Here is a 141,803-nt window from a genome sequence, read left to right as displayed (position 1 = left end):
CCATGCCATGAAGCTCCCGCTGCACAGTTGTTGTGCTGATGTTAATGCAAGATGACAGACGGTCAGACACAAGAATGACAAATCACTCTGTTCGAGGGTATTTTTGCTTGACTCTTCTTGTCAAATTTATTGTTTAAAGAGTTTTCTTATTGTTTATTAGAAATATCCACCATTGTAACAATGAGTACATGGCTGATTGCACAGGAAAAGCAAAATAGTTTAGCTTTAAATTTGAGATGATTAAGAACGATACATTTTTAGAACAGATTGGTATAAAAACAGAGTGAACCAAAGTCCTCATCAGACATGTATTAACAAAGCAGTGGATACTGCTACTTTATAATTTCAGTCTTCAGTGAAGGGGCATCGTGGGACTTGTGAATTCTCTCAGATGTGAGCGTCTGAGAGTCAGCTGTGCATTTCCATTCTCTGGGAAAACGACCGTTGTGTTTGCTGCCTCTTTGTAGCCCCATTTATTTTTACTGCTTAATTACCATACTTATGTCTAGTAATTTGTATTTGTGCTGCTCATCTGTTTTCTACACAATAATTAGGGCTGGGCGTTGATTTGAATATGTCGTATGGGAGAGGTTCAGAGCTGCAGGAGGGGTTTTAACTGAGTGACTAGTGTACGGATTAAATACGCACATAAACACAAACAGACAAATTGTTATTGATGTGCGTATGGTATTCATTTTTGCAAGTTTATATCTGTGTGTGTGTGTGTGTTTGCACAGATTCACATACATCACACATCACAGCAGGAAGTAAATCACAAAGATTTTCTTTATTAAAAGATTAATTTATGAGAGAGAAGTGTCTGTTTGTGGGAAAAGTGTCACCCAGTGTGTGTGTAGGAGAGAGGGGCTGTGGGTCATAGGTTTTTGGATGCGTTGGTTGTGTTGCAACATTCCTCCCCATGGGACAGTGATTTTGGCGTTTGTGTTTGTGTGTGCGACAGAGAGTAAGCTGGCGACAGTCGCCTGTCTGTCCTGGCTGACGCTCACCACATGGAGCTATTTACACCATGCACACTCCGCCCCACTGGACACACACATGCACACACACATTTCTGTCTTTGTCTCTCTGTCTTTTGTGTGTGTGTGTGTGTTCTCACGTTCTTATCCTTTTTGCACTCGACCACTCTTTCTCTCTCCCTCGTGTTGCTCAGTATCTCTTTTCTGTCTTTGTGTCTGTGTGTGCCTTCAGGCTTGTGTGTCTGTCCAGTGTTTCATTGTTTTCAGAAGGTGAAGCTGTGTTTGACTGGAAGCAGGTGGCAGGCAGGGATGAGTGTATGTGTGTGTCTGTGTACACGTAATCACTGTTATCAGTGCTATCTGAGGGACAGGTGAGAGCAGACACACACACAGAACATCTGCCTGCTGTTACAATCAGCTTGTGCTCCACTTCTTCATCCTCCTCTTATTTTTTATTCTTCTCCTGCAGTTTGTTTTTGTTCTCTCAGTTACACAAAACAGCTGTAAGATATATTATAAATTTGCCTGATTTTTTTTATTATTTACTCAGGAAAATCTTATCTTTATTAGGGCATTTACAGCACCGTGCAGAAGTCTTGAGTACCTCATTTATTTATGTTTTGCTTCCAAGGAGACTTTCTAGAATTTTTATTAAGTGGTGTTACAAAGTTTCCCGTTGTCTAGCCCTCTGGCTGTTTCCAGAGGAATGGCTTTTATTTTGTTTTCAATGACCTACGAATGATTCAAGCATAAGAAGTCGTGCAACTCAAAGGATGAACCAATGTGTCTACACACAGAAGACAACTGACCAAAAAAAAATTTTTTAATAGTATCTTTAGCCACTTTGATACCAACAGGCTGTCATAAAAAACACAATTTATTCCAGTTATTATGTTTTTTTTTTTTTTTTTTAAATAACACATAACAGCTTGAAAGTCATAAAAATCATCAATAAGCTGATTCCCAAAGAGCTGCTAACAGAAAAGTTGGCATACCTGAGCCTGATGTGCAAAAAAATTGAGGAAACCACACAAGTGGAATGCAAAAGAAATTGCTGCAGTATCGTAAATGACCTGAAGGTCGTGCCTTTAAGAAAAATTTAGCAAATACCTGAGAGGTATGATCCATCAGCTGATCCATCTAGTGTCTACTGAAGGATCACCAGAAATGACTTGATGCATGCTTGGTGGAGCATGCAACTTCCAGATAAACTGAATCATATTTCTCGGATTTCATCACAAATGGTCTCAGTAGAAGTGTGGCTGTCAAGAAGCAATTCTTAAGGAAGGGAAGCAGGAAAGAAAGGCTGGGGCATGCCCGGCGTTTAAACATTATTGATGCAGTGTGGGCTCATCCTGACAGAAAAGGGCAGCCAAAATCCAAAAAAGGAGCTTTGAATGTCCTTCATAAAGCCCGGAGACCTGGCTGCACCTATTTCCCAATTTTCTGGCGAAATATAAAGAAATGAGGGAAGGGTGAAGACTTTTGAAAAGTAAATGGGGAGATTTACTCTTGTTTGCTGCAGTATAAGAGCAGGTTCACTCTGAGATATCTCCTGTTTTCATTTTACTTTGTTCATCCTCATCATTCAAAATGTCCTCAAGCATAGTTATATCCAGAAAAAAAATATAATTATGGTCTTAGTTTAAAAGCCAATTTGAGTCCAACTAAGCAAAGAAGTTTCACCATCACATGCAGCCAACAAATAGGAAGATATACAGAGATGCTTCACTGTCATCTGGCAGTGAGCACGAGGAAACCAAGTGAAGTAACAGTGAAGTGGGTGGCCTGAGGAGTATTTTAATTTTCTGATTTATGAGTCAGTGCAGAGCAGATATGTTTGTGCAAATTGGGGTTGGGAGACAACAATGTTCAGGAATTTGTTGCGGACGGTGACGCTAAACACATTGAAGGAACAGATGGCTCTGTGCAGCAGGACTTTTAAATCTGCTGCAGTTCAGAAAAGACACTAATGCAACAATCAGTGCTGCAGTTGATCTCAGTTTATATTTATCTATTGATGTTAGCAGCATTTGACAGTCAAAGAGCGATTAAAAGCTCTTAAATACTAGACAGGTGATTTTTGCATTTAAAAAGGGAAATAATCAACATCAAACAAGTCTCTCTTTGTGCTGAAAAAAAGTCTTCTCCTACATGTGGTAAGCTCAAACTCAACCCACTGGCAGGATTGTAAAGAGTTGTGTTTGTGTCATCGGTATCTATTAGGTGACTGACAATGGCCTGTAGCAAAATATTTGATTCTACTGTAAAGAAGTTACAGTCTAAATATACAACCAAATGATTTTTTTGTTTTCAGCTGCCTTTGTTTTCGAGTCGTGCGGTGCAGTTGGGATCTCTGTACGTCCGAGGGCTGAGCCACCTGCTGGGTGCTAACTGTGCCAGCGGCTGCCCGCTGCCCAGCGCTGCTCTAATGCCCTGGCACAGCTTCGATGGACAGCTGTTCCACTCAAAGTACCTGCTGGCACACAGCGGCACAGAGAAAACTGAGCTGCTGGACCACGATGTGAGTGGAGATGGGACAAGAAAAATGGGGCATTTATGAATGTGTCAAGACTTCAGAGGGCGAAAGAAGTGACTTCTTATTCCAGCTAGTCTGGTTTTGCTTCTGTTTATGTCATGATCCTGGGTCCTTTTGACCCAGCGTTTTGTGTTTTCTATTAGTGATTTTGGTTCTGTTGTTCCTCCTGTTTAGTGTATTCTGTTCTGCCCATCTATTCCTGTGTTAAGTCCGCGTTTCCTAGTCTGTCTTTGCGTGTGTGTGTTTCCTGTTTTATTGTGAAGGTCTGCGTCGTATGTGAGTGTTTTTAGTTTGCCTCCCTAGTCTCGTCACGTTAATCACTCCCAGCTGTGTCCCCCACCTGTGTGTAATCTCCCTGTGTTCTCTGAGTGTTTTTAAGTCGTGTCTTCTGTCTTAGTCGTTGCTGGTTCGTCTGTGTGGTTTCCCTTCGGTCTCCCTGCGTCTCTCCATCCGTCGCTCTGTGTATTTCCCCGGATCTCCCTGCATCTTTGTTCTGGTTTGTTTTTGTTAGCTCTGCCCAGTTTAGGTTTTCCTGCTCATGTTCACCTGCCGTTACTGTTTATTTCTACTCGTGTTAATAAATACCCACCTGCACCAGAGCTGCCGCTTCCGGGTCCTAAATAGTTCCCACACGGCTTGCCCCGGCAGACCGTGACAGTTTATTAATTCAAACGAATGTCTTTGGTAGTGATAAGTAACTTAATCTGTGGGTGTGTAATCTTACGTTTGTCTCTTTCTCCCAGTCGTCCACCCTGTCTCTGTTCCTCCAGTTAAGGGAGAAACTTACAGAAACTTGCAACAAGAGAGGTAGAGTCCTGCAGTCCAGACCCAACGCACCACAGTCACGTCCTAAAACCACAATACAAACCGGATACAGAGACAGACACTCGGGTGAGACACACACACTTGATACCTGCTTTTATCTGATTATCTCTGTACATGTGAATACTGGCTCGTCACTTAAAGTTTCCATCAACTCTTTCTCTTCTTTAGGACCTTTTGGTACAAAGTTTTCCTGTAAACATGTTGCTTAATTTGTCTGACGCATAAAAAATGATATGAATATGCGTTCTGCATGTTCAGTAGGGGTGGGGGGAAAAATCGATACTGTGTAGTATCGTGATATTTTGTTTGCTAATAATGTATCGATACAGGGACAGCAGAAATCGATATTTTGTTACAAAAAAGGTTTTTGTGCTCTGACTTCAGAGCATGTTGATCCTTTTTCTGAGCAAGAATCCTGACATTCCTTCACTGTCCAAATGTGTTTAACTTTTTTTCGGCAGCAATAAACTTTACAGTTTACTTATTTTAATTTAATACATGTTTTATTTTAATTAAGTTTAAAACTTTTTTTATTTAATGTAAAATTATATTTTGTTTTAATTTACTTTCAAATTCTTCAGTTGCTGAATGGGCTGCATAGTTTTCATAAATTGCATAGTTCAGAATAGCTATAATTGTACCAGATGGTTGCATTCAGTTAAGTTGGACTAGACTGTAATACAAACCATTCAGTTTGTCAACAATAAAACTGACTCAAATGAGAGAAAGACTGAGTGTGAGACTTTGATATTAGATAAAATGAATATTGATAAAGTTTACCTTTATGTACAGAATCTGAATATCGCAAAATATTTTAAAAAATTGCAATAATATCGTATCGTGCGTTAAGTATCGTGATAATATCGTATCGTGGGATGTATGGTGATTCCCACCTCTAATGTTCAGATGATGGTTTAAGTTGCTTTGTCTCTTTTTGTGCTGGTCTGTGGTATTAGTATTTCTTAACACTTTAGCTTTATTTGTCAGCTTTCCAAACACTTAGTCTGCTCTGAAAGCGATAATTGAAGAGTTAAAATCAAACGGAAACGCGCACTTGGCCTTGTTTTGTGCTGTTATATCACAGCAGAATACAAACTGTAGAAAGTACACTGATGTTGGTAGCACTGGCTCACAGAACAGCTGATGTGGTGTGCACATTTAAACGCGAGATCCAGAAAGTCGTTCCAAAATATTTATTATGACAATGATGATTTAGTAGATTTAACAGATGAATGCATGCATGATTTTCTCAACACATTCAAATAAGAACAAAAAGAATTACAATTAAGGACCAAACCAAGTCACAGTGCTTTCATGCTACTGAAAGGACTGAAGAGATTAGAATGTCAACTTACGTCACTAATGCATCCACCATCATTGGATTTCTATTTATTTAAAGTTAATACAGAGCTCTCGTGTAACTACTATACATTTAAGTCAGGAAATATCTATTTACATTGCATGGCAATCAGATTTAATGTTAAACAGTCTTCTTAACTTACAGGTTCTTTGTTCTCAGTCTTTTGGTTAGGAGGTTAAAGGCCTACCAGGCCAAAGGGGTGGAGTTGTGCTGTGTGCTGGTGTAGAGAAGTTGATTTTAACACAAATGTGTTAGGATGCCTGGGTCGTTGAACCAGGGTTTTTGAGTTTATTATATTATTTATAATTTCTAGTCTTTGGGTTTTCGTTAGAGTCATGTCTTATGGTTTGTTTCTGTGTAATCCTTGGTTGCTGTCTCCCCTGTCTGCTATATCCCCGTGTCCAGTCGGTGTCTGTGTCTGCCCTGGTTCCACATCTCTGTTCCCTCTGTTGTAGTGCCTGCATGTGAGTCTGTGTCTTTTGTTCAGTCTGTGTTATGTGTTTCCTGTTTTACTTTGAAGGTCTCTGTCTTATCTCAGTGTGTTCAGTTTACGCTTCCTTGTCTCGTCAGTTCTGATTTGCCCCAGCTGTGTTTCCCTCCTGTTGTCCATTCCCTGATTGCTCCCTCTATGTATTTAAGCCCTGTGTTTCAGTTTGTCATTGTCGCGATCTACCGTTTATCTAGCTGTGTGTTCTGTCCGTGTAAGTTATTTTTTGGATACTCAGTTTTGTTACTTTTTTGAGTTTAACATTAAAGCTGTTTTGAGTTACTTTCTGTCTCCGGAGTCTGCACTTTGGGTCGTTCTCCTGCCTGCACACAGCCGTTCCCTAACAAAATGGAGCTTACTGTGCCTTTCCTTGTTTGTGCATCAAACATGGGCTTCTATTGTCAACGTACGCATAAGTAATGCCCCTGGGCTGACAGCTCACTATAAAAGAGAGCACATATCCTCAATATGATCATCTCATCTCTGGATGTGAGCGCAAAAGCACTTTTACATCTGCTGTTTAAACCTTGTGTTAATGAGGGGCAGCCAGTCAGAAGAGAGTTAGGTTAAAGGTAGAAGTGCTAAAGTGGTTTCAGGGAGAGCTGAGAAGCTATGCTGAGATACAGTACAAAATAATTTAAGGCTGTTTAAATTGCTTCTGTAGACAGTCCTGGGATAGAAATGTGGGGAAATAAATTATTGTAATAAGTCGTCGACTTTTTTTGTCCTTACCATTCACTTTGTGTGTGTTGTTTTCGTGCTGTATAATTTTGCTCCCATTTGATCCATGACTCTTTGGAAAAAGATGTTTGATCTAAAGACCATCCTAAATGAGGATCAGAAAGAGAAAACCCTTCTGACTGAATATTACAGCGTTTCTGGTGTGCTCTGGTAACCTCGTGGTTCAGATGCATACCATATAACCATAATGTCCTCTGTGCTATGCTGGGGACCTTTGTTGCACATCAGACCAATTTTCTTTTCATGTGTTTCCCGTATCTGCATCTACTCTGGAAACAAAACAAAAAAGAAAAGAAAGAAGCCCCAAAAAGAGATGCCACGAAGTCTCTATTATTTTTTACGCTTCAGTTGTTTTTATATTTTAAGCTGTCCAAAAGTATCGAGTGCTGAAGAGGCCCCTAGTGATCCGATGGGTGCAATCTGTCTGCGAGCTCACATGAAAAACTAATAAAAAAATCCTCCTGGAGCTGAACAGAGAAGCATCATTTTAATCTGACAGTTGATCTGCGGTTGTAGTTCTTTGGGGCCCTCATGGAACCACATTACCCAGAGGGCCATGCTGTAATGAGCTCCATGTGTGCTGCGGCCTCATCACATACCGCCGTGCTCATTTGCGCGCGCAAATGAGCACGGCGGGCACACACACACACACGCTTGGATCGCGCGCACACACACACACGCTTGGATCCGAGACTTGCTTTGTCAGTGCACTAGTAATAGTGGGTTTCTGTTTATAGGCTGGGAGAGCTCTATTTTAAGACTCACAACAACTGATTACAGACTCCTCTCGTCTGTCTCTCCCCTCTTTCTGCTCCCCTTCCCCTCGGTTGTTCCCCTCTGTTTTACTTTTTCTATTCATCATCTTAACTTCTATCAGTGGGGTAGTTTTCTTCCAGCTTTCAGACTCTTCAAAACCCTTTGCTGTTTCTTGAACCTTTTCACACGCCTCCTGTTTTGTCATGAAGGAGCATTAATGCATCGTTATATGACGGTCTTGACTGCAGTGTGTTCACTGCACTTCACCTCTTGCCTGGAGTTTGCAGACCCCATCACAAAAGCCGACTTAGCGGGAGCTTATGAAATATGAACCCGCAGTTTCTCTTCAACCCTGTGACTTATAAACCTTTTGCGACCGTTGCGCTGCATGCCATGTTGGCACAGATCCTCCAGTTTGCGCCGAACTGTCTGCTTTCTGCCCAAGTCAACCCTTGTGGGTCTCATGAGAATGTTTCTGGTTTTATAGATGGAAGGCTATACACTCTTTATACCTCAGTGTTTCATTTCTGCCAGACACAGACACTGATCATTACTACAGAGCTGTGGGGAAATGAGTGTGAGAGTGTGTGTGTGTGTGTGTGTGTGAGCTGCAGAGAGAGCATGCATGTGCGTGAGAGTAGCGGTGGCGCTATGTGGTATCGTTGAGGACCCGGGTTTGGTTTTTGTTTGAATCAGGCCTGATGTTTAGTCTCCTCAGCAAATATCTCCTCAGCCCGCCTGCCCTCGCAATTACACTCCGCCAGTGAATCCAGTGTAGCTCCTCTTCCACGTCTCTCCAGCTTATCTGTTCAAAAAGACAAGATGTAATTGTAAACAACCTTATTTTCATGCATTCCTATCAGAGCTGCACATATTTGCAATAAAATATTTACCCTAACCTCTAATGTTTCCCTTCTTTAGCAGCTCCTTTTTTCTGCAAGACATAAAACACCTTTAAAAAGATTGTGGTCCTTGTGGCCTCGCTGACACATTACTCTCGTGCTCATGGCATGTGTTACATACTCTTTTTCTGCACCTTCACATTCAGGCACTGGATGGATGTGAAGATGGCGGTCTGATTTAGACAAATGCGCCGCTCCCGTTTGGTAACTCTAAAGTTGGACTTGATGTTTTATTTTGAGCACTTTGTAATTGGCATAAAACGTTCCACATCTGTCAGAGTTTCTTAAGTGTATGGCAAGTCCCAGGCTTCTGTGAATCCAACAATAGATTTTAGTGGCAGCTGAACACACCCAGAGAAACTGTTCCTGCCAGCAGATCAATTTCATAATCAGTCGTGCAGCAATAAAAAGCTGCTCTGGAGATGTTTTGTTATTTGTAAGGAAAGCTGTATAAACTCTCAGGACAGAATACTTTCATCGCACTATCATAATTCGGCTGTCGACACAGTTAATGCAAACTTGATGATTGTGTGCGTCCTGTCTGAAATTTTTAATTTTTGCTGTTTTGTGGGCTGTTGTCACATAATTGTGGGAAGACTTAAAAGGCAAGATGGATATCTGTGTATGTTTGAGAGAGGACGAGATGAATGTTGATACAGTTTGAACTGATTAACATTTACATTTAAGACTGCTGATTTCCATTATTAGTCAAAGTTATAATCATGTACTGGTTTCAGTAAAGTCCTATCACAGACTCTAAATAAACTCTTATTAAAACACAGAATGTATATGAAAGATCGTCATCTCTGGATCTGGAAAAAAAAAAAAAAAAAAGCCGTTCCCAAGGAGCTCCTCCTCTCAGTCTAATTGTTTAGAAGTCTACAAGTAAATGGCCCTCCTCCTCATGACACTTTCCTCATGGGTTTATGGTCTCAATAAACTCTTTTAAAGTATTTTTAGTACAACATGATGTTTCTTTTGTGGTCCCATTTATTTATGTTTTATTTGAGAGTTTTTTTTTCTCTTTTATGTGATAGAACAGGGAGATTAGACAGGAAAACTGGGAGAGGGGGAAGACATGCAGTCAGACTCAAAACCTTTTGGCTGCTTTCAGCCTTGCGGTACATGCTCACCTGCTCCACCAGGTGAGTTAAGCTGGTGCCCAAATTGTCATCCTAATTTAAATAAATGTCAGGTGGCAGGCACAGACTGGACGTCACTTTGACGGTGGCGTGAGGATAATTGTGGTCTGCTTTCAATTTGGCACAGATAGCCTTAGGATATCTGAAGAACTTGGGCTTGTCTTGTAATCTGGATAACTTTCCAGGCTCAGTTGAGTTGCTTTATATCTGCCAGTATCAAAGAGAACCATGTTATTAAAAATGAAGTATCATGCTAATGTAGCTCGTATAATATTCTAATAAAAATATTTTTTGTACATCTTTTGTACAGTCATGGAGTCATAAAGACTGTTATTTTAAGCTCTTATTCATTTGCTAAAAACACACAACTTACTGATTTCTAAACTATTTTCTACACTAGACTTCCAATCACATCATTTAAGTGATTGCTTTAATCGTATAGAGACAATCTGATATGGTGATTGCCTCCCAAAACACATATGGTTAGCCTGACTGACCCAGGGTGGAGTCAGATTTCCAGCCTGCTACCATATAAGAAAGTTAGACATCAGCAGCTGAAATGTGCACCTCATGGCTTCAAAAGAGTACATCATGTCACTGTGGGCTCATCTATTTTTTGGATACAGTCTGTGAATTATAAAATGAGGTAAACGGTAACTGTTCTCAAATTCGTCAAAACTGGTGATAAAATGCCAGAGTTTTGTTAATGCCCTCCAGTGACCAAGAATCATTCGAAGCAATCTAATGAATTAATAACTCGCACGTCCAAATCTCTGGACTGAATGTGTCTAAAACCTGTTTGCTGCATTTTTGGATGTTACAGAAGCACGGTGTACGGAGATTTGTGTCTTACCCTCAGGTTGGGCTCCCAGTGGTGGTACGTGTTGGAGGGAAAGAGAGGAGACGACGGGTGGCCATTGGCGTGGACGGGGACGGAGGGAGCGAGAGGAAGAAACAGAAGCTCGAAGAGGGCCGTGGGCGAGAGGAGGACACAGCGACGGAGGTCGTCATTTTCACTCATTTTATCCTGACGACCACGATCGAGGAAATCAGAACACAAGACGCCCTCCGAAGCCCAGAGGTCGAGCGTATAACAACAGAGGGAAATACCAGCTGGCTCCGAGGTAGCAGCAGAATATGGCACAAAAATGTCAGTTTACAGTTTCCTCTTCTCTAACTCATCTCCTCTCCTCTCAGATGGCCGCAACCTCCGGCTCCAGGAACGTAACTCGACAAGGATTAGAGGGGAGGACTTTGGCAGTTAAGAGGATGGGAAAGACACAGTGAAAGAAGAGGAGGAATCTAATTTCTCTGAACAAACTGCTTAGTGAATGAGCTGTCAGGAGTATTTGTCCAAAGGATGCAGGAGGTAAATGAATGGGGATTTAGAGAGGGAGGAATGAAGAGGTTTGGAATGTGTCTGACGTTTCATTTGTCAGTTTCGTCCATCACCAGCCTCGGCTTAATCTCTGGAAAACCTGTTTTACTATTACACAAAATGAACAGCATGAAGCCATCAAACAAGCAGTAAATGAGACGCTTCCATCTTACATCTGAGAGGTGGATTAACAGGTAACCCTTGAGGCTGTTTTTATGTCTTATCTCAAACAATAAAAAGGCGAAGATCTTAAAAGCTGTTTGTGTACAGTGCCTTAATCCTTTCAAAGGAATGGGATTAACTAGAGAAACAGTAATACTGGTATCAAATATCAAATGAGATGGGACATCAGTGGCACACGGCTTCATACAGTTCAGTAATGGGATACCATAGGTGAGGTGTGAGAAACAAAGCGAGGCCACTGGAGAGCCTGTTTTTAAGACGCACACACTTTTGTTGGTTTGCTCTAATGGAGAAATATGGAAAACTGTTGGAGAAGCTTTCAGAAAGTGGGTTGTAGCAAAGCAAAGGTCTTGACAGTCGTGTGATTCTTTAATCAGATTTAAATTTCTCTTAATGCCAGCACGGTTTTCCAGTTTTAGACCTTGTGTACGTAGGATTTAACAAATGACCTGTGAACATGAACCTGCAATTTGTTCTAAAGATCTCAGGGCTGCTGGTGCTTCTCTGAGACATCACTGCACCGTGGTGAAGCTGACCTCTCAGGACTTATTTGCACCACTTAGAAACAGCTTAAAGTATTTTCCCACTCAGTGAGAATACCATCATCAGTACTGAGGGTGTGCAGATCAAATTGCTGTTGCATCTGTGTGTGTTTGTGTGTCTTTGTGTGTGAAATTGTTGAGGAATGTATAGTCAGCTTGCCCACCTTCCTGTAGGACCATAATTGTTGTAAAACCCAGCAGAGAGGAAAAGGATGCAGAGAAAGTTCCCCAGGCCTCTCATTCCTGTGTGTGTGCATTCATGTGCTCATAAGCAGAGCATAAAAGAAGCATGATGTTAGTCAGTAAATGGAAACAAATAGAAGGAAATCAAAGTATAGATACACAAGCTCAATCCATTTCATATTCAGATTACTACTGTGAACAGTGGTTAAAGGAACCGACTGATGGTAATAAAGGTGCGATAAATTGTGCTACCTTGTTTTAAAGCCTGTGGGACATATGGGTCAAAGATTATGTGTGCATACACAAGAAACCTTAGTCAAGGTTTCAAAACCTTTGGGCTAAATCGGAGATGTCAAACACAAGGCCCGGGGGCCAGAACTGGCCCAGCACAGAGATCAGTCTGGCCCACTGAACAATATAAATCTTGTGAATTTAACTTTTAGTAGGTTTTACATCTTTTCCTCCCTCATGGCCATCTTTCACCACACACTACACCAAAGAAATTAAGTAATAGATAAACGATTAAATGACAGAACAAAACCCTTTCTTTTTTTAATATCTACCATGGAAATGTATGGGGTTTTTTTGCAATGTGTTCCAAGTGGGGAAAAAAGGCTATTTTCTGTGAATTAAAAACTTTCAGCTTTATAATTGCAGAACAGTCTGGGCAGTGAGCTACTAGAAATAATGCTATTAATGTAATTTCACACATTAATTTCTTACAATTTTAGCCCAAGTAGTCGTACTGATTTCTTTCTTTAATACAGCTCAGTTTCTTTATCAGAAAGAAAAACTGAGACATAAGTATAAATTGCACTTCTTTATTTTAAGATATCTCTGGAGATAAATCTGTAGTTAAATGTCCTTGCATTGATAGAGGGAGTTTCACTGGTGCGACTCATTTAAAATCAAAGTGGGCTTTGTGCGTCCACAATGTAAAATGAGTTTGACATCCCTGGAATTCAACTAAGACAACAGAAAAGAAAGAAGTTGAAGAGGATTATGTATGAACCAAATCCTTCATGTCCTGCAAATAAATTTATACTTTCATGCATTTACAGTGCTGTGATATCTATTTTTTATTTTTGCATGTTTTACAAACTTAAATGTCTCAGATCCATCCATCCATTTTCTTCTTCTTCTTTAATATTAGACAAAGGCAACCCAAGTAAATGCAAAATACAGTTTTTAAAATTATGATTTTATTTATTAAGGCAAAAACAGCTATTTGAAATTTCCCTCCTTGTTAAATCATGAATTAACTGTGATTAATCATATGTTAATGAGTTTAATTTCACGCTCAGGCCTGATTACTGACAGATCCGATGAATCAAGAAATGACTTAAATAAAGCTGAAACTGTTTGACAAAGTGAAATAGGAAAAGATCTTATAAAGTAACACATGCCATGATCTAAACAAATGGCTGAGAAACAAAGTTGCTGCCATTTATCAGTCTGGACAGGTTTGCAAAACCATTCTTAAGGTTTTGGGACTCAGTGAGAGCCATTATAGTCCAACCTTCTCAGGAAGGTCTAGCATACCAAAGTTACTTCAAGAGTGTATTGATGACTCTCGGACGTCACAACAGAACCCAGAACAACTGCTAAAGAACTGCAGGCCTCACTTTCCTTAGTTAGGGTCAGAGTTCATGATTCAACGATTAGAAAAAGACCAGGAAACATTGGCATCCATGGGAAAACCACTGCTGACCAAAAAGGACATAAAGGAAATGAAAATATTTGTTATGTTGGGGTATGCAGCATCACATCGTGGACTTAAATCCAGTTGGGATGCTTTGGCATGACCTGAAACAGGCCGTTTCAGTGTGGCTGAATTAAAACAACTCCTGAAAGACTAGTGGGCCAAAATTCCTCCACTGTTATTTTCATATGGGCACAAACTGATGCTGTAAGACAACACAGATAGTTTTAATCAGGGAGCTGGCAGGTTCAGTGTTGTCTGATCTGACTGCATCAGACGTTTGCCATCTCCATTCAGAGCTGCATGTGCGAAAACAGGTTTTGTGGAAAGCTATGAAGCTGTGGAGAGCTATGTTACTGATTTAAAACTGTTTCATCCAGTTGTGTATTTGTGGATTATGATCGGAACATAAACATGACTTGGGAGCCTTTTCATGGTTTTGATGTGGCACTATCCTGTGTTTAAAAGATAATCGTGTGATCTAGTTGTTTGAGTTCTGATGGGTCAAAGGGGCAGGGTAGAGGTACCAATCAATGGCCAGCGTTCGTTGCAGTCATTCCAAGCAGGGTGTGACTGCACCATCCGCTCCCTGTCTTTCGTCTCAGGCCAGTGGCAGCAGAAGAAACAACAAAGCGTGTGGGTGTTTTGGGGTTAGTAGCTGCGGTGAGTTGAGTGGGTGTGGGTGTGTGTGTTAGGAGGAGGCCAAGGGTGGGGCACGCAGCATGCATGCATAACTCGGATCCAGTCACCCCTTCTAGATAATAACAATAACAGGAGGAGGGATGTTTTCTGTGGTGAAGAGGAAGTGAGGAATGGAAGGTTAAAGAGAGCGGAAGAGGGGAAGAAAAAATGGCAGAGGGATATGGAGAAGTTTAAAGGAGGAGTAAACACTGAGAAAGATGAGAAGCGAAGGAAACGCGGCAGGGTAATGGGGTGATGGCTAAGAATAGATAAAACAACAGAAAAACAGGATGAGGGGAAAAGGAGAGGAAGGGGGAAAACACAAGCAGTGTGAGCAGTGCTAGTCTTCCCTCAACCGAAGGAAACCCTGTTGGCTGCCCGACAGAAGTGCTTCCTGTTTGTGTGTGTGTATGTGAGTGTGTGTGGTAGAGGTCTGGGCGTGGTCCTTCCAGTAGCAGTGAGACAAATAGACAGTCAAACCTCCTTTTTTGAGGCCTCCTCCCTCAGATGGGCTCAGGCCTCTTTCCTCTCTGGTGGCGTTCATTCTACGGGCTGTCTGCTCTTTTTGTGTCGCACACTTTCTCTCTTATCTAAACTTTCTGAGGCTTTCTACCCACTACAGTCATCAAACCAGCCGCCCGCTTATGCAGCCCAGTTGGACAAAGAAGGGTTTTGATTTAAACCCTTGTGGCATTCATATGTGGCCACAGTGGCCTGGACCTAAATGGATCTTATGGGGATCACAAAACCACCTCAACATAAGCAGAGAGCTCAAAGGTTTCAATTATGTGAATGGTACACTCAGCCAAAGGCAGGTGTAACAAGGTGATGCTCTTCAGTGTGTAGGATAAAAGCAATTGATTGTTATCTCTGTTTTTGTCAACGTTTGCACAGGTCCATGCTGATAAAATTCAAAATAAATGCTTCAGTTACAACATAAAGTTTACATTTTTCACCGTAAAGGTTATCTTTAACATGTTACACACTGATACATAACATCAGTGTTATTGATGATTTACTAGTTTCATTTGTGATTAAGCAGCTCTCAGATGCCAGCATTGTTCTGTCTCCACACTACAGTCCATGCATGTGTTAAACTGCAGACTAGCGGGTCAAATCTAGCCCTTCCCAAGTTTTAATCTGGTTTGTATCCCATTTTGGGTTCTCAATAAATTTTTGTAGCTGTGTTCTACTGAGCAACACACACCCCGTGCAAATGCCAGACTAACTAAAGCAGCAAAAAGGAAAGTGAAGGTTGAAGGCTGTCAGTTTAAAGGGAGATAGGAGCCTGTGAGTAGCCAACATCTTTAATGAGAGTAAAAAGGTCCATGCATCCATTTTTAGGTGCATGAAACTTGCTCAGCTAAGACTTGTGCAAATATGTAGATTTTTTTTTTTTTTACATTTGTTTTTATTTAGGCTTCTGGAGCAAGTTGTTGTCTGTTGGATGTAGCCTGACTGAACTTTATTCAGAATTAATTATTTTGTTTGACTAATATCAAATTAGGTGTTCAATGAAGTCAAAGTAGTGGTATCAGTAGGTGATATCCCCTAAAAAGCGTGATGAACTTGTGAGCTTACAGCTAGTAACTCATCAGTTTCTGTATCCATGCTGTCAGTCTGCCCCAGGGCAGCTTTGGCTACAACTGTAGCTTGCCTCCACCAGTGTATGAATGTGAGAGTGAATGAATAGTGGAATTGTAAAGCGCTTTGAGGCCCCGAAAAGCGCTATATAAATGCAATCCATTATTATTATTATTAAATGAGCTTTTTAAAATCATACATGTTTACTTACTTTACTCACTTTGGACATTTTAGAATGATATTTGTAAAGTTTGTAGCTAGTGGGGATGGTTTGAATGAGAACTTGAACAGCCTCTGCCTCTTGAATCTTCGTCTTTTTCTGGTCTTCTATCTTGTTTTTTATCTTGCTTCTACTGACTTTTATTTCTCTTCTCTTGGGAGCAGACCTCCGCTCTCAAGAGAAGAGAAACTTTATTCCACCTGCTCTCTACTTGCAGTACAGATCACAATGCCATCTACAAACATCTGAGTCCACAGAGACTCCTGCCTGACCTCACATGTCGATCACTCCTGCAGGCAAGAAGGCATCGTTCTTGCTAATCATCTGTAGTCAGACCTGATTCACTAACTGCCCTCTTCTTTCTATCATTTCTGCATTCATCAGCTCCTCAAAGTACTCCTTCCGTCTTCTAAACACACTTTCTTCACTTGTTAGCACTATATCATGCTGCACATCCTTTCCATTTGGTACAATTTCCCCTTCCGTAGTGAAGTCCATGTATTATACTCTATATAGTGATTATGACTATATCTCGCTTTCTAAAAGATGTTTTAGAAAGTGAGGAGATGTGAGAAGATGTTTTATTTCCAGGGACCAACGGCATGTATATACATATATGCATATATATTTTGTTCAACATATTTTATTCAAGCAGATCATTTTATTCAACTAATGTATAAGTTAATGTTCAGAGAGAACACTGACTGTACCTCATTGTGAGGGACCAAGCAGCCAAAGCAAAGAGGACACAGGCAAAAAATATCTTCAAAAAGGGTTTCCTTTATTTTAACCCTCAAAAAGTTCAAAATTAACAAAATTCAAAAACATACTTAGCAGGCCCATAAAAGAGGTCAACTAAATATAACTCTACAAAAAGTAATTTCCAGAAACTTAAACAAAACTAAATGAGACACAACTTAACTCACAAACTGACCTAATTACAAAGACACATGAGGATAGCTTTTATAATGATTTGGCCAAACCATTTGAACACAATAGGGGGGAAACAAAAACACACTAATATTAACTAAGCACAGAATAACCTAACTAAACCTAAAACACCCCTGCTCCTGGTAAGCCCATGGTTGGTCCTGCTGAGCAGGCATTTTGTTCACAGAGTCCTCAGCCACGCCTTTTGCCCAGACAGGAAACAGCCACCGCCCAAACCCAGGTAACTCAAAGACAGAGAAACATAATTAATATAACAAAACATTTTAGAAAAACCACACAATGTCATTATGTGCGCGCCTCACAATATCAGTGTTAGGTTTAACCAAATGATTAATGAATTATATTAATGAAGAAAACTGCAAAGCAAACTAATAAAGTGAAAAATGGACTAATTTACCCCTGTGTGGCTGATGCCATCACACACACCCCCTCTTCAGGACTCTCGCTGGTACAGCGAGAGAGGAAGTCGGCAGTAACGTTGTTCTTCCCAGGAATGTGCTTGATGACAAACCGGACAGGTTGCAGAGCAAGGTACCATCTTGTGATCCTTCCGTTCTTATCTTTCATCTTTTCCATCCACTGGAGTGCACTGTGATCCGTCTCCAGGGTGAATTCTCTTCCAAGAAGGTAGTACCTGAAGGAATCAAGGGCCCACTTGATGGCAAGGGCCTCCTTTTCCACTGTTGAATATCGAACCTCTCTTGGGAACAGCTTTCGGCTGATATAAGCAACAGGATGACGTTCTCCTTCCAAACCTTGAAGTAGCACTGCTCCCAGACCCCTATGAGATGCATCGGTTTGAAGGAAAAAGGGCTCATTAAAGTCTGGACTGTACAAAACTGGTTCACTACTCAGTGATTGACTGATGTCCTTGAAAGCTGCTATAGCCTCCTCTGTCCAGTTAATCTGATTAGGACACTTGATGCCTGTCAAGTCTGTTAGTAGAGCTGCCCTGGTGGAGAATTGTGGTATGAACCGACGATAAAAGCCTGCCATGCCCAAAAAGGATCTTAGTTGCTTCCTTGTCTGTGGGAGAGGACAAGACTCAATGGCTTGGATCTTACTGACCTGAGGCTTGATCACCCCATTCCCGATCACATGGCCCAGGTACGCAGTCTCAGCAGAGGCAAAAACACACTTAGAGGGGTTCACCGTCAACCCAGCAGTGCCAAGACGATCGAAGACAGCATGCAGATGTTCCAAGTGTTCCTCCCATGTGGTGCTGTAGATGACAATATCATCAAGATATGCAGATGCAAAATCTGAGAAACCACATAGTACTTGGTCCATTAATCTCTGAAAGGTTGCTGGAGCCCCGTGCAGCCCGAATGGCATCACTGTAAACTGGAAGAGACCCCAAGGTGTTCGAAAGGCAGTCAACTTCTTTGATTGCTCCGTGAGTGGCACCTGCCAATATCCCTTGCACAGGTCAAGTGTGGTCAAGTACTTTGCCTTCCCCAGCCGTTCCAGCAAATCATCAATGCGTGGCGTGGGGTATGAATCAAACAGTGATATTGAGTTTAGGTACCTGAAGTCTATACAGAACCTCATGCTTTCATCCTTCTTTGGCACCAGGACCACCGGATTACACCACTCACTCTTTGATGGCTCGATTATCCCCAAGGACAACATGAGGTCAGTTTCCTTCTTCAGGGATATCAGCAGACGTTCAGGGATCCTGTAGCTCAAACGCTTTACTGAGACGCCCTCTTTAATGACAATGTCATGCTCAACAATATCTGTTCAGCCAGGATTCACTTGAAGCACCTCAGAGTTGCATGCAGCCCTCACCTGAAGCTGTTTATCATCTGGCAGATGACTAAGGTCAAAATCTACCACATCAGCAGAAGGCAAGTATTGCTCACCGACCTCTTCTTCCTCTGGCACACCCCTTATGAGCATCACCTCTGCTGTCTTTTCAGGGCGCTGCGCCCATTCCTTCAAAAGATTTATGTGCAGAACCCTGCTGGAGCGTGGCTTTCCAGGGATGAACACTTGGTAAGTAGTGGACCCCAATTTCTTCTGAACCTCAAAGGGCCCTTGCCACTTAGCCAATAGCTTGTTGTTGTCAGTGGGGAGGAGCACCAACACCTTTTGTCCAGGACTAAAAGACCTCTGACGAGCTGCTCGGTCATACCAAAACTTCTGCTTCTGCTGGATTTTGGTCATATTTGACTGAGCAAGCTCACTCATTTTCCGCAGTCGCTCCCTCATCTGCACAACATAGGAAACAATGTTAACAGAGTCCATCTTTTCCTTGCCTCCCTCCCAGATGTTTCTTAACAGGGCTAGAGGTCCTTGTACCTCATACCCATACAAAAGTTCAAAAGGAGAGAAACCAGTGGAGGCTTGTGGCACTTCCCTGTAGGCAAAGAGAAGATAAGGAAGCCACTGATCCCAATCAGCACCATTCTTATCTACCACCTTCCGGAGCATCTGCTTCAGAGTCTGATTGAACCGTTCTGTTAGCCCATCAGTCTGAGGATGGTATGGGGTGGTTCTCAGGCTTCTAATGCCCAGCAGCTTGTACACCTGTTTTAGTAAGTTGGACATAAAGTTACTCCCCTGATCAGTCAGTATTTCCTGTGGGAACCCTACTCTTGCGAAGAGCTGTACAAGGCAGAAAGCTACTGATTTTGCCTTGATGGATTTCAGTGGGAAGACCTCTGGATATTTAGTTGCATAATCAGTGATTACAAGCATATAGCGATTCCCTGACTTACTCTTCTCAACGGGTCCAACAATATCCATTCCGAGGCGCTCAAATGGGGTACCAATAATAGGCAGTGGTTGGAGGGGAGCTTTGGAAGGGACTTTGGAGGATGTCATCTGGCACTGAGGACAGCTCTTACAGAAGTAGGCTACATCTCTATGGAGGCCAGGCCAGAAAAAATGTTGTTTAATACGAGCTGTGGTTTTGTGCTTACCAAGGTGGCCAGACCAGGGAATAGAGTGTCCCAAATTAAGCACGGTTTCTCTAACTTCTTGGGGGACCACTAGCTTCAGAAGTGAGCCCATCTGATGGTAAAGTATGCCATTTTGCAAGACATAGTCACTTTTGTTAATGCCTGCCTCCTCTACTTGGTCCTTGTCTATCGCTCGCTGAAAACAGGAAGCTAAACTAGGATCAGTTTTTTGCAACTCTATTATATTGCCAGGAATTTGAAGTCCCAAAGGCAAGTCTGGGTCAGTATGCATTTCTGGGTGTACTATAGTATGCTGGAACTTCTCCTCTCTCCTCTGTCTGCGACTTTTCCGAGGCTTCCCAGGTGCAACTTCCCATTCCTCATTAAAAAATGGCAAGGCACTGAAAACTTCTGAGGTTTCACTAGATTTTTGAGCTTGAGCTCTAGTAACAGCCACATTGCATTGATGATTCTGGTCTAACTCCAACAAATCAAAAAGCACTGGAAAATCTCGTCCCATTATAGCTGAATAAGGCAGGTTATCAACCACCCCAACATTTAGAAGGTAAGTCTGTCCATTCACCTTAATGTACATGTCAGCTGTTGAGTACATCTTCTCATCTCCGTGCACACAACAAATGGGGATGGTATCACTGACACGGACAATATTGGGGGGCACAAAATCTCTGTGTATCAGTGTACGTGAACTGCCCGAATCCAGTAAAGCTCTTAAAGTTGTTCCATTAGCTTCAATTTTTATCATTTTAACAGTCTGGTCACACTGGAGCCCATGTTCAGCATGTGAACGTGGCATGAAACACATTTGAACCATCTTAGCTGAGGTTTTTGGGCACATTGGCTTTGTGTGGCCCTCTAACCCACAGAGGTAACAAATGATCTTTTTTGAATTTTTTAATGGTCTACCAGCAAACTGGTTCTCACCCACAGGAGTTTTATCTGCTGAAAATGGCCTTTGATGATACATCTGGGCTGATTTGGGGCCTTCCTTTGGCATTTTATTTGCATTACAGGCCCAAGGTTGCCCTTTCCTCCTGGCAGCTACAAATACTTCTGCCAGCTCAGCTGCCTTCGCTGCAGAAGACGGGTTGTGCTCTCGAATCCAAACCTGTAGCTCAGAGGACAACATTCTCAAATATTGTTCAAGGATGATTATTTCACCAATTTCTTGGTTCGTTTTACCTTTTGGCTGAATCCATTTCCCGTACAGATCTTTAAGTCGAGCATACAACTCCTTAGGGTTCTCATCAAGCCTGACTTTCAGTGAACGGAATCGCTGCCTGTAGGTCTCAGGGTTAACATCATACTTGGACAAAATTGCAGCTTTAACTTTGTCATAGCTGAGAGAGTCATCAATATCCATATGAACGTATGCCCCTCTTGCCTTGCCCGTTAGCAGTGGTATTAATCGAAAAACCCAGTCTGTTTTTTCCCAACGATATGCTAAGGCAATGCGTTCAAATGTAGTCAAAAAATGCTCAATATCATCACTATCAGTCAACTTTTCCAGTCTGGGTTCATGCAATGAAAACTGACCTGATAATGACTGACTGGATTCAGCTTGAGCTTGAGGAGAACTAGAAATGTGAGGTAGCTCCCTTGACTCTGGTGACTCTGTGGTAGGTAATGGTAGCTCTGGTACTGGTGATGTCCGGGACTGCACCTCTAACTGTAAAAGCTGAAACTGATGTTGCAATGCTTTGAATTTTTGTTCTTGTCGTGCAGTTACCTCTTCTTGCCTTGCTTCCCGAGCCTCCTGTTGACCCATATGAGCTTGCAATATTGACATCAGATCTGACAGAGATGGCTCCCTTTCTTCAACCTCAGTGCTCTCCACCATTTCAGAGACTCCAATTTCCTCCTCAGCATCAGCTTCCTTCTGAACAGTTACTCCTTTCTTCTTTTCCACCTTTCCTCCCCGATGCATTTTTCTTTTTTTCTGGGGGTGAAAAAACCTCAAAGAAAGAAAAAAACAAAAACAAAAAACTGTGTCCTCAACTGGCAGATCTCACCGCTGCCACCAATTGTGAGGGACCAAGCAGCCAAAGCAAAGAGGACACAGGCAAAAAATATCTTCAAAAAGGGTTTCCTTTACTTTAACCCTCAAAAAGTTCAAAATTAACAAAATTCAAAAACATACTTAGCAGGCCCATAAAAGAGGTCAACTAAATATAACTCTACGAAAAGTAATTTCCAGAAACTTAAACAAAACTAAATGAGACACAACTTAACTCACAAACTGACCTAATTACAAAGACACATGAGGATAGCTTTTATAATGATTTGGCCAAACCATTTGAACACAATAGGGGGGAAACAAAAACACACTAATATTAACTAAGCACAGAATAACCTAACTAAACCTAAAACACCCCTGCTCCTGGTAAGCCCATGGTTGGTCCTGCTGAGCAGGCATTTTGTTCACAGAGTCCTCAGCCACGCCTTTTGCCCAGACAGGAAACAGCCACCGCCCAAACCCAGGTAACTCAAAGACAGAGAAACATAATTAATATAACAAAACATTTTAGAAAAACCACACAATGTCATTATGTGCGCGCCTCACAATATCAGTGTTAGGTTTAACCAAATGATTAATGAATTATATTAATGAAGAAAACTGCAAAGCAAACTAATAAAGTGAAAAATGGACTAATTTACCCCTGTGTGGCTGATGCCATCACACTCATACAATCACACATCGTATATTGCTTAATTCAGATCTTTTAGCACAAGAATAGACAAAAGAACAGAAAAATAACAACTTTTAAGAACATTAGTGACTCCTGACATTTGTCATGATCATGGAGCCCAATCTTGATATCAATATTGTTTACATGTACATGCTGGTTCTGTGTGTTTGTGTGTGTGGTCCTGGCATTGCTCATGTTGTGAGGGCCTAAATTTGTTTAGACAGTCACATTATGGGCGTTGAGTCTTCTTTATGGGGAAGAAAAGCACAGGAAATGAAATATAATGTTGTGTGTTTGTGTGTGTTTGTCTGCGTAAACATACACAAAAACAGGACTTTGGTAACAGAAAGTGCTCTGTTATTTTGTTGTTGTTTTACTCGATTTTACAAAGGCACTCATTGAACAGACACAGGCATCCAAAAATACACCAAGCCATAGTGAACAAATATAACCCTCGTGTATTTACAGCAGAGTCTATAAATACAAACTGCTTTCTTTAGCTGAGGCCAAAACACAGAGGGAACAACTCCCAGACTGTTCAGTGAGTGCATGTGTGTGTATATTTGTGTGTGTGTGTGCATGTGAGAGAGGTTAACCAGTTCGAGCACCCTTCATGTTGCTTCCTAATAGCAGCAAGTTTGTGGAACTGGACAGAGGGAGGAGGTGACTAAAAAAGGGAAGACCACAGAGTAAAGGGAGAGAAGTAGAGTAATGTGAGCAGACACCAACTGAGAAGAGAAAGCAGATGAAAGAACCTTTTAGCTTTCTCGGATCTTTCTCTTGTTTAAAATCTATTGGCCTCCACACCAACCAAATGAAGGCTTAACATTCAAACGCTTTCTTCTGAGAGTTTCACAGCTGATCACACTTACACAGAATAAAACACAGTTTATCTGCTAAATAGTGAAAATGCACTCAGATTGTTGTGAATTTTATCAGTTATAATCTGAGAGCATGGAACTACTTCCATTCCTCTAGCAGCCCAATCTTTTTCAAGCCAGTGAGAATTTCATCTAGTTTTCATTTGAGATTTGTGAACTTAAGTAACCATAATGCCTCATAATATTTCCAAAATAAAAGCTTTGTTACTACTGTTCCACAAATAGTGTCAGTAGTGTGACAATAAAATGAATGAGTTTATTTGCAATTAACAGTTTGTTTTGCACCTGTGGCAGCTTCATAATTATGTGCAGTAATAATTAATCCTTTAAGTGACCAAGTACCCGTATGTTATGAGTGGCGTCACTCTGCTTCTCCTAATAGTTATTTTTTTAGAGGAACAAGCAACTAATGGAATGTTGTGGCAAATCATCTATGACAGGGAATATATACGTCTTGGTTTTTCTATTATAGGCTTTGATTTTATTGCAGTTATCCATCTCTGATCACTACATACAAGAGAGTTAGCAGCATTTACTGCTGCAGACACCTTGAGGCAAATACTTAACTGACCGTGCTGTGGGAAAGGATTTACCCCCTCCTGTTTTTTGTCTTCTTCTTCTTTGGTTTTTGCAAGTTTGCATGTCTTAATATTAGAGAAAGATTTAACAGTAAGTAAATGCAAAGTTCCAGATCTTGATTGCAGTTCTTGCTCTCAAAGGTGGCATCATATAGGGCCTTAATAAATGAAATGATCATTTAAAAACTTAAATGATGACTGAACTTTTTTTTATGATGTACTCTAAATGTTTCTGTCTATTATTACATTTTGTTTGACAATCTGAAAACACATAAGTTTAAAAAAGTTTAAAAAATATGCCATAAATAAATAAATCAGGAATCACACCTCTGTAATCTGGGTTAACTCCTTTTTCCATCAAAATTTTTAATAGCGCAGATTGTAGAACATATATCATTTCTGTGGTACAATAATAAAAGTCTCACCTCTACCACAGGTTATTACAGCGGGGCTTTACACACATTTTGCTTCTGATTGGGTCACACTAATGACACACCCACCAAATGAGATCGAATGTACTTCATTACACAATTTCAAGAAAACATGTTACTGAACCCGGAAGCCTTAGCCAAACGATGCACTCCAGCACTTTCTGCAACTGTTTTGGCTCCAAATGTGGGCAGGAGCTCTTTGACCACTCCCTCCTTCGTCTCCTGCTCTCGTCCAATCAGTTCCCACCTCACTCCCCCACCAACTTCATCTCCTTTCACCTCCATCCATCCCTCTCCCTCGCTCACTCTTTTTGCCTTTTGCCCATCCCTTCACAGCCCCTCACCCCACCCCTGTCCGTCCTTGAATGAATGCTCTCTGACTAGTGGAACATATGCTGCTGGTTGTTCAATACCCTCCCTCTGAGCGGGGCGCATCCATGCGTTTGTGCGTGTGCGCGCTCATGTGTGTGGGTGTATAAGAGGCTAAGAGTGTCATGAGTGTGTGTTTATGTGTCTGTCTGAATACAAGTCAGTGTGTGTGTTTGTGTGTGTGCACACGCATGCGTTCATTGAAACATATGCCTCCTGTTGCACATCGGCCATCTGTTCCTTGAATGGACTGATGGAGTGCTGCTGTAACCATGACGATAGGCCATTCAGTCAAATTGCCCATCAAACAACCCCTGGCTCTGTGTGTGTGTGTGTGTGTGTGTATGTGTGTGTGTGTGTTTGTATGTGTTTATGTTTAGGAATTGGCTTGCAGAGTGGAGGAATTCCCACATGTTGATAAAATGAAGCTGACCCTCCGAGTTGACCTGCTTCTACTTTATCTGAAGGTCCCCATTGATCTCGTTTACACAGATTCTTTTTTTACACTGTAGCAGACTGGGGACACAGGAGACCTGCTAAACCCATTCACAAACCAGGGAGAAAACACTGTGCAGTTTAACCAGGAGAGAAAATACTAATAAAACAACTTTCTTTTATATTCAAATTAACTTTAACGAGAACTTTATAGGATAACACGCAATATAATATTTGTTCTTAGTCAAAGAGAGAAACAAAGAGAAACTTGTTAGCTAAAAACACAAGGCACACACACACACACACACACACACACACACAAAACAGCAGCAGGGCAACAGTGAAAATGAATATTGTGTTTCAACTGTTTCTAACCACTGGTCTATTCATCTGCACCCTCAGTCAGACCATTCAACAGCCCCACCTTCACACACATACACACCCTGCCCCACCCAGCGCAGTGGTCTGCTGGCCATATGTCAGCCCTTCTCCTCAGAGACACCTCTTCTCGGACCCCCGCTCCTTTTGTATACATGTGTGTCTGCGTGTGTCTTCTCTAATGTGTTTGCCATCTCTCGCCGGTCTCACTCTCCACCGTATCCAGTGAAATTAAAACACAGCGTGTTAGTCCAGCTAACCACATAACATCTGCTTAGTTTCAGTATTTTTAAATTCTGGTCTCGCTGGTGAAGACAAAGCCTATTTTCTGCTGCAAGTTTTAGAAGTGAAAGCAGTAGATGTGTTTTAATTTGGACCTGCTGAAACCAGTGGTGGGCCCCTGTGGCTTGTTTGCCTGCGGGTCATCGCTGACGTTGATTTCTGGAGACACAATGGTACACTCAGAGTGAGGGTTTCAGCGAGTTGTCACAGTGGCGTCTGTGTGTGCGTGTCTGTCTCACTGCAGGCACATTAATGTAAACAATAACAACGCTGAAGAGAAACAGGCTTACCTCCATTACTCACAAAATGCATCAGACGTTCTTGTCCTAAAGGACATACTCTCAGTGCAGCACTTTAAAGAGAGTGCAACATCAGGACACACATCCATGAACTCTTTATTTGCAGTTACACAAAACGAGCTGTTTATACAAGAAATGTTATTAGTCCTTGTAATTCACTCAAGCGCATTCTGCCATGCGCCTGAGTGAATTACAAGGACTGAATTTAACTGAAACATCTAGAATAATAAAAATAAACTAGGGCACTTTGCAAATCTGCATCACAAAATGCTTAACATGAGCAACACGATAAAAGAAACAGTGGAAAATATACAAAAAATGGGAAACTTATTCTGCTCAGTCTCCCGTCGTTTTAGTGCGTTAGTGCCACCGTCTTCAAACCATACGTCATACCGGCTCTCACTAGAGGCTTGTAAATCCTCCCTTTGACGCTTGCTGCTATCCTTCTGTTACAAATCAGTGTGACACACATCAGGGCCAATGTAGCAATAAAAGAAAGATCCTCAGTGATTTTTTGAAAGCACTTAGTTCTGTTGTGTTTATAAAACTTTACTTAAACAGGGACAAACAGTGCACTTGTTGGAACTATTTATGCAGATGCAGATTAAAACAAAATTGTTTTCTATTGAGTGTTGGCTCACCGGTTGTCTGACTAAACGATCATATCGGTGGTTTGTTCATAGCTGAAACAACATGCAGGAGTGTTTCCACATCACAAATGTCCATATAAGATATGGAGGGTAGTAGCTGACCAGGAGATGAAGTGTTTTGGATCATTTTTAGGTACCAAAGCTGCTTGGGTTGGGTTAGGCACAAACTACTTAATGGTTTTAGGAAAGGATCAAGACTTCAGTTCAAATGCAGCTTATAGAAACACTATAAACATTTTAGAAACCTTCATTCTCTTGGTTATCAGGATATTGAGTTCTGCCCCATCGAACTACACACATTTACACACACTGGCTGTTAGAAGTCCTTACATTTAAAAAACAAACAAACTAGAAGTGCTTCATCTCCGAGATTGTGTTTTGTTTTGTTTTTCTTTTCTTTCTTTTTTTTGGGAGGGGGGGGGGGCAGTCTTGTTTAGCAGCTGTGGTATAATATGTGTGGCATTGACTCAAAGTAAACTACCTTGCCCACATTTACTGTGGTTAAGGAACATGTTACCAGTGCAATAATATCTTTTTAACCCTAGAACACTCACTATCGCTATAAATAGTAACACCATCACTAACGCCGGGTGATTTTTACCCAATATAATATACCCAACAAAAAGTACTTGTCATCAAAATATATGAAATATATGACAACACATGACAAATTAGAGTGGTTTTCTTTTATTTTCAGCTGTGCTATATCTAACAAAATGGGAAAAAAGTTTCATGGGGGAACCCTAAAAAATGCTCCAAAATTTCTGGAAAATTAGCAGTTGGAGAACAAAACAAATCCTAAACAAAAATATAATGATGCTGGAAACTTGGTCTTTGGTCCACCCATTCCTGGGATATTTGAGTCTTCCCTGGTGAAGGCACAGTCTCCTTGACACGCGAACAGCTGCAGGAGAGAGAAACAAAAAATGACATTTTTTGAGTGGGTAAAAATGACCAGTTGACTAAAATATTTTTTTTACCATGTGAATTCCCTTGGAAATCACCACTTGTTGATATTTATTCATAACCACTGCACTAAATAAGGATAACATGCAAATTCCAGGACCACTCTTACTTACCTATTCCTTATATGCAGTCAGTACACACAGGGTAGTAATGGCGTGGACACACTGGTTGACAGTAGACATGGCACCTGTATTGCGTCTTCCTGTCCAAGCCTGTGGGGCACTCAGCACACCTCACTAAGGGACCACTGCTTTCTGCTGCCACTGGTCCTGCCTCACCTTCAAGAGTGCCAGGGGTAGGGATGTCGAGCACGCTACAGATCAGGACTATGAGTTGACGTGACAGATTTGAAGAGGGGAGCCTCTGCTCTTCCCATGGTTTGATGAGTGCCAATGCCAAAGCCTGCATATAAGGCCTCCTCTGCATTTGGTTTTCACCTCTCTTCATTGCTTTCTCATTGTGAATGATCCATGAGTTTATCACACCAGCATTGATCATGCCATAGAACACGCAAAAGGGCCATCTCTTGGTTTTTCTTCCACAACCATAGTGAGCGCACATCTGGTCAAAAGTATCGACACCTCCCTTTGTTTTGTTGTAAATTTCAATCACTTCGGCCTTACGAGTGGGTCCTATGCTTGGTTGTGTATGCATGGATGACAGGAGCAGTACAACCTTCTTTTTTGAAGCTTTGTCAGGGAGGAAGGACACCAGGGTTAGTTCTTTGGTAAAGAGAAATGCACTGGAGCCTGGCGCGTGATTTTCTTTAACTTTCATCACTTGTTGGATCTCCCTTTTGTTTGCTTTTATTGTTCCCACTAAGCTCATGCCACAGCTAGCTACATAATATAGCTTTTAGATTAAAAAAAAGAAAAGAAAAAGAAATGTAATCAGCTAACAATTGCCAAGTTAAACAAACCTTACCTATGTGTTACTCACTAGCTGGGATGCCAAAGACACTAAACCTGCAACAGGGTGACAGCTGTAGTTGAAGAGGGACAGTAAATATGGTGAGCCTGAATGTTGTCACCCTTGAAATGCGGCAAGATCACCTGATTTTATACACTAACACTATCACCGGGTGAAATCCACCCAAAACCTACTTTACCCTCTATCACTATTGCCGGGTGAAATTCACCCGAACACATGCCTGTAGGAAAAAGTGGGATTTGGGGTAGGGAAACACCCACGCCTTCAAAGACGTCAAAGACAATGCTGAAGCTACCCAGGGACCCACCACACTCAGACAAACGCAACATATTGAAAATTATGTAAATACATTTGCTCGGGTGAAAATCACCCGGCGATAGTGTTCTAGGGTTAATGAACACATACTGAGTTCTGTGGCACAAAAGATAATCATATAATGGTGGTTTCATTAATTAACTCTTGATTTGGGTTTTTTTCAAGGGATCTCTGATAGTGAAATAATTATGTATCTACATATATTTACTGCCTGGTAATGTAATTACACTCAATATAGCAGCATGTTTAGAATTGCAAATGCACTGAGGGAAATTTAGCATCCATATCGTACACTACTCTTTGATAACTCCCATAATGAGCCTCTTATAATGTGCAAGAGGCTGGGGTGTTTTCCTTCTCCCACCCCAACCGGTCGCAGCAGATGGCCTGGTTCTGCCAGAGGTTTCTTCCTGTTAAAAGGGAGTTTTTCCTTCCCACTGTCGCCAAAGTGCTTGCTCATAGGTGGTCATATGATTGTTGGGCTTTTCTCTGTATCTACTGTACAATATAAAGCGCCTTGAGGCAACTTTTGTTGTGATTTGGCGCTATATAAATAGAATTGAAGTGAATCAAAAGATGGTGAGAGAGCTCAGGTGTTTTACAGCAGTGGAAGGACATTTCCAGCTGTTACAGAACACGCATGTGCATAATGATTCGTACATCTAACATCTGTCTAGTACAAAAGCTCCCAGGAATCCTCCTCTAAAACAACAGTATGGGGCTTACTTGAGCATCCTTGTTGTTTGGCAGACTGCGGCTCATTCCATGTTGTGGTGTCTTGTGTTTGAGTCCAAATTATGATCTTGGTTTAATGTCAACCACCTAAATTCTTTCCCATTTTATTGATGTCTCACCACTGTCTCCACTATCTCATAACAGCAGACATGGCTTGACTATACTATTACATTTTCCATCAGTAATACTTCTGTTATTATTAGTGTTAATGCTGATTGGCTGTCACCAAAGAGAACAGTTCTGTATGTTTCTGATCCCACAAGAGAAGAGACAATTGTTTCCTGATTTTTTAGATTAAATGCAATCAAAGGGCTGAATGTCTTGTTTAACTTCTCAAGAACAGAGAAAAACAAATAATTTAAATTATTCACATCCATCCTGCATGTTTGTGGTAGTCTGTGACTTTTGTGTGTCTGTTTTGTGTTTATCTGACTATAAGCTTGTGTTTGTGGATGACGGGGATCTGAGAAAAGGTAATAAAGCTGTATGGGACAAGTTTACCTTGTATAAAAAGTCTGGGAAACATAAATCAGTTGTTGAGAGATCATTAAATTATGGAAGGAATCATTGAATTAAAAGCCAAGGCAGATTTTAGAGCTCAGAATTAAAAGATCATTTCACTCAAATGACTAGTTTAGGGAATGGTTAATGATAAAAACCACTTTGTAGATTAGTTATTATCCTTTACTATGAACAACCTTTTGGAGGATAGACAACTAAAATACTAAGACCATTTTCTCCCAGGATCTTTTTTTTAAAGGTTTAGAAATGAACAGAGACAGAGAGCAAGTGAGGGTCCTTGGCATCATATTGGACAGTCATCTCAGCTTTGATAATCACATTGGTCTATGCTTTCATACCAAGCAGGTTAGATTACTGCAACAACTTCAGCTGATTCAAAATGCAGCGGCCAGAATCCTTACAGGTACTTTTCAAATTCTTCTGTTAGTTCACAAAGCTCTTGATGGTTTGGCCCCCCAGTTCGTCTCTGACCTGCTCACTGTTTACAACTCAGACCTCTCCGGTCACCAGGTTCAGATCTTTTAAATGTTCCCAGAACCACATCTTAGTGTACTGAAGGTGCTTTCAGTTATTGTGGTCCTGGTCTTTGGAACATGGTGACCTGAGATCAGGTCATGCTGACCTGAGATCAATTACAGCTGTGCACATATTCAAAACCAGACTCAAAACCTTTTTATTCACCCAGGCCATCGTTTTAAAAGGTGCTGTTGATTTATTTTGTTTGTTTGTTTTTTTTTCCTTAGGACACCGTAAACCTACATAAGTTTTGTTAAGCACATTAAGTTTATATGTAATGAAATGTGCTATAAAAATGAAAATTCCTATTGGTATTACATATGAGACTTAAGGACCAGGATCTCTGCTGACCCCAGGTGTTTTCTCTGCTTGTTCTCTGTGTGAGAGCTGCAGATCTGTGTGGTTGTTTCTGCATTTGAACTTCGTCAGAATCGGGTCTGGATGTTTTTCCCAGGGCTTTCTCACACGTAGAACACAGCAGGAAATCAGCCAGGAGCTTGAAACCAGGTCCAGAAAATAATTCTAAGGTATTTTGTTAAGTAAAGTTGTTCTGCTAGAAATACATGGTGTGGGTTTAAGGGAGGAACTGCTAGTATAGAGCATGCAGGATGCTGTGCAAAAGACACCCGCTTGCTAATGGTAAATACACAGGAATATAAGCTACTCTGTTTAGACATCAGCTCAGTAAGAGAACATGTGGACTTGATCAAACCAGCTAAAATGATCTGACAATTGCAGTCCCACATGCACCTCTGTCTGGTAAGTCCAAGTTCAGGGCTTTATGTGGGAAAAAAGTGCACAACCAAAGAGTAGCCACCAGATAAAACCTGTGCAAAAACATTTTCCATGTGTTAGCTTATTGCAAGGTTGTGTGCGAAATTGTCAGCACATTTATTTTAGCTTCTAAACATAACTGCAGTGAAAAGAAGTTAAACAGTAATGTTTGTTTCTCTGATTCACCGCTTCGCTCAGGGTGATGGTTGCTTAGGTCATGCAGGTCATATCTACTAATCAGAAGGTTGGTGCTTTGATCGCTGGCTGCTCTAGTCTACATGCGAAAGTATCACTGGGCAAGATACTGAACCCAAGTTCCTTCTGATGCATTCACTGGAATGTAAATGTCAGATAGAAAGCAGTTTTGTGTCTGAATGAGGCATGTTGTGCTTTGAGAGCTCTAGTAGAGTAAAACTAAAGTATTATATGAACCGGTCCATATACCCCTGTCTACCTCACTCTACCTGTGCTGCTCTCTCTCTTTCTTTCTCAGGCCATAAGGGCCAAAGTTTATATGTTGTGCTTCCAAGCACCAAACAAGTGTCTAAGCTATAAAGTGTACCTCAGTAAGCAGTTTTAAGTTTTATAACAAGTTTTCCCACCTTATAGGGAGAAACCTTTAAAATTGTTTCCTGTTTATGGGAAAAGTTCATGCAATGGAAAAGCAGCTATAGTCCCACATATCATATTGTAAGGTAAAGACCCTACATTAATACAACGAAAAAAGGGAAAACCCATGTAGCATTACTTTCTGTGAGGAAGTGCTTTGCTTCGGTTTTGATGCTTCTCTATCTAACGGACGGGTCTGAGTTTGGTAAATACCAGAAAAACATCATCTCCCTGACTGCACCCTGCCAAGTGTAACGTTTGGTGGACGAGGGATAATAATACAGGGTTGTTTTTCTGGGGTTGGCCTGGGCGATTTATTCCAGTTAGAGGATGCGTCGCATTAACAGACATATTAGTTCCTTTTCTGGTCCAACATGACTGGTTCACAAAGGCTGTGGAAGAACTTGACCCACCCAAACAGAGCATATGGATTTAGAACAGGGGTGTCAAACTCAAATACACAGTGGGCCAAAAACTGGAACAAGGTCGCAGGCTAACATTAATATTTATTGAAAAAATATATATAAAAAAAAGATTTAAGAATGAATCTCTTCTTATGGACTCAAACAAGTTTTGCTGAAAAACTGAATATGGAACAAGCAAAGCTTAATACTAAACAATATATATATTAGCTGTATAATACCAGTAGACCAGCTCTAATAATAATTTGGTATGGCTTTGCGGGCCAAATGTAATTAGGCTGCGGGCCAAATTTGGCCCGCGGGTCAGAGTTTGACACCTATGATTTAGAATGTCAGAAATCTCCTGCAGTTAAAAAGTGGAGATGGTCCAATGCTTTTGTCCATATAGTTCAGGCGTTCTACTTCTAATTATTTTCACAGTTTCAATTTTCAATTCTTTCAGCCTTGACTTAACGTAAATAGAAAAAAAGGATGTTTTGTTATCTTTGTTTCTTTTTACTATACCCTGCTAAGATAAGACCACTTCTAATCACTCGAGGAGTGACAGAAGTTTTCGGGTACACAGAAGTTTCTCCTGAGTCTCTGCTCCGTCTCTTTTGTATCTTGGCTCTGTCCTGAGCAGCTGTGAAGCTATCTCAGTTGACAGATGCAGAAAAACATAGAAGCAGACACAATGAACACAATATATCTCTGTGTATGGTGGGGGCGTGATGTTGTGCAACAACAGCTGAATCATAGAAAAAATTCAGTAAACACAGCATTACCGACCACAGTATTCTCAACTAGTTATGGTTAACCAAAACGTCTCTCTGCATTCTGTATGTATGCATGCGAAGTATAGCAGCAAACCACATCTGACTGCGTGTGTCCGTGAGCCTTTTAGCTGCAAACTCAGACCACGATCCAACTGTTGCTTATTCCATTCTTCTTCTCTTGATGTCTTCCTTTGTTTTGTTTGCAGTTTTCCGAAGTGAATAGTGATGGGTCGTTCGCGAACGAAATGGCTCTTAGAGCCGGCTCTTTGAAGTGAACGACGCGAGCCGGCTCCTTATTGGGAGCCGTGAGGTTTTTTTTTTCTTCTTTCTCTCACCCTCTCTCTCGCCCTTTTTTCCGCTAAACTCCGCATGCGCGGCCTGTACTTTGCGCTGGGCAGAGGGGGGAGGGGCGTTAGTTACACTGCAGTAGCACAGGAACAGAGCCAGAGAGAAAGAGAGCAGGGACAACAACGTCACATTAGAAAGGTATAGTAATCATCCGCTATTTTCAGTTGCAGATGATAAAGGATTCAGAAATCATGCAGGCCCATATGACAGAGAATGTGCATCTTCTATTTGTTTTAATATTTTAATTTATATTTAATTGTGTTGTGGTTTGCAGTGTTTTGTGTTGTTTCACGTTAAATTTGTTTAAAAGGAAAAAGCTGAAAATTTAAATAGTTAAAAGTTTAAAATGTAAATAGTTGTTTTTTGTATTATATGATTTATTTATTACATGTAGAGTGAATAAATAAAGTATATTTATGGTGGCCCTTAGAGACAAAGCACATACAAACTCCAAAACACGTAAAAACTCAGAAGCACGTGCAAACTCCAAAACACGTAAAAACTCAGAAGCACGTGCAAACTCCAAAACACGTAAAAACTCAGAAGCACGTACAAACTCCAAAACACGTAAAAACTCAGAAGCATGTACAAACTCCAAAACACGTAAAAACTCAGAAGCACGTATAAACTCAGAATCACGTACAAAAGACAACAGAAGTGCTCCAGGTTTCTAGGGCGCAGTGTTGAGCTTTTGTTACCTAGTGGCTACACAAGCCAGGAAGTATCAACAACCAGATTTGGTGTGTGGTAGTAACAGGTAAATGAACTTTTTTTTTTTCAATTATTTGAATAAATACGAGTGCTTGTCTATAAATACACAAACAATACACATATGCTTTCAATTGTGTAATTTAAGTGATCTGGGTAGCTCTGTTTTGGAAGTTCAGTAAACGCTAGAAATGTGTTTTGGAGTTTGTACGTGCTTTTTGGAGTTTGTATATGCTTTAGAGTTTGTACGTGCTTTGTCTCTAGGGGCCATATATAAACATATATAAATAAAACCACTTTTTTTACATTAGTAATTCCTTTTCTGCATAATTTTATATTATTGTTAATGATTAAATAATTAAAGCAACAAAACAACCTGAAGAGCCGGTTCGGAGCCGAAAGAGCCGGCTCTTCTTAGTGAGCCGAGCCGAAAGAGCCGGATCTCTAAAAAGAGCCGGAAATCCCATCACTAGAAGTGAATCACTCCACTTTCCCTCTTTTCTATTTCCCTTCATCTTCCTGCTCCATCTAACTTTGAATCCTATCTGTATGAAGCAGGATTCAGTGCACTTTTTCAGGTCTGTCAGTCTATCCCAGAAAGTTATAACATTACAAGCCAGTACATATAATCACACAGAGTCTTAATATCTGCTCAGCAGTTCTACCTGCTCTTTCTTTGTTTTTATTAAATTCTGTACACGTGAAGAGCAGGATGTGTGCAGTGTCGGCTGACCCAGTGACAGCTCCCATCTGCTGCTGTTTTGCGTTCATCCTAATGATGAGCAAAAAAGTCCTTCCATTGTTTTGTCTCGTACTGTGAGACAACCATCTTTACAGATGTCTGTGGGTTTAGCTCCCACAGCTGTAATCCACAGCGTATGAGTGGAGGAGTATACTCTAAGCACAGTGGGCAGTATATTTTAAGAACTGTGGAAAGACACACAAACCTGAAACCTAAAATAGATGTAAAATTATGTATTACTTTACACGTTAGTATCAACTGGTTGCGGTAGGTGTCTGTCCATCCTTAATTCTGCCAGAGGTCCCTTCCTGCTAAAGGGGAGTTCTTCCTTACCACAGTTGACAAGTGGTTCAGGTGTTTGCGTCTGATTGTTGAGGTTTTCTCTCTAATATTGTAAGACTATAACGTACTTTCAGGCCATCTGAGTTGTAAATAGATGACCACCACAGCATTTTAAACAGGTTTAGGTGTGGCCTTGGCTTGGCCATTGGAGCACCTTGATTCTTTTCTTGCTGTTACCCAGTTTTGGCCAACTTTAGCTGTTAAACAGATGGCCTCAGTTTTGACTTATATATTATTACTTAATTACTTATATATGTGTGTGTATATATATATATATATATATATATATATATATATATATATATATATATATATATATATATATATCTACATATCTATCTATCTATCTACATATATATATATTAGGGGTGCAACAATACACAAAATTCCCGGTTCGGTTCGATACTTTGGTGTCACGGTTCGATATTTTTTCGATACAAAAAAAATGTTCATGCCTTTTTAATTTGTCATTTATTAAAATTATGATTATATGTTTTAACTCAAAAGTACAGTTTTTAAATTTAATGTTGCTGAAACAACAAAGTAATAAAAAAATAAATCTGATGTAGAAATCACTCATCTTTGGAAAAGAGAGCTTATTACAGAGAAATGTCTCTTTCCAAAATAAAAGCTATACTATACGTTTCTTCTGGGGTATACTCTCAGCAGCATATTAAACATATCAGGTCCCCATAAGGAGAATCATGTGCTAACGGCTGTCTAAATGACTCGGGTAAAGTTTGTAGCATGCATGCTTGTTGTTTTTGTCTGCTTCCACTTGTCTTTGCATTAGGATGATGTCGGCGTAAATGTGCAGTCATATTCGTTGTGTTCCCACTAGTGCTGTCAGCTTTAATATGAAATGACGTTAACGCCACAACACGGCAAATCTCTGTTAACGAGCTACCGCGGATCGTCCCGTGCGTGGGGCTGGACGGCGTCAACACGTTAACGAGCTAACTGCGCTAACACACTAGTTCCCACCCATGTAATTGAGCATTGCTGGCACATCCAACATACTGTTTTACTTTAGTCCATGACGCGCATACCTTCAGGGTCATACGTCACATGAAAACCAAAATAGTTCCAAACGCCAGATCTGAATGAGGGTAGGGGAGGTTCAATTTGCCATGTTGCAAGGAGAGCTTAACTTCTGTCTCGCTAGCTTGCCCTGCGCTCAGAGAATCTGCGTTCGACTACTCCGCCTAGACTGTAGTGATGGGATTTCCGGCTCTTTTTAGAGATCCGGCTCTTTCGGTTCGGCTCACTAAAAAGAGTTTTGGCTCCGAACCGGCTCTTCAGGTTGTTTTGTTGCTTTAATTAATTTATTATTAACAACAATATAAAATTATGCACAAAAGGAATTACTAACGTTAAAAAAAGTGGTTTTATTTATATATGTTTATATATAAATATATGCGGTGGCCCCTAGAGACAAAACACGTACAAACTCCAAGACACATTTCTAGCATGAACTGAACTTCCAAAGCAGAGCTACTAGATCACTTAAATTACACAATTGAAAGCATGTGTGTATTGTTTGTGTATTTATACACAGGCACTCATATATATTCAAATAATTAAAAAAAAAAAGTTCATTTACCTGTTACTACCACACACCAAATCCGTTGGTACTTGCTGGCTTGTGTAGCCACTAGGTAACAAAAGCTCAACACTGCGGCCAGCATCCTGGAGCACTTCTGCTGTCTTTTGTACGTGTTTTGAGTTTTTACGTGCTTCGGAGTTTGTACGTGCTTCGGAGTTTGTACGTGTTTTTACTAGGGGTGCAACGATACTCGTATCGATATCGAACCGTTCGATACAGTGCTTTCGGTTCGGTACGCATATGTATCGAACGATACAACATTTTTAATTTATTTTATCAACTTTCCTTCTGATGATGCTGTCTGTGTTGAGCGCTCAGTGGATCTGCGCTCGACAGTGCAGCCTAGGCGGAGTAGTCGAACACAGATTCACTGAGCGCAGGGCAAGCTAGCGAGACAGAAGCTAGGCTAGTTGCAACATGGCAAATTGAACCTCCCCCACCCTCATTCAGATCTGGCGTTTGGAACTATTTTGGTTTTCATGTGATGTATGACCCTGAAGGTAAGCCTGTCATGGACAAAAGTAAAACAGTATGTTGGATGTGCCAGCAATGCTCAATTGGTGGGAACTAGTGTGTTAGCGCAGTTAGCTCGTTAATGTGTTGACGTCTTCCAGCCCCACTCATGAGGTGATCCGCGGTAGCTCGTTAACGGAGATTTGCCGTGTTGTGACGTTAATGTCATTTCAGATTTACGCTGACAGCACTAGTGGGAACACAACCAATATGACTGCACATTTACTCCGACATCATCCTAGTGCAAAGACAAGTGGAAGCAGAGAAAAACAACAAGCAGCATGCTACAAACTTTACCCGAGTCATTTAGACAGCCGTTAGCACACGATTCTCCTTATGGGGACCTGATATGTTTAATATGCTGCTGAGAATATAGCCCAGAAGAAGCGTATAGTATAGCTTTTATTTTGGAAAGAGACATTTCTCCATAATAAACTCTCTTTTCCAAAGATGAGTGATTCCTCAATCAGATACAGGGCTCGCAAAATCGCTAGCCCGACGGGGCTTTTTTCCAGTCGGGCTACCAAAATCTATCTCTGCCCTGCCCGTCGGCCTATCCTAGGAAGGAAAAATATATGTCAATGCTTTTGCATTCTTTTGGAAATGTAGCTGGGTAATTATGTCATTGGCATCGGCCACTGTCAATATGTGACATACTGAAATCGCGTTTGAATTTGCGCTTGTTTTTTGCTTTCACTTTGCAATCGCGTGAACTGTGTATAGAGAGCGACAGTACTGATTGGTGAGTGATGATAATTTGCGCACCAATTCCTCTGACATCGTCTTATCAATCGTTAGCTTACTATGCAAACATGACAAGTGAAATCTCCCGCAGCTTAAACATGTGAGAGGTTGATCGCGCAGAGAATCGCTGAGCGTTATGTTAGTGCGTGTGTAAAAGCAGCAGGATATATATTTTAGTTCTGCTGAGCCAAATAAGACAGGTCAGCGTGAAGAAGTGACAGCCAAAGAAAAGCTTACCACAAAACGGAAAGGTTATGACAAATCAGACTATAAGGAAAAAAGAAAGTGCAGCTTTATGGTTTCATGGACAAAAGAATTTCTGTGGCTGCAATATGACGAGCTAAATAACCAGGGCTGCACATAAGTGGTCCGCAGGTGCGCATTCGCTGTCAAAATAAAAACCCGCACAAGATAAGAAGTTGCAACGCGTGTTTGCGTACATAAGATTTTCAGGAGGACAGACATTTGTTTAGAACTCTTAAAGATGTCGAAGAAGCTCCTTTAAGCAGTTACTGTGATGTTCCTCCACCTCCAAAGAAATGTCAGAAGGAGTCCGAACCACAAAAGAAGCGCGTATTCTCTGAAAAGTGGTTGCAGGAGGTGAGCTGGCTTCAAACAAATGATGAACGCACAGAGATGTGGTGCAGAATGTGCCGTGAAAATTTAATAAATGACAAATTAATAAAAAGGCATGAACATTTTTTTTGTATCGAAAAAATATCGAACCGTGACACCAAAGTATCGAACCGAACCGAACCGTGAATTTTGTGTATCGTTGCACCCCTAGTTTTTACGTGTTTTGGAGTTTGTATGTGCTTTGTCTCTAGGGGCCACCGTAAATATACTTTTATTTATTCACTCCACATAAAATGTAATAAATAAATCATATAATACAAAAACCAACTATTCACATTTCAAATTTTAACTATTTAAATTTTCAGCTTTTTCCTTTTACAAATTTAAAGTGAAACAACACAAAACACTGCAAACCACAACACAATTAAATATAAATTAAAATATGAAAACAAAAAGAAGATGCATATTCTCTGTCATATGGGCCTGCATGAATAAACTTTCTGAATCCTTTATCATCTGCAACTGAAAATAGTTGTGGATGATTACTATACCTTTCTAATGTGATGTTGTTGTCCCTGGCTCTCTTTCTCTCTCTCTCCCTCTGGCTCTGTTCCTGTGCTACTGAGTGTAACTACCGCCCCTCCCCCCTCTGCCCAGCGTAAAGCACAAGGCTGCGTGCTGAGTGAAGCGGAAAAAAAGTGCGAGAGAGAGGCTGAGAGAAAGAGAAAAAAAAAACCCACGTGACGGCTCGCGATAAGGAGCCGGCTCGCTTCGTTCACGTCAAAGAGCCGGCTCTAAGAGCCATTTCGTTCGCAAACGACCCATCACTACTAGACTGCACTGTCGAGCGCAGATCCACTGAGCGCTCAACACAGACAGCACTGCCAGAAGGAAAGTTAAAATAACGTATGCGTACCGAACCGAAAGCACTGTATCGAACGGTTCAATATCGATACTGTTAGGATGCCTGGGTCGTTGACCCAGGGGTTTTGAGTTTATTATATTATTTATAATTTCTAGTCTTTGGGTTTTCGTTAGAGTCATGTCTTATGGTTTGTCTCTGTGTAATCCTTAGTTGCTGTCTCCCCTGTCTGCTATATCCCCGTGTCCAGTCAGTGTCTGTGTCTGCCCTGGTCCCACATCTCTGTTCCCTCTGTTGTAGTGCCTGCATGTGAGTCTGTGTCTTTTGTTCAGTCTGTGTTATGTGTTTCCTGTTTTACTTTGAAGGTCTCTGTCTTATCTCAGTGTGTTCAGTTTACGCTTCCTTGTCTTGTCAGTTCTGATTTGCCCCAGCTGTGTTTCCCTCCTGTTGTCCATTCCCTGATTGCTCCCTCTATGTATTTAAGCCCTGTGTTTCAGTTTGTCATTGTCGCGATCTACCGTTTATTTAGCTGTGTGTTTTTTCTCAGTCCTCTGGTGTAAGTCTATTTTGTTATTTTCAGTTATGTTACATTTGAGTTTAAAATTAAAACTGTGTTGAGTTACTTTCTGTCTCCGGAGTCTGCACTTTGGGTCCTTCTCCTGCCTGCACGCAGCCATCACATAACAGAAGATCGCGACCATAACATGGACCCCGCAGACTCTTTTTCCTCGGAGTTCGACGGCGAGATGATGCGGATGGTGAGTCTGCTCGACCGCATTGCCCAGTCGCAGGATTTACGGACTATGGCAGTTGGGCTAAGTGCAGTAGATGCCATCATCCGTCATAACCCTCAGCTCTCTCAGTTTGCTAAGGACACTCAGTTGGATGGCACCATTACTGCCTGGAGAGAGCAAGTCAAGGCTGGTGAGCTTGCTCTCTCACTCACTACATCTTCCCAACCGCTGCCCCAGGACAACACACACTCTCCACCTGTCTCAACACTGCCACGGACTTCCTCTCCCTCCCCACACCAGCCGGGTCCTCGTTCGCCTGCCTTTTTCCTGGCGGCTATGTGGTCAGAGGATGAGGAGGAGGTCTCCATTTCTCCGCCAGTTCCTGTTTCCTCATCCCGAAGGAAACGGCGTTCAGGCCGCCGCCACTCCAGGACAGCTGAGCAAACTCCTCTCGGGGGAGACGGTGACTGTTTATTGGATGCTCCATTTGAGCATTCTGACTCTGGACATTCTGACATCACACCCACTTCATCTGTTCTGCAACCTGGTCCTGCTGGAGGGTCCGAGGGGCCCGTCCGGCCTTCATCTGTTGGTCCCGCTGGGGGTTCTGGAGAATCGCTCCAGCCGTCTTCAGTCTTCACTGGAGGGGCTGAGTGGCCCGTTCAGCTTTCTGTCTCCGCTGGAGGGTCCGAGGGACCGCTTCAGCCGCCTGCCTCCGCTGGAGGGTCCGAGGGGCCCGTCCAGCCGCCTGTTCCCGCTGGAGGGTCCGAGGGGCCCGTCCAGCCGCCTGTTCCCGCTGGAGGGTCCGAGGGGCCCGTCCAGCCGCCTGCCTCCGCTGGAGGGTCCGAGGGGCCCGTCCAGCCTCCTGCTTCCGCTGGAGGGTCCGAGGGACCGCTTCAGCTGCCTGTTCCTGCTGGAGGGTCCGAGGGGCCCGTCCAGCCTCCTGTTCCCGCTGGAGGGTCCGAGGGACCGCTTCAGCTGCCTCTTCCCGCTGGAGGGTCCGAGGGGCCCGTCCAGCCGCCTGTTCCCGCTGGAGGGTCCGAGGGACTGCTTCCGCTGCCTGTTCCCGCTGGAGGGTCCGAAGGGCCCGTCCAGTCTCCTGCCCCCGCTGGAGGGTCCGAGGGACCGCTTCAGCTGCCTGTTCCTGCTGGAGGGTCCGAGGGGCCCGTCCAGCCGCCTGTTCCCGCTGGAGGGTCCGAGGGACCGCTTCCGCTGCCTGTTCCCGCTGGAGGGTCCGAAGGGCCCGTCCAGTCTCCTGCCTCCGCTGGAGGGTCCGAGGGACCGCTTCAGCCGCCTGTTCCCGCTGGAGGGTCCGAGGGGCCCGTCCAGCCTCCTGTTCCCGCTGGAGGGTCCGAGGGGCCCGTCCAGCCGCCTGTTCCCGCTGGAGGGTCCGAGGGGCCCGTCCAGCCGCCTGTTCCCGCTGGAGGGTCCGAGGGGCCCGTCCTGCCGCCTGTTCCCGCTGGAGGGTCCGAGGGGCCCGTCCTGCCGCCTGTTCCCGCTGGAGGGTCTGAGGGGCCCGTCCTGCCTCCTGCCTCCGCTGGAGGGTCCGAGGGGCCCGTCCAGCGACCTGCGTCGCCTGCAGCTTCGCCCTCGCCTGGTCCGGCCTCCGAGTCTTCGCCCTCGCCTGGTCCGGCCTCCGTGTCTTCGCCTTCGGCGTCGCCTGGTCCGGCCTCCGTGTCTTCGCCTTCGGCGTCGCCTGGTCCTGCCTCGCTCCATCTATCTTCGTCTGCGCCTGAGGTCCCCATGCCGTCTGGTCCTGTCCGGCCTGCCCGGCCTGCCCGTCCTGCTCGTCCTGTCCGTCCTGCTCGTCCTGTCCGTCCTGCTCGTCCTGCCCGTCCTGTCCGGCCTGCTCGTCCTGTCCGGCCTGTTCGGCCACTTTCCGGGCCGATGACTGGACGTCATTGCCGTCACGGACAGCCTCCTGACCTGCTCGGTCGCCGCCGGTGCCTCCCGCCCGGCCGGCCTCCTGACCTGCTCGGTCGCCGCCGGTGCCTCCCGCCCGGCCGGCCTCCTGACCTGCTCGGTCGCCGCCGGTGCCTCCCGCCCGGCCGGCCTCCTGACCTGCGTCAAAGCCGCCGGTGCCTCCCGCCTGCCCGGCCCCCTGAGCTGTTCTCTTGGCTCTTGGGCCACCTGCCTCCGGGCCGGCCTCCTGAACTTTTTCGAGACTGGTGCCTGGGCCTCTGCGCCTTTCATGGGCTTTTTGTCTGTTTTCTTTTGGACTGTTGCTGGGCCGCAGTGCTGTTGTTTTGTTCTGTTTTGGGCTTTTGCTCCCTGTATCTTTTGTCTCTGGCTCCGTGTGTTTGTTTCGTTTCGGTCCCTCCATCCTGTTCCCCCGCCGCCCACCCTGGTTGGGTTGTTTTTTGTTTTGGTGTTTCGGGTTGGGCTGTCTGGGAGCCAGCCCTTTAGGGGGGGATACTGTTAGGATGCCTGGGTCGTTGACCCAGGGGTTTTGAGTTTATTATATTATTTATAATTTCTAGTCTTTGGGTTTTCGTTAGAGTCATGTCTTATGGTTTGTCTCTGTGTAATCCTTAGTTGCTGTCTCCCCTGTCTGCTATATCCCCGTGTCCAGTCAGTGTCTGTGTCTGCCCTGGTCCCACATCTCTGTTCCCTCTGTTGTAGTGCCTGCATGTGAGTCTGTGTCTTTTGTTCAGTCTGTGTTATGTGTTTCCTGTTTTACTTTGAAGGTCTCTGTCTTATCTCAGTGTGTTCAGTTTACGCTTCCTTGTCTTGTCAGTTCTGATTTGCCCCAGCTGTGTTTCCCTCCTGTTGTCCATTCCCTGATTGCTCCCTCTATGTATTTAAGCCCTGTGTTTCAGTTTGTCATTGTCGCGATCTACCGTTTATTTAGCTGTGTGTTTTTTCTCAGTCCTCTGGTGTAAGTCTATTTTGTTATTTTCAGTTATGTTACATTTGAGTTTAAAATTAAAACTGTGTTGAGTTACTTTCTGTCTCCGGAGTCTGCACTTTGGGTCCTTCTCCTGCCTGCACGCAGCCATCACATAACAGATACGAGTATCGTTGCACCTAGGGATGGGTACCGGTATCCGGTGCCATGATGGCACCGGTTCTGACATAAACGGTAGTAACCAGACCGAAAAGCAGCGCACATTTCGGTGCTTTATTTCGGTGCTTTTTTTTCCTGAGATGTCACACACATGGAGTTCTAGCCAATCATTTTACGTTTCCGAGGATAGTAGGCGGGCCCTTTTAGAGCAGAGCTACAGATTAAAAATGCCCAAGGCGAAGCGGTCAAATGTCTGGCTGTACTTCACAGAAAAAGATGCAAACTCAGCAGCCTGCAACAAGTGCTTTAAGCTGATACTATGCAGAGGAGGTAACACCTCAAATCCGATGAAACACCTGGCGACGCATAGCGTTTTTTTTTTTTTTTTTTAAAAGCGCCGTATTTGATAGCTTGCTGCGAGATCTCACACCGAGCGCATCTACTGCGGGTGTGGTGGTGACGGATGATGATGGCAGCAGCAGCCGTTCTTCTCTGCGTGAGTAGCTTCATGTTGTTCGTGTATAATTTACGTTGAGTAGGCTAACCACGTTATTACATTAATGAATGTAAGGTGAACTAGCAAACACTGTCGTAGTTACATGCAGCTGTCTTCTTGATTGATGGCAGATACTCCCTTCACCCTGGCCAAAAAGGCTAAAATGACCAAAGAAAAAGTGGAAAACAGTTAAACATGAGAGGTTTTTGGACAAAGTTTGTGTTTTTTTCCCCCATTGTTTAAGCACTGCTTCCAGCCAAGAGTGATACCATATATGCCCTATAGCTGCAGAAAAGGTCAACATTGTTATCTTTTTACAAAAAAAAAACCAGCTGAACATGAGAGGTTTTTGGACCAATTTTGTGTTCTCCATTCTTTAAGCACCGGTTTGAGCACCGGTTTGAGCACCGTTTAAGCACCGGCACCGTTTCAAAAGTACCAGTTTGGCACCGGTATCGGATAAAACCTAAACGATACCCATCCCTAGTTGCACCCCTAATATATATATATATATATATATATATACACACATATATGTTTTATGGTACTGTTGTAGATATATTTATGTGGGTATGTTTGTTTTTTTAAGCCCTGCAGCTTAAGGGAAAACCAGCACACATGGATTTGTTTTGCTGTGGATTCTCCCTTTAACTCGATCTTTGGTTGCATGCATATGCTGTCCCCCCTGCTGCCTGCCTGTTCCACTGCTCAATGGCATTCATGTGTTAATGCATGAATCATGACATGCAGACTCTGTGCTTCTCTTTCTTCCTTTCCCTCACTCTCATTGAGTGAGGGAAAGGAAGTGTCTGTCTCACTCCCTGTCTGTCAGTAACGCTTTAACCCTCCACAGATGACTTTCTGTTGGCACTTCCTCTGAAGTGCTGATGGGTCACACGCATGACGCTCAGGTTAACAAGCAAGCAGGTTGGGGAGGTGGGGATAGCAGGTCATGGTCAAAGGTCAGGATAACAGGGAAATCCCACAGCTCAATGCAGGACTGCTCATCCTCCTGTGGGATAATTACTCCAAAAATCTGCTTTAATCTGCAGCTCTTCCAAATCACTTCTTCAAAAAGTGACAAGATGTTCTGCTCTCCTCAGTATATTCTGGTTTGTGCTCTTTGCCATTTTGCTTTTAGTTGTGCTCGTAATCATTTCTTTTTGATTTAGTCACACGGTTTAAGCAACTCCAACACATTCAGCACATGATCTATTTCCTTGTATAAGGAAACCTGTGAACAACAGGTGTTAGCAGTTCGAGTTGGTTTGGTTTGTGAAGACACACTGTGTGAGAACAGAGGCCCTAATAAACCAGGCCACTTATCTTAATTAGTCATTGATCAGACTGACATCCTCAAGTCTGCTGCACCGCAGTGGCATCCTCCTCTGTGTAAATCAAAATCATTACTGCAAATGTCTGAAAGAAAAGGCTTTGATCAGAGTGACTCTCTGACACTCATACAGTGTGTATGTGTGTCCCACAGCAATCCCACAGCAAGCAGGTTCTGTGAGGCTGTGCGGAGTCTGCCTGATCCCCCTGTGCCCGTATAGGATTTCTGGCTTCCTCCTACAGTCCAAAGACATGAATGTTAGGTTATTTATTGATTCTAAATGTGAGTGTGAATCTGTCACTCTGCGTTAGCCCAGTGATAGATTGGCCTATCCAGGGTATACCTTGCCTCTTGACTATGGCAGCTGGGATAGGCTCCAGACCCACTCCAACCTGGAAGTGGATAAGAAAATGGACTGACAGTGATGCTGGTATCCAATCTAGAGTTGTTTCCATGAAACCCCCCTCCAAAAAACAGGGGGGGGGGGGGGAGAGAAAATGCGGCTTCTTCAGTTCTGAGAAGAACTGAACAGAACTGAAGAAGCCTCTCGGATGAGAGGTGAAACGTCTTCAAGTAACTTAAAGAAGTCCAGACGCTTTTCTTTGCAAGCTCCTTTTGACTACGATGACCTGGATGACTGAGAACCTTCACAGACATTACAAGAAATTCACCCGAGGCTGGCAGGTTTGGCCAAAAGATTCTGTCTTTCATTATTTTATTTCTCAAGAGGCACAGATGCTGAACTGGATCTGCACATGCACTGTGCTTCTTGTCCACGCTGCTGGACAGAGAAGGACCACTTTGATGTTCACTAGAAAATTCAAAGCATATTCTTCTGGGTTCGAATAACTGCAACAGTTACTTCTCAAAAGGGAACATGTGAATGCACCCTGAAATGGGAAGAACTGCTCTGATCATTTTTGTACATGACTTGGCTGGTAAATGTCTGGTTGAAAGAAATAATGGAAGAAATTAACTGCAAATGTTAAACTTGTAATTTGGCATTAGAATGCAACTGTTAGTTACTATTAGCAGTAACCCTGATAATAAAGTGGGTAAATCAGTGTATTTATCGTATACTTTAAACATCTATCACCATGTTTAAATGCTCTAAGTAATTGAAAGAAACACATTTTCTTTAATGTGTCCATGTTGTTCCCAGATTTCAGCTAAAACGGGGAAAACAGTTAAAAATACAGGAGGCCAACTACAGCCATGACACTGAAGATCGCTCTCTGTTTGCAGAGTCTTCACCTTAAAGTGTGTTTCAGATGATTAATATTCAAATACGTCTCCAAACACACAAACACTCTACACTGTGTCTGTGGGGGAAGGCGGTAGGAGGTATCAGCCAACTTAAAAAGCTGGTAGCACTTCAGCATTTAGATGTCAGCTCAACCTGTTCTTTGATAAGCACAGACACTTCCCCTTAGCATAGGTCTGACAAATGCACACACATCCCCAGTTACTGTCCTTTGTACTGTCATGTGGTTAACCTATGTGGCCCAAACCATGCATCATTTTGGTCTTCAGCTCACGTTGAGCTGTTCGTCTTCGCACTGACAGATGAAGCGTTTTAAAAACTGCTTTCCAGGTTTAAGTGGACTGAAATTGTGTTTGTTAAAACTTCGTTTTCTGTCAATAAAGTCAAACATATGAGATCATATACGGAAAAGAAGTTGTTTAGTTTATGATCTTAGTAATGAAAGCATGGCTCAGTGAACGGTTAATATTTTTTTAAACGACTGCTCACTTGGCAGGAGAAAAAGGAAAATATCCCAAATCATTTGCAACTCCTGCTAAATTAGTATGTGTGTGTGTGTGTGTGTGCGCGCGCGTGTGTGTAATAAGGGAGAAAACACTAAAGAGCTCCAGAGTTAATGAGAGACTTCAGCTCGCTGACAATTCTCACACCCAGAAGATGAGTAAGATGCAGGGCAGAAAAAAGGAAGGAGGAAGACGTCTCACTGAAGCCTTAAATAGTACAAATGAGTCTGCGTCTCTCTTTAACATGTATGTGCCAAAAGGAACAGGATGTATGTGAGTCTGTGTTACAGAGGCAGAGTTTAAAGGATAGGCATACACTGACAGTGTGGAGCCTTGTCACGCCCCCACAGTGTGATTGTGGGCACTTTAATTCAACTCCTAAGATTCAGGCTGGTTCAGAGATTTCCCAATCTTTATGAAAAATTTATGTTGTACTTGACGTGTTGTGCAAAAAAAACAAATTTGTCATTTTGAATAATTTCAGGACTTTGTTTGTGTCTGTAAAAAACATCTGGCTTCACAAAGCCACAAAACACAACGAAAAATCCTAATATGACGACAATTGTGAGTGAGCCCACTAGTTCAGTAAAGCGTGCACGGAATGGTTTCTCAGTAGGCTGAATAAGAGACGTGAACTATATCATGATTTACTGCTTCTATGAAAACACAAAAGTAAAATGGTAAGTTAGCCAAAATTCCTTTTAGGCAGTCAACACTTTATATTTATAAAAGTTTTACGTTATGAAATATATCTGAGTCTTTGTTAAATCCATTTCTCAGTACATTAATTTAATCTCTTTAACCCAAGCATATTCTGTGAGCAGTTTTTGGTTCATTGGTTTTAGACAGTGATGGGACTGGGAAGTTGTTTACCACACACAAATGAAATCACTCAGAATTGCTTCAGTTTACTGCATTCTCAAACCTCATGTGTGTCCAAACTGTTGCTGCAGCGCCATCTCTCATCTGAATGTTCTTGTTTGAAATCTGACTGGACAGAAGTACCAAGATGAGGTGCTGCAACCTGTGCTTGTGCCATCCAGACACTTCTTAGCATGTATTTATGCGGGTGTCTCTTATTGCATATGCCGGGACAGGCTGGGTTGATGTGTACAGAGGCAGCAACAGCTAATGACCACTGCACGGCTGCAGGTTGCTCTTACCCAGCAATTCCTCAACAACAGATCCAGACACTTGTGCGGACCATGCAGACAGGTGACTGTTTCTATTGCATGCAGAAAAGGTTGCAATTTGAATGAAACATATATTTACATGTATTTTAATGTTGGTGACACAGTTGTAGCCTGAACCGTTTTAACATGCTGGTTAATTTAATGATGCTGCAATATTCAAAACTGTGTGAAAGTGTGCTGTCAAAGCAGGCAAAATAGAAAAACCACAACATAACATTATAGATGCAATATGATGGCAAAGAAACTGCAAAATGCTACTCAAATAATGTTTGAATTTGGATATTGATGCTTCCGTGGATTCTATTGTATGTTAACACAGGATTTCTATTTAGCTTGAGTAAAGTGAAATGAGTTTTGTGTCCTAGGTAGGATTGTGTGTGTGTGTGTGTGTGTGTGTGTGTGTGTGTGTGTGTGTGTGTGTGTGTGTGTGTGTGTGTGTGTGTGTGTGTATTAAAAGCTCAGTTACAGGATCATCTCCTATCCTCAGTGAGGTGTGAACCCCAGACTTCTCACGCCCCACCCCAACCCTGTCAGCCTTTACACCAGCATAGGTGTTAAAGGCCCCGCTGAGGTGACATTTATCACTGCTCTGGGAAAGAGCTGCTCTGAAACAACACACACACACAGAGCAGAGGATGAATTGGGTTGGAAAATGTATCTCCTTCTCACCAGATATTAAGATTATCAGGTCTAGACATGAATGATAAAACGACTTTTTTAGCACTTGAAGATGATTAACTCACTGTTCCCATTAAACTGCCCATTCAGAGATACTGTTTTTCACTGATCTGCCTCATGCTGGCAAAGCTTGTTGGGTCAGACACTCGCTCACAGACTTATCTATGACTACCTGATCAGTGTCTGTTTTTAGGTGGTGTATCTCGCTCCTCCTTTTCCCCTGATGATAAATATGTCACTCTCACTACAGAGGATGTGCTTGTGGCTGAGGGAAAGTGTGTGTCCAGATGATTTGGGATGTTGAGTCACCCACAGTAAAGAAGATAAGATAGCAGGCAAACAGCTTTACGAACCCATTCATTTTTTTAATCAAGATTGTTCCAGATTTAGTAAATACACAGTTGTTACAGTAATACTTTGTTATTTTAAACGCAGACGAGTTCATCGTGAAACAGGATACTTCAGCGGGGCTTGCAAGGACAGTAGCACAGTACAGAAAATAAACATTTGTAGAGGACAGTAGCCAAATGTTGGCAGCGGTAACCTTGTGAACAACAGGTCAGTGGTTCACATTCCTGAACAGCCTGGCAGGCAAAGCTGCTGAAGCACAACAACACCCATCATGATACTATAAAGGAAGATACCCATACCCATTATAAGTTGGCTTCCAGACGCTGAGGTGCCACAGACTAAAGATACATTTTCTCCGGTTCAGCACTCATCACAACTGTCTGCCAAGGATAATTTAAATGCCAATGATTTGATAAAAACTGTGGATATCTTCAAAATCAAACTGAAGGTAAAGGTTTTATGGTTATTGCCAGTTGCACTGACTGCTTCTACTTCCTTCAGATGATTTCTGCTCATTTTGGTCTTTGGCTCCCCCTAGGTAGCCGTTTATACACGTACACTGTGTGGGGAAAATACTCCAAATGTTCTTACTTGTCCACTCCAGGGTAATTCTGGCATTGCCACACCAGAAACTGGAGTACTTATTTCAATTCTTACCATTTCTTAGCATTTACATCCAGTGGCTCAAATGGGCAATTTCTTGGGCCAGGTGGGGCCTCTGGGCCACATGTTTGACACCCCTGCTGTATAGGGTTAGAAAGTCTGTTTTAAATACAGCAGTCTATTTACCGCATATTTTCCCAATATTTCCCAATTATTTTCTGATTTTTTTTTATATTTAAAGTTGTTACTAATCACCTGACAGAAGTATTTTCTACAACTGCCTAATGTTATTTTATTTACACTTATAGTTTTTATGAGCTATCGAGTTATTAGAGCAAATTCCTACACGTCAGGTTTCCAGAAACACTAATGCTGCTGCTTGTGGCTCTGGATGCCGATAGCCTGAAATAGTTTGTGATTGGTCTACAATAAAAAAAAATCTGAGTTAATATTATTTTTCCGCATCTGCACAATGTAATATCCAAAAGCTGAATTTTATTAATAAATTAAAATGTTTTCTAAAGCTTTCAGCCCTTCACAACACTTTAAAGTAGTGGATGATTTGTTTCTGTGCCAACAAGAACAGCAACTCTGCATGTTTACCAGTTCAGTAGATTAAACGGGTAAATATGTCTCATGCTGTGTGTATAATCAGTGTTGTCCTTTTAAATGAAGGTGTCTTGACTTTCTGGATACTAATAATATGTTGCCTCCCCTTTTGGGACCTATAGGTAGTCTAGACAGTTATATTATAATAGTGACTGTAACAGGGTGCGAATCACATGTGACATCCCTATGATCAGAGCTGATGTCCTGGTAGTTGGTGTTATCCTTTGTGTCATCCCTGTAATCTGCAGTGTCCTGCACGAGGAGCCCACCAGGTGAGGAGAAACGGAGGCCATGTGTGATCTGTCACAGATCAGCATTGCCTCCTTCAAATAAAATCTGATGTCCTGTGATAAAGGCTGCATAAATATCTGAACAGGACTAATATAGAAAATATTTACATGTTAGCAACACAAATACTGTATAGATCAAGTGTAACACTCTGCTCAAATGATTATTTATGTTGAACCGATGAATTTTTCAAGTATATTTTCTTTATTTATAACATATACATCTAAAAAACAACAACAACTGTCTGCCAATGGATAGCTATGTTAATAAGGGCTTTTGTGTCATAACCAGCTTTTCTGTCATGCTTTCAGAACTATCAAGTTCCAACAATGGTAAGACTTTTATAACTTTTTTATATATTTTCTAAGTGATAGAAAGCAGTTCTGGTGACCTTATTAATATGATGAATAAAAACTTAGATCACAATCCGAAATAATGCCAAGATTCCCAAATTCTTCACAGTGTTACATAGAAATGGATAAATATGAACAAATCTTCAGTTCTAAAAGGTTTGAGGCAACCATTAGATAAGTGCAGGTATTAACTTGTGAACAAGGGTTAGATCATCAGAGGAAAATGATAAGTATAACCCTGGATCATCTGCATAAGAATGTCAAGATATATCGTGATTCTTTATGACAGCACCAAGCAGGAACATGTAAAGGTTAAAGAGTAATGGAGCAAGGACTGTTCCGTTAGGAACCCATGACTGACTTTTTATTTCTGCAAATCTAAAACTTTGAAGTGTCAATGTGTTGAAGGCAGCAGTGAGGTCAGGTAGAACTGACTGAAACTCATTGTGAGTCACTGTTGATCTTCAGGTCATTGATGACTTCGGTAAGAGCTGTTTCTGTGCAAAGTTAAAGTCACATGCACAATTATTACAGCTTTTACTGTGTTTTAACGGAGTACGTGATAAACCCACACAGCATGGGTGAGAAGAATAGAGCAAATACGCCATCTATTGGAGAACCACACATTTGAATTTAAACCTTGGGGTGACAGTTACATGCCGATACAACACACAAACAATTATAAACTGCATTAATTTCCACAGCTTTGTGCTTGGATATGCTTTCAGAATTTGCTTGTTTGATATGTGGCGTATTTTTTTCCTGCATATTTTAGCCTTCCTCGTGTGAATTAACTTTTCTTTTAAGTCACGTTAGTGTGCATCTATTATTTTCATGTTTGAGCACTGCAATTACACACATAGGATAGACAGATGTAGATTTTTATTGCCACACAGGAATTTACTTGTTACAGCAGAGCAGAAAAAATGATCAGAAAACAGTTAAAATAGAAAAATAATGTACACAATGCTAAACTGCTAAAATGCAGTACATGAATTATATTTAATTCATGTTCTGCTTTAAAATAAAGTAGTATCTGTAGCTCATATTTCTCCAATTTTCCTATTTTTTTCATGGTAAGGAATTTTTACTGTAGGATGTCATGTGTCACAAAAGTCCAGAGAATAACCTTTATTTTGAAATCTGCGAAGTTAGTACTTCCTCCTGCCGGTTAGACTCTACCGAGAAAAACGAACCGAAATCGCGGTCTGTCGACGAAAGGACTTCGCGGTGAAGAAGTGAACCAACGGAAAACAAAATGAACTCGATGGAAAAGAAGCTGGCAGATTTGATACGTGAACACCCGAATCTGTACGATCCGAGACGGCGGGACTACAAAGACAACATGAAGGGGCATCTGTCGTGGAAAGAGATCGCGGACGCCATGGGAAAGTCGGAGGAAGAGGTGAAGCTGAAATGGAAAAATCTGCGCGACAAGTTCTGTAAAGCGAAGAAGCGACTGGCCAAGAGACACTTCCCCCTGCTGGACGACAACGAGGACCCGGCAGACAGGCATACCCCCGTGCTGTACAGCCAGCTATCCTGGCTCACCGCCTATGTCAAACCCAGAGGAGAAAGAGGCATGGGGGAGCCAGAAGTGTGTGTCCGCCATTCGGTAAAATGCATTTTTATGTTTAGTAGATTAGCTTTTGCTAAGCTTCGTAGCTTAGCTACAGCTAACTAACTTAGTAAAGGCCATAGTGACCGCCATCATACCGAACTGTTGCATAGTGTTGAAACTCTGCACGGATAAACAAGAATATATAAATGGCTAAATATCGTAAACATCATAGTATATATATTGTGTTCGCTAAAATCAAGAAAACGTCCAGCTATGTCATTACGAACAGATGCCTATAACAATATCCGTTTTTCCAAATAAAAGCACCTGGAAGTCCAAAAGTAGCAACCATATTACTGTAGATAAACTAACACATGCTCAATTTCTGAAGCTGTTGTGAGTTATTTATTTTATTAATAAGGGAACTTATCTCTGTAACATTGTAATTAGGTCAATACTTACAATATAAACTTTATTTATCCATTTCAATAGTACACTATACAGGGGTTTCAGTCATCGATACAGCCTCTAAATTTTATGTTTACATTTGTTTGTATGACAGTACTTTGTCATATTTGTGCTTTTTAAAAGGTTTTTTTTTTAAATAAAATTTGGTCTCGATTGGATATTTTAATATTTCTGTCTTGCACAAACTGTTTTGCTTAAGAACCTCAGTCAGTTTTCTGGAATGAACTAATATTGGCCAGTAACATAACGTTGTTGTCTAATCAGCCTTCAACAGAACAGTATCACATACATTTATTAAAGCTAAATGTAATCAGAATTTGCATAATTTAACTAAAAATTTCTCCTGTAGGTCGTTAATGAAAAGACATGAGGCAGAGCCGGAGGTGGCAATGTTGAAGATGCTCAGATTATTTAATTAGGAGTGATGAGGATGAACAAGATTAGAAATAACTGTATCAGAGGTACAGCTCAGCAATGAAGGAGGACTAGCAGAGGGTTTGTGTGACAGAGGAAGATTCGAGGGATAGGGTGAGATGAAGGCAGATGACCCCTATGGGGAGCAGTTGAAAGAAGTAGAACAGGCGACAGGTAGAGGTGAAAGTTTTAGAGTCAGTGTACTTGCCCTTGTTGTGAGATGAGGTTGATGCAGTGGCTAGTACTGTTGTCTGACAGGGAGAAGGCTCTGGGGTCAAATTTCCTGGTCCAGTTCAAAGACATAGATGTTATGCTAATTGGTGAATCTAATTTGGCTGAGGGGGTGTAGGTTTGAGATGTCTGCCTCTCTGTTTTAGCGCTGCCTTGCACTCGGTGTAGGTTGGGTTCTAGCCCCTCTGGAACCCTGAACAAGATAAATTGTGAAGTAAAGAGATGACAGGATCCCTGCTCAGAACCAGGATTTTTTTTTTCAGACAAAAGCTATAACCGTTATTGTAAAGCGTTGATCTTTACAGTCTAAAACTAGCAGTTTGTAGTTTTAGACTGTAAACCAGTAGTTTGCACCAGTGAAAGCTACTCCAGTGTTTACGTGTTTTCCTTTTCTTTGCATCCTGCTGTGATTTTGCAGCAAATGTTTACCGTCTGGTTCATTAAAGCTGGTCTTAATCAACTGCTTCTCCATGAGCATTTCTGTCTCTTTTTCACTAGCACCTAACCTGCTTGACTCGACTTTTTAGTGTTTTTAATTAGGTACTAGTACCTGATACCAGGTACATTTTTAGTACCTACATGGCTGGGATTTTAAGCGAGCTCAATCACATTAAACAGACTACATGCCACTGATTGGCCAGGAGGTGACATCACTAGATGATTCTTTCCAGCTGCCTTCCTATGAAGACCCTATCTACATTGAGCTGGTACTCAATTGTAATAGAAAACAACCAAAGCCGAGTCAAGCGAAGTAGGTGCTAGTGGAAAAGCCTTCTTTCCCATTGGATGTTGGGACACTGGCTCACCACTCCATCTTGGGGTAGACAGTGAAATATTGCAAAAGTCTGGCGTTTGACTGCAATCTGGAAAAAAAAGAAGAAAATCACTGAGCGTAATCAGTAGTGTGTTGCAATCCGTGTTAACCAGTGTTTGTTTTCTGTTTTCACACCACACAGGTAGCTAGTAGAGCAGGCAACGCTGAGAAGGAGCAAGACAAAGAGGAGAAGGCGCAGCTGGGCTCTCTGCCTGTCGTCAGCACCAGCTTTTCTCTTCCGGAGTCCTTTCCGACCAGTGATCAGGACGTGGGAGGCTCTCTTAAGCGCAAAAGACAAACATCCGCAGAAACGGAGATAAGTTCTGCAGATCCCCTCAGCAACCTCAGAGATGAGGATGAACTGTTTTTGCTCAGCCTCTTGCCGTCACTCAAGAGGCTAACCATTAAAAAAAGGATGGAGGTGCGAATGAAATTTCAGCAAGTGCTTTATGCTGCTGAGTTTGAGGACTAAATAGTTCAGATCCCAGTAAACACTGGTAGTTGGCAGTGTTTGATCTTAAGGATGTATGTTTGTATCAGACTGTATATATTTACTGTATATATTTTATAAATAAATATTTTATGGATCCTTCAAAACAGCTTTTGCTTCTTGTTTTCTTTTCTTCTTTTTCTTTTTTTAATAGTCCCATTGTGTTCCATTTGGCTCTAATTCAGCACCTCTCCCTCTGACTTTGGCTGATTTTAAAGGCATAAGTTAACAGGAAACTATGTAAAAATATGCTTATAAAAGTGCTTCAGTACTGATAGAGATGCATGTTTTTTTGTTTTAAAAAATGTGATTGTGCCTTTAAATATTTGCATTCTTACTGCTCATGCTTGCCTACATGAAATCAGCTTGGTCTTTGCGCTCGTTCTGTGAATTAGTAGAAATGTAGTGAGCCTCATCTTTGACAGCTGCACTGGTAACTGTTTCATTCTCTGAGCTGCAGAGTCATTCAGTCCCAAACTGAACCAATCACCGCTCTGCTTCACTGAGACCCTCTCTCTGCTTCCTGCTTCTGATTGGATGGTAACAGACTCGCCCCCCCCCCCCCCCCCTCTTGTGTTCAGAAGTCACTATTCACAGACAATTCCATGTTTTCATTCATATCTTTATACATTTCATTCATACATTCAGAGTGTCACACTAATGTGTACATATAAGCACAAATAAGAGACCCACTGGTCTCAGTCTCTTCCTGCTTTGTGTCTTCTGTCGGCTCCCCTCCGTCTCTGCTGTATTTATCCCCTTTTCAGCCTCCTCTCCGTTCTTGCTTGTGTTACTCCTAAACCCCTCCCCCATACAGCTTCCCTGCTCTCTTGTCATTGGGTGCTATGTGGGGTGATGATTGTGGTTTCTGTCGGTGATATCCCCCAAGCGTGTACCGGCTTACTCCTCCTGAACTACAGAGAGTCATGCTGTGATACTGCATCCATACACCACCTGCGAGATAGACAGATAGATTATTGTCACCAGATGACTGGGAGCTGGTAACTGGATGGATAAGGTGAACCTTTGATGTACATCAAACCAATCTTTCACAGAGTCATCACCTGAAAGTGACCGGATTACAGATTGCTGAGACGCTGACATAACCGAGGGTCAACGCACGGCTTTTTCCTGTTGAGGTGAGATGCAGCATCCACATGTTTAAGTAACGACGGCACATTATGAGTGGTGGAGTGATACTTAGCTGTCACACATACTGTAATCTGTACTGTGCACGTTGTAATTATACTGTGTTTTCTATTTATAAGAGGTGTCTCTCCTGATATCCTCCTTGCTCCTTGTCATTGAAACTAATATTAATAAATTTGTGACTCTGTCAAAGTGTGATCACAGCACCACTCCAACTGCAGCAGCATTGCTGCACAATGAATGGCTGCCTACTACGATGAAACAGTACCACACCCCTATTGGTGGAAAGAGCTTCCAGTGGGGGATGTCAATTGGCTCATTGTGCTGTCTCTCAGGCAGAAGGGCGTGTCCCAGGGATTGTCAAATGGCACAAAAACACACCATGCTGGAAGTGGTGTGTAGTGAGTAGGGAGAATGTTTAGGTGTGGTTCATGGATGGAGGGAGGAGATAGACGGGAACATGATACAGCTCTGGTTCTAAAGAAGTTTTAACTGAAATGTATTAAAGCTACTGCTCTAAAATATGAAATAAAAGAATAACTACATTTAAAATCCAGTGCATTTTAACTTGAACGGTGATGCATAGTTATACAGTCATGGTTATACTCTGTGACTCTAACAAACACGACATAAAGATGGATACAGACAAATTCAGTGAGGTATGGGAAAAAAATGAGATAGCAGAAGCCTGAATTTTTTATTCTCTGCTGACTGAACTGACAAATGAAGATTCAGAGAATTAATGGTGGTAGCATTCAGGGAATGCACAGATCTGCACAAACCTGGTCATATGATTCCTGGTCAGCCCTGAGGTATTAGAGAGAGCATGACATGGAGAGAGAGAGGAGAAACAGTGCTCTTTGTTGTGTAGTGTGCTATAACCCTCTATGCTGCCACAACTGTAATGGATTGTGCTGCTGGTGTGGTTGGAGGCTTTTAGATCTGTATGATGGAAAGGCAGTGGTCCAGGATCCATTCCTTATAGCTGAAAGAAAAGGTAAAAAGCCTTCTGTTAAATGTGGTGGTGAGTGTATTTTTACTTAAATACACTTACATTTTGGGAAATTTAGTTTTTAGGATAAATGAAATACTTGAGCAAAGGTACTTTTAGCATATATTATTATTAACATCAAAGGATTTGTATATGTAAGTGATGTGTTTTGGGGGTCAGTGATCAAAATGAGGATTTAAAAAGAGGAAGTGCAGCAGATAATCAGAGTGTGTTTACCTCAAAACCATCCACATCTTCACATCCTGGTGTGCTGGTGAACAAATGCTAGCAATGTATGACTTTAGGTGCTCTTATGTATGAAAGAAGTCAAAATAATGCCAATCACTTATGTAGTTTAATCTTAAAGAGCTTAAAAGTCTGTTACCCTCTTTACTATCTGTTCCTCAGAAGTGGGATATTAGAAAACTGAAGATAAGCTGACTGTGGAGCTGACCGATCAGTGCGGACAACTTCAGGAGGGAGGATCTACTCTTCAGTTCCCAGTGGGCAGAAAAGAGCCCTACTCATCATGTACTCCCCTCAGAGTCTCCACCGCTGGGGCATCACTCATAGTGAGAGTATGGAGCGGTTAGCCTACAGCCAAGGTATGATGGAAATTTCTGTTTGGTCTCTCACATTGAAAAACAGTGGCTTACACACAAATTACTGCTTTAAAACAGGTGAAGTACAAGAGTTTAATAGGATGTTCAGGCATTTAGAAAACCAGCCACTGACAATGGCAAATAAGTTTGATGATGCTTCATTTTTATGCTGTTGTGTTCACTGAATCTGCTGAATGGCATTTTATTTTTTCAGATTATTTGAAAATAAAATTATTATTAGCTGCAGCCTTTAGTTTCAGCTCTAAACCTAATCAAGTTTTCCATTTAGCTGCGCTCTCTGCCAATATTTGTTTTCTTTCTCTATACTGGTGACTGTGTGGGGGTGTTTATGATTTCCACTGTTCTTTTTTAATATTGTTCTGCATTGCTATTTAAGAATTTTCTACTGTAGGTTTAGTATAGAGGGCATGGGACGCCATGGTAGATGAGTTCAAGGTTGGGGTGGGAAGACATCGGGGATCTGCTCTGACTGCACAAGAGAGGTTGCAGAGCTTATTTTCATGGGGAGTAACTAGGATGGACAAGACTAGAAATGAGTACATCAGAGGAACAGCTCAAGTTGAGCAGTTTGGAGGCAAAGAGAGACGAGGTTGAGATGGTTTGAACATTTGCACAGGAGGGATAATGGATACATTGCGCAAAGGATGCTGAATGTGGAGCTGCCAGGCAGGAGGAAAAGTGGAAGACCATAGAGAAGACTCGTGGATTTTGTGAAGGACATGTATGTTGGTTGTTGGTGTGACACAGGAGGATGCTAGGGTGAGATTGAGGCAGGTGGTCCGTTGTGGCGACCCCTAAAGGTAGCAAGAAAGAAGACAGATTTTATTCGGAAGGAGCCTGTTATTTTTCTGTACACGCGCCACCTGCGGGCAGAGGTGCAGTTCACGTTTCCAGCAGCAGGGGGCGGCAGAGTAGGCTCTAAAATCATTACGTAGTGCTCCCTTTTGTGTGTCTTGTGAGCCGTGTGTGACACCTCCCCTCGGGCGGGTGCAGTGGCACGGCGGAGACGCCAACTATCGGTTAGGTCTGCTGGCTGTAAACAAATCTTTACCCCACCACGATGTATAGAAAATACACGTTTACTGAGCAGCGGTTCTCTGTGCGGTCGGCACCTGCGCTCACCTTCATCATGTAGCGAGAGCGGCGCAAAATTTACGTTTTGGAGCTCGGGGACGTAACGACAGGTTTTGATTCTGGTTAGAGCTGTCATTGCTTTGCCCAGTACCATCACAGGTATTTTTTAATAGACATATACGCAGCGATTGTCATTATGCTCGCCAGAGGAATTGAGCATCAAAGCTAGCTCGCTGACGGTTAGCAAAACCGTTTGAATCTGGCTGTTTTCGAAGCGGAGAGCACACCTAGCTACAGTCATTTCAGCGCCTGAACATGGCATCGTCAGCAGAGCACGACCTGTCTCTGTCTGAAGCGGACAACAGCAAGGATAAATCCCAGGTATTTGGGATTTTGAGGCTTCAGGAGGAGAAAGCTGCTGCAGGGGATAAAGCTAACAGCAGCAGCACGGTGAGAGGAGGAGGAGGTGGAGGAGACGGGCGATGGCAGGCTCCTATCTTCGCTTTGGCCAGAAAGGCGTCCGAGACCATTTCAGGAAGCATTCACGTCCTGCCCAAAGTGTCGGAACACAGGACGTCCCTGCCAGGAGACTGGGCCGTCCAAGGTAGAGTTTGATGAGCTTCTCGGGCCGTGAGGGTGTGAAGGACTGCCTGGTTACTGATGACGGGACTGATGACATCCAGTAACTAATTTGGATGTTGGTTACGTTAAAACAGCCTCCAATTAAGTTAATTGATACTTCTAACGGTGTGATTTTTGCACAATAGATCCCCATGTCACATGCTGCGTTGGTGCAAATGGAAAATGCCCATCTGCATCCCCTGGGGTTTGTATCATGCTGCAGAGCTTTTTAGCTGCATGTGTTGTCACCCTATTGGTGATCTCACAAAATCAGTAACTGTAGAGCTTTACTGCCTCTGCCCAGCAGCCCGAGTGTCTGTCTCTGTCACCACATCACCTCCCACACTCAGAGCTATAAATAATCTGGCTGGTTTCAGATGTACATCACGGACTTGTGTTTGAATTAAGGATGAAACAGGCAGTTAACAGTTATTTCTGATAAATGTTTGCATTGTTAGCATGAATTTTAAACCCCTGCAACTTCCAGCCTTATGCGACGAGTGAGGTTGTTGCTTTTAATTGCTTTGCATCACCTCTGTGTTTTAGTCTGATGAAGATGTATCTGTGGAAAGATTGTCATGATTTATGGCAACACTCAAGACAATTTAACTGTTCAAAGGCACAGTATATGCACATTTCTTATTTGGCTCTACTAGAGTAACTTTGCATGGTTAACAGATCAAAGTGGTCCTTATTTGTCTTCTCCAATCTACTGGTGTTGTCCCTCAGGTCATCTGTCTGATAGGAGCCATTTTACACCACTTACACCTCTTTAACCAAGTGCTTTTTAAACTGAGGGGTGGGCATTATTGGTAGGGCACAAAAACAGCTAAGTTGAATAAATGTTCTGTTTGCAGGGATAGTAAACACTTTAAACCTTTTTCAAATGTTTGACATGTGTTTTGTTGTTTTCAAATTTGGCTCGTGGCCAGCTTCCGAAACCTGCTGTGGATATTTGCACTCACTGACATCATGCAGAGACAAGTGTTTAAAAAAATATCTGTAATGAAGCATATGACCGCCTAACTGACCTGTTTTTTTTTTTTGTTTGTTTGTTTGTTTGTTTTTTGAGAGGGTTTTTATTTCATGTGTAATATGACCAGCGAATAAAGTCGAGTATAATAGGCTTCCTTAACGTTCATAATGGTACATGTGTTAAGCATTTTAGTATCAACAGCTTTACATGACCTGGTTTGATAAGTCTTTCCCTCTAGGGCCAACCTGTCACTGCAATTAAAGGTGCTAGGCAACATATCTGCACGCTTTTACCTGACCCTGCTTTGTCCTGTTCTGCTGTTTGGCTTTCCATTAACTGGGTTGTCTAGTTAAAAGCCTTACCTCTCTGGGATGTTGGCTTTTCATGCCTAGGATAATTTCCATAATGGGTGCAGAACTGGGACAAAGATTTGTTAACACATTTCTGATCTGTTCAGGTAAACTATCAGAAAATGTTACAAATATGCAACGTGACGTCAAGGTATTTACTCAGTATAGCAAGCTTGTCTCTGATAATTACCAGCTGTATGACATTAACCCCTTCTGACTCAGTTTTTTAGCCCTCTGACAAAAACATCATCAATCTGTCGAGCTTTTAAAGTGCGACATCTTGAAAATGATCATTAATTGAAGCCCCCCAAATCTCTGAGAAACAGGGGCGCCTCCAAGTGGGGGCCAAATTTGCACCCCACCCCCCTGGCAAGACTGTCCTGTGTTCGTAATAATGTAATAAGGTTGCAGAAAAACTGGTGCCAATCCCTGGACAGATCACAGGGCCAACATAGAGACAGGCAACAGTTTTCAGTTTTACATGATCTAATACTTATTTGTTTTTCCTGAACAAGTTTGCTCTTTAAGCTAACTCTATTCTGGGAGAGTAGGCTTAAGCTTCTTCCTTTTCCGTCATTAACTAATGGTTGGGACCTTCAGTCAGTCAATTAGTCAATCAATCGGTCAATTAAAACAGATTATTATACATTTCAAAATCTTATTTGATGTACCTATTTTCTGTGCTATCAATATGGCCACCCCTATGAAAAAATTCTGGTGGCGTCCTGCTGAGAGATAGTTACCTTTTAATTTCTATCTGCATTCTGTGTGTACAAAAGAAATAATGTGTTACGTAAAGGTAAATAAATCATTCTTAATAGTTATTTCTTGTTGCTGTGCAGTGTCTGTGCAACCTAGATTAAACTCTGCATGGAGTTCTTAAGAGAATGTTAAAGACTCCATATAATTTCTTTCTAAATCTGTATTTCTGTACGAGGAAAATGTAAAGCCATGGATATTTTTTTAAAAGTGTTTGCCGTTTGTTTTCCCGCAGCCCTGCGAGACCCCATGGCCATGGAACGAGCTAACTTACTGAATATGGCCAAGCTGAGTATCAAAGGTCTGATCGAGTCGGCTCTGAGCTTCGGGCGGACCCTGGACTCAGACTACCCCCCTCTCCAGCAGTTCTTTGTGGTCATGGAGCACTGCCTCAAACACGGGCTCAGAGGTAAAGATGTCAGCGTTGTGCTAGTGTAACTGCACGATAGATTGTTTGTTATTGTTGTTTACTGAACGTGCAGTGGAAATTACTGTGTTTAAACAGCAACACAAAGAAAAATACATACAGTATAGTAATCTCTAATAATAAAAAAAGGCCTTAAATGTGAGGTAGTGCAAAACATTATATACAATAGTGATAAAATAAAAAAAAATGCACATGGCATTAATAAATAATATCCACAGTTCTGAAAAAGAAGAGAGTTTGATTCAATTTATAAGTTTTATAGAGAACTGCAGGAGCGATTTCCCGAGGTGTTCTTCATGGCAGTGGGATTGAATAAATCTGAGTGATAATAAGCTCTGGTGCCTCTGTAGTATATGAGCAGGTGTGATGTCTTGTCCATGATGGAGAACAGTTGTTCAGTGGTCTTACGTCTCTCAGTGACTCATAAATCTCCATTTTCTGGCCAGTTTTTGTTCCAACTTTGTGATTTAGTTTGTTGCTCCTGCTGGCGTTAATCTTATGTGTAAGCTGGGAATCTGTGATGTCTGATTTTTCCTGCTTTCTTCTTTTTCCAGTGAAGAAGTCCTTTCTGGGTTTTAATAAGTCCCTGTGGGGTCCTCTGGAGTTGGTGGAGAAACTGTGTCCCGAAGCGGCAGAGATCTCAGCGTCCGTACGAGACCTGCCAGGACTTAAGTAAGAAGTGCATGTATTTACACACACATTTGCTCTCATATGGCTCGACCACTGTACAATCATAATCAGAAGTAAAGCTTGATTTATAGTACTACATGGTAAATGGTAAATGGACTGGTTCTTATATAGCGCTTTTCTACTCTGTCCGAGCACTCAAAGCGCTTTATACAGCTAATTCATTCACCCAATCACACCCATTCACACAAGCACTTCTAAGTTTAAGTGCTGAGTATCTAACATTCGTACACATTCACACTCCGATGGATGCATCAGAGAGCAACATGGGGTTAGTATCTTGCCCAAGGATATTTGGCATGCAGACTGGAGCAGCCGGGGATCGAACCACCGACCTTCTGGTTAGTGGCTGATCCGCTCTGCCACCTGAGCTACAGCCACATACACCTCTCCAGAAAAAGAGCTATACATCTCATGACGCAGCCGCAAATTATCTGCTTTTCTGTGTAGACATTTTACTGATTAGAGCACAGATAATGCCTCTGTTAAATCAATGCAATAGGGTTTTAACTACATCTAGCTTGCTGTTAATGCTAATGCAGGAGCTAGTGTTTTTCCAGTGAAGACACAGGTTGTTATCTCATTTTACAGGCTTCATTCTTTTCTATGTTTCAGCAAAACAGGGTAGTAGCTCTCTTAGCTCAAATTTCATGATCAGCTCCATTTGTGACACAAACACACCCACACACAAACACAGAGAGCAGTGCATAGGTGTAAATGCAAACAAGCACTACAGGGATTCAGTGTGAAGCTGCAAATCAATGCTGAAATGAGAATGTGACGTGAGCCAGCTCAGGGAAGTACCTGGGTGTTTACTTTCACTTCACCTTTAATCGTTCTGCCGCTTCATTTCTTCCTATTTCCCTATTCTTCTTTCATATCGACACAATTTCTGAACATGTGACACGTGGAACTGTCTTTGGCAGAAACTTCAGAAAAATAATGTTAGCGATAGAGGAGGACCAACCTTTATGTAGTTTGGAAGTGATGTGCTTAGCAACAACAAAAAGTGTCGTGTCCTGCATTCATACTGAAGGTGTGTCCTTCAGTGGATCTAGTGAGGAGGATTACGCTAAACCTTGTTCATGGACAGTTTCCACGCCATGCTTTAAGTTCTCGAGTTTGATCTGGTCCTAAATGAGGAACAGTTGTGTTGTTTCACACAGAGAACAGAGTCTGTTTCCTTTGCTGGGGCTGAGTAAGAGCAACAGACGTGCAAAAAAGCAGGATTTTAGCAACACTGAGTGCCGACGCAAAGGTTTGATACAAGGAAGCTCAAACAGTGTCTGTGCCCACAAAGAAAGCAAAGTTTTGGATGTTCGGATTGAGAGAGAACACCAATACACTGAAAATAGAAAAAGCTTGTATTCAGTATTTAGAAAATGTTTCGAAATCTCTGTCAAACTTTAAGAGAAAATACTGAATGCTGCACTTTCTTGTTCCCATCTCATAGATGATGAACTGTAACAAGAGTCAGGGTTAAAAAGAATCTAACTACTGCAGACTTGAGTAGACAGACCCTCAGAAACACCTTGAAATCCAACCTTATCACTGGTGTTTGTTTCCAGGACTCCATTAGGCAGAGCCAGAGCATGGCTGCGCCTGGCTCTCATGCAGAAACGGCTGGCCGACTACCTGCGACTTCTCATCACCAGAAAAGACTTGCTCAGGTACACCAGAGAGAATGTGTATATGTGAATATTATTATATATTTACAATGAAACATTGCCGATTGACTGTTCAGGCCATTGAGGGTAACAGATGATGTCATCTCTCGCTTCCTTAGTGATTTCTATGAGAATTCGGCTCTTATGTTGGAGGAGGAGGGAGCAGTGATCGTGGGCCTGCTGGTGGGCCTCAACGTCATTGATGCTAACCTGTGTGTGAAAGGCGAGGACCTGGACTCTCAGGTATGCCACTGACGGGGAGAAATATTTTGATATTAGAAAAAGTCTGACATTGCTGTGCAGCCAGTTTTATTTAATTTCCTGCTTATACCATACTAAACACCAGAAGGTGGTGTTTTGTGTCAGTGGAGCAAAGAATGTTACTCATTTGTCCTGTACTACGTGACCTTTGAGCATAAGCAGTTTATCTTTTGTTGTGTGGTTTCAGGAAGTGTGATTGCCGGTTTAAGTTATTTTATCTCTGCATCTCTGACTCCCTTTGTAAAAATCTGTGTTCTCTCTTAATATTTATTTTCAGCATTAATCAATTGGAAACTGCCTTTTTAAAATTCTCCTTCTTCTTTCTTTTAATCGTGATTTTGATTAAAGGCGCAATAAACAAAATTCAGAGCCACTAGAGTTCATGTTGGAGCCTCAGAGGCCTAAATATAAAGATATAGACACAACACCCAAAGCACTGCATGTTTCATTAGGTAGCAGAAATCTTGTGTTGACTAGAGGTGACGAAAACTAATCCTGCCTCAACCGTTAGCCCAGGACAGCAGATTACACAAACCTGAATACATCTACAGCTGCATCTAGTGTGTCTAAAAGTGTGTGTAAGACTCTCATTTGCTCTGTGTTTCACCATAGAAGCCAAGCACCAGTAGCGAGCTTGACTGGGCAGAAATGAAATGAGAGTGTGTGAATTAGAAGACAAGCAGTACTATGTTTCAATTTTTGAGGTCATTTAACAGATAACATCCTCTGCTTTGACAGGATGAAACCAAAGGATGGTGACTTGGTTTACTTTAACTTTCCTTTAAGTTCTTATCAGCTCTTCTCCAACTCACCATTTTAATAGTGCTATAGCGGGCCGGTGGCTTTTATGCATGCATGCATGCGGTTAATTGATACATTTTTGTAGTTACAAATTGCATATATTGTGTTTGTTTTGTGACTTTTAAATAAGTCAACATATCCTTGTAGGCATCTAATTTCTGTAAATGGTCTGGATTTCTTCAAATTCCTTCAAATTGATGTTTGTGCAGTCGTTGTGAAAAGCAACATGCCTGCCTCTGAGTGATACTAGCGCCTTCGTTTTATTCATTTAAGGTCGGGGTGATCGACTTCTCCATGTATTTGAAGAATGACATAGATGATTACAGGAGTGAAGAGAGGTACGATTTCTTTTTTCTTCTTCTCTCTCCTCAGTTTGATGCAGCTGGTTTCTTTCCCCAAATGTGATGCATCTCTTTCTCTTGTGTCTGTTTCTATGACAACAGGAATAGCCAGATAGCATCCATCTTGGATCAGAAGAATTATGTAGAGGAACTGAACCGACAGCTCAAGTAAGACATTTGTTTGTACTGGAAACAGACCTGTGTGCTGGAGGACCTGCAGATTGTGCTGTTAATAACTGACAGGAAGTTGCAGGAAGTTTTTGTATTTTACCACAACACTTCCCAGAATAAAAGTATTCCAGAGTTTGAGATTAAACCCGTCTGGGTGGTTTAGAAATCCAACTTTTGTCTTCTCACATACTTGATAGTAATGAACGTAAACTAATCTGAGTCTTTCGTTAATGCTAACAATTTTAAACAAACCCTACTTGTGTGGCGGCTGTGATTATATTACAGCTACTGCAGTCCTGGTTTCATATACGAAATATTAAATGTTTGCACATTAATTTAATGAAACTCATATAGAGGTCAGAGGCCCACCACAATGTTTTTTCTTCATGCAGCTCCACAGTTCACGGGCTTCAGGGCAGAGTCGACTCTCTAGAGAAGTCCAACTCTAAACTCATTGAGGAGGTGAGAACCAATAATCACCAAAGAGTTGCGTCTTCATTTCACCCACCTGTCACCTGTGTGGAGAAGCATTTGTCTGTTACACATTAAAGTCATAGAGTATATTTGGAGTATAATAGCGTCTGTGAAAGCCCTTACAGCCTATTTGGCACAATGCTTTTTACCAAGTTACACGGTTGCACATGCAGCTCTCTAGTGACACCGCTTGGTTAGAGGTTTGAGGTATGTCTAACCTTTAAGCTGTAATCCTCCAGCCAAATTTGGAGTTTCTTATCAGGGTTTTTCTTTTTCAAATTGGGCTTTTGAAGGGTGACTACTCCTTTAAGTCATGTACAGTAAAGCCAACAAATCTGTGTTTAAGCTTATTTAAGACAAAATCTACGAATTTGCCTTTTTTGTGACCATTTGCTAAGCAAAATGTCCAATGTGTGTGGGTAGACGAAACCTAAATTTGCAAAACAAGTGAAGACAGTCTTTTACTTGTGATATCCATTTATACCATACTAGATTTTAACTCTGGTTTTAAACATGTTTCCTAATACATGTGAATATGTTTGTGTGTGCAGTTAGCCATAGCCAAGAACAACATCATCAAACTGCAGGAAGAAAACCAGCAGCTGAGGAGTGAAAACAGCCTCATTCTGCTGAAGACGCAGCAACATTTAGAGGTACACTGTGTCACATGTACAAGCACAAAATGAAAGTTTCTTAATGTTATTTTTTCAACTAAAAGTGAAATGGAAATTAGGTCTTACAATCTATTCATATAAAGTTTCCCTGTTGGTGTTTTTTTTTTTTAATTTTAAAATTTATTTTAATTTTTTAATTTAGTTAACTCAAGGTGATGTGTCAGTGGAGAGAGACACGTACAAACAGTCTCGTCAGGGTTTGGATGAGATGTACAACGAGGTGCGAAGACAGCTAAAAGAGGAGTGTCAGCTCAGACAGGTCAGACAGTGGCCGTGCGTGTGCGTGTGTGTGTGCGCGTGTGTGTGCGTGTGTGTGTGGAATGTGTTCATGACGTCATTCTAAACAAACATTACATTTATGCATTTTGCCATTTTCAGGATGTGGAGAATGAGCTGGTGGTCCAGGTGTCGATGAAGCAGGAAATGGAGCTCGCCATGAAACTTCTGGAGAAAGATATTCACGAAAAACAGGTAAGAACAAATATTTTGTTTGCAGAACAGATTCTTAGTTACTGATACTGAAGCAGCGGCATTAATTCATCTTTGTGAGGAGATGCAAACATAATTAAAATTCCAACTGCAATGGATAGAAAATGTCAGGCATCATTACCTGTTCAAAAAAGGTTGATGGGGTATTGTCATCACCCTGCCGGGTGGGTGGGCAACATGGATTCCCAAGTTTGTGAATGGGATGACTTGAAGACCTCGGACGAGTTAGAATCCAGAAGTTTTCTGAAAGTCTTGTGAACGTGATAAGGAGGTGACCTAGGATTTTCAAATTGATACCATAGGTATATTGACTAGGAGGCTGAGGGGTAGCACTGGTGAATGCCAGTATTTTATTTTATTTTTTTAACTTTTATTGGTAAAACAAATAACCCAATCTGTGATTAGGATCAATTTATAACCCTCACACTCCTGGTTTTAATGTTCAGTCACTGCTAACCAGCTCTCTGCTTCCAGTCTAATGTGTTCCCTACCAGGTGACTCCCTGCTCAGTCTGATGTTATGCAGATTCTTTATATCATTCAGTTGCTTCTCTACAAAGAATCTTGTCCTGCAGTTGACCCAAACTTAACTTCACTATCTTGGATTGCAGCCAGTAATAATTATCTGCTTTCTTTGATATGAAGAGTAGAAGAACTTGTTGGTAACAGAGCATTTAGAGCCGTCTGAAGTCTCACAGGGAATGTTTAATATGAGCATCCAGTTTTCTGTAACTGCTATAGTAAGTAAAAAAAAACAAAAAACATGCATGTGTGCGTAAAGAGGACAGCCAATACTGGACCAGAACACAGCTAAGTCTCTGATTTCATTAATAGGACACACTGATTGGACTGAGACAGCAGCTGGATGAGGTCAAAGCCATCAATGTAGAAATGTACCAGAAGATGCAGGTACAAACACACACACACACACACACTCATCGTCATATAATGTTTAAGATCCAGAAATAACAGAGAACTATAGTAATCCTTACTACTTCCCTTTTTCTTTTTCTTTTTTTAAGTCGTCTGACGAGGAAATGAAGAAGAAGAATGATGTGATCAGTCGTCTGGAGGAGAAGACCAATCAGATCACTGCCACCATGAAGCAGCTGGAGCAAAGGTGAGACACACAGCCTCTGGATGCACAGCACACACCGTCAAAGCACTTTGTCCCCTTTGTTTCACGTCCAGGTGTTTACACCATGTTCTCTGCTGCTCTGTTCAGACTTCTGAACCTTTAAGTTAAGCTGATAATACTTTATGCCTCTTTAGAAAAGTAAGTTTGATATTTCTGAGAATTTTTTTGATGATGTTGTGTTTCGGTGTAAATAACTCTATACAGAAAAGAATTGGGACTATGATTATTAATCAATATGTTCTATAGGGCAGATTGGTTGATGGTAGCCCATAGAAGTAATAAAAGTCACATAAAACATATCAAACAAGTAGAAATGCACCTTTCTCTTCTCCCTAAACATTTAATTGTTTTTGATTTGTGCAGTGGTTACAAAAAAAGACAAAAACTTTGTTTGATTTTTTTTTCTTCTTCAGAGGGGAGCAGAGCCACTAGGCAGATGCCTAGTATCAAGACAATAGTTCAATATGTTATTACTACCTTCCTTGTGGAAACCCTGCAATCCCATATTTATCATATCTGACACACTGCAGTAAATCTCATGCATGTTCAGCTCTGTTGCTATTGGCCCATGTCTTTCAGTCCTTCAGTGTGTACGTGCTCCATGTTTGTGGTTTTATCTGCGAGTTCATTGATGTTTTATGACCCCCCCCCCCCTCCCCTACCTGAGCCCATTGTCTTCCAGTCAACACACTCCACCTCTCCCATCTCCTCTCCCATTGGTTTAAATCTGTTCCATCCTATTTGCGATTGGTTGTGAATGTTTTACTTTTGCTATCCTAAAGATGTTTGTAGGCCGGTGCTATAGGACACATTAGTGGGAGTTTTGTGGTGTAGCTAAAACATTTTAATAAAGTAAATCTAATCATATAAAGAATCGCTTTATTTACATCTAATGGAAAATCGCCCCCTGAGAATCGGACATGTAGTTGTTGTGAGTGTAAAGCTTGGTGTCCAGGCTCAAATCTTCCATGTTGATAGTGCAGTGTTGTGCAGATGTAGCTGGGAAATTCCAAATTTATCTGCCGCAGTCATAATCATCTATATTCTGCATTTCCTTGCCCTCTTTTTCCAACTTCTTTTCATTACTCAAGCTTACTCAGATGAATGTTACAATGCCTTACGTTTACACTTCCTGTTGTGCTTGTGATGTTAAGTCGCAAAAAGTGTTAAGTATAACCCGGGCCACTGATGTATTGACATCCTTTCTTCCTTCCCTCCTTTCTTTCCTCTTTTTTCCCTCCCTTCTGTTTCTCTTTTATAACTTCCATCCATTCATTTTGCTCCCTCGAAACCTCCATGTTTAATGTTTTGGTTTTTTTTTTTTTCGTTTCCCGATTTTTATCCCTGCTCCTCTGTGCAGTGATAAGGATCTGCTCAGTCAGACCAGAACGCTTGCTATGTCATTTGTCAAGTGTGCCAGCACAGACACAGAGCACCAGTATAAGCTAGTCAAGGACATCTCCTTCTGAGGATATGAGCGCATGACTAAACGGACTTTACTTAGAAGAACATTCCTGTTTTTTTGCACATACTATTCAGATGGTTTTAGGGCCTGAGAGCTGCCACAGATTCAGGTGAAACTGGGACTGCATGTTTGATTTATTTACTTCATCAGCAAAGTGCTGGGATTCAAAGAGATTATTGCCGTGTCTCGTGATCTTTGGTTAAAATGCATCCAAACAACTTTAAGATTTTGTTGGTCAACAGTGACTGGATACAAAAAATGAATGTAGTTACTGTGAGCTGAGCGCTTTGATTGTTGCCACCTTGGTGTTTTGAAACATGACAAACGAGGGGAGGATCTGAGTAAGAAATGGAGGGATGTTACACGCAAGTTATGTAGGCCCACCCTAAATGACTCCTAGTATGGATCATAATGTAGAAACTGAACATCGTGCTGCATTTAGGACGACTTTAAACTAATGACTGAGAGGTTTGTTCACTTCTCTGACTCGTTTTTGCAACTCTGTCAGAGTATTTGACTCCATTAGCTGTAATTTACTTAATTTCTTATCCATGTTTCTGTAGGCATTTATGGGCTCAATGCCATCCTCTCTCAGATGTAGCTGTGCTGAAAGTAGGGATGCTCCTAGTGGTTAACTTACTAGTTGTTAAATGAGAGGAAAGATTAGACTAGTTGACTACTCTAAAAGACAGAAAACATCCAAAAATTTGCCACGTGTATGTATGATAAACTTAAACTTTATCATACATTAGAATTTTTGTATTTTAGCTATATGAAACCATTAATCACATTAATTGTGTTAATGATAAATAGACTGCTTCTTATATAGTGCTTTTCTACTCTACCTGAGCACTAAAAGCGCTTTACAAGCATCATTCACACCCATTCATTTAAGCACTTATTTCTATGGTTAAACGCTTTCTATTATATCTATTCATACGCCGATGAATACCGATGCATTGAAGAGCAACTTCGGGTTATTATGTTGCCCAACGATATTTGGCTTTCAGACTGAACCTGCCATACCTCCTGAGCTACAGACACCCCTAATCAAATCATGTTTTAAATGCCGCCGTGTATAACATTGCAAACATGTACAGTCTGCAGACTTTGGATAACCGAAGTAGCGGCCTGGGTTTCTTCCACAACCCAGTGCAGAATGTGGTTACACGTCACTTGAGTTGCTTGGTTATATTTCAGTTTATTTTGACAGACGTTTGTCTATGATTGTTATTTTTTAAACAGAGTACTACAGAATACTTTCCCGCCTCGCTTTTTTTAAAAACTTCTTCTATTAAAAGAGAAAGGAGGTGCCTACGATTGTTGGGTTGCAGCCCCAGGTTGTGGACGGTGGTGTTGTAACCTCTTTGAACTAGTAATGTCCTCGTATATTAATAAAATACAGTTAATATGTTTAATCGGCTAGTATTTCTGATGCCACAACCATTAAATGTCTAATCAACTAGTTCTGCACAGCTGTAGTGTGTAGAGTGTGCTGGGGAGGCTGGTTACTGAGCGCAGCGCTAAGTACAACTAGTGTTTATTAATATTCTTGTGGCCACCTTATTGAATATATGAGCACTGTAAATTAGTGAAAGGTTTGATAAGATTTACAAATGAGTTGCTGTACTTTTGAAGAACTACGACATCTAAAACATCTGTGTAGTATCATAATGCACTTCCTTGGCTACATGGCGGCTGTGCTGCTCACTGTTCTTTTATAGTGTGTTCGAGCTACCTGTAACTTACATATACAATGCATTTTCTGTTCTTTCCACATTGCGTTTGTTATATTTGGCAGTGCTGAAATGTTGCCAGTTTTTTAAGATATGCCTGAGATAATAGACATTAGCGGTAAAAGATGAGCGTTGTTTGAAGCCGCTTGTTATGATGAAGTAAATGAAGCATGGTTACAAAACCAGACAGGTTGCCCCCTGCTGGACATTAGAAAGTGTGCAGTTTTGCACTGACTTCAGTTTTCAGATCCAGAAACCAGGTCCATCTTTTATATACAGTCTATGGTTAGTGCTAAGTGAGGGAAAGTTTACTCTGTCATGACAGTTTAACTGATCCAATATTGAGACAGTTAATACTTTAATAGAAACTGAAAAAACGTTTTAAATTAATCATACACTACTATTCATGAACATGCGCAGGTGTGCACACTCATACATACAAGTACTACGTATTCTTCCTGTCTCCAGTAGTCAGTTTATGTGCAGTAACACAGATAGTGAGATAGCTGGCTGTTTGGATGTAATCATAGAGGTACTTATCGATCACATTGAGTTAGAGGGGCATGCGCTCGGCTTTTGTGTCACAGCTACTGAGAAGTTTTACCTGCTAACGCTGAGTCGAGTCCCTTTAACGTTTAGTCAAGATGAAAAATAAAGGTGGAAGGTGCTAGTACTTAATCATTAAAGACCTTCCCGCCACTATAGAAAAAAAATGCAGACATACCTGTTAGCAAAATAGTTAAAGGCATCCACACTGTCTTGGCTGAGTTGTTTGAGTAACCGTTTCTGTTCTTTGCTGTGTGTTCCTCCACCAGGAAGAGTGTTTTTATTTTCTTCCCAGGCAGCCGAAACTGTTAATGCTCATAAGTAAGCGCTGGAACAGGAAAACCATCACAAATCTAAACAAAATGTTTCTGCTGCTGTCTACATTTCACCATAATCAGGCACTGAGGTCCCCCTGCAGATGTTTAGTCAGAAATTTCTGCTGCCTTTAGTTTGCTGCCGGTTTTCTCTGCATGGCGAACCTTACCCCTGGTTAGTAAGCATTAAATGGAGATTTCAGACACAAAACTTTGCTCCATTTCTCTGACACACGACACTGTAAAGGTACAAATTGTAAGGATTGGTGAGATTGTCAGCAGAAAGTAGTTTACATTCATTGTTGGGGCACTATATAGAGCCTAGAACATATGCTCAGAATTTGGACACTCAAGTAATATAGTGGAAAGTAAATATGTGCACTATGTCTTTTAAAACATACATGAATTTGCACACAGCTCATCTCATTGTCAGGTTGAGATTTTTAGATACTACTCTGTGGGACCAGCAGCTTTAGATCAGTCAGTATGTTTTGTCTCTGCTGAACAGACAGCTGATCCAAATGAAAAGACCTGTAGTTACACAGCTGTAAACCTCTGGAGTTCCTGTCAAGGGAACTGCGTTATTGTGTTTGTCTTGGCATATTTATTGACTTTTGTGATATATCAGGAAGTAATTCTACTCTTAACTCCATGTTCCTAATACTTCTAATCTGAAGAAAAAGAAACAGTCAGTACAGCTGTTTAAAATTCACAACTACTGTCTTTTATCACCGTGATCAATAAAGGTAGATGTTTTGAAAATGCCGGGTATGTTTTGAGTTTTTTGTGAAACCTTTAGCGTGCCGTGTTTAGAAACATTTCTTTATGTGAACTGTCAACAGTCAGTGTATGCCAGAGTGTGGTGGAGCAAATAAAAGAAGAGGACTACAGTATCTTTGCATGAGTTGTGATTTAAAATAATCTGTCTGAAACAAGCAATGGTAAAGAGACTCTGTGTGAGAGCAGCTGTCCTTTACTCTCCTTGTCCAATTAGTTTCTCCTAGGTGATTTCCACGCTTTGTTTGATTATGCATCTTTGTTTTGCCGTCTTTACACTTTTTGTGTTCCTTATTGTTCTTTTTAAACACCCACAGGTAAATTCTCAGTCACGCGTCCTTTTGTTGCTCACAGTTTTACTTCCTGGCAGTTCAAACTGCAACACCTTCCTTCATCCCAGCCTCAGCCGTGCCTCCTTTACTTTACTGTCCATCCTCCTGCCCATCTCCCTATGTTGTTTTCTCCCTCTACACCCCAACTTCCTCTTCCCTGCCCTCCCAGTTTTTTCTTTCCATGGTCCTGAGTTTGTTCCTGGTTATAATGGTGCAGATTACAGGAGGCAGAGCGGCACCGCACCTCGGCCGAGGAGGGCACCAGACGCTTCAAGCTGGATTTTGCAAACAAGGCCGACAGCCTCCAGCGGCAGATCGAACACAGAGAAAAGCAACTGTAAGCAAACCGCCTACACTGATTGGTTAAGACACACCCACCCACACATAACGAGCACATCTGCTTTAACTAAATTTTACATAAATACTTGATACATTGATTTTTTTCCCCATGTATGTTTAAATCAGTGAATGCTATAATATAATCTATTACTTTGTCACCTTCACCTTCTTATTGATATAAACATGTGGATGTGCTGTACCTGTAGCCAGCAGCTGGAGACGGACCTAAAGATAGAGAGGGAGTGGAGGCAGACGTTACAAAATGACCTGCACAGGGAGAGGGACTCAGTAGCTCAGCTCAGCACAGAGGCGCTGCAGATAAACGGTTTAAAAAAGGTAAGATGGGGGAAAATAAATACTGGACAGGATGCTATGTTTTTTTAAAGTGTGTGTTTGTGCTTATGACAGTACACATTTCCATTTACTTGATATATGTTGATCCTTTTCTTTTCTTGCTTCCCTTTGATTTTCCAGGAGTTTCATCGTCTCCAGGATGAAAATGTTCAGCTGAAGACCATTTGTGAGGACCAGGAAAAAGCTCTGGAGGAGCTTGGCTCCAAACTCAGCGAGTATGCAAACTTTATTTTGAAAAGCTCTCTTTTCGCCATAACAAAGTTGCTTAGCAGTTTAGAGGGAGGTGAGGCAATGTCTCATAAGTCTTGGCCTTTCCACATTTTTCTCATGCAGCATATTAAAACTTGATTATGAATCAGATATACATTATGTGGTATAGGAACAATTCTAGATGAGCCTTTTTACGAGTAAATCCTAGCATGAGAACTATAAAGACTGTCATACTGACCAACCAGTGGCTGCTAGGAAGTACAGGACACAGACACATGTGCCAAAATCAGGTGTTAACAGCATGAGTGAGCTATCAATGTGTAGCAAGTGTAAACAAATTAAATTGGTGGGAGGTTCTTCAACTTTGAATGGCTCCTTAACTGCATAAAAGGTATTGATCGATGTTGTCATGATGAACTGTTGGACAGCTGATTCCTCCCTTTCTCCTTCTGGGTAACACTGAAATGACGTCTTTTATAGAGCTTCCTGATTGGCAGAGCTAACACAAATTTTTGACTTATTAAGTTGAAATCTTTTAGTTCTTTTCTTGAAAATTTTGAGCTTTTGACTCAAACATTTTTTGAGTTATTCCGTCAAATTTTTTGAGATACCCTACTAACATTTTAAGTTATGGATGGAAACATTTTTCTTTTTTCAGTGGCAAAAATGAGCATCCTTAGTTTCCAGTTTGCTTTTCACTGCCACACAACAAAGGCATTTAGACATCTGTGACTAAGGCTTAAATCTAACTTATAAGCTGTCATCTCTTTAATGTAAAAAAGAAGAAGACATTCGCTGGGCATCACATGTAGATCACTGGGAAAATTGTGTTTAGTGAGAATAAGTTAATTTTAACGTAGTTTGATACTTTTATTTAAGGTTTTTGGCACCAGACTAAGCAGTTTTAATGAGTCAGAAAAACTGTAACAACAGCAATATCATTATCATTACAGCTACAATCTTCTTTATCTCTGCGTGTGCTACAAAATTAAATTCATGCCCTTCGATTGGTAACTTTGTCCATTTTGTCTAAATCAGATCCAAACTGAAGATTGAGGACATCAAAGAAGCCAACAAAGCTCTTCAGGTAATTCAGACAGTTTAATAAGAAAAAAAGGATCAGAAGAAGCTGCAAAATCCCAGAATAAGTGTAGTTATCAAATCTGACTTTGGTTTGTGTGCTATTTAAGAACACAGGTTTGTTGTTTGTTTCAGGGGGGTCAGGTTTGGTTGAAGGACAAAGAAGCCACTCACTGCAAGCTCTGTGAGAAGGAGTTCTCCATCTCAAGAAGAAAGGTCTGTCTTAAGTTGACTTCAGATAGTTGCATTTGAACCGGGGTCGTAATCAGCACTGAATGATTTTGGATGGTTTGTGATTTTACACCCATTTTATCTAAAAGATCTTCAGGATCAGTCATGGTTTTAACCTCAGAGACCCCAAGAAATACTTAAAAGAATCATTGATCTTAATGGATGTAAAATGAATCCAGAAACATTTAAGTTGGTTTTACTCTCCGTCTCTTTCTACAGCACCACTGTAGGAACTGTGGGGAGATTTTCTGTAACAGCTGCTCTGACAACGAGCTTCCTCTGCCAGCGTCTCCCAAACCAGTGCGAGTCTGTGACACCTGCCACGCCCTCCTCCTGCAGCGATGCTCCTCCAATCCAACATGAAAGAGTGCTGCACCGCTGCCGTGACGGCCTCAAAACAGTCACACTCATGAGTACCACCTCTTCAGTGTTGTATAAGATCCATATGCCAACTTATATCTACAGTGTTTGCTGCTAAGGGGTGGAGCACATGCATTTTATGATCCTTACACTTGATTTGTCATTTGTTTAAAGCAAGGAAAAAAAGAAAGAAAAGAGCGACATGTGCATCTGTCTAACTTGTCGATGTAGCTGCTTGACTCTGAATGCAGAACATCTGCAGAGAGTCTAAAATATCTTCCCTTGTAGTCAGAGAAGAGTCTGCTGTAATATTAATAGTTATGACTGTCAGCCCCAAGTATATATATATTAAGTCTCAATGAAAATAACGAAGAAACCATATTTAGTTTATGGTGCACAATCCAATGAGCAGGTAACCATTTGTCGTAACTGCTACTCCAAAAAACGGTCACTAAAGTAAACGCTCAAACTCTAAGACTTCATGAAGCCCAGCCAGCAATCAGCAGGCTGGTTTTGGTAAAGTTCAGGGGGTGTGAGTGTTTGGTTATGAAAGCAGAAACGGCTCTGCAGAGGTGGAAGTGAAACTGCACTATGATGAACACTCCTTGTAGCTAAAAGCAGACAGTTCTATGAACCAAACCTCTAATGCATCTGTTAGTCCTCAAAGTCTCCACAATAACTTTATAGTTAAACAGGTGAGATTTTAAAGTTTGCACATGCAGTATGGTGGCCTTGCTGCGGCTCGGACTCCTTTGCACCTTCTTTTAAGATGGATTTAAAAGAACTCAATTAAGAGTTAAAATGCCTCAGACAGCGTTTAAGGAAGAAAAGAATTGTGCCACAAAACAACAGCAAAAAATCACTTTCTGTCACCGTTGTAGCAGCAGGTGGTTGACAGACAAATCACCACAGAACTAAGATGGTCATGGCCTCATAAAATAGGCTAAAGGCCTCTTTTTATCTGAAGTACTGGAGTTATTTATTAAACCTGACTTTGACATGGAAGTAATGTTATGTCCTGACATGACATGTTGCACTTTGGGATCTTAGACTGTATATAAAAGATGGACTCACCAGTTAGCAAAGCCCTTATGTGAGCTGAGTGTTTCTCTTTTCTCATCTTGATGTTTGGGGGATGCCCCGTTTATACACACTGATTCTACAGGTTGGACTGAACAGGACTTGCTGCAGTCTTTTTCTGAACAATAGATGTCATCACTCAGGAGAAACCTCCACATCAGCGCTGGTATAGAAGTTGTCTCATCTCATTGAGCTTGAGCACAAAAACGGAGGTGCACAACCAGCCGAAACGACACTAATGTGTGGCACACCCCAGCAGTTGTGATGTTACATTATGCGCAGAAGGGCAGGGATTAACGAGGTTTTTAAGTCACAAAGTAGGTCTACCTAAAAGGCATAAACTGCTTTTTTGTGTTGTTTTTTACTCTAATGGGGACAATAATATACAAATAAAAGATCATGTTGTATTTAGTAAAATGTAACACTAGAGATTAAGACCACAATCTCATGAGGAACGTGTTTAACTTCATAGATGAGGGTGCTCAAGGGAAGAAATTCCAATAGATTTGTATAGTCTGACTTCTTTCTGAAAGCTCGCTGCTGGCCATTACAGCACGAGACCCAGAAATTATCTCCATCTTTAATATACAGTCTATGTTGCTCAGCTTCAGTCACCAGGATCTCGTATTTCAGATGTTTTGGGTTTTTGGAAGATGCACAAGCAAAATTAGTTATGAACTCGTCATCCTGTATGCATTTAATGTTGAGACTCCTTTGCATAACCATTGGGAAAAATCTTAGGACTACATTTTTATAAATCCAGGAACATTTTTATAAATGGGATTTGTACGCAGTCACACTTCAGGCTAAATCTGCAGACTATTTACTGCTCCAGGCAGCTTGAGCTCTGCTGACACTAGTTTCACGTGAGGATATGAAAAGCACTTGAACTTTTTTTTTTTTTGTGGTATTTGTGCCATATGTGCCTGTGTAAATGCAGTGATTACCTTCTTTTCACGTTGCCAAAATGAGTCCTATATTTCTACACTGAGGATCTAAAACGAGAGCCCAGAATATTTCAGAGTAGCAACACTAGCCAGGGGGGAAAAAAAAAACATTAAAGGTACGTTTCACTGTTTTTGTGACACTAATGCAGTGGGTGCTGCTTTAAGGAGCAAGAGGGGTTGATGCAGTCAGCTCTAGTTTGTGAGCTCAGTCGTTCTCAGTGTGGCTGGTTCATTTGTTTTTTGGAAATTAGAGAACATCACGACTAAAGTTAGTGGTTGTAAACGCGAGTGTTACCTACTTACAAAATATGTTTGAACACTTGCCAATCATACTGGGTGAAGTATAGATTTTGTTTTATACACATTAATTTGTACTTTTATAAGCCTGAAAATTTTGAACTTTCCCCTGTTTACTTGAAGTTTGTTGCAATCAGATGTTAAAGAATCACTTTTTACTGCTGCTCCATTCGTGAGGGGAAGTTTAACCATTTTAAAATTGTGCATTTGTGTTGCCAAACTAGAGTTTTGAATGGAAGTTTGAAATATGAGTTCCAGTGCAGATTCTGGTTTTGTGCTTGCAAAGTTTACAAATTGATTTTTTTTTTTTCATTAAAGAACTGGATGTTGTAATTCCAGTGAAGAGACATAGACCGTGGATGATTTCAATAAGTGATAAAATTGTTTCAGATATCGTCTAAACATGTCATGAAGATCTATTGGCAGATATTTCCGAGCTGAACCCAGACTAGTCTTGTTTTTTGTCTTAAATGTCCCAGATTAATGTGGGACTTGTACAGTTGATACATATTAATGTTGTATATAAATATTGATTACCACTGTTGCCCTTTAGCTCACTTTGCAGTTTAAAATTAACTCTGTTGCCAACAGTCTGTTGTCTTGACTGTTTCGCAGTTTCTGATTAAACACTCACAGAATGGGTTCCTGCTTCCTGTCATTTTTTCCTAGCCAATTCAAGATTGAATCAGCCTTGCTTTTTTTTTTTTTTTAAACAAAATGTGGACTCTTATTTTTAATAACCTCAATATGGAGATTTTTACTCAAATAACATCAGAGTCAGAAAGACAATTAAATATAAAATTTATTAGGCAAAATGTACAACAGCTGCACAAGCTATCTTACAGCTCAAATATAGACTTTATTTTAATTCCACTCTTTGAGAGTGGAATATAATATTTCAACTTATTTTTTTAAATTCTGTAATGAACTGTGAAAACATTCATAAAAAACACACAGGCTCACATTTACAAAACATTCTCAACCAGAAAAGCTGATCTGAAGTCAAGGTCAAATGGATGTTATTATCTGAACACACTTCAATCAAGATGATTAAGACCCGCAACCTATGAAGACTTGCAACGAAACCAAAGCAATCCACCCACCCCTTACATATCAAACACCACAGCTGTTGCTCTGTGGGATGAAGCTCCTGCTGCACTGGAGAATTAAAAAGAAAAAAAAAAAAAGTGCATCCCACTAAAGTCGTCAAAAACTAATGCATTCAGATGTAACGTTCTTAATACCGTTCCAAAAAATATAATTACAAAAGACAACATCTCTTTCTGCAATTTGTATCTTTTCTGTATTTGTGTGTATTCAGATAAACTGTACTACAATCTTCAATTTTAAGAAACATGAACCCTTTGACATGACCAGTTGACCACGTTCAGCACCTGTGACAGCTCCAGGATTTTTATCTCCGTGTAAGCCGTGTTGTTCTTCATATGCTTCTAGGAATAGTGTGAAAATAGTGCTCGTTGTGGTCATGTCTGTGTCTTACTTTTTTCATTCTGCCTTTTAAAAAAAATAAAAATAAAATAAAATGTGGAACTTTGCGTCAGCTTTCCTGCTTAGAAACACTCATTGATTAAATGTGGCCTTCAGAGACGTGACATGAACGCCAGGATGGACTGGAACTGTGGGATGACATCATCAGTATGCACCTCGCAGCCCGCTGCTCCGGGAGCTTCCTCCTCCTGAGTTACTATAGTAACCACCGCTGCCACGGCCTGAAAGGTTTTCAAAAAAAGATAATTTGGTTTGAAAACAATCAAATTCATTCTCAAAACTATAAATGTATAATGAAACTGTATCAAGCTGAACAAAACACTGTTAAAACTCACTCATTTCAGCGGCACCGCTGGCTGTCGAGTTAAGAAACAGCTCGATGTAGCGATGTTCTGTGGAAAACCAACAACAGACGTTAATGTAAATGACATGTATGCATTTATCTGAAACTGATTAGTAAAGATAATCAAGCTGAAATATCTGCACGTCATGGAAAATGAGAGACTTGGTCTAAGCTCAATAGGAAGACTAACCTCCTTAAAATGTATTCCTATGTTAATTCTGCCTCACTGACATTTTTATTTAACTTTTTCCACTCTTCTTATTCTGCATCTCTGCTGTAAGTTGACAAGTATCTCTGAGTGAGAGTAATGGAAACACTGGCTTGAGGGGAGAGGGAAAAAAAAAAAAAAAAAAAAAAAAGCTAAATCATACGCATGTGGTTTTTGTCTTTGGACATGGCGGCCACGGCATCTTCATGGGAGCGAAACTCCACGTCTGCCTCTCCAGTTGACTTGCCGTTGGGAGCCATATCGATGTGGATCCTTAACGGGTTCAAAGGAGAGAAGAACTGTGAAAAATAAATAAAGGTTAATACAATTCTGCATATTTTAAGACGAGCAGAAACCAGACATCTCAGCTCTAAAGGACTGGACAGGTTGGGTTCCTACATAGATAATACATTTCCAACTTCTAACTTCAAAAATGAGAAAGTATGAAAACCCTCTCTCACATGTGACACACTCAACTGAATAATGCACCTTTCTGTCACCTAATAAAAATATTTTCAGTTAAATCAGAGTTTGATATGCTTGATCCAGTCATTAAGACAAATCATCAGATTAGTGTTTTCTTACTTTAGCAATGTCTCCCTCTGTGGCACGGAAAGGTAAACCCCTCATATGGACGAAATGACCGCTATGAAAGCCTGAGCCGACATCACTCTGACCACTGTAACTATGGCTTCCCACTCCTAAGTGGTGGTGGTGGGGCGGAGAGAAAAACAAAACAGTAATTCAGTATTTCATATGTGTATAATATATATTTCTTATATAAAGGTGTTATATCTTCACTGAGAGGTCTTAGATTTACTGCCATAGACATCTGCTTCACAAAGCAAATCCTAATTTCACTTATTGACATCAGCAGTTAGTGCAGTAGATAAAATTGCAGGGAAATCATTCGCAGGCAGGTAGAAGTACCAGTTACAGTTTCATGATTAGCTATTTGAAAACTCAAGATGGTGACCATTTTTAAGATGGCTGTTGAAAAAGGCAAGACAATCATTTTCGTCCTGAAAAAAAAAAAAAAAAAAAAAAATAGACAAGCCTTTTGAATGATTTTAGTTTCAAATCATACAAGCTGGAACATGTAGAAGTCTGAAATTGCTCAGAAGTTCTCTATTTTATGGACTCTCTATTTTAATCATTTGAAACAGGGGTGTGTGGTGTAGCAGTACAAGTGGTTTTTAAACATATCTCCTGGATAGACAAGTTACGTTCCTCACTGGTTACTCAGTTTGCAACTGTGGGCCCCAAAAATCTTGTTTTCAGTTTTTAGATTCAGAGAGGATTGGTCTACTATTCAGAAGCTTGGCAGTGCAGGAATCCCCAGTTCCTTCATCTGTATGTTAAAATGTCCTTGGGCAACTTACTAAACATCCAAGTACATTCCTGTTTTTATTAACAAATGTTTTGTGCAGATAAAGTACATGTTTGAGAAAAATAAAATGCAATTAACCAAATGTAATCACCAAATATCAGAAAATATTTCAGCCTTTCAGCAGGGGCACTAAACTCCAAATACACAACTCTGAAAGGCAAATAAAATCTGAACTTTACCTCTTCCTCCCCTCTCTCCTCTCACTCGATCGTCAAACATGCCGTTGCCAAAACCGTAGTTGTTGAACCCGTTGTAGTTGTCAAAGTTACTGTAACCTGGACACAGTAACACAGCAAAGACAATCTGCAGTTCACCGCTCACAGATACATTACAGGTGAAACAAGGCTCTTTACACCAGCAGAATGAGAGAGAACTGAATATAATTTATTCTGAATATAACTGAAGGTCCTTTTCTACAGGTTCAGACAAAAACTGCTTACCTCCTCCGTAACCACCTCCACTCCTCATATTATCCATCATGGTGGCACCACGGCCAGGAGAAGGACCAAAAAACCCTCCTCTGGGGCCACTCATCATTGGTCTATCATAGGGCCCTGGTCTCTGGGCTCCCATTCCCCGCCGGGGCACCTCATAGTAGGCTCTGATTTCATTACGACTGCTCTTAAAAATCTCTATGTACCTGAAATATGAGGTACATAGAGATACGCAGGATAAAAAAAACAAGAGGCAGAGGAGAGGGTTAAGGTGTTGAAGTGGCTCAAATAAGGTTACAAACATAGATATATAATTTAGAGAAGATAAAGACACAAAAGTAGAAATATTCTAATCAGTGGTCTGAATGATTGACCTCAAAATCTCACTAGCTGGGCTTAAGGCTGAAGTAAAGGATTTCTACACCAACCACTGTTACTTACAGCCAAGGAAACCATTACAGGGCTTTTAGGTGCTTTATTGTTTCTCTGCTTTAATGGTTGAACCTGTGCTGGCTGTTTGTTTTAATTCTATACTTATACCCCCCCACCCATAATAAATTATCTACATAAATCAACGAAGGTCATAAAATAAGGTCCAATGAATCATTTATTAAACCCAAATGTTTCTGTAAGGCAATTAAATAGAGCTCCCACATCTTAAATGAACACGGGAAAATTGTCTATGACAAAAATAACACACCAACCTTTATTTGAAAAAACAGACAGACCATCCCAATATTTCACATTTAATTACAATATATAAACCAATTAAGCTTATTAGCATAAAATTAAATATAACATGATCCACCCATTATTAATTACCATTTTATCAGTTTTACCAAAAAAATAAAAAATAAAATCACACTAGCACATCCACCCATGCTTATATTCAGACCCCAACCCAATAATACCACAATTATTCTAATATCACCACCCATTAAATGCTGTTAACAGAAGCCCAACCCAGTCCAGCCCGTCCCTTTCCCATCTGTCCCACCTGTGCCCTATTCTTTCCTTGTGTTTCCCCAGAGCCTTTTCTGCTATCTCCTTTGAGGCAAACTGCACGAAGGCTTCCCCTGTGCTCCTCCCCTGGTAGTCCACTGGCAGAGTTATCCCATTTGGCACGATTCTCAACCCTTTAACCCAAGCACACAAATACATAGGTCGGTAGGTAGACTGATAGAATTGATTGTACAACACCCACTACATCAGTGGAGCTTTAAGGATTAATGGGTCATTAAAGCAAATAAACAACAGCTGTATTATCTCATACTACTTAAAATAGGAGCATCTCAGGGGACTGACTTTACACTTGCTGCTCAGCAGTGGAACAGAAAAAAAAAAAACTGCCCTGGAGTCAGTCAGCATACAAACCACTGTATGTTCACCTTTGTTTTGTTTTTGGGTTTTTTTGTTTTAAAAAAACAACAACAAAAAACTACAGAGTGTATGTAGCACAATGGCCAAATTATGATATTTTTTTCAGATAAAGCATATTAGTATCCATCTATATTAATCATTAATGTAATGCCAGTGTCATTAATACTGACCCCAGATCAGTTTTATGGGATTGTCTTCCCTCAGCCAAAACAGCCCAGCTCATTCTATTATTAAATACTTTAGGAGCTATGGCATCTTAAGTCATACAAATGTGCTAAATAATGGACTAACAGAACACCAACATCATTGCTGTACTACTAACAATTCGGACAAGGACAAATTAGTAAGCACAGCATGACTAATCTGCAAGAACAAACGCACATTAGAACACGCAGACATGTTTAATAACTTAGTCACAGTTAATCATGTTAAGTTTAATAACCTGTCAATCTACTCTGAAGGTTAGCGTATGCCTATGTATTGCAATGGAGTTTAGTGGCAAAAGTGAAAAGCACTGTTCAAAGTGAAGTTGGCAGTATTTGGATTTCTTTTTTCTTTTTTTTTTTTAAATGATCCACATCACATTTCCTAATATAGCCCTGTTTATAGTGAAGATTGTGTGAAGTTGACAGCTCTATTTTTTATTTTTTTTTAAAAAAAGACTTATCTTTTTATAGACTTTTAAAATATTCTGTACAAGGTCTATATTGCAATGAAGCAACAAAGGGCTTTCTTAAGTGTTTGTCTTCAATTTAATTTATGGTTGCATCTCATTTGACAGCTACGGTGTTCTGAATAACAATAAAAAACAAAACAAACTACAGCACTGAAAAACTATCCTTGAGACTAAAAAAATCTACTGTAACATCAATACAACTTTATGTAGTATTTACCCAAAAGTCTCAGTGTTCATGTACCTGAGAAAAACTGAACAATCTCCTCCTTACTGCAGCCAAAGGGCAGGCCTCTAAGTCTCAGCATGCAGCCACTGCAGCTGTCATAGTCAGCAGGACCGCTACGCTTCAGCACCCAGTCCATCTCACTACGGTTCGACTTGAACACTGATTTGGACAGACAGAGAGAGACTCACAAACATCACATGCTGGTCATAAATTAAACTTAAACATGTTCATCACAGTTTTCTTAAAGGCTTCACATGCAAATGAGGAACCCAATATAACTGAATAACTGCTGCTTTATGAACCATTGGTGATACAAAGAAAAAAAAAAAAAAACCTTTATGCACCAGACGCGTAAAATGTAACTATTTCTTGCATTAAAAATATTCTTCTGTCTCACCTTTTCTTAACACAGCTGTTCACACTGACCACATAATTTCAGTTGACAAATTTGGGGCATTTGCTTTTATTTTGAACCAAGCGCGATTTTATGGATCTGAATAAACGGATGTAACCAATCAGATCACTGCATCTGGCAGCAAGTGTGCCTGTAACTCAGACTGCACACTGGGACTGAATACACAATGAGATAGAAATGGTAAAATAATACCATTTTACCTCAGACGCACAGCTAAACAGTGACGCCTCTCTAGAATGATTGATACCTCCTTATATGTGTTGCCAACTCTGCTAATAATAGTTCAAATTGCCCCACTGACATTGTGAAATGTGTACGAAAGCAGCTGTGATACAGCTTTAACTCCTGGATCACATTACAAAATTCAACGTGTTCAGTGTGTAGTGTTCTTAACATTCAAATCTGTTGCTCAGTTTTAACCAGTTTGCTTACCTTCTATATATCGGTGCCCCATGTATTTACGGTCCTTCGCAAGAGCATTCTTGAAATCTTCTGCTGTTTTCAGCTCAATAAATGCCTCTCCACTCGGACGACCTTCTTTTGAGTATGTGAAACACACTCCATTTACTTTTCCCGCGATGTCACAGTCTAAACATAAGAGAGATTGCGTCAAGTTTTTAAACTGATGTCTTCTGCTAGAGAAGAGGTAATGGTAGGGAACCATTGCAAAAAGATTAAAAAAAATTAAACATCCAAGTTCAGGCACTCAAGGTAAGTTTGGATAAGTAATAAACAACCTTTACATTATTGTCCTAAAAATCATCTTTTAAGCTTGGATATTTTATCCAATTCTTTGGTCATAATTTCCATTTTTCTTGATACCCTTGGGTCTTTGATATTGCTACTGAAATTTGAATAGTGTGGCATATAATAAAAACAGAGATGTGCTACAAAAGACTTGTGCATGCAAACTTGAATGCCATGCTAATCGATTTAACTAGTCTAATGACAATTTCAACACTAACAGCTAAGGTCTTGTCTGAGGATGTAAAGACGTCTGTTTCCTCACCAGAAAAGAAACTGGCCACCTCCTCCTGTGTGCAGGACCAGGGAAGTCCTCTGATCCGAACCACGTACCCCTCGTCATTCAAAGACATCCTCACTGTCACAGACGGCACAACACAGCAGAAAGACATTTGTGTCAGCAACACTTGCTTAGTTATGAATTCTTAAGTTTAATAATCCATTTATTACAAAATTGATATTTTGCATTGAAGCTGACCCCACAGTGTTATGATTAACATTCATTTGCCAAAAAAAAGAGTTACTGGCTCTATGCCAGTCGGATGCGTCAGTAAGGGTGTATAGTTTTCCAGCGTGAAATAGTCCCCCCACCAAAAAAAAAAGAAAAAGAAAAAAATCAAATGGGTGACACTGCCTGCTGTGGCAACTCCTTGTGGCAAGAAAGCAGCTCATATTAGCTTTATTTTTGCATTGAAGACGAGTAGATATTCATTTCCATGTGTTGTCATTTGTTGTTCTTAGAAAATAGGGATCAGCAGGTCAGACTTTAAAAACAAATCTGAATTGGCCGAGAAAAATCATATTTAGTGTATCTCTAAACATTATGCGTCTAGTCTTGCTGACCAACAAGCGTGGGTCACTATGTGGAGTCCTGTGCCAGATCTATATAAAGGACCAAAAGTATTCTGGTCATTTGCTCTGGGGGTACTGGACACTGAACAAACTTTAAAAAAAAAATGCATTTATTATGAATTACTATTTGCTATTACTATTATTCTTTACATTCTGGTCTGCATTTTAATAATGTGTGCATTCACTGTTAATGATAATGAAGTGGAAAGTTTTTAATGCTTCTGGCTTGCAAACAGTACTTGACCATTCATCTTCTCCTGCTTCTCTGGGGCCAGATCGTGAGGTCAGCAGCCTAAGCAGAGAAACCCAGACCTCCCTCTCCCCAGGCACCTCCTATAGCTCATTCAGGAGAACACCAAGGCACTCCAAAGTGTCCTGGGAATACCTAGGGCTTTCTTCCAGTAGGACATGCCCAGAACACCTCGCCCAGGAGGCATCCAAATCAGATGCCTGAGCTATTCAAACTGGCTCCTTTCAATGTGCAGGAATAGTGGCTCTACTCTGAATGCCTGTGGCTTGGCTGAACTCCTCACCCCATCTTAAAAAGAGAGAGGCTAGCAACCCTTAGGAGAAAACTAATTTCCGCCATTTGTATCTGTGATCTCATTCTTTCAGCCACAACCCAGAGCTCATAAACATAGGTGAGGGTAAGGACGTATATCAATCGGTAAATTGGCAGCTTTGCTTTCACGTTCAGGTCTCTCTTTATCACAAAAATCCGTTTCAGCATCTGCATCACTGCAAAAAAAAAAAAAAAAAAAGGCGCCTCAGTCCGACAGCCAATCCCTTTCTTTCTGCCCTCACTTGTGAGCAAGATCCTGAGATAGCCAACATCCCCCGTGTGTGCTTTACACACAAAATTTATTTTAAAAAGAATATGAAAACAAAGTTAGGCTGCACTAACAGTCCCTCGTTGTTAAGTGTGGGCATGATGGCCTTAACTTTAATCTGGTGAATAAAAGCTGAAGGAATAATTAATATAAAGGAATATGGCTTATTAAACATAAATAAGATCACTCGAGTTGTTGCCGAATCCTCCCCTTCAATCCTATTTTTGTCAACCGATTTGCAAGAGCAACAGGTTTGGCAAAAGTTAACACCGAGATTAAATGTTTACTGATGCATCTATCCGGATAGTTTGCATTCAGCTCATATTTTAACATTTACGGGTATGTCGACGCAGTGACAGACTAGAATCTTTTTTACTTTTAAATTCAGATTAAACTGACAACAAACCTCGCCGGAACTGTACAATAAAACAAAGTAAATAACTATTAGTAACATATGACACAAAAAGCTTTCAAAGAACATATCTAATAACGACTTTCTGTATCTTTGCAGCGGCCAGAACGACTTAAAAAGCTATGGTCTGATACTTCCTCCTTCCAGCTGTTTATGTGTTGTGCTAAAAATTCGAGAGCCGCGCTAGCTAACCTAGTCGGAGTTCAACTTATACCCAACTTGATCCTTTAAACGCAAGACGGCATCTTAATAAAAAGTTCTCCAAATCTGAGTATCCATCAGTCTAATATTCATACTAGTTATATGTTTCTCGTAAGCCAGACTTACGCGAAAACGTTAGCTCGGCAACATTAGCATTTAGCAGACTAGCCGCTAAGGCTAACTGTAGGACACAGACAGCGGTCAAACGTACAGGACAAACGAATTCTCGTTTTAACGGTCCTGCGTCTTCACTGGATGTCACAACACAACCCCATAAAGAAACACATCCACAGTTAGCAATGAATGAACCGGTAAAATTATCTCACCGCTTCCTCTTATCCCCGGTCTCCTGCTCCTGCCCCGTGCCTCAGGTGACACTGCCAGCAAACTTGCACAGGTATGTTCTCGCGAGATTTCGGTTTATAAACGTTAATTCATTCTAGCGTCTTTTTTTCCCTGTTACTAGTCCGTGTTTTCCAAATTGCTTATTGATTTGACGCTTGTGTTTACGACTCCGAAGAGAGCTGGTATCTGGGACATGTAATAAAAATAATTAATTTACCAAATATTCAGCGTGCCCGTTATTGTAAACTCAAAATCTAGATTATGCGTTTAAGACTAAACTATCGTCAGGGTAGTCGGATTTTTTGTGTGTCTATAATCATAAATTAATCACTCGCTCTAAATATTGTAAGACTAGTCATGCATATTCTGGCTATCTATACAATACAAAACAGTATTTATCGCATTAAAATGTTATTTTTAGATTGTCAAATAACTACAGTTAAGTGACTATCTTAAGGGGTAAAGTTTGTAGTCTTAAACACATACTCATTCTACTACAGTCGCAAACCGGTTATGTCTAAATGTGACTAAAATAAGTGGAAAATAGGATAGGCTGCAGGGAGAGAGAAAAAACACATGCAGAGGAAGGGTCAAAAGTCCATCCACAGCACTGCGTGTGGACCCTTGCCATCAAAATCCGTGCTGAAGGAAGGAGGCTCTTAACTTCCAAGCCATTTCGTCTTCTTTCGCTCACCTGCAATGGAGATACCAGTGTTCACGCTGGATGCCTTCACCAACTTACCGTTCAAGGGAAACCCAGCGGCAGTTTGTCCACTTCAGCGTGTGAGTAAGAATATTTAGGTCAAAGCTTAAAGTTTAGTCCTGCGCTATGGCGGCCTGCATCGGTGCTTCGCACAAGTGCAGACCAGAAACAGAAATTCTTTCTGCAAAACAAACTGGACAAGATGTGTTTTAAAGGTATTTTAACTCAAACATTTTTTTGTAAATTCAACCATGAAAATGAAAGTGGTTTGTTGCGTTCCCCTGAAAACGTTGCTATCACACAAGAACTGAATAAGACACATCAGCCTGCTGCTTCCAATTAACTTGTTTAGTTGTTTATTCGTTTTCAGTGAGCAAACTTCCTCTGTTTGTCTGCCAGAAGCTTACAATCATTAGCTGGTCAAAGCAGCTCAGGACACTATCATTTGCTCGTCAAATCGTGTGTTTCTAACAGGAGCTGAGTGATGATTTGTATCACAAGATAGCAGCAGAGATGAACCTCTCAGAAACTGCTTTCATCACCAGGACGAATCCCTCTGATAGCTTTACTACAGGTATGTCTGTTTTAAGACAGATCACTTTTGCCTTGCCAATTCCAAAGCCTCTTAGATTATATTGCTGTAATGGAAAGCTCTCTTTCAAAAGTGTACAGTATGGTGTATGGCTCACATGCTGCTTAAACTTTAAAGTAGCCCCTATAGGTGCAGGATAGAAATTTTCAATATAGATTAACAAGTTTGTATGAATTTATAGTCATAAAATGGGAAATGAATGATAATAATAAAGCTTATGTATATAATAGTTGCAAAATGGTTTTCAGAAAAAAAACAGACTGAAATAAAACAACAAAAAATAAAAACACGACACAAAACTTTAATAATATGACAAGTGAAATAAATGAGTCAAGGAAATTGTATGATAGGGGAAAAAAAGGAGTCACTATTTAAAAAAAAAAAAAAAAAAAAGTTGTGAGGAGTGATGAAGAATTTACATAGCTGTGAGGCTCTAAGAGAAAATGCCAGATCTCTTTTTGTAAAGATGTGAGCAGCAGGAACAGTTAGGAAGGTCTGAATCAAGGCCGTGGCTCTGTTAACCAGGTGAGTGAAGTCATGTAAGGCTGTTCAAACAATAAAGCAAAGTTTAAAATCAATTCTATATTGAATAAGTCTAATGTAGTGGGAGTAATGTGATCTTCGCTCTTCTAGTCTCAGGCAGCTAAAGTTTGAACAAGGCAGATAAGGGCAGGGACTTTTGGCTGAGCCTTCCATAGAGGGAATTAAAACAGTCCAAATATGATGAGGAAAAAAGCCTGGATCAGTCTGCCTGAGATTACAAACAAAAGTGAAAAAAGTTTATCCGTAAAAAGGACAAATCTACTCAATGAAAGCAAACTGCCCCCCTGAGATAGCTGGTATTAGGATAAAAATTTAGCAAGAAGTTCAGCTTTCAGGTTACTATTGAGGACATAAATATCTGCTAGTGACCAAAGGAAGATGTGACACTGTCACACAATTAAAACTTTGAAGTTTTGCCACAGAGAACAGACATTTAAGGATCAAAATACAGTTAAATTAGAGAAAAATATATTCAAATCACCACAAAGTCTATTTCATGGCACTTTGTACCTATTGGGAAATGTCAATTACAAATTTTGGATTCCATAAGAGCATCACAAAAGGTTAGCCTTCAGCAAAATTAAACTAGTGCCATTAGGCAGAATTAAGGACCCACAACCATTAGCAGGAGCTCATTATTTTTCCAAGTTAGGTTTATCTGTTCATTAGCTTATGTTTAGAGATCCTTTGCAGTTAAACACACACAGAGCTGCATTTTACTCACTGTGTGCACAAACTGAAAAACACCTATCCTCAGCAGTCTGTCAGGTAACAATGTTACATTGTATGGAGTCCAAAGAATTGTGCAACAAGCTGTCACAGTGAAAAATGTAGTGTGTAGTCGGTCCAAGAGGAATGCAGGTATTATTTACAAAGAGGAAGCAGGAACAGATACAATAAGTTTTACTTCAGACTTAAAAATGTGACTTTTGAAAAATACTCTAAATTATATTTTCTGAGAAAGGAGATAAAAACAACTGGTTAGAGGGAATTACAATAGTCCAAATGTAATGAGATGAAAGCATTAGGGGTGCAACGATACACAAAATTCACGGTTCGGTTCGGTTCGATACTTTGGTGTCACGGTTCGATATTTTTTCGATACAAAAAAAATGTTCATGCCTTTTTATTAATTTGTCATTTATTAAATTTTCACGGCACATTCTGCACCACCACTCTGTGTGTTCATCATTTGTTTGAAGCCAGCTCACCTCCTGCAACCACTTTTCCGAGAATATGCGCTTCTTTTGTGGTTCGGACTCCTGACATTTCTTTGGAGGTGGAGGAACACCAAAGTAATTGCTTAAAGGAGCTTCTTCGACATCTTTATGAGTTCTAAACAAATGTCTGTCCTCCTCCAGAAAATCTTATGTATGCAAACACACGTTGCAACTTCTTATCTTGTGCGCGTTTTTTATTTTGACAGCGAATGCGCACCTGCGGACCACTTATGTGTAGACCTGGTTATTTAGCTCGTCATATTGCAGCCACAGAAATTCTTTTGTCCATGAAACCATAAAGCTGCACTTTCTTTTTGCCTTATAGTCTGATTTGTCATAACTTTTCCGTTTTGTGGTAAGCTTTTCTTTGGCTGTCACTTCTTCACCCTGACCTGTCTTATTTGGCTCAGCAGAACTAAAATATATATCTGCTGCTTTTACACAGACACTCACATAACGCTCAGCGATTCTCTGCGCGATCAACCTCTCACATGTTTAAGCTTGCTGCGGGAGATTTCACGTCATGTTTGCATAGTAAGCTAACGATTGATAAGATGATGTCAGAGGAATTGGTGCGCAAATTATCATCACTCACCAATCAGTGCTGTCGCTCTCTATACACAGTTCGCGCGATTGCAAAGTGAAAGCAAAAAACAAGCGCAAATTCAAACGCGATTTCAATATGTCACATATTGACAGTGGCTCACCGATGCCAATGACATAATTACTAGGGGTGCAACGATACACAAAATTCACGGTTCGGTTCGGTTCGATACTTTGGTGTCACGGTTCGATATTTTTTCGATACAAAAAAAATGTTCATGCCTTTTTATTAATTTGTCATTTATTAAATTTTCACGGCACATTCTGCACCACCTCTCTGTGTGTTCATCATTTGTTTGAAGCCAGCTCACCTCCTGCAACCACTTTTCCGAGAATATGCGCTTCTTTTGTGGTTCGGACTCCTGACATTTCTTTGGAGGTGGAGGAACACCAAAGTAATTGCTTAAAGGAGCTTCTTCGACATCTTTATGAGTTCTAAACAAATGTCTGTCCTCCTCCAGAAAATCTTATGTATGCAAACACACGTTGCAACTTCTTATCTTGTGCGCGTTTTTTATTTTGACAGCGAATGCGCACCTGCGGACCACTTATGTGTAGACCTGGTTATTTAGCTCGTCATATTGCAGCCACAGAAATTCTTTTGTCCATGAAACCATAAAGCTGCACTTTCTTTTTGCCTTATAGTCTGATTTGTCATAACTTTTCCGTTTTGTGGTAAGCTTTTCTTTGGCTGTCACTTCTTCACCCTGACCTGTCTTATTTGGCTCAGCAGAACTAAAATATATATCTGCTGCTTTTACACAGACACTCACATAACGCTCAGCGATTCTCTGCGCGATCAACCTCTCACATGTTTAAGCTTGCTGCGGGAGATTTCACGTCATGTTTGCATAGTAAGCTAACGATTGATAAGATGATGTCAGAGGAATTGGTGCGCAAATTATCATCACTCACCAATCAGTGCTGTCGCTCTCTATACACAGTTCGCGCGATTGCAAAGTGAAAGCAAAAAACAAGCGCAAATTCAAACGCGATTTCAATATGTCACATATTGACAGTGGCTCACCGATGCCAATGACATAATTACCCAGCTACATTTCCGATAGAATGCAAAAGCATTGACATATATTTTTCCTTCCTACGATAGGCCGACGAGCAGAGCAGGGCAGCCCGACTGGAAAAATCGCTAGCGATTTTGCGAGCCCTGTATCTGATTGAGGAATCACTCATCTTTGGAAAAGAGAGTTTATTACAGAGAAATGTCTCTTTCCAAAATAAAAGCTATACTATACGCTTCTTCTGGGCTATATTCTCAGCAGCATATTAAACATATCAGGTCCCCATAAGGAGAATCATGTGCTAACGGCTGTCTAAATGACTCGGTAAAGTTTGTATGCGTGCTTGTTGTTTTTGTCTGCTTCCACTTGTCTTTGCACTAGGATGCTATCGGGTAAATGTGCAGTCATATTCGTTGTGTTCCCACTAGTGCTGTCAGCCTTAATCTGAAATGAGGTTAACGCCACAACACGGCAAATGTCCGTTAACAAGCTACCGCGGATTGCCCCGTGTGTGGGGCTGGACAGCGTCAACACATTAACGAGCTAACTGCGCTAACACACTAGTTCCCACTCATGTAATTGAGCATTGCTTGGCACATCTGACATACTGTTTTACTTTAGTCCATGACTGCTTACCTTCAGGGTCTACGGAGCCCCGCAGGGGACATGGGAGAAAAAAAAATTAAGACGGACTTTTGCGAGATCTCGCAAAACTTTTGCGAGATCTCGCAAAACTTTTGCGAGATCTCGCAAAACTAACTCGGGATCTCGCAAAACTTTTGCGAGATCTCGCAAAACTAACTCGGGATCTCGCAAAACTTTTGCGAGATCTCGCAAAACTAACTCGGGATCTCGCAAAACTTTTGCGAGATCTCGCAAAACAAACTCGGGGAAAAAAAAAAAAAAAACTCGGGATCTCGCAAAAGTCCATACCATACACCTCCAAATCAGCACTGAAACTTTAGAAACAACCACAGCGATGGAGGACACACACCCATTTGAGCGATTCATAGATTTTTACTTTGAGCTTGGACTAAACTATAAAGACATTAAAACTGTGCTTTGCAGTAGACACAGTTTTCATATAAGCGAAAGACATCTGAAGAGAGTTCTTAGCGCAAGGGGACACACTCGCCACAAAGCGTACTCTGACCTGGCCGTCTTGGTTGAATTTATAGACAACCAATTGCAGTACTCTGGGCAGCTTCACGGATACCGATGGATGTACGCTAAATGCAGGGAACATGGACTACGCGTGAGGAAAGAGGATGTGCGCTTGGTTTTGAAGGAGCTGGATCCCCGAGGCGTCGCACTGAGGCAAGCAAGACGTTTCAGGCGAAGGAACTATTTTTCAAAAGGGCCGAATTTCATCTGGCACATGGACTCCTACGACAAACTGAAGCCATATGGCATCTGTATCAATGGTAGTATTGACGGTTTCTCTAGAAAAATAATCTGGCTTAATGCGTACACAACAAATAGTAATCCGAAAGTGATCGGGGGTATTACATAGAAGCGGTGCAGCGTTTAAAGGGCTGCCCTAGAGTTGTGAGGGGCGATCTTGGAACTGAAAATGGCCATGTTAGAGGCTTTCAGCGTTTCCTTGTGCCCGTGGCTCCTAACGACACCCATGAGAGTTACTTGGAGGGAGCAAGTACCGCCAATCAAAGGATTGAATACTGGTGGCGTTTTCTTCGCAGCCAGTGTCTGGAGTTCTGGTTATCCTTATTTGCAGACATCAGAGACAACGGGTACTTTGATGGTGGGTTTCTGGACAAAAACCTCCTTCAGTTTTGTTGCATGGGACTCATCCAGGTGAGTTAATAAAATATGTTTTGTTGCGTGTATGGATGCATGCGTGTGTGAGTGAGAGATAAAAGAAACTGAGGAAGTGATAGAGAGGTAATACACGAAGTACTGTGAGAGATGAGACCTGTGCCAGGTTTAGGAAATGGAGAGACTTGCAGGAAGAAAGAGACAAGACAGGGAGAAGCGGTTGAGAGGAGCAGGGAGTAAATGAAATAAAAAATTGTGTAAATACTATAATTTAGGCTTAAGCAATCGGCCGCCTTAAGGAAGAGCTCAACAACCAAGACTACAGTAACATCCAGTGTTGAAGAGTAACGGAATACATGTACCGCCGTTACGTATTTAAAATACAAAATATGAGTAACTGTATTCCGTTACAGTTACTGTTTAAAAAGGTGGTATTTAGAATACAGTTACTTTGTTGAAATAAATGGATTACACCGTGGTACTTTCCTGTTTCATATTGTCGCGGGTCAGGACTGTTTGGGTTTTGTTTGACAGCTACGTTCTGTTGCTCCAGGCGGCAGCGTTACGGTTGCCATGGTTACAGGGTGACACTCTCTCTCTGCGTGTTTCCTGGGTGAGAGAGGCCTTTTTGTTGTTGTTGTGCTAAGCTAATAGGCAGAATGCTACAGGCATAGCTCTAAAGAATGTAGCATCATAGGCAGTGTAGTCCGTGCTGCAGGGAAAATGGACTGCCATACCCCTGATGTGTCTGTGAGCGAGGGAGGGAGAAAAAAAAGTACGAGCTGTCATCGAGCAGAAACAGGAGCTGGAAGCATGTAAATATAATAATAACCACTGCAGCCAAGAAGAGTGCCTGACGTAAGTAAGCTATTAAGACTAGACTGTACACCGTGTTCGTGTTTTCCTCCAAAAACAATAAGTTCCGTTGGAGCAGCCTTTCAACGCCTCTCTCTGTCTCTCGCAAGCAAAGTTGACCCAGACAACAAAGTAAAACTATTTTTTGGCTACGACCCGACACAGAACCCACCGTATTAGCCAGAGGTCCCTTTATTATGGTTCGGAGCCACGGACCTTCAGTAACAGTAATAAATCACAGCAATAGTACATTCACGTAGTTGTAAACAGCATGATAATATATTAAGTAATCCAAAGTATTCAGAATATGTTACTCTCATTGAGTAACGTAGCGGAATACGTTACAGAATACATTTTGGGTCATGTATTCTGTAATGGAATACATTTTAAAAGTAACCTTCCCAACACTGGTAACATCTATGTTGAAGATGTTGACATGGCATATGAAAATTTCTTATCTATAATATTAACTATTTACAATTTGGAATTATTTAGATTGGAATATCCAAATAACTTACAAATACAAAATACAATGATCAGTGACATAAAACAAATTGATTATTATGAGGGGAGTAGATGAGACAAGCAGGTAGTAATAAGACTAATAGTACTAATGTAAGATATCACAGCATAACAGTAACCGTAGTTAGTGTGTGAAACACTTGTACAGATGACATTAGGTAAAGTACATGATTACAAAAATTCGCATGATTGTTTAAAAATAATAAATTGCATAAATATAAGAAACCTTCATCTCAGTGAGTGAGTTGTCTCATCGTGATCTGCGTATATGTATATACGTACATGCGATCACATTTCTTAAATTTCTGTATTCTTTTTAACAGGATGAGCTGGATGACACTGCACAGGTTTGGAATACACACTCCATCAGGCCATCAACAAACATCAATATCCCCAGTGGTCGACCTAATGTAATGTATACATTACCTGAGCTCTACGGGACAAGAGACTTCCTTTGCCCCACTGAAGAAGAAGATGTTGAAATGTGTAAAACTGAGTGTGTTTTTCGACTGACCAAACCATGTGACCCCGATGTATATGAACTGTGCAATATCATCATGACTGAGTCCCATCTGACTCCACCAACAGACCCATATCAGGCTGTGAACTTGTACATGCATTTAAGAGAGAACATCATGGCATTAGTGTAAATTGCATACACTGCAGCAGAGAACATTTCTCAAAATTGACCTGTGCTATATGTGAGAAAGCTAACTTCTGGATATTAAACAGACTGTAAACTGTAAGCTTTCTAGTACACAGTCATTTATGAGAATATCTTATATAGAAATATTTATTGTTGTGTTCCAGGAGGGTCAGTGAACTAAAGTATAAAGGGGAGTCTCTGCCTGTTAATGATATTCTGAGTGTTCTTTAGCACAAAAACATTGTAATGTTCTGTCAAATGTTATCAAGTTCTATGTCTATGTGTATTACTTCGAATTACTTTAACTGTCTATTTGGCTTGATACATGGATCAAAACATAAGACACGTCTTAATTTAATGTGTTAGGAGTTTTAATGTACAGTGTTTACTCAGATAATGGTGGTTTATGTTGAGTATTTTGTAATAACTTTTAAATGGAGAGTTGGTATTTATTTACACCATCTCTATTTGTTAATGATGGGAATGTTTAGTTGTTTATGTTGGCTAGAATACAGTTTAAAATCGAAGAGATATTCTATTATGCCTTGTTGCTTTATATATATTATAACACCAACTGTCACACTGGCAAGCTACATGAAATGGTACTAAGGGGCATCATAATCTGAGGGGGGGCACCTTGGCATTTTTCTAAACTCAAGTTTCTCTGTCTAAAAATATAATTATTTCATGTCATTTTTGCTATTTTTTTTTTAACTATTTATTCTGATTCCAGACGAGCTTTAGTTTTTTAATGTTGGTTAAACAAAACTGAAAAAATAAAGAACTAAATCGAGACCTTTTGAACTCTTAGAATTTCTAATAGATATAAACATTCTTTTTTGGTCACTGAATTTATCTGAAGCTTATTTTATCAGCTGAATAACAAATTCTTTGCACCCACCTGTTCTGTTGATGAACAGCAATTTCATTCGAATGCTATTTTTGCAAAACTCACCACTTCTGAAAGGATGATATGTGTTGTTGAACTACCGGATAAATAAACTGAAATCTAATCAATTTCTAATTTTTTTTTTGGACTATGTAGTACAGACAACTAAAAAATTGCAAATGACAAAAGCATATCGACAACATCTGTGTATTGACTGCCTGTGTTCCCAGGCACTTTAATTTCAGAGAAGGGTAGACAAGTGCATAATCTGTCAAAAATATAGCAATATTTTATAATTAACCATATATACTATTTGATCTAATTAGAAATCCTGGCCTACAATCTTGTTTATCCAAGAAACTGTTAAATCTGATAATCATTGCTTGGTAATTTGTAATTATATAAGACAGTATAAAGAATTGTGAATCATCTGTATGTCACATTATGGCAAAGTCCTTTCAAAAAAGATAACTTGTGATGGCGATATGCTTTTTAACAAAACAACTAGTAAACATTTCAGAAGCTAATCAAGGGAAAATAGGACTTATTGTTACAAGATGATGTTTATAGGCCACATCAGCTTTAAGAATTTGGAAACAGGATCTTATCATTAACTTTCAATAACTTTTTTCGCAACCATAGTGACATTCTTTACTAATATTAATGGACCTTTCACCCTAAAATCAAATTTACACATTTTTCTGTTCGCTAGCTGTAGTATTCGTTAATCCACATTGTTTTAGTGTGAGTTGCCCAATTTTAGAGATATTGACTGTACAAGCCTACCCTTCTCGTTTCACATGGTACTTAATGCTTAGTAGCAATGTCTTTATGTAGACCTTATGTAGCTTCATGTAGTTTTTCAACAAGGAAGAGATCTCTACAGCTAATATCTCCCAAAACTAGGCAACTCACGACAAAACAGTCTAGATGGATAAACAGCAAGCCAATGTGTGTCACTGCGGGGTATGCAGGTGTGTTGAGAGAATGTACCCAAAAGCAGACAAGGAGAGAGAGAGGACACTGAACTTAAAACAAAAGCGAGCCTTTATTCTGGCTGATGGCAGGAGTAAAAGGAAACAATGACAATGTGTACAGCAGATTTTGATGTGATCTGTCCCTCTAACGCTAAACACAAACCTTGTTTTCAACAGAAGTTAAAGATGCGGTCATTTTCAAAGAATTTTAAACAATAAAGAGTCCTTGTGAAATCTGAGCTAACATACAACTAAACCATCAGAAAATTAAATTTGTGACTGCTTATTATACAGCTGAATATATCAAATGCTTCAATGAGAAATGAAACAAGACAGAATTTATGAACTCAAGGATAATCATACATATAACAATTACAGCTGTAACCATTAGTACACTCATCAAGTTCAAATGATGTCCATTTCAAAGTAATTGCTGGAAAGGACATTGTCGAACTCTGTGCGAAATTCAGGATAAGAACTGTAAGTGCATGGCACCTCAAGGGTAGCTCCACAGGTGTGAGCAACAGGCCTTCTGTTGAGCCCAGTTTCAGCATTAAAGCACACCAAAATTTTGTCGACACATATCACAGAAGATCCTGTGCAGAAGCGCAGGATTTTTTCAGCTTTGGTTTCATCAGCGTTTTTAACATAACGCTGAAGATGGTTAAAGGTTGTCTGTTCTCCGTGACACAGCATCAATTTTGTTGTTTCAAATAGCTGCACTAGTCTTTTGCCTGTGGCCTTCTTTGTCTCATACAGAGATAACACACTTTCCTTGTCTGCCAGTTTCAGCTGCAGATGTGCCATGGGTGTGGAGAAGCAATCCATTATATACTTTGGCTCTTGGAGAATGGCCTTATGAGCCATTGTTTCAATGGCAGGCTGCATGTTGTTCTTAGGTGGCAGGAAGTGGGAACCCATCCTTGTAAAAAGGTCAAGCAGGTCCTCTTCATCATTTTCATCCATTGTGCCTTGGAGAGCCTTCTCAACAGCTGATCTCTCAACAGGAGGGAGATAGTTGAGAAACGATGCAATCAGAATGTCTACATCAACTGAGTCCATTCCGTGGATGCAAGCTAAAATGAAAGCCTTTGACAGCCTCACTGGAAAGACACCATGGTCTAGTAAGCCTTTCACCCATATCTGCCCAACTGCTTGCCATTCAGCCTCACTAAAGTCTGGTCTCAGCCTTGGAACTCGTTCATTTTCACCTTCACACTGTTCCAAAAATTGCTCCCAAAATGCAGTGTAAACCTCCCTTGACACCCCAGCATCATCAACAGCATTTTCATTTACAAAGTTCATCTTTAAAGTCTCATTCAGAATGCTACTGTCCATAAATACAGCCAAAAGATCATCAACAACTTTTATCCTGCGAATTGATACATGTAGGGGGCTCTGTCGGTCTCCTGAATTTGATGGGGAAAGTTGGTTGCTTGAATCTAAAGGCAAACCTTGTGCGATGAAATTCAGTCCATGGTCCTGAGTAAAAGACAAAACATGCACATTCCATAAGAAATGCAAATGAATTGTACAGATTACACAATATCAATGTTCTGAAAAAGTTTGAAATTTATTTGTCTAATTTTAGTGGGCTGTACATACCCAAACCATGGTTGCACTGACAATTTATGTATAACATTCACATTTTGGCCTGATGGATGTCCTCGTATGCCTCACAGAAAATTATACAAGTGTTCTTTACATGTATGAGAAGACTCCAAAACAATGTCTCACTGCTGTGTTATGTAAATAATTTAATTTCAAGACTAAATTTCCTGTTTAATCTTATCTTAATGTTAAACACTGGAATTGTCTCTCAACTGACAATATCCTTTTAATTCAAATGGACCCACAAACTGCCATATCCTCAGAAAATAGCATGAAATTTTGGCATCTCTACAGTATGTAAAGATAGGTGTTTATGGTTGCCCGAATTGATCCATCTTACCTGTGTAATCTGGGGTGCTTCCTCCTGTATTGACTGCATATGGGGTGTGGGCAAGCCATTAGCTGAAGACAATGGTAGCAGGAAACCATCCATAGGTAATCCATTTGTGTCGGCATTCTGAGAAGGAAGTATTGCATTAACTGACAACAGACACCTTAACCCTTCAAGATTAGAAGACTCTTCTTCAATCTTCTACCTTGGCCTATTCTAAATCATGAATGTTCTTAAAAAGTCTGCAAAATATGTCAATAGGTCTTAAGAAATAGAAAAAAGATACACCTCTTTATTTTCAGCCTACATGTCTCACTTACAAGAGTAAAAAGACATATTACAGTGGAATTCCACAGGTTTTTATCAGATCTTGATGTACTTCTTACTACTTAAAATGTTGTATTATTGCTGCAACAAAATCAAGTTTTAAACAAACAAGAGATGAATTCTGATTAATAGAAATTGAGCAAGTGTTTCACAGTACTGTAGGTTATTTCTTTTAAGATCCAAAAGAATAATATTACAGAAAATAACATACATGCTTAAATTTTGTCCAAGCAGGAATGCATGATCAGCTTTTTTAAAATCAGAACTATGCAAGTTATTGAATTTGATTATTAATAAATTTCCATATTTTGTAACACTTACATAAACCATATCAACCACAACTGTCCATGGTCTTACCTGTCTGAGATCCTCACTGTTGACATAATTCAGGGTTATCACGACTGTGTCATCACCATCTGCTCTGACAAGATCCTCTTCAGGATTCCATAGAACCGTATCCACTTCGTCTGTGTCTGGAAAACGAAATTCCAAATCTTCTGGAAGTTTCTCCCGGGACTCTAGTTTGAAGGATTTGTTAGGAACTATACTGGTCAGATCAATAATTTCAGAGCAGTGGTCAGGGAAATCATGATCACTTGAGTCAGTCTGCTGCTGCTGTCCCACAACAGTGTTTTTAATGTCTTTTGGGGTTGAATGCATATGATGTGATTTTCCTGGACTTTGTGTTGTCACTGCCTCACAGAGTGATTTCAGTTTTTTTGGATTGTGTCCCATCTGGAAATTGTGAATCTGTGAACCAGAAAACAAACACAAGAAACAAACGAAAATAACTCAATTATTTTTTCAGCAGCCAGTCATTTAGTACATGTTAATGAATACAAAGCTGTAAGTCTTTCACAGATGTATTAAATGTACCTTACCACACAAGTCAACAACAAATTCCTTGAATAATTTCATCCTACAGAAGTGCAAATATTCGTAGATGTACATAAAGCACTTGAATAAGACAACTCTTTATTGCCGTTGCACAGTCAGTACAATAGTACAACAAAATTAGAACATGTCGCATGTTACCACCAAGCACTAATAAACACAACAAAATACAGTAACTTTAAAGTGATCATTATTTGTAATAATAACTTTCTTATTTTAACAAACCTGTTTGCCAGTGTCACTGTCAGATGAATCCCCATGGTCAAGTAGATCTGGGACAAAATCATCTGTCTCACTGTCAAATCCAAGTAATGTCACCGGTGAATCTTCTTCAGTTATGCTGACAGAAAAATCCTCTTCAGATGAGGACTGAACTGTTGATGGTGTTTCATCTTTTGTGCAAATGTAAAATCTCATGAGCTTCAATTTGGTTTGTTCATAAAGTTTGCCAACAGTGTCATCTAAAGCAATCGGATTTCTTTTAAAATCACAGACATCAATGACAAAGTCTTCAACTCTCCCTTTTGGCGAGTACCCATCTGGAAAAAACAGGTCCTTTCCCATTTCCAAAATCTTAGCTACAGTTGTAGTTTTTTCCACAGTTGCATGTCTTGTTCCTCCACCATTTCTGGTTCTCACTTGACGGTATTCATTACTGCTTAAATGAAGCCATCCGATTTCTATTTTTCTGCAGGTCTTCTCTCCTGCAGTATTTCTCTGTCTTGCCATCCCTTCACCTTGCTTGTGGAACACAACTGATGAACCACACAGCACTCCTTTGGTTTTTGATCTTACTTTCCGTGCCGCAATTTTATCTCTTAGGTTCTGCAGAAGAGTCTCTTTATCTGTGCTGTACTTAGTTTGTTGACAGAAGGACTGGACAGCTACTCTGTCACCATATGTCCTTATGTATTTTGCCATTTGTACATCAGTCATGACGGACAGCACTGCCTTATCCACCTGCAGACATAAAACATTAGAGAAATGCTATTAATATACTTTTATTCTAGGAAGCCACACTAGCACACATGGAATACTAACTGTATTAGAAATAGAGTTCTTAATCACTGTTCATGATCATTATCAAAAGTTACTCTGACAACTTGTGTCTTATTACCTTACTGTTGCTCTGTTAGTATTAGTATAGTAATAGTAGTAGATATTTATATACTACGTTACTAAAAAATATTTTGCTAGTAAGGTATAAGTAAGGTAAGTTCCACCAAGTATTTTGTGCTATGGTGTCCATGTTACCATGGTAATGGCACAGCCAGATAACAACATCCAAATTCATGGGCTGCAACCTCTTTTTCTTTTAACTTTATTTATCACATTGTCCAAATTCATGGGCTGCATCCTCCTGAGGACGCTTTTGTAGACCGATTACGTCACAGCGATGCGCCGAAGGCTATCCAAAATCCATACTAGTTTTTTTTTTATTTGCACAGAAATGTACAACAATTATGGCAATCTCTACAAAGATTCTATTTTAAATTCGTAGACTCCTCCGAATGCAGCGGACAAATGCGTCCTCCTTTTCACCGATTTTTTTTTTTTTAACTATTAAACTTCATTAAGAAACAGTATACAGAACATGTATACAACCAGAACAAAATTAACATATACCAGGGGGTGTAATACAAAGAATTACATACATTCACTTTTCACCGAATTTGAAGGATGGGTCGGGGGTGTGCTTCGTGGCCCACCATATCCCAGAATTCAAAGTGCGGCCCAGCCAAACTCAGTTTCCGGTAATGGCAGCCGCTAATAAGATTTAAAATGACTGTTATTAATCTTTCTGGGTCACAAAATGAACTTTTAACATATTTCAGGCGAGAACGTGGGTGTGTAAACTTGAAATATCTGCTCGGTTTATCAAGATATATACATATTTGCAAGTGCTTCGACGTTTTCGTTGATGTCTGTTACCCACCAGCGCAGATAGCCAGCCTAGAACTCAACGGTCACTAAAGCCGCCGAGAACGGCACAACTCCCGGCACATCATTTTCAGCTCACCTCGGACTTTTGCTACTCAGGCTAAACGTAATATATAAAACACTTAGACAACCTAAAAATGTTAATGTTTGGCTTTTTTCAGTGTTTTATTTGTTCGTGAGTAAACCGGTTTGGCTGAGATTAAAGTTATTAGATTAAATTAGATAAAATAAAACTTTATTAATCCCCTGGGTGGGTTCCTCCTTGGTTTTTACACCGCTTATGCTGGGCTCACACTGTGCGATTTTTGGCCCATTTTGAGCCGATTTTTGAGTCGTGCGACTGTTTTTGCGATGGTCCGATTTTGGCCTTCGTCGTGCATCGTATAGTATACCTGGGGTAACGAGAAGCGATTAACACCTCACGACCAGCTCCCGATCATCAATCGCTTGGTCGTGAGGATTTCAAACCTGTTTGTAGCAATTAGGCAAAGTTGATGGCGGTGGTGTGCGTGTCTGTGTGAGTGAAAGACAGAGAGGGAGAGCAAGCGACAGAATTTCTGTTATAACCTTCATTTTATGGACGCACAGTGTGAGCACTCGGGTCGCATCAGAGCATCGGGTCGTATAGTGTGAGACCCTGCATCGTGACCTACGAACTTCTAACCCCTGCGAGTCAATGTACAGTTTGAGCAGGAGCTGAATCGCGCGACTGTAAAAATCGCACAGTGTGAGCCCAGCATTAGATAGAAAGGAGCAGACGGACGAGTTTAATAAACTCCACCAACGCAGTGGTGACGCTAATCAGAAGGCTAGACCGTCCAATTTCCCCAGCCGTTTACTTCCGGCCTACTTCTGAGGACCCGCCCCACGTAGACCACGAAGCCCGAGTCCTCGGGAGGATGCAGCCCATGAATTTGGACACGATTTGAAATTTCAAAACATATGTGCACTTAACAGTTATGTTTAATGAACAAGAATTAACATTAAAGGCCTGCATATACGACCTAGGTTTTTCAACAAGTTTCTCGCCTTTTGAACCGCGGTGTTTAATGCTTTGTTGTTTATACGTACTTTGTCTTGTTGCATGTGCATGATGTCGTCGTGTGGGCCCTCTCTTGACCGCAAGAAATGTTCTAAATCCTCCTCCATGTCTGCACCTACGGGGGCTCCGTACGCACCCCTTTTGCGAGATCTCGCAAAAGTCCGTCTTAATTTTTTTTTCTCCCATGTCCCCTGCGGGGCTCCGTAAGGGTCATATGTCACATGAAGACCAAAATAGTTCCAGACGCCAGATCTGAATGAGGGTGGGGGAGGTTCAATTTGCCATGTTGCAACGAGCTTAACTTCTGTCTGCTAGCTTGCCCTGCGCTCAGTGAATCTGTGTTCGACTACTCCGCCTAGGCTGCACTGTCGAGCGCAGATCCACTGAGCGCTCAACACAGACAGCACCGTCAGAAGGAAAGTTGATAAAATAAATTAAAAATGTTGTATTGTTCGATACATATGCGTACCGAACCGAAAGCACTGTATCGAACGGTTCAATATCGATACGAGTATCGTTGCACCCCTAGAAAGCATGTATGACTTTTTAAAGTGCGCCTGTTATTTAAATTAAATAAGTAAAAAGTAAACCCAAACCATGGCAGTAAGGGTTCAGTATTCTTCTTGTAATCTGCCAAAAATATCACCTGACATTTGCAGTTCTCTGCTGACACACAGATGTTTTCTAGAGCCATTTCCCACATTTTTTCTCATCTCCCACAATTTAATTACTTCCAGCTATGAGCAGATTCTCTATGTCCCCTTTTGACTCCACTGACAGAGTCCAACACCACAAGCATGCTCAAAAATGAATAATCACAGCATTCTGTATGTTTGCTTTTAGTTTACTTTGCTACTTTTTCAGTGTGAAAACTACAAACAAGAAATACTCAGAGCACAAACCTCAGCTTAGACTGCTCACTCTCTGGGAATTATTTACTTTAATAGCATTGTATTTTGTATATATCCCTTTATAATTGGTATTGATTTGGAAATAAATGGACATTAATAAGCTTTTTATATATTATACTATTGACTAGGGCTGCCACAAACAATTATTTTGATAGTCGACTAGTCACCGATTATTTTTGCGATTAGTCGACTAATCAGATCATGCATCCATTGGATGTACAGCGTACAGCTTATTGCACCAGCATGCATCTGCTCTTATATAACTATCATTAGCTTACAGCTTTAAGTGTTTAAGGCAGGGGTCCCCAATCTCAGTCCACGAGGGCCGGTGTCCCTGTAGGTTTTAGATCTCACCCTGGGTCAACACACCTGAATCACATGATTAGTTCATTACCAGGCCTCTGAAGAACTTCAAGACATGTCAAGAAGGTAATTTATCCATTTAAATCAGCTGTGATGGATCAAGGACACATCTAAAACCTGCAGGGACACCGGCCCTCGTGGACTGGGATTGGGGACCCCTGTATATGCTAACTAAAAATAAAGACAAGATGATAGTTTATTAAATTTTAATGAAATTTGCAGATTGTTTCGGTGAAGTTTATTAAACTCCTTGCTATCTAAAATATAACAGGACACTGGAGTATATTCTCGAGCATCTCACACTTCTGATAATCAGTTGTCTGCTTGACATTTATTCAGCTGTGTAAAAAATATAACTTTAATCTCAGCCAAACTGATTTACTCAGGAACAAATACTAAAAAAAGCCAAACAACAACAATTTCAAGTTATCTAAGTGACCTATATTACATGTTTAACCTGAGTAGCGAAAGACAGCGGTGGGTTTGAAAACAATTTGCCAGGAGTCCGGTGTTCTCACGGGCTCTAGTGAGCCTTGCCCCCCGGCTAGCTATGGAGCTAGTGGGTAACAGACGTCTCCGAAAACGGCAGAGCGCTTCTGAAAATATGTGGTGTCTTGATAAACTGAGCAGATATTTGAGGTTTACACAGTTACATTCTCGCCTGAAAATATGTTAAACGTTTATTTTGCGACCCAGAAAGAATAATAAGAGTAACATTAAAACTAACTAGCTGCCGCCATTGTTGGAAACTGAGCAGGGCCTTGCTATCAGTGTTGCCAACTCCTCAGTAAGGAAAATCGCTATTGGTTGTCCTAAAAGTCGCTAGAAGTCACCAAATGACGTCATCACCTAATTTGCATAATTTGTCATGCTAATGTAATTGTAACCTAAGTTGTTGGAGAGAGAAATAACATCGTGGACGAGACATAAAGTGAGTAAAAAACGTCCTAAATGCATTTAGAATTTATTTAGAACTACAAATTAAATTTCTTTTAGCAATTATTGTGTTTTTTTTAATGTCACAATTCCAACCCTGCTCCTTTATCCGGGCCTGAACTGGCAAAAGTGACCCGAAATTGGCACTCTGGTGGAGTTACTGTGTGTGTGTGTTTATAAGTAGTTTTAAACCTTGTTATCCACAAAACAGCATAACAGTAAAAGAAGAACTGACTGCGTTACAGTCAGTGCGGGAGCAGAGGCTTCGCTCATGCGCGATTCATTTGCCGTTTGGACGCACAGGTGTGAACATCACCTGCCCTGATAGCAGCTGGGGGAGGACTATCCTCCACCCGTGAGCGCTTTGGCACGGGTGAGGCGCCCACGGCAGCACCGCTGCTTGTTGAGAGTAAGAGCGATACGCGTTTTCACGTCAAAAAGTCGTCATAAATAAGTCTCCAATAACACCAGAAAAGGTCGCCAGATTTGTCGCTTTTTAGAAAAAGAGTCGCTAAGGGGGTCTGAAAACTCGCTAAATATAGCGACAAAGTCGCTAAGTTGGCAACACTGCGTGCTATAAATTCTGGGACAGAGCTACTTCTTCTTCTTCGGGGTTTAACGGCAGCTGGCATCCTTGTACATACAGTGCTGCCATCTTCTGTTTCAGTCCGTTATTACACTCTTAAATCCTACTACTTATTCCTGCGTCTTTTGTGATCTTACAAAGCTTCAAACGTCGCGTCAACTATTAAATCAGTCGTCGACAATTTTGATAGTTGATGTAATCGTGACTAGTCGACTAATCGTGGCAGCCCTACTATTGACATTGAAGAAAAGGTCAGAGGTCCTAAGAAATGTGGCATTTATAAACCTCATGTATCTTTCCCTATAGTCCTGCATGTTGACAGTTCAATGGCAGTAAGAAACATAGTTTTAAGTAGCTCTATATAGCATTATTATAATGTTTAGATGCCTTGACCTTGAAGGGGAGGTCATAGGTCAAATGTGACATAAATCTTTACAGTACTTTTATATACGTTTGACAACACACCACACTTTTAAGAATGATGGTTACTAAATTATAAGTCTTTTAGTCAATCTTTAACCAATAAATCATTAAGTTGTCCTTGAAGACCTTTGTGGATGTAAGCCAATTACCAACATCATTATCTGCACTGCCTAACTTTGTGTATTTGAAACTAAAACCAAAACAAAATTGAAAAAAAAAAAGTCTTAAATGTGTGATTAACAGGATCAAGGTTCCGCCTTCGATGGTTTACACCAACCACTGAAGTCAATCTGTGTGGTCATGCCACTCTGGCCTCTGCAGCAGTGCTGTTCCAATACAACAGTAAGATGCAACATTTACATATAAAAATGTTTTTCCAAAAAAGAAAAAGTGACACCACGGTGCAATAGAAAAGGCTGCTGGAGCGATTTGCTTTTTAGAGATGCCTGTACCGCACAATGCAGCTGACTGCAAAAAGGACCAAAGAGGTGCCAGCATATAACCATGTAATGGATGTTTTCCTTCAGAAAATGTAAACCCCACCCTGGTGTTTGAGACCAAGAGTGGAGATCTGTGCGTCACCCAGAAGGAGGAAGGGTACATCATGGACTTTCCTCTGAACCCCCCCACACGACAGGTAAAATAAACTTTTCTCTTTAGTTACATAAACACTTTCATCAAATCCTGTAATGTCAAAAATAAATAAAATGATTCTTGTGTTTTATTAACAGTGTATGTAAAATGGCTTTCTTTCTGAACTCCTTTTATTTCAGGATCCCAATGACTTCATAGATACCATCAAGGTCAGAAATCATATTTTTGTGAACAGTTTGTGAAAGTGTAGCTACATTCCTGTGTGTGTGTGTGTGTGTCTGAGTGTGTTCAGCTAAGTCTCTGCCTTTACATGTGTGACACAGGCGGCAGTGGGAAACCTCCCGGTTCAGGAAGTTTGTCTGTCCAACAACACCAAGAAGCTGCTGATTCGACTGGCTGACAGCTGTGACACGTTAGTAAAAAAAAAAGAAGCTTTGCTTGTTGCCAAATTGAAAAGAATCTGAATCATGGTCCTGTTGTTCATGAAGTCTTAAACATTTGTTCAGCAACAACAATCAGATGTATTTCTCAGGCTTCCAGGTAGTGGGGCTTATTCATATGTTTGAAGGCCAAAGCAACTAGCCTTCTACACCCACTCATCACATTTTTGTAAATGTATATGTGCTTTTTGTGCGTTATCTCCAGCTCTGTGCTTACCCATCTGAAAGTTGACAGTGTGGCTCTTCAGAATAGTGAGAGAAGTGGAAGAGTCAGAGCCGTCATCGTCACTATGAAAGGTAATCGGAGCTGTGTAGAGTTGTATACTTGTTGGATCAGACCACATGTAGCAATTCCAGTAAATTGAAGACGTAACAGTCAATGCTTCCCTTTAAGAATAAACCAAAGAAAAACCAACATGAAGTGTTTAAGTGAGGTGTTGTCCCATGTACCATCAGAAAAGCTTCAATGCACCTCTGTTGGAGGGGTGAACAGCACTCTGCTAAAAACATTCCCTCATTTGGTGTTTTAATGATGATGGTGATGAAGAGCACAGTACTTTGCCATCACCGTCCTGTGGACTTGTTTGTTGCTCATTTTAATTTGTATAACAACATTCACTGAATGTTTCTGCCAACAAACATTAAGTATCAAACGCTGCTAAAATGTGGAAACAGGATCACCGGATTGCCAGCCAGGATATGACTTTTACTCCAGAAACTTTGCTCCATGGGTTGGCATCCCTGAGGATCCTGTCACTGGTAAGATGATTGCCCTTCACTAATATGTAATCTCTAGTTATTATTCATCAAATAACATCATTCTGAACTTTTGTGTGTCTAAAAACATTTACATATAAGCAGCTGGACTAAAGTGATTAAAGTGGATGCATTTACAGGTGTCTTAGTATATTGAGAGAAAGTGTTAACCTATTCCTGCTTATGTGCTCTGGCAGGATCTGCCCACACAGTCCTAGGCAGCTACTGGTCTGACAAACTAGGAAAGAAGAAATTGCTGGGTACGTATTACTAATGTGTCATTTATCTGATAACTGATGTGGTGTTCCACTTTTATCCATTATCAATCGGCTTACTGTGCCTCTGCAGCTTACCAGTGCTCTAGTCGGGGCGGCGAGCTGGAACTTGAAGTGAGAGATGATGGAAGAATCAACATAGCTGGACAGACCATCACTATTCTGCAGGGAACAATCAAACTATAGGCTGAGACACATCCGAGAAGACAGTGACCGATGTGCTATCACAGCTGTCGTGTTCCTGCAGATACACTTTATGGCTCTTGAATAAAAATGAGATGGTTCAAATAAAAAAAAGAAAAAAAAAACATTTAAGTCCTGACTGATCAATCCTGAAATGATTTAGCTGACAAACGTACTGTAGGCTTTGTTAGGATTTCTGTCATTTATTCATAAGATTACAGCAAAAAATTACAACCAAAAGATTTTAAAATGGGAAAAACAGAAACACAAGAACAAAGCAGGTAAAATCAGAAGAGTCACAGTTAGCCTTGTGGTTGGGAGAATTTTTACAATTTGCTGCTTAATAATGAATGGGGTTCAATAAAATTAAGTACAGCTGATATGGATTAAACTGGTAAAAATGATACTGTGCAGATTTGTTTTGATCCTAAATAATGTTTTAGTACATATTCCTGAAATTAAAAGTCATCATGATGACCTGTTCTGTACAATCTGTTCCTGCACAGATGTATTTCTGCCGATCTGACTCATACAGGTTTTTACTGAGAAAATGATTGAATAAACACAGTTTTTCTAGCTGCAGACAAGCGTAGTGACTCCCACTGATATAGTTAAGTTCTTTTAAAGTTAACATTTCTGGTTAAATACTATAGCTCTATCATAGGAAACAGGGAATGATACTATACCTCTAAAAAGGTAGAGCTGGAGGATGTTACCTTTTGTCACATACAGACGACGATGGATGTTGTCATATGGCTTTTTAGTTTGTTTTATGCTAAAGACCGAGCTAGTTTCACACTGACAGACATGTATGAGCTTATCTGGTCGTGAAAGCTGTCCCCACCCTTTCACAGCAGGAAGTTTTCTATGCTTTAAGTACCAAAAGTCAAACCTAAAATGTTCTCAGTGTTGAGATTGAGGTATCTGATGAAAAGTATTTGAACATTCTGACAAAACAGAGGTTTATGGATCACATTTTAAACTATCATAGTGTCATGCCAACATATTTTAACTGTAAGACCAACTTAAAGATTCAGTACAATTATGTATGCAGCCCCTTCAGCTGGTCCCTGTCTCAGCACCTTCTTTCATAACACTCACAATAACGGAAACCTTTAAAACTGCAGTGCTTTAAAAGTGTCGAATTAAAAACTGGCCAACGCACGAGCCCGGCCAGGTGGCCATCTATTGATCTACAAAAATATACAAGAAAAGATTCAGAATTTCACACAAACCGGAAAATCAACATTGTCAGTAGCACTCATAACATTGTTCGTTTAGTTGAGGTGTTATTTCTAATACTGCAGACCGTTAATCTTCAAGAGACTTCAAGTATTCGGTTTTAAAAAGAGACATTCTGCCTCTTCTAGGTCATTTAGATCTCTGCACAGTTGAGGTGAATGATAACCATGTGCTACTCCACTGAGACATACACACAAGCTGATACACCTTCATGGCCTCTTAGGCTTCTCTCACAGGTCCATGCTGGGTAAGGCCTTGTGGGCAGCTGATGGGAGCTGGATAATGTGAAGTAAGAGTTTAGGAAAAGAGACAGAAGTCAAAGAGAAACTGTGGGAACATTGGTGACCTGCTGTTAAACACAAATCACTAGATTTATTTATAACAGTGTTCAGATTAAAGTCCAATTTCTACTGAAAATGAAGGAAGGGTTAGTGGTAGAACCAAAACCAATTTTAAAGGATATCATGTTCTCTTGTTGAAGATGGTTGAGAAGTTTCTCCACGGGTGTGTAGCGTCTTAGCGTTGTGGCTGAGCCCACCATCAGCAGCTTGTGTTTGGCGCGGGTAATGGCTACATTCAGGCGACGCCAGTCCTTTAACAACTCTCCTAACTTTAAACAGACACGGAAGAAAGACTCTGGTCGGGTTTCTATTCTCTCGCTTACATGAGAAAAAAAAGGCGATGAAAAGAGAAGTACTTACGCTTCCTTCCTCTGCCGTGCTCCTGACAAAAGAAAGAATAATCAGACTCTTGTCCCGTCCTTGGTATCTATCCACTGTGTTCACCTCCACGCCAGTGAATGCAGGCGACTGCAGCAGAGCCAGAATTGTCTTTAACTGCTGCCTGTAGGGGGCGATAACACCAATATCGCTGGGCTTACACCCTGCCTGAAAACAAAAAGAATAAACACAGATTAAAATGAGTGCCAACTACCAATAATTGATATAACTTTTAAATTTTCTATTATTAATTATGGGGGATTGTATTAGAATAGGTAATTCATTATGTCTTAAGTAGCTCATAAACTTGGAAACTGGTGTACTTTTATGAGAAGTGAAAGCAGAGTGTGTATGAGGGCAGCTTCGGTGTGATTGCTTATTCCTCCTTGTTCCACTGATTCTAGTGCAGGCACCTGAAATGAACCAGTAGAGATGAAGAAAATCAAACATCTTTCCACACACACCAGGTCTGTCAGACGTGATTAAACTAAACCAACTTAATTGAAAAAAAAAAAAAAGAAAAAAAAAAGTGTCTCACACAATAACCCAATCTTATTTTAATTACTTTTTTCCAGTTAGTGTGCCTGCTTTATTTTAAGTTTACAACCTCAACACATTTCAAATTATATAATGTTTGAAGTGTACGCTTTACTGTACTAACCATCGAGCAGTCCAGGAAGCAAACAGGATTGCTCGGCAACAGTGTAGACTGTATCCACGACAGGTCATGCTGGGGATGAGCCTCAGAGTACGAACTCAGCTCAGACTGGACAGACAGCAGGAAGGGCAGGGTGAGCAGCGCTGCGGCCGTCCTCTCTGAGCCACACTCCAGCCGGCCTTCATACATCAGAGAGTTACTGAGAGACATGATCTGCCTAAAAAGATAAGACACACACACGGATGTCATGGTCTGGATATACCTGTGGCTGTCACGAAGATTATAATCAACAAAAAACTAAACTTGTCAAAACAAACAAAAAACAGCCAAACAAAAACATGAAGGCAAATGATTTTGTGAACTTGGAAAATGAAAAAAAATGAAATGAAAAAAATAAATGGAGGAAAAATCCTTAGGTGTGGTATGTGTTATGGTAAAAATAATGTCTTACATCTTGCCTGATGTGGCATTAATGGATGTGTTTATTGAGACTGAGTCACTGCTTTCTAATAATTCAGTTATACAATTCATTTATTGAAATATCTATGTTGATTTTTCCTAAATTTTGCATCTCACATATCTCCTTTATACAATAATAATTAAAGCCACTAATACCTAAACTAATAAAAACTCAACTAAACATTTTCAAATAATAAAAACACTGGCAACCTAAGGTATCAATTTCAAAATCTTGTCACCTTATTCTTAAGTTAACACATCCACAAACCTGGGTGTCCACACAACACCCCATCAGTATTTCACAGCTGAGGGGTGGCAATAATTAGCTAATGAATCATGCTGACTCATTAATAAAATCCAGCTGGATTATTTATTGTACGTGACCGACTATCACTTAGTGACATGGAAACAAAGAAAAAAGAGCAGCGTGGGTTTAAAGGCTCTGCTTAGATTTCAGAAGACCAGATTAACAAATCATGCAGTGTTATCCTGGATGTAGATTACCTGTTCATTCGATACTGTACGTTGAGTTGCACCACTGCTTCACTATGCAGCTCTAGTCGCTTAAATAAACTCTCATCCATCCCAAGCGACCTAAAGGACCAAAAAAAACCCAAATAAATAAAACATTCTCACTCAACCCGACAGATTCCCTAAATGCTGAATCTTCTCTGAGCAGTGACCCTAAAATGAGCTCTATGTTATTATGGAAACAGATATTTGACCTGGCTTCATGGTTTTGTACTATTGGTGGGAGCTGTTGATGGTCTCCAACAAGGACAAATCTCTTGGCGTAGAACAAAGGTCCCAGGCAGATAGGCTGGCTGATCTGTGACGCCTCATCCACAATGCAGAAATGAAAGCGGCGTCGACTAAAAATAGGATGCTTGATGCCCATACAAGTAGTTGCCACTATCAGCTGGAAAGACAGAAGAACAGCAAGGCTTGGCTAACCATACGGCAAAAAACACAAAACAAAAAAACAAGTCTGAAAGGATAATGCAATGATGATGGCAGTTTATTTAAAATCAGTGAATGTTGCATTTGTTTCCAAAAACCAACTCCTCACTTCTTTGTTATAAAGCTGTTCCAGATCTGAAAGAGTGTGAACCCCTTTCTTCCTCACACTTTCTTCTGTGTATGGCAGGATGTCTGGATGAACCTGCAGAGAACCAAAAAATAAACCAGTTTTATTACCACATAAAGTTATTAAATGTTATCGACATTAAGTTTTAGTGCAAATATGAGAAACTGAATCAACTTTACTTAACAGCACAAATCAGTACAAATAGAAAGTTTATTGCAGTATAAAGAAATGCGGACATCTAACACTGTCAAAGATATCGCACCTTCTGTCCCTGACCCAGACGCAGAAAACCAACTCTGAAACGTTTAAGCTTCAGAAGGATGTTATCAACAGCAGAGTGGGTGTAGCTGGTCAGCAACACGCTAAAACCACAAGCATGCAGGATACGAACCTAAGAAGAAAAGTGAGGAGGACACAAGGACCAAGGTCACAGTTGGTGTTACAGCACACACAAAACGTTGATCTATGGTTAAAATAAGTTAATAGTGTGGTGGTTACCAGGGTGCAGATGGTTGTGGTTTTGCCTGTGCCAGGCATGCCGACTACCAGTGTGTAGTCTTTAGATAACAACACCTTCTTCATGGCCTGTTTCTGGGGTTTGTTGAGACCTACACAGTAACACAAATTTATTAGTTTTTCAAAGCTTCAAATACTTATGTATGAAACTGAAATTTGAACACCTGTGCAGAGCTGCTAACAGAGCTGTGCTTATAAAAACACATTTTTTGAATGCGCTTATTAATAAAAATCTATGTATATGTTTTGATCTACGTCATAGTAGCAAAATGTAAACCAAAACTGAAACTTTAAAAAGGATAAAACAAATAAAAAGCAACATGAGAGATGAGTTACCTTTGAGGATGTCAGCCACGGTGTCCTTAGCCTCCCTGGGCAAAACAGAGCTGAGGTTGGAGATGAACTCTGGAGCTTGAAGGTCGACAACCAGCTCCCTCAGACGATCACTGCACACAGTAAAAAATTCTCATCCATACAAGAAATACCAAGCGTGTGTGAAGTCATCATTTGTATTAAGTCACCTAAATGTTGTACAATCATAACTTCATATTTCATCTTACTGTCCCCACCTGCTCTGAGAGTTTTCCATCAGTTTGGAGAGATTGGTGAGGTGGGTGCTGAAGCCCACCACACCTTCATCCCCATCCAGCCGAAATGTCACATCCCTGAACTTCGACAGGTCCCTTTAAAGCACATTCAACAGTAAAACAGGTGAAAAATCAGGTAGCTGAGCTTATCTGTGTCATCTAAAGACCAGCAACTCACTGCCCCTTTATTCCTAACCTGTCCAGTGTGCAGCTGATTACTGTCTGGCTGACCTCACACAGGTAACCTGTTGCCAAGCCAACAAGGCGACCCTCCAGGTCGCTAACGACAATGCGATCCCTGCTGGAGAGACTGCTGTTGGTCAAACCTTGCTGCGAAGCAACATGACTCCGGTGGAAACGATGAAGGAAAACACCTTCAGACTGAGCTATCACTGGCCCGCTGAGCTGCAGGTTCCCTGCGCAGCTCCCGCTCTTCTCACTAGAAACGCAAGCCAAGGTAAACAAAGTATTCAGAACTATAACAAGGGAATTTAAGCAAATAATTTATTTATTTTTACACAGTGAAGCAGTTGTCTTCATTCACAACCTCTGAGTTTTTTGATTATGCTGAATTTTAAGAGGAAAGAGCAAGTTTGCTGTCTGTTTGCTTTTCCTTCCTCTCTTTGCCCTTATCATGGTCACCCCACATGGTCAACAGATGGCCGCCCTCCCAGAGCCTCGCTCTACTTCTCTCATATATAATAGTTGTATTTTTATTTACAGTGTTCTCATATCGTCGCATTTAAAATAAAATATGGTAAACTTTAACTCAACATCTTGATAAAACCAAAGACTCTTAGCATATCTGTTGTTTGAAGGTCTGGCTTCGTACCTTTCCTCAACCGTCTGAAGCCACACACGCTTTCGGCTGTTTCTAGTCTCCATGGTGACAGACTCCAAGCAGCAGAGAAGCAGCCAGTGGGAAAAATAGTTAAGATGAGGCAATGTCAGGTGGCCAGTCTCTTGCTGTATAAATTCATGTATAACATCTTCAGTGACTGCAGAGCTGCGATCCACAGCCCTGAAAAGTGAAGGAGATGAAGCAAGAAGGACAGAAGTTGAGGATTTTTGTAAAAATTGTGACGCTTGCTTTCCTTCAACACAAGGAAGACAAAAAAAAAAAAAAAAGGGGGGGGGGGGGGGAAGGCTTACCTCTCATATAAGGCACAGTTTCTCTTTTGAGGACAGTACTGGCAGGTTTGTCTGTTGGTCAGTATGTCCGGCAGCCTGGAGAGGCAGCTTCGCTCAGCCTCTTTCTCCACACAGTTGTGAATGTGATGCACCAAAGTGTTCCTTAGCTTCAGCAGCTCTGCCATGAACCAAGAGGTTTAACAATAAATGTGATAATTTGATATTTTCTTTGCAAAACGCATAATTATTCCAAGTTTCCCTACTTTTGAATCTTTTCATGTGAATTTTGCTCAGGTTTGTTGCTACATGAAGCGTCGACATACAGTACCTCTGCGGTCCATGTGGCTGGGTGCTACAGGGTGCATGTTGCCAGTCTTGAGGTAAAGTAGAAAGCCGGCCTCAGGACTGTATCTCTCTGAGGTCATCAAAGTGTACAGAATCACCTGCACACAGAAACACACCTTTGCCTGATTAAAACGGCTTTTTTCATCTGAATCTACTGGTCTGCATATCAGTGTCTGTGCCAAATAACCTGACTGCGATGCTCTATCGAGTTTGACTCCCTGCCAGTTTTCAGCTCCAGAGGGATGGTCTTTTCTTCTGGAATTCTGTGAAAGCCATTTCGCGGTCTTTGGATTCGAACCCGGGCCGTCACATCGATTTTTCCTTTCAGCCCAAACCTCGGAGACCAAACGTTCTCCTCTATGTCTGCCAGCTCTGTAATAGTAGCGACAGCTCCTGAGTCCTGACACCTACTTGGAGCTCCGCCACTGCTAGAAGGCAGAGATGCACAAATAGTCAGCATAAAAAAAGTGTTGACTGGTGTTAGGCAAGTATTTAAGTCAAATCAGCCATTGTGAAATAAATAGGTAAACAAAAGTGTTAATGAAGTGTCTATTCTACTTAGACACAGGGCTTGATAGTAACCCCTGTACCTTCTTTTTTTTTTAAATGTCTGCTATCACTTTTTAAACTATGGTTAACTTTACACTGAGCATTAGGTTTATTCCTGCATTGCTGATAACATTTGTGTGTGTGTGTGTATGCATACATACATTTTAAGGCTTATGGCTTTAGGTGGTTGAGAGTTGAGGTATTCCTTTGCCCAGTGTTCCAGTGAGGGGAGATAATCATGCAGCTCCTGCTTCATCTCTTCCTGAGTTACACCCAAACTGTACCTACGAACACATGCATGACAAAAACAAAGAAGGAACATAAAGCAAACATGCAAAATGTCACACGATTAGTGAATTTTTAACCCGTCCCTGCGGTGAAAAAGAAATGTCATGTGCTCAAACTGACATGGTTATACAGCATTTCCATTTCCATATAGGGGAAAAATGCATCCTGAAAATGAAAGCTGAATAACTACCCAACAACTATTCAAACAATCAAATATTGGGCTACAGTGCTAGCAGTCTAACCACTTACATATCTCCCAGATATCGAGGACTGTGCAAAGCCTCATCAGCGAGCTTAGACAGCGTCTCCAAAGAAAAATCTTTAGCTGTAGCTGCTCTTTGGAAGACTTCATGGACCATGGTGCCGTTAAGCATTTGCTTGCTGCCACCATCAAAACTCTGCATAAACATAAAACAGAAACATAGTGAAGTACATGTGTTCAAAGCAGGATGAACACTATGCACTAAAATCTATTTTCTAACTGTGGTCTTTGAAACAACAAAAAAAACCTCACTTAATAATAATTTATTTTAGTGATACTGCATTTTGTATTTTAAAAGAAAAAAAGTGGCTATTTTGTTAGTGATTAATATGAGTGTCCATCACACCATAATCATTAACACATAAAGAATGTAAGAAAAAAGTAGAGCCTTTTACCTTGAACATATCTCCCAGCACCGCACGCCTCATGCAGCGGATGGAGCTGGAGATGCTGGTACCTGAGATGAGGCTATCAGGGAGTAAAACCAGAAAGCCCTGCTCCCTGTCCACTAACCAGGATCCACCATCAGAGCGGCCCTCCAGATGCACCACATCACCAGGACGAACAGGTGTCATCTCCCTGGGAACACCCAAGGAAAAATCTTTTTAAATTAATTAGAAAGAGAGTGAAGTGAATAATGATGCAAGAGTGTACAATTACACTATTCTTCAATGATCATGGACTGTATAAATGTAACAAGTTAAAATCCACAGGAAAACAAACAAACAACACAAATAAAACCACACAGAATAGACAGCAAGTAGTCACATGAATTTCCAGACATACTGATTTAAAAGTGATAAAATGCTGATAATGTCCAAACACATTATTACCATCCATCTCTAAGCAGACACGTCTCGGCTGGATGTAGAAGCTTGGAGCATGAGATGGTCAGCGTTTTGAGGCCAGGTCTCTCTTCAATGTCGATGACCCAGTAACGGTTTTTCGGTCCTCCACAAAGGATTACATGGTCTGGTACTTTCCTGTGAGGGCAGAAGGGACTTTTTATCATAAGTGTTCCCATTTTCTTCAGAAAACATCTGAATGGACTTGATTCAAACATGTTTTAATGAGCAGAAACAAACTGCAGACAGCAGCATCAGTTTCATCAGTTTTAAGTAAAGATGACTGTTGCATCAAACTGTCAAATCCCTGCCTTTTTTAGTAGGTCTGCATAAATACTGATGGCTCTTTTTCATAGGCAATGCTAATTATATCACATTAACATCAAATCCTTCAGCCCAAAATTAGATACTTTGTCCATCAGGGCTTCTTCATCTTTTTTCCCCTTTCCAAGTCAGCATTTTGGTGTCTTTCTCACCGGGATTTTTTGGTCTTAAGACCTTCGTTATGCTCCATCTGATCTGCAAACCAGCTCTCATCCAGTCGCTCTTCTGTGGGACACGCAGGAGCCGTTCCTGTGTTATAAATTGTTTGTTTTTAGTGTTTTAGCATAAAAGGTAAGTAAATAGAAATTCAAATCAAACTACAAGCAAAGACATGGTAAGGTGTATTGTACTATTTTTTTCTGCTCTTTAAGACTACAAGAAGTTCCAACATTTGTAACTCTGGTACAGCCTGGACAGGAGAAAATTTAATTCATTAAAGCATGCTGGGAAGTGCTTTGACACTGCAAAATGGTTGTATTTGGCACAGGAAACTATGTGAAAATAAGAGAGAAAGTCATACCACCATTTTGCTCCTGATCCTGTGTTTTTTGGTCTCCATCTCCAACCTTCTTCGAGGTTCTTGTGGTCTCTTTTATGTTTGGGTGAACCTCTCTCTCCTTTGAACCTCTGTGCAGTGCAGGTGTGATAGCTTGAGCACTGGTTTCATGCACAAGTGCATTAGGAGTGTCCTTTTCCACACTAGTGTGCAGCTTTCTGCTAGTTTTGGCCTCAGCTGCTGTCTGCTCCGTTATCAAAGTAAAACCAGAATCTTGCTCATTGTGTTCTTGCTGAGGTTTCTTCTCTTGGCCCAAAGAGAGGGAAGACACAGACTGCACTGATATTATTGTGCTTCTACCATCATTTAAGATCAATTCAGTAACTTGACTGTGACCCACAGACCTGTCATAACAACCTGCTAAACGTTCAGTGGGTAAGGAGGGTGTTTTCTCTGGCTCAGTTATAGAATTTCTTTCTTTCAGGCTTCTGCTCATAATCACTGCTCCTGTGGTCAATGGGCTGGTAGTTCTTGGTCTCTTGGCATCATGTGACTCTTCAGGAGGGCTGAACAGCCTTTTCATGGAGCCAGATGTTCTATCTTCCCTCTTGGCTTTTCCTCCATCCTTAGCCATTACTCTCCGTAAATTTGGCCCTTTGGAGCGGGGACTGCGACAGACAGGAGACAGCTGGCCGAGGTTTGCCAGGCACACCTCCTTCCTGCTGAGGTCCTTCTTAAAGGAGGGAGAGCAGGTATGCCTGATTTGACTGTTTGGCGTCTCAGGCACAGAGAGTAGAAGATCTGGTGAGGAGGGAAGGCGGTTTTCAAGGTCCCCAAGGACACTCCTCTTTAATGGGGAATGGACTCTGAACAGAGAACTTTCACCATCTTTGACTGGAGGCTCAGTCTTGGGCTGGACCGCAGCCGTGGTGGATACTTTTGTGGAAGTTGGGAAGACCTACAAGCAAAACACTCAATGAGTAATTTAATACACATCTTATACTGCACATCATATATTAGTTCTTAAAATATTTGACTGAACAGTATATGAATGGAATTACGTGACCATTATGAACAGATTACTAATAAGTATCATCGTTCTTAATGACCAATAAGGACAACAATTGGTGATATTAATATATCATCTGTGGTAAGACCTAAACAAAACAGGACAGTGATACCTTTAGGTTCTGGGAGGAAAAGAAGGCAGAGATGTTCTTCTGCCCCCCAGGTAAGCCTCGGAGAACCTGAAAGAAACCACAATGACACCCTTCACATTGGTGAACCAAACAAACAACAACAAAAAGCGCAACAACATAAACACGACACTGTGGAGCTGTGGATGACTGATGATGCAGCAGCACTAAACCAGGTGTCACAATTAACAGTGACTCATTATTACCATGACAACAACCCACCTCGGATTTCTTCATTTTCATCCTTTTCATGGCGACAGTTTAAACAGCAGCCAGGTGTGTGAACGCAGCTGCTTCAGGGCGCTTCTTTAATGAGCTGGTAGTTATCCTGTTGTCAGGAGCAGCCTAACCCCAGCAGCCACCGTCACAGTTCCCAGAAGACCGCTCGTTTCATTTAATTTCGATCGACTCTGCATCTCCACCACACCGACATGAATCACTAATGTCCCGGCCACAGTTAACCGTATTGCTCCATTTTTTAAAGAAACTACGATGCTGGTTCAGCGCTGTCATTCATTTTCTCTGTCCGCTATTGAGGTTGTTTAAAAGTCCTGCGCGCCAACTTTCAGTTTCGCGGAACGGAAATTACATGTACGCAGTTCCGCTAAAGAAAAGAAAACAACTTTTGTTGGAACAGGAAGTAAAGTTTCATGCTGCCCCCCAACGGTTAACAGCCATACATGAATGGCAATAAATAAATAAATAAATCGAATGTTTGTTTTACGTGAATTATTCTTTTATTTAATTTTATTAGATATGAAATAAAAATTACACTGCAAGAGATATGTATTTATTTTCCCAGAAATTAGTATCAGGGTGAATTTTCTTTAAACTTCAACATACAGTATCTGTCAGCTTTTTATTGACTTTATATACACTTTATTTTTTTAGTGTAGTGTGAATGGTCTTGAGAGAGGTCTTTATCAGCAGGACTATAAATACAGGTAAAAGTCCAAAATTGCCCTTCTTCACATTTTCCATAGCTGCCCAGTGGATTGGACTGGATTTTTCTTTTAAATTTATTGCACATTTGAATGTTTGAATAACTGAGTAATTGTAAAGAGCAGCTACTACAACATGTTATTTTATCAGAGAAGAAACAAAGTTCTAATTTAATGATGCAGACATACATTTAAATCTTGTTGTACTCTTTTGAATCAGTCATCACCATTTAGTACACCAGCTGACTTTGTTTTACTGAAGTGTCTGAAGTCTTTGTGTAAAATCTCACCTTTGACATCTAAATATTTTTAAATATTTGCGCTACATTTCAGCTTCTACAACTGCAATGTTATGTTGCCCAAAATATATAATATAAAAAGGCTGATGGGAGGATCATGAATAGGACAATGAATCGTTTTCTTCAAGGTGTAAATAGCAACTACTCAAAATGTAAAGTTCAGCAGTCATAGGAAAAGATAGCAGAAAGTTCAGAAGTGGATGCTTTCTGCAATAAAATAAATGAATTAAGATAAATCATATAAATTAATGAAGGTATTTTAGCAGAAAATGAGCTTTGTTTCAGGTTGACAGGAGCTTTAGGAAATCCACATAGCTATGCTGTTTGGATCTAATACACTTCACTCACCTTATTTCCATATGCAGACTGGGAGATATATCAAAGCATGTGTTGTTTTTCATGTGTTTTTTTAAAAAAGTAATAGAAATGTTAAAAGAAAACTATCTCAGGTGCTCTGAGCTGGTGTCATTTCCTGCTCATGTTTGACAGCTCCTGCTCAAATGTGGGATCTGAAATACTTTAAAAGAACCCAATAAAAGCAAATCCGGGCACATTTTGTGCAACTTTGACTTTTGTCAATTGCTCATATAACCTTTGTGACTCATCACAACCATAATAATTCTGGTAATGAATAGCTAATTGATAACTACAGTGTGAATACCTCACACAATTAACTTAATTTCACGTGCATGTGATAAATGTCGCATACACAAAGTTATTGTTACCTTGCCTTACATCAAAAACACAAGTTTTTTTTAATAGCAAGAGAAGTTAACTAGGTCTCTCTCTCTCTCACACACACCCGTTCAGCTATTTTAGTGAGGACCTTCATAGACATAATGGTTTCCCTAGTCCCTTACCCTAACCATTAAAAATGAATGCCTAACCATAACCTAATTGTAACCCTGACACTAAAACCACATTTTGAGCCTCAAAACTGCCTTCAAATTTGTGAGGACCGGTGTGTGTGCCCTCACAATTGACTGTTGGTTCTCACAAGTATAGTAGAATGCAGATTTTGGTCCTCACAAAGATAGCTAGAGAGGAACACACCCACACACACGATGAAAGAAGAGTAGATGTTTTGTGCAATTCTCAAATGCAGAGGTATATTTGAATAAAAACACAGGAAAGAGAAAAATAATTCAATACACTAAAACAAAAGTTATGTAAAATTAAAACTCCAAACAGAGTAAGTTTAATAGAGCGACCTTTCATTTCATTTCCAGGCTTCCACTTTGACTGTGAAAGCATCAAACTGGGTATTTTACTTTACCACCTGTTTCTGTCTGTGATCTGTTTCTCAATCCCATCAGACATCTTTACATATTCAACATCCCGTCATCTTGATGAGGCCTGATGATATCTTGATTAATGGAAAACTGAATCATCACAATCACCCAGATCACCAATTTTTCTTAATATAGTCTCATGAATGAAACCTTGAACCCACAGCTGCACAGGACAATATGCATTTACACTTAAATGAACACAGTCATCACAGTTAATTTGAGTCAATCACAAAAAGCACCTTCTTGCTGCTGAAATAACTAGTGTGTTAGATATGTCTGAAAATATTCCCAACAAAAGCACCGTTTGCTCCTACCTGATAAATGAAGAGGTTTATTGGGAAATCATTGAGCTGTTGTCTTTGACTCAAAGAATTACATATTCAGTAGGAATAAACTTTTGTATCCTCTGGGATCTAAGTTATCATATGTGATAACCCTAACCCTGTCAAAGCTTTCTCCAAAGAGTGTGAGTGTGTGTGTGTGTATATATATAAAATAAAAACACATCAGACAGGTCAGGGATAAAGTTATTAAGAAATCTAAAGCAGGCTTAGGCTAAAAAAACATTTCCCAAGCCTTGAACATCCCACGGAGCACTGTTCAAGTGATCATTCACAAATGGAAGGAGTATGGTACAACTGTAAACCTACCAAGACAAGGTTGTCCACCTAAACTCACAGGCCGAACAAGGAGAGCGCTGATCAGAAATGCAGCCAAGAGGCCCATGGTGACTCTGGACGAGCTGCAGAGATCTACAGCTCAGGTGGGGGAATCTGTCCGTAGGACAACTATTAGTCGTGCACTGCACAAAGTTGGAACAAACATGTGGAAGAAGGTGCTCTGGCCAGATGAGACCAAAATGGAACTTTTTGGCCAAAATCCAAAACACTATGTGTGGCGGAAAACTAACACTGCACATCACTCTGAACACACCATCCCCACTGTCAAATATGGTGGTGGCAGCATCATGCTCTGGGGGTGCTTCTCTTCAGCAGGGACAGGGAAGCTGGTCAGAGGTGATGGTAAGATGGAGCCAAATACAGGGCAATCTTGGAAGAAAACCACTTGGAGTCTGCAAAAGACTTGAGACTGGGGCGGAGGTTCACCTTTCAGCAGGACAACGACCCTAAACATAAAGCCAGGGCAACAATGGAATGGTTTAAAACAAAACATATCCATGTGTTAGAATGGCCCAGTCAAAGTCCAGATCTAAATCCAATCGAGAATCTGTGGCAGGATCTGAAAACTGCTGTTCACAAACGCTGTCCATCTAATCTGACTGAGCTGGAGCTGTGTTGCAAAGAAGAATGGGCAAAGATTTCAGTCTGTAGATGTGCAAAGCTGGTAGAGACATACCCTAAAAGACTGGCAGCTGTAATTGCAGCAAAAGGTGGTTCTACAAAGTATTGACTCAGGGGGCTGAATAATTACGCACACCCCACTTTGCAGTTATTTATTTGTAAAAAATGTTTGGAATCATGTATGATTTTCGTTCCACTTCTCACGTGTACACCACTTTGTATTGGTCTTTCACGTGGAAGTCCAATGAAATTGATTCATGTTTGTGGCTGTAATGTGACAAAAATGTGGGAAAGTTCAAGGGGGCCGAATACTTTTGCAACCCACTGTGTGTGTGTGTGTGTGTGTATATATATATATATATATATATATATATATATATATATATATATATATATATATATATACATACACACATATATACACACACACACACACACACATATAAATATTTATAAAGTGTGTTAGATTGATTATTTTATTTGTTCCTGAAAGCCTGGAATAAAACATAATTATTACATAATAAAAGCATAAAACATTGCAGTTGTTTTGTTTGTAAAGTCAACAGCAGTCACCAAGTACTCTAAAAGTGCAAACTGGAACACTGAAACATGTTGGCTGCAGCTGCACGGCACAACTTTTGCTTTAAAAGTGAATGTTTTCCATTTCTGGTTTGGTCCTCTAGCGACCAAAGTAACTAAGTTATTTTTAGTGCAGCACCATCCATCTCTTTGCTGCCAATTTTATTTGGCAACAGCCAGCAACCACTTGCAAACCTTTCAGGGATATGCATTTTCGCTTACTGACCAGCGGTGGTTGGTAGAGGTCACTGCTGGTCTTTGGACTCGTGCAACTGAAGCATTACCAAATCACCTACAGTATTACAACTTTCTTCATGTCTTCTTCCACAATAGCACAAAGAAACTTTTCAGTATGACATTTGTGTTTCATCTTTTTCATTTAAGAAAAATATAAAAGAGCAAGTAATTTCTGAAGTCTAGATATTCTTTCCTGTGTGAGTGTTCGTATGAATTATTAGATGGGAGCGTCGGATGAATCTTTTCCCACAATCCGTGCAACTGTACGGCCTCTCGCCTGAGTGAGTCTTCATGTGGCGAGTCAGATTCGAGTGGGCACTGAATTTAATATGGCACAGGGTGCAACTGTAGGGTTTCTCACCTGTGTGAATTACCATGTGCTTGATAAGGTCGGCTTTCTCTCTAAATTTTTTACCACAGTCGTTACAGCTGTGAGGCTTCTCTCCTGTGTGGATACGCATGTGGGCGTTCATGTTTCCCACCTGAGTGAATCCCTTGCCGCAGACGCTACACGTGTGCGGCTTCTGTCCAGAGTGTGAGTTCATGTGAGTCTGTAAATATGAGCGCTGGATGAAGCTTTTGCCACACACACTGCAACTGTGGGGTTTCTCTACCCTGTGCATTTTCATGTGACGAGTCAGAATGGATTTATTCCTGAAATTCTTGCTGCAAACGCTGCAGGTGTAAGGTTTTTCTACTGTTTCGCCAGATTTCTCTACTCTCCTACTGTTTACACCCGAGTGACGTTTTACACTGTCTTGCTGTTCATTATCACTTATTTCACTCGATGGACACTCGCTGGTCGGCTCTGATGCGCCACAGCTTTGTTTAACAGTTTGAGCTGAGCAGCTGGGCGAGTGATCTTCCTCACCATCCTCACCTCTCTCCACATAAATTATATTAAACATGGCGTCTTTGGTGTCAGCCTCCTCCTGCTTTTCACACACTGGAGCCGACCACAGTTCTACCTCCTGTTCTTCTTTAATCCGGGGCTCTCGGTCATCCTCACACAGGTCTGTCTTCTTCTCAGGGTGATCCTGCTCAGAGCAAGCACCATCTTCCTGGACGGAGAACTGCAGAGGGACTAGACAACATCATATATCAGAAAATGGATTTAGGTTTTCACCTTATCAAGCAGAAAGCTATACAATACAAATCTCAGCTTTTTAATTTTTAAATTATGATGTGTAGTCTGCTGTTGAAAAAGACAGCTTACTACTTCTTTTGCATAAAACAATAACAGATGCACTGGAACTTATTCTCTTGATGATTTCTTGTTTTTGATACGAAAGCAAAGACTCTGCTTTATTACGAAGCTCGGATAAAACAAAAATACAGTAAATAAACTTTAAAATGCAGTGATATCAAAACTGCAATTAGGTTTTTCTTTTACAGTGTTAGAACTACAGGTTTCTGGGTCACGTTTTATTGTTTTGGATACAGTAGCGAAGATGAAAGGTGGAAACAGGTCCTTGTGTTTCACTGGAAGTTTTCTCTATCTGAGGCTTCTTGACCCAAACAGATTACATTGTTCTTTGCAAAATGTTTATTGGGAAATCATTTCAATTCTTGCATATTTCACTATTTATTTATTGTCAATATAAGTATACAACATACATACCAGCTAAGCAGCTTAAGTAAAAGAGCACAAAAATATGTTAAATGTGAATGAAAAAGCTTTGAACCACCAGGACCCAGAGTCTGGCCGACTACAAAGCTGAGAAACTGAGAATGTGGTGCTTGATCAGCAGAGAGGTGAAAAACTGAACAATCACTTCAGAGAGCGCTCAAAGCTGTGGTTTAGATTTGAGACTGTGGCACCTCACCTAAGAGTCAACTACTTCCAAAAAGTTCTGCGTTTTTATTATAATACATGTCCTGGTTTTCCTAAATCCTGCCTGTGACATATGCCCTCCATACAATAATAATAAAAAAGAACAAAACTAACACTGAAACTAAAAAACCTAAACTAAAACTGAACATTTTTAAACTATTAAAAACGAAACTTCTGGAAACTGACTTAAAAAAAACCCTCAAAATTAGAATAAAATTACAACTAATTAGAAAATACAGGACTGTAATAACTCTGGTGGTTGGGACGGTTTCTGCACTGACAAGATAAGATAAGATAAAACTTTATTAATCCCTCGGGTGGATTCCTCTGGGAAATTCGGTGATGATGATGAATGTGATGATGTATCTGGCTGTTGTGGTGTAGAGTGAGATAAGTCACTGGTTGGTTCCTTGGACTCTGGGGCTAACTACTTGATGACAAAGCTTACGTCAGCGGGGCTGGAGTTTACTTGCAGGGGTGGAAAGTATAATCCCTGTGAGAAAATGCTCCTCTGCACCAAAGGGGTGGACCCACAACACACTGGAAAGATTAGGTTTTTTGGCTTTCATGGGGATGCCTCTGTATCCCTACATAACAGTCAGAGGCTGTGGCTGGAGAGATTAGGGTTTGGGTGCCTGGGCTTAGACTGCTAGCACTGCTGGCCCTCTACAGTCTGAAAAACTCATGACCTGAACCATCAGCAGTAACTGTCTCTTCAACAGATCCTCAGAATAATACACCACACCACACTGAGAAGCAGTTTAAAAAGCTTCACCAGTTCCAAACAGAGGAAGATGAGGCCAAGCTGGCTGCACTCAGCAAATCAGTGGGGCATAAGAGGAGAATGATGAAAAAGAAGCTGGAGGCTCTGAGCAGGGAGACGCAGGTCTCTCACACAGTCAGAGCCACAGAGAAGGAGCTGAGACTTGAAGATGTCTTTGTCTTTCCTAAACAGCTATGGGGCTCTGTCCCAATTTCAGAAACTGTCTCCAACATCAGCTGACATCTTAAGTTAGAGACAATTGAAGCTGGGAACTTTTGTGTCCCCACCATGTTGATTTACTTGGAGCCAGGCATGAAACTATTTAGAGTAGAGGGCAGAGTACTAAGTTAACTAACGCAAAGCAAGGTTGGTTAGTAAGCTGAATGCATAAAATGTATGGATGCAATACAAAGACACCAAAGTCTTCTTTTCAGCACTAAATTAAAGACCATTAAACATTGTTGACAGCCTTTACCTCACAGCAGGATATATATAATTACAAAAAATGCTGCAAAAGGCACGATCAGCATAAACACAATCACAGGTTTGGTTCAGGTCTGTTTGCACACCTGTCAGTCCTCCATTTTAGCCTCCATAATATCTAAATAGATGAGTTATCAAAAATCCATGACAGTAGTGAATGTTCTGAAGGGGTAAATTGGCTATAGAGACCAAATCCTTTACCTGTGCTAGGATGTAAAGATGCTATAAATAGCCTACTGTTGGTACAGAGGATTTTGTCTTTAGATTACTAAAATACTCTGTTGTTGATGTGGCACTTTAATTGACAGGTGAGCCCAGCTGTAAAGATGCAGATACATAAACCAGGCTTAAAACAGTTAAATTCCTTTTTGATACTGAGGGTTGAAACTATAATATGATCAGATATTACTCTGTACAGTGACTATTTGTTTAATTAATGAACCAAGGAGCACTATAGGAAAAAGAGTGGCTACTAATCAGCTGTCTCCAAGCACCGAACACTATTGTGAAACATATTCTGGACTTGGAACAGGTTCATTTCATAATAATATCTTTAAAAATGAAAAAAAAAAAATCAAAAAAAATCAAAAGCTTATTTTTTCATTTTTCCTTTCTTTAAGTTAGCTACCACACAAATTATTTTAACCAAGGAAGCCGAGAGATGAAAAGCGCTGAAATTTAAACCTAAATCTTGGTTAAGATATGCAGGAAATCCTCTTGTGGTTCATTTTTATTCATTTGACAGCCATTTTGCATCCCCCTCCCTCTTTCAGGGATGCAAAATGGCGCTATTTGCTGGCTTCTGTAAACTGTTTACTAGATGTTTCCTAAGACTGAACACTAGCTGAGCTTAACAGATGCTACAAAGTGTCCATGCAGCTTCAGGGTTGTCCTGCCGTTACCTTTCCACCCGGCCAGGCTTCGCCGTTGTTGCTCGACCTCCTGCTTTGAACAGAACACTTCCTTCTCATAGTCTCTTACAGCTTCTTCAAAGAGGTTGAATATTTCCTCGGCAGCCGCCTGCAGTCGTTCATTGACCACAGCTCTTAGTTTCTCTGTTTTGAACATTTCCGCGGGGGATAAGAGTCCTCTAGTCTGTTTTTGGACGAGCTCAGGGGTGAAAGGCTGCTTTTGGGTTGCCAGATATCGCGAGAAAACCAAGAACTGTCAACATTAAAATGACCTTCTGAACATAAGTGTAACCACATCCACGTGATCACTCACAATCACCGTATCTTTTCGTAATTTGCAAATCACAAATATACCATAAAATGAACTGTGTGTTTTATTGTATAGGACTGTATTATACTATAAAACAATGTTCATGAAACGGACAAACAAAAGTTTAAATCATGCAATACGAACTTTCAAGGACATAAATATGCTGAAGTTGCCCAGTGAAGCTGTCTGCTGCAAATACAAATGGCACACTGTAAAAGCGAATTCACGTTTATAGAAGGCCATGGCAACAAAGGATTGCCGAGGCACACTGTAATACGATCCTATTTCCATGATAGAGCTTTAGTGCCATCTACTGGTCAAGAACGAAAAAAATGACGTACATGTTTGTATTGATCACCTATTTCAGTGCTGTTTGATTTCAGGCTACCTACATATCAGAGGTCTCTCCCCTGCCCATTAAGAGGAAAGATAAAAAGAAAGAGAGAAAGTTCTTCTTTTTGCTGTTCCTTTAGGGGTTGCAAGGTCAGATCACCTTCCTTAATCTGTCGTCTCAACCCTCTGCGTGTTCTCCTTCCCTTACATCCATAAATCTTCTCTGCGATCTTCCTATTTTCCTCCTGGCTGGCAGCTCCATGCTCAGCCAGGAAATATCCAATATATCCATTATCCCTTCTCTGCACTTGCTCAAACCATCTCAGCTAAAGTTACCCTCTGATTTACTCTTTTCCATCCTGGTCAGTCCCAGTGAAAAGCTCTTCTTAACATCTCATCACAGCCTCCTGTCTCTTCGTCAGTGCCGCAGTCTCTAGACCACACAGCTCTCACTCCCATCTTCTAAAACTTCACTCTTGCTGTTGTCATGTCCAGTCCTCTATTTTGTCATGTCCAGTCCTCTATTTTGGCATCTTTAAAATGCTTCACCTAAGGCCTTTGAATGCTGTCATGATCAAGCCAACAAAACTGGGGCAGCTGCGGCTCAGGTGGTACAGTGGGCTGCCTACTGATTTGATGATTTGTGGATCAACTGACTCCTCCGGTAGGCACGCTGAATATCTTTCAGCAAGATACTGAATCCCACGTTGCTCCCAAAGCATCCATGTAAGTGCAGGTGCAAATGTTGGAAAGCACTTAGGTATAGATAAAAGTGCTGAATGAATATGTAAGATTACATGAATGAGATCTGCAACTGAGTAGAAAGGTGCTACATAAGCACCAGTCTTGCTCAATCCAATGTTTGTATGCTTTTCTCTATAGGTACATCTCTACACCCTGCATACCCAGGATTATCTCCTGAATTAAAACTCGTAAATATCCTGTTTTAGAGTGATTACATATTCAAAAAAGACATGAAAAGTTTATTTTTTCCCCTTATTACTTCAATTAGGTTTAATTTCTTTTTCAAATGAAAAATCTCCATTAAATCCAAAGAGTTCTCAACCCCCCCCCCCCCCCCCCCCCTCCCAGCTGGTTAATTTTGCCCTGCCCGAGTAATTTAAAAGTAAAGTAAATTTTAAATTTTAAATTTAAAAGTAAAGTAAAAGATTTCCTCTTGCACTTGTCCACCATGAGATGGCAGCAGATATCCAAATAAAGCTCCCAGTCAGCAACACACACAAAGCAACAGATGGTTTACCTTGGGCAACGTTGTAGCCACAAACGGCTGATTTATCGCATTTATTCAGACATATCGTGAAAATAAATTCAGAGAGCATAAGTTGAGAAACACTGGTTTGCTAGATCTTATCTTTCATTTGTCTTCATTTCTCCTGCAAACGAAAATAAATCTTTATCATTTAACCCCAATCTTTAAGCACTGTATGTACTTTTATTCTAAACTACAACTGCCTTATCCTCCAAAAAACAAGAATAAGATTTCTTTAAGATATACTTTACAGACTTTTTTCATTTGTAATCAAGGATCTTTATTTCACAATAATTCCTATTCTATATTGTACATCATATGTTTCCTGTTTCTCTCCCCATTGTGTCCCTAAGCTGTCAGACCTTTTTAAAATGGCAGAAATACCACTACTATATATCGTCTGTTTAGACTTGAGGCTTAAAACACACAATTTCAGCACGCTCAGACAATAACATACCAGTTGGGGGCCACACACAGCAGAGCAGAGACCAGGCACCATCTAAATTTTATGTGCCAGAGCTCAGCCTGCAAAGACTGCACACTTCGATCTACCCAAGCCAGATGCCAGTGTGACATAAAAAAGCATTTTTAAGCCACAGTTCTAGCACCAAGTCTGAGTGGTTAGATATCAGACAGAACTGGAATTTACAAGTCCTCATTTGTCTTTTAAAACCTGTGTGGGATTGTAAACATATCAAGGACATACAGTCCTTTTGTCCCATGTGTTTACACTGTAATAAAACTTAACCACTTTCAAAAGGGCTCTTTAGAAATAACACACAAAACAAAGATCATATTTCAGTGTTTCTTTCATTTCTATCTCATCAGCTCATTGTCCTGGAAACTCACCTCTCACAAAAAGTAGTATAAGAGCATCAAGCATGATTCAGTGATCTCTGAATACCGTTTCTACTTCAGACAATCCTGAACCAGGCACAGATGGAATGACATCTTTGTTTAATGAATTTATTTCAGCTTAGTTCAGGAGTTCATGTCGCAATTCCTTCAATTATTCTTCGATTATTCTATACAGCAGCTGTAGTTTTCAGGAAAAGTTATCCAGGTATTTTGAAGGACAACTTATAATTCCATCAGTTTTGACAAGATTTCCAACACCACTGACTGACAAAGCTTTCACTGTGTTTTACAGATGACTCTAGAGAGTCTCTGTTGTATCCCTCTCCTGACTTCCTCCATACAAATTGTCTGTTATGTATGGGCAACTCACTGGTTTATCCCTTTAGTTAGGTCAGTGTTAAATGGCTTAAACAAAAAGAAAATCCTCTGACAATGATCTGGTACAAGTACAGTGGAGAAAATGAGTGAAAAAGCAGCCAATGTCCAAAGACCTCAGAAAGCCCAGAGAACTATAGCTCAAGACCACTTTATTAAACATACAAGAAATATAAAGAACTGAAAAATGGCTCAAGACTTCTGTACAGTACTGTCTCTAAAAGTGCAACACAGTTGTAATGTTTAGTAAGAAACTGATTATTTTTTTAAATATTAGGTTGTCACATTACCGTATACAAAAACTAGTTCAAGGTAAATTCTATATAATAAATTATTTGACAGGTTTTAGTTGCAGGTAACTCGATGGCAGCACTCATGGCAGCTAAAGCAAATGACTCTGGTAACCTGGTAGTTAGCCTGACTCAATAGAAAGACTTTCATCCCTTTTTAAAGTCACAGCAATCACTATTACTTGATTTTCTGCAGGTTTTCAGTTTAACTTACGAGCTCAAAAAGAATATCAACTACAGGGTACAAATTTGTAACGTTTTTTTCCCCTAGATTATATATGTTGTGTCTTGACATGACATTTCTGCACAGCAACAACCGTGTGACCTGCAACTTCTTTGATGTATGTTCAGAGGAGTTATATCTCAGTGATGGACAATGACCACAGTCACAAAAATATTTTTATTGCACATACACACAATCTGACTCACTCACCCCACCGATTCGTTCAGTTAAAGATTTGTCTGTAGTGTTTATTTATAAAGGTCAGAGCCAAACTTAAAGAATTAAAGAAGGAAAAAGAGACAGAGGCAACGACAGAGATATAATTGCTCTTCAGCAGACTCATTAGACAAAGCACCTGAATCTCCTGACTGAATTGATCTTTCAGTCATGTTCTGCATATTAATCATTAAGGTTTTTCATGTGCACAGTCACTCATGGCTCATTAGCAGCAGATATAGCTTTGGTGTTTTAAAGTCTGGATTTTCACAGGTAGAACTCCAGTGCACAAATTGAATAACTGTTAATATTTGTTAATTAATAGGTTCCGAAAGAAAAGTTTGCCATCATCAAATGAGCCGTGAAGCTGTGATCTGCCGAACAAAGGTTTATTTTCCAAAATTAAAACTAATTGCAGCTGTGAGTATAAAAAGGAAAGAACACACATAGACCAACACCCTGTAAAAAAGGAAAGAATGAGTTAAAGATTGTATCAGGAATTACTTATTTTCATGCAAAACTAAGTCCAGGTTCAATTTGAGGACAACTTTATAAGACGTGCTGCAAGAAAGTGATAGGACATCATAATCTATTTGTTTGCCAAGTCAAGTGTGAAATCATCACAGTCACAGATGGATATGGATGAATAAAAAATGGATAAAAGTCAGGATGATAAGCAGGGCATCTCAATTTCAGCTGTATCTATATTCAAATTTGTGTAATATATTGCTATATTTATATATTAGAGATATTTGTAATGTATTGTGTCAGTGCTTTGAGTGTTTAAACAGTGTACCATTAAAGTACCAGTCTATTTACCATACTTAAAAAAAACCTGATTTTAAAAACATCTCCAAACCAAGTGTGTAGAGTTTTAGCAAAATTTGTTTCATTTTGGACCATATAATAATGGAGATTTGATTAGGAGACCTTGCGGCCCTACTTTTACGATTTTATTTATTAAGTGAAAAAAGTGATCAAACTCTACCCGCCCCGTGCCTGCTTGGAGCAGGTGCATGATGTATTTACTTCATTAGATTATCATATATTCGTCTTGCAAGCACAGAGTGGCAGAAATAAGTGCCGTCTTTAAAAGGGAGGGGGGCTTTTGGGGAGCTGTAGCAGGTCACGCTCAGCGATCGTCTATAATGTTGTATGTTTGTGCAATATGAAGCAGGTGCTATATTATATAAAATTCTATTCAATATGTTGTTGATTTTAATAAATAAAATTAGTTTGAAGTAATGTTTTTTTTGTGTCAAAAAAAGATTAATACATGTTAGCCAGATTTTGACCTGAATCTGTGCGCACTCTGTGGCAGGAAGATAAGACCCAGATACAGGATTCAAACTCACAAGATAAAACGCAAAAGCGGCTTTATTGCTGAACTAAGTCAGAGAAAATACATAATACAGAACAACTCAGGCCAGGCAGAAACTAGGAACTTGCAACGAGGCTCTAACAAGAGACCGTGGAACAAACATGAGATACACAGCTTGATGAGGAACATGACGAAAGATAAAGAGAGACTAAGACGATATATACACACAGGTTGACGAGAGAACAGGCAACAGGTGAAACTTATCAGACTAAAGAGCCAGGGACGCAAAACTGAACAGAACACGCACAGGACAAGGAACTATCAAAATAAAAAAGGATGTATCAAATACTCATATCAGGAGTGAGACATATGAACAGGACATGACTGAAGAGGAAATGACGGGGGAGGCAGAAAGATAAACAAACACAGAGATTATACTGGAAAAACCAGGGATTCATAAACCAGACTTAAACCAACGAATGCTTACAAGAAAGTATGAAACCAGAACACAAAAGACTCCAAGAAAACCTTTAGATTAAACATTCAAAAGTAAAACTAGCAGAGAATCATGAAACAAAGGAAAAAAACATCAAAAAGAAACTGAGTGACAAATTAAACTTTTTCATTTCCCCTTCAACCCCCTGCAGCTGACTCTCTGAAAGATTTCAGGTGGTGTAAAGGAAGCACAATATATAAACACTACTTTTCCACCTGCTCCATATATGGCCATTCAAAAAGGCTTCTTTTTTCCACCTTAGTTTTATTTTTGAAGAAACTAGCCTGTCTTGTTAGGCAGCTTTTGCAGTCAGAATTATAATCTGAATGCACTGCTGTTCCAAACATATTTGCTTTTACAAGACATGCTCTATAATCTCTGTATAGGCATTAAAGGCTGTTTATTATATTGCTTGATACTGATATGTTGATGATTGTCTTGTTTGTTACGTATGGTGTCTAATTCAAGCTGCTCTCAATCACATCCTTATACTGCACATAAAGTAACCTCAACCAAAACACTTGAACAGAAAATGTTATATGTTCCTGAAAACTTGTCTTTTATTTGACAAATCAAATGCACAGTGAATATGATGTTACAGAGATCAGTCACAACATTAAAACCCAGTGCCTAATGTTGTGTAGGTTCACCTTGTGCTGCCAAAACAGCTTGGACCAATCGTGGCGTGGATGCAGGACAACTGAGGGCCTCCTGTAGTCATTCCAACAGACAGCAGATCTTCAGAGTCCTGTGGGGTGTTTGTGAGGCCTCCATGGTTGTTTTGGTACATGCCACAGATGTTTGATTGGACTGGGATCCGGGGGGTTTGGGGGCCAATCCAGTTCTTGTTGTGTTGTGCCTTTGATTGGACACTGTGTATTTGACATCTCTGCTGAAACTAATTGTTATACTCAGCAGTTACTAAAACAAAATCAGTAGAAAATTGCAGAGCTGCCACAGTAGGAGCTTCTGTGTGTTGATGCCCGATCAACTTTTAGTGTGGGCACAAATGAACGTGTGAGGCAGAGGCTAAAAAAGTATTGTAATTAATGATTTGATTATGGCACTACTAAATAACTTACAAAGTAATGAAAACACTGACAGTGACTGTCAGTATAAAACACTGACAGATAATATAGTGCATGGATATGGCACACAGGACAACACAGAAAAATATGTAGACTCAGCAGCACTTCCTGAATAACAGCATGAAAGGAGTTTTTTTTTTTTTTTAAAGTTTAGAAATATAAAAAGAAACTCTGTGAAATTCAGGGCACTTTATGCTGGTACCGGGGCTCACAGGGGCTTGCCCACCCAGTATGTTGGGCCCACATGTGGCCCATGTTGTATTACTGTCGCCAAATGATATTCTATGGGCACCCCATAGTGGGCTACCCAAAGAATTACATGGGCCCAAAGTGAGTTTTCTGTGAGCTTGCTAACTTCAGTACTTCAGTACTGTTAGCATGCTTTTTTAATAGAAGACATAAGTAGACAGAACTCACTGTGCAAAGGATTGGGACTCAGGTGGAGCTCAGGATTTATCTAAAGGATAGCTGGATTATTACAAACTGTTTCACACTATAAATCTGAAATCTTTGTGGAACAGCTGACCTGTATGATGTGCAGAAGAACACAAAACATATTTACCATCAGATCTTAAGCTATCCTAATTATTTTGTTACTACATTACTACTCTGGTTCATGAAAACAGTGTTATTGAAGAGCAATAAGTGGGGCTAACTTCTAAACACAGGACTGAGTGAAAGCTTTTAAGACAGAGACAAATTTTCTGCACTGTAATAACGGCTTTGAGCCATCTACACAAAGTTCTGATTATACACTTGTTTTTGTATCATCTCTGCTCCTGAAAATAAACTCTTCTAGTAGCAACTATCACAACCACAACAGGCAAAAAATGTGCTTTTTTGGTGTTAATTTGTCCAATTTACAAATTAACACCAAAAAAATCAGGCTTTTTAATTGACATTTGTGACTCATTTATTCTCCTTCTGAAAGTGAAACTCTTACAAATACATATAAAACCAGCGACAAAAATACTCCTGGTCATAAAACTGACACTGTGCCTCTTTAATAATGGATTGGATTTATATAGCGCTTTTCAAGGCACCCAAAGCGCTTTACAATGCCACTATTCATCCACTCTCACATTCACACACTGTTGGAGGCAAGCTACGGTTGTAGCCACAGCTGCCCTGGGGCAGACTGACAGAAGCGAGGCTGCCATATCGCGCCATCGGCCCCTCTGGCCAACACCAGAGGGGCTGATGGTGTTCTGCCTATACACACATACACCTTCTGCTTATACACACATTCAGTTTCCTTTACTGATAGACTTTAGTAAATCCTGAAGCCTTTTAACATTAAAAGAAGGGTTTAAATCGCTGAAGACATTAGTAAATGTGGTACTAAATGTTCCCTCTTCTTTAAAATGACAGCCTTTGTAACAAAGGGATATTTTTCACAGGCTGTTCTCATTTACACGAGCTCCATAAAACAACAGGGTTAGAACACGCTGTGGTGAAGTAAGATGCTTGTTTTGTAGTCCATCTTCTGCATATTATAGTTTCAAAACGTCGGAAATCGGTGTCACATTTTTAAGGAGACTAGAGTAGGGCTTTTTCAATTCTCAGAGAATTGCTCTTCTCTTTTCCTAAGTCCTCAGCAATTCTCCAACCCAGTTTTCCTTTGTCCTCGAGGAAAAGTGGGTAGGATTAGTAGATAGGAGGTCCTTTTGGAACCCTTTGTCTCTGTATCTCCCATTGTCTCTCTGTATTTTTTGTCTGTTCATGAAGTATTGTGGGCTTTCTTTTTATCACAAATGTTTACATCTGCCTCTCTGTAAGTCTGTTTAGGACTCTTTACCTATAATTTATGGTAAACATAAGCACGTAGGATTTAAAGGAAGTAACATTTCAATGTCTGCATTCTGAATATTGTTTTTATTTACAACTTTTTAAACTTTTATGTATAGAGATGCTCCAGCTGTACAACTAATGATGATATATGGAAGAATGAAATGCCTCTCAAAAGAAGTACACTGGTTTATGACCCGATCTGGACCCGATCTGCTAATGTGGGACACTATCAAAACCCCCTTCTGCCTATACACACATTCAGTTTCCTTTACTGATAGATAGATTTTAATTATGCATAGAAGAAGTGCTGACTGCAAATGTACCCTCATAAGTAAAAGCAGTTGTTTATTCCTCTGACAAGTTTGAAATAACACTTATAATATAATTTATTTAAAGTTATTTAGATGAATGCATCTTTTCATTACATTTGTTGCAGTACTCTCAGGGGATCCTGTAGTGGTTGCTGCTTTTCATCTATTTCTGTTGTTAGTTTATTGCGTGTCGTTGTCAGTGCTAAATGCCAGCTTCAGATCAGACAAATCATGTCTGCTCTGAAGAGTAATTAGCTAATTTGTTGTAATAGTCACAGAGAGTGAAGTATACGCATGTCAAGTATACATCCGTGGCCACAGCCCATTAGACGTGTCTCTGATGTGGTATGTCGACACAAACAAGTTGAGCTAACTAACGATATAAACAGGAACAATGTGTATCATTGGCAAGCTACAGTTTAACTGTTTAAGTATGCAAAGAGAAAAAACGTTCACTGCTCCCACAAAATAATTAATTACTTTCTTACATGGGTCAGGGCTAAATGTCAGCATCAGTCCAGACACAGGGCTATCTACAACACTAATAGGTCAGCTCACTCCCACACATTGCTGCATACTGGGACATAGTGTCAGTGTGTGGGAGAAAGCACCTGTGTATAAATAATTGCAATGGAAGAATGAATATACAGCATCTCTGCGATCTTTATGAGTCTGCCAATAAACTGACTGCACAATGATTTCTCTTTCTTTATAAGTAACAAAGTAATTTTAGAGCTATAGATCTCAATGATAAATCACACACTATTGATTGCACTCTTATATGTGTATCTCCCTGTCTTTGCTTTAGAAAGAAATGCTATGGTTTCTTCTTAGCTAGATAAATGAGAATTTCTTTAATGTTAATTAAAAATAATCGCTAATTGAACTTTTAAAACATAAGAGACTAGCCAACACACGGTTATCTTGATCTTGATCAGCAATGTGATTTTTACCATGTCGAATGTGATGTGCTTCCACTGACTCTGAAAGTATTTTGTCAGCATAATTTGTTACAGTGTTTCATTATATGAATTTAATGCAGAAGCTGTATACTCCTATTGCTTTCACAGAAATTAAGAGGGTAAATAGCAACCAGGTGCTGCTAATCAAAGTCCATCATTCTACAATCAGAAGGAATATTCACAAATGGAAAACATTCAATATTGCCAGGAAATTCACCCCGAGGTCAGAATGAGTAATGCAGAGAGAAAATGCAGAACACCCAAGAGCTACATCTCAGACCCTACAGGCTTCATTTAGAGTGTCAAATGTTAAAGTTCATGACAGTACCATTAAAAAACAGACTAAACAAGTATGGCTTGTTTGGAAAAGTTGCCAAGAGAAAGTCTCTTCTCTATAAAAACAACATAGCAGCAGGTTTGCAAAGTTTGTGAACAAAAACCTTCTGAACAAACCACAAGACTTCTGGGAAAATGTTGGACAGAAAAGGCCAAAATTGAAAGGTTTGGTACACAGCTTCATGTCTGACAAAACCATCCATTGTCTTCTTCATGTCAGGGTGAAAATAAAGCTGGCGTGCACTGCTTCTGCATTTTGGTTTCATTTTTGTTTAATAAATAATGACACATAGTAAAATTACATTTGGTGATGGTTATCTGAGGGTACTTCTTCGTCACATGACTCTACATATCTTATATATATTTTCTCTCTGATAACAGGTAAAAGGTCAACTGAATGCTGCTGGCTGAAACTTGTTCTGCAATGTCATCAGGCGGTTTATGAGTATAGTTTGTTTTATTTTTATGCATATTTGCTTTTTTCAAATATACAGAAATTTTTGTTCTTAAAATGACTCTAAAGTGAAATAAAAAAAATAAAAGAGTATCTCTGAGGAGGGTGCACATAAAATATCTGAAGTGTTAACAGTAAACTGCCCTGACAAACAAACACTTTTCAGGTTGAATTCACCCCAGTGCCAGTAATTATCTGTTGCTCGTAAGCAGCCAGAAATGGATGAAACGTCTCCCAGTCACATTATGGAGCAGAACTAGTAAGAGGTAAAAGATAAAGAGCAGAGCCCTGGTTCACAGTCGAGAGAGCCTGATCAAAAATGCTCTCTATGGAAGACTTGTTGCCAAATGTCATTGTTGTAAAGAACCATCTTCAGCGACAACTAATGTGACTGAATGCTGCAACAGATGGTGTGATCCCCACTGAGTCCTGAACATCGCTGAGATTTGGATTCCACAAAGAGACAGAAGCAGCAGACATGCAGACAGCCTACATCCTCAGAGGAACTATAAACAAACTATAAAAACAGCGAAGAGTCTGATTTAAAGCATATACTGTTTGCTTCTGTAACCCTTTCACTTATGGTCATATAAGACATGCCGTGTGCCTGACAGACCAATCACTCTGCTGTCTGTACAGCTGTGCTTGTTTTGGTGTAAACAGCTGAAGAGGAGAGGTGAAAGTCAAGGGGGAGACAGAAAGCCAGACTGAGAGGGA

At 40.5% G+C, this 141,803-nt stretch overlaps 8 protein-coding genes, 1 long non-coding RNA gene and 1 pseudogene across 21 annotated transcripts in view; 5 read left to right on the top strand and 5 right to left on the bottom strand.

Moving 5' to 3' along the window:
* The window catches only part of fam120b (family with sequence similarity 120 member B), a 24,644-nt gene extending 11,575 nt beyond the window's left edge, over positions 1–13,069 (top strand). For 3 of the 5 annotated variants that reach the window (XM_085158162.1, XM_085158179.1, XM_085158170.1), the window contains 4 exons: positions 3,295–3,501; positions 4,260–4,407; positions 10,589–10,853; positions 10,927–13,069. In XM_085158162.1, the coding sequence (XP_085014288.1) occupies positions 3,295–3,501; positions 4,260–4,407; positions 10,589–10,853; positions 10,927–10,957 (651 nt within the window). In that variant the 3' untranslated portion in view covers positions 10,958–13,069. Of the gene's footprint in view, positions 1–3,294; positions 3,612–4,179; positions 4,408–9,624; positions 9,733–10,588; positions 10,854–10,926 lie in introns of those variants that run through there. The other 2 variants (XR_014873889.1, XR_014873890.1) reach the window with 2 other exon arrangements.
* A 4,153-nt stretch (positions 13,070–17,222) lies between these two features.
* Positions 17,223–19,344, bottom strand: LOC146525814 (uncharacterized). Its single transcript, XR_014873891.1, has 2 exons — positions 18,222–19,344; positions 17,223–17,934 (listed from the first exon to the last, which is right to left on the bottom strand). It is a non-coding gene; the product is annotated as an uncharacterized LOC146525814 (long non-coding RNA).
* A 33,200-nt stretch (positions 19,345–52,544) lies between these two features.
* LOC146525813 (uncharacterized) lies at positions 52,545–55,687 on the top strand. Of its 2 annotated transcripts, none has more exons than XM_085154015.1 (2): positions 52,545–53,064; positions 55,098–55,687. In XM_085154015.1, exons 1-2 carry the CDS (start codon positions 52,726–52,728, stop codon positions 55,425–55,427), a joined length of 669 nt encoding a protein of 222 aa, XP_085010141.1. In that variant the 5' UTR covers positions 52,545–52,725; the 3' UTR covers positions 55,428–55,687. The 2 variants fall into 2 exon arrangements, with proteins under 2 accessions (XP_085010141.1, XP_085010135.1); XM_085154009.1 differs by having other exon boundaries at positions 52,567–53,082; positions 55,098–55,664.
* Positions 55,688–56,296: 609 nt separating this feature from the next.
* On the top strand, positions 56,297–80,729 carry rufy2 (RUN and FYVE domain containing 2). Of its 3 annotated transcripts, none has more exons than XM_085153921.1 (20): positions 56,297–56,584; positions 57,994–58,190; positions 62,224–62,397; positions 62,970–63,087; positions 64,671–64,772; positions 64,889–65,012; positions 66,105–66,169; positions 66,275–66,340; positions 66,736–66,805; positions 67,369–67,470; positions 67,634–67,750; positions 67,870–67,962; positions 68,814–68,888; positions 69,002–69,099; positions 74,505–74,624; positions 74,833–74,962; positions 75,101–75,195; positions 76,229–76,277; positions 76,406–76,486; positions 76,721–80,729. In XM_085153921.1, the coding sequence occupies exons 2-20, from the start codon at positions 58,115–58,117 to the stop codon at positions 76,862–76,864; spliced, it is 1,899 nt and encodes a 632-aa protein (XP_085010047.1). In that variant the 5' UTR covers positions 56,297–56,584; positions 57,994–58,114; the 3' UTR covers positions 76,865–80,729. The 3 variants fall into 3 exon arrangements, with proteins under 3 accessions (XP_085010047.1, XP_085010055.1, XP_085010039.1); XM_085153929.1 differs by lacking the exon at positions 56,297–56,584 and adding an exon at positions 57,479–57,591; XM_085153913.1 differs by lacking the exons at positions 56,297–56,584; positions 57,994–58,190 and adding an exon at positions 58,689–59,886.
* On the bottom strand, positions 79,338–89,236 carry hnrnph3 (heterogeneous nuclear ribonucleoprotein H3 (2H9)). Of its 2 annotated transcripts, none has more exons than XM_085153958.1 (11): positions 89,132–89,236; positions 86,776–86,868; positions 86,199–86,354; positions 85,367–85,510; positions 84,067–84,205; positions 83,076–83,275; positions 82,815–82,910; positions 81,831–81,946; positions 81,409–81,544; positions 81,030–81,086; positions 79,338–80,915 (listed from the first exon to the last, which is right to left on the bottom strand). In XM_085153958.1, exons 2-11 carry the CDS (start codon positions 86,861–86,863, stop codon positions 80,839–80,841), a joined length of 1,209 nt encoding a protein of 402 aa, XP_085010084.1. In that variant the 5' UTR covers positions 86,864–86,868; positions 89,132–89,236; the 3' UTR covers positions 79,338–80,838. The 2 variants fall into 2 exon arrangements, with proteins under 2 accessions (XP_085010084.1, XP_085010091.1); XM_085153965.1 differs by lacking the exon at positions 89,132–89,236 and adding an exon at positions 88,932–89,037.
* pbld (phenazine biosynthesis like protein domain containing) lies at positions 89,088–111,791 on the top strand. Of its 2 annotated transcripts, none has more exons than XM_085153999.1 (10): positions 89,088–89,202; positions 90,328–90,427; positions 109,104–109,202; positions 109,388–109,497; positions 109,634–109,663; positions 109,778–109,866; positions 110,100–110,191; positions 110,570–110,653; positions 110,848–110,910; positions 110,999–111,791. In XM_085153999.1, the coding sequence occupies exons 2-10, from the start codon at positions 90,367–90,369 to the stop codon at positions 111,109–111,111; spliced, it is 741 nt and encodes a 246-aa protein (XP_085010125.1). In that variant the 5' UTR covers positions 89,088–89,202; positions 90,328–90,366; the 3' UTR covers positions 111,112–111,791. The 2 variants fall into 2 exon arrangements, with proteins under 2 accessions (XP_085010125.1, XP_085010117.1); XM_085153991.1 differs by lacking the exon at positions 89,088–89,202 and adding an exon at positions 89,750–89,933.
* On the top strand, positions 90,438–100,826 carry LOC146525810 (uncharacterized; annotated as a pseudogene). Its single transcript, XR_014873088.1, has 2 exons — positions 90,438–95,645; positions 97,307–100,826. The product of XR_014873088.1 is annotated as an uncharacterized LOC146525810 (transcript).
* Positions 99,548–105,751, bottom strand: LOC146525809 (uncharacterized). The gene is made up of 5 exons (XM_085153903.1): positions 105,671–105,751; positions 102,884–103,618; positions 102,122–102,514; positions 101,447–101,563; positions 99,548–100,977 (listed from the first exon to the last, which is right to left on the bottom strand). The coding sequence occupies exons 1-5, from the start codon at positions 105,746–105,748 to the stop codon at positions 99,901–99,903; spliced, it is 2,400 nt and encodes a 799-aa protein (XP_085010029.1). The 5' UTR covers positions 105,749–105,751; the 3' UTR covers positions 99,548–99,900.
* Positions 111,590–122,462, bottom strand: dna2 (DNA replication helicase/nuclease 2). 3 transcript variants are annotated; one of them, XM_085153890.1, is made up of 25 exons: positions 122,035–122,462; positions 121,798–121,863; positions 120,644–121,574; positions 120,273–120,369; positions 119,785–119,934; positions 119,347–119,530; positions 118,939–119,087; positions 118,563–118,685; positions 118,040–118,280; positions 117,836–117,950; positions 117,529–117,685; positions 117,209–117,397; positions 116,573–116,815; positions 116,359–116,472; positions 116,126–116,235; positions 115,772–115,881; positions 115,536–115,664; positions 115,256–115,348; positions 114,912–115,105; positions 114,691–114,780; positions 113,731–113,944; positions 113,393–113,482; positions 113,052–113,237; positions 112,814–112,960; positions 111,590–112,634 (listed from the first exon to the last, which is right to left on the bottom strand). In XM_085153890.1, exons 1-25 carry the CDS (start codon positions 122,062–122,064, stop codon positions 112,581–112,583), a joined length of 4,206 nt encoding a protein of 1,401 aa, XP_085010016.1. In that variant the 5' UTR covers positions 122,065–122,462; the 3' UTR covers positions 111,590–112,580. The 3 variants fall into 3 exon arrangements, with proteins under 3 accessions (XP_085010016.1, XP_085010001.1, XP_085010009.1); XM_085153875.1 differs by having other exon boundaries at positions 120,641–121,574; positions 122,035–122,460; XM_085153883.1 differs by having other exon boundaries at positions 118,040–118,277; positions 120,641–121,574; positions 122,035–122,460.
* Positions 122,463–126,066: 3,604 nt separating this feature from the next.
* On the bottom strand, positions 126,067–131,604 carry LOC146525806 (uncharacterized). Its single transcript, XM_085153945.1, has 2 exons — positions 130,444–131,604; positions 126,067–127,545 (listed from the first exon to the last, which is right to left on the bottom strand). Exons 1-2 carry the CDS (start codon positions 130,607–130,609, stop codon positions 126,641–126,643), a joined length of 1,071 nt encoding a protein of 356 aa, XP_085010071.1. The 5' UTR covers positions 130,610–131,604; the 3' UTR covers positions 126,067–126,640.
* Positions 131,605–141,803: the final 10,199 nt, after the last annotated feature.

The sequence above is a fragment of the Neolamprologus multifasciatus genome, chromosome 1, assembly GCF_963576455.1.
Source record: "Neolamprologus multifasciatus chromosome 1, fNeoMul1.2, whole genome shotgun sequence".
Lineage (NCBI taxonomy): Eukaryota > Metazoa > Chordata > Actinopteri > Cichliformes > Cichlidae > Neolamprologus > Neolamprologus multifasciatus.
The sequence above is the reverse complement of the archived record's forward strand: the minus strand, read 5'-3'. Positions and strand labels throughout refer to the sequence as shown.

Excerpts from the sequence above, each read along its gene's own strand:
- LOC146525813 (XM_085154009.1), top strand. The coding sequence starts at position 52,726 with ATGAACTCGATGGAAAAGAAGCTGGCAGATTTGATACGTGAACACCCG. Across the intron at positions 53,083-55,097 it reads AAGTGTGTGTCCGCCATTCG|GTAGCTAGTAGAGCAGGCAA; the intron begins GTAAAATGCATT and ends CACACCACACAG.
- rufy2 (XM_085153913.1), top strand. The coding sequence starts at position 59,598 with ATGGCATCGTCAGCAGAGCACGACCTGTCTCTGTCTGAAGCGGACAAC. Across the intron at positions 64,773-64,888 it reads ACCAGAAAAGACTTGCTCAG|TGATTTCTATGAGAATTCGG; the intron begins GTACACCAGAGA and ends TCGCTTCCTTAG. Across the intron at positions 69,100-74,504 it reads ATGAAGCAGCTGGAGCAAAG|ATTACAGGAGGCAGAGCGGC; the intron begins GTGAGACACACA and ends ATAATGGTGCAG.
- hnrnph3 (XM_085153958.1), bottom strand. The coding sequence starts at position 86,863 with ATGTCTTTGAATGACGAGGGGTACGTGGTTCGGATCAGAGGACTTCCC. Across the intron at positions 86,355-86,775 it reads GGTGGCCAGTTTCTTTTCTG|ACTGTGACATCGCGGGAAAA; the intron begins GTGAGGAAACAG and ends TCTTATGTTTAG. Across the intron at positions 82,911-83,075 it reads TGGAGGTGGTTACGGAGGAG|GTTACAGTAACTTTGACAAC; the intron begins GTAAGCAGTTTT and ends TACTGTGTCCAG.
- pbld (XM_085153991.1), top strand. The coding sequence starts at position 89,850 with ATGGAGATACCAGTGTTCACGCTGGATGCCTTCACCAACTTACCGTTC. Across the intron at positions 109,867-110,099 it reads CTGGCTGACAGCTGTGACAC|CTCTGTGCTTACCCATCTGA; the intron begins GTTAGTAAAAAA and ends CGTTATCTCCAG. Across the intron at positions 110,654-110,847 it reads CCCTGAGGATCCTGTCACTG|GATCTGCCCACACAGTCCTA; the intron begins GTAAGATGATTG and ends GTGCTCTGGCAG.
- LOC146525809 (XM_085153903.1), bottom strand. The coding sequence starts at position 105,748 with ATGGAGGAGGATTTAGAACATTTCTTGCGGTCAAGAGAGGGCCCACAC. Across the intron at positions 103,619-105,670 it reads TGCACATGCAACAAGACAAA|GTGGATAAGGCAGTGCTGTC; the intron begins GTACGTATAAAC and ends TTATGTCTGCAG. Across the intron at positions 101,564-102,121 it reads ACAGTGAGGATCTCAGACAG|AATGCCGACACAAATGGATT; the intron begins GTAAGACCATGG and ends CTTCCTTCTCAG.
- dna2 (XM_085153875.1), bottom strand. The coding sequence starts at position 122,064 with ATGAAAAGGATGAAAATGAAGAAATCCGAG. Across the intron at positions 118,281-118,562 it reads AAAGCCATAAGCCTTAAAAT|CAGTGGCGGAGCTCCAAGTA; the intron begins GTATGTATGCAT and ends TCTGCCTTCTAG. Across the intron at positions 113,483-113,730 it reads GCTTCCTGGACTGCTCGATG|GTGCCTGCACTAGAATCAGT; the intron begins GTTAGTACAGTA and ends GGTTCATTTCAG.
- LOC146525806 (XM_085153945.1), bottom strand. The coding sequence starts at position 130,609 with ATGTTCAAAACAGAGAAACTAAGAGCTGTGGTCAATGAACGACTGCAG. Across the intron at positions 127,546-130,443 it reads AAGCCTGGCCGGGTGGAAAG|TCCCTCTGCAGTTCTCCGTC; the intron begins GTAACGGCAGGA and ends GATGTTGTCTAG.